Here is a 140,131-nt window from a genome sequence, read left to right as displayed (position 1 = left end):
ATCAGAGCCTGCACCTCCATTGCACTGATGAGGAAAATAAGGCCAGAGAGGAGGAGAGGTTCGCCTGTACATTTCCTCCCTTCCTTCTTTCCTCCTTCGTTCCTTCCTTCCCACCTTCCTTCCCTTCCTCCCTCCCTCCCTCTCTCTCTCTCTCTCTCTCTCTTTCTTTCTTTCTGTTTCTTTTTTTTTCATCGTTTGATCAGGGGCATTAGACTGATGTCCTTGCCACTGACCTGCCCTGGGTCATTGGTCATTGGTATAGGTTAAACTGCATTTACAAATAGCAAAAAAGTGTCCTCAGTAAAAGACCCCTAGGAGTTGAAATCAGTCTCCTTCAGGACACCTCCCACTAAAGTCCCCCAGGTGTCCTTGAGGCTTCCAACCTACCCAGATGGGACTCAGTCCTTAGACTCTTCTCTACGGAGCTCCTACCCCACCTGGGACCACATCCGGGCACTGGCATTAAAGAGCGTCTATCCATCACTGACGATGGATAAAACCATTTACATCCCCTGCCTGGATCTAAATACAGACCGACATCTCCACATGGGTAATAAACGGCACCTGGAACTCCCATGTCCAAGATAGAATTCTTGATGTCCCCTTGCTGAGCTGCATGCACACCTGCTTCTCCTCATCTCCCTCACTCCAGGGGATGGCATATTTGTCCTTGTAGATCCTCAGAGGCCAAAAACCTTGGAGTCCTCTTTCTCACGTTCCCACAACCAATCCTACTGCAAACTCTGTTGGCTCCAAATCAGATCCCACCTCCACACCTCCAAGGTCACCACCCTGTTCCAGGCTATGTCATCCCTCACCTGGATTACTGTGGCAGCCTCTGAATGGCCTCCCTCACTTCTCCCTTTGCCCCCTGAAGTTTAAGCTCTACACAGCCACCAGGAAGACCTTTTGGAAGCGAGCTCAGATGCTATTCCTCCCTCTCTCCAATGGCTCCCATCTCATTCAGAATAGAATCTGAAGCCCTTCCACGGGTGAGATGGATGAATGAGTAAACCATCCTTTTGTGGATTTGCCAACACAAGCCCGGCCAAGCCTCGTGACCCTCTAAGGGACGGACAGAGGCACTGGCATGCGGGGTGGCAGAAAAAGCACAGGTCTGGGAGTCAGCACCCTGGGTCCTGACTCCTGCTCTGCTGCTTTCGGGCTTTCTGGTGAGGGCCAAGTCCATCAGCAAGATGGGGAGGGACAGTAGGAAGAAGAAAGACAGACAGAAGTTATGTCAGGAGTGGAACTGCAGAAGGAGAAAGGAAAGGAGATGTTCGAGGCAAAGGAACTCAGTCTCCTGGGAGGAGAGGAGGACCTCCCTCTTCTGCATGAGCCACCACATACATCCTTTGGCCTGAGGTGGTCACGTGAGTTATGGGGACAGAGGACTCACACCTGGTTCATGTCCTGCTCCGAGGCAGAGGGGGGTTGAGGTCAGCTGACCAGGATGAGCCATAATCAAGCTGACACAAGGCCTCTGTCCATCGTGGGAATGAATATCAGAGCAGGATGGGACCACAGAAACCTTCACGCCCGGCTGTACTCTGTTAGAAGACCAGACACTCCTTAGATAATCCGATGAATGTGGACTCTCCCAGAAATATGCACGCACACACAGCATTTTAAAATTTAGTGTGAAATTTCTCATACATAAGAAAAAGTGTATAAAAATATATGAACAATTTATAGTTTAAGTAGCAGTAATATGAACATACAAGAACCCACCCTCTTGGATTAAGAAATAGACCATCTCCAATACCCTATGAGCCCCTGTGTGCCCCTCCTCTTACTACTCTCCCCCACTCCAAGGTAACCACTTTCCTGTATTTAGCAGCTCATTAATTTCTTTGTTTTTCTTCACAGTATTGTCACCTATGAATCTATTTCTAACAATATATTGTTTAGTTTTGTCCTTCTTTGAACTTTATATAAAAGGAGTCATACTACAGATACTATTCTGTGACTCCTTTGGCTTGAATACAATATTTTTGAGATTCATCTGTGATGATGGAGTTAGCTGTAGTTCACTCATTTTCACTGTTGTATATATTCATTCTATTGTCTGAATTATAACAATTTGTTTATTCATTCAGCTATTGAAGGACATTTGGATTGTTTCTAGTTTTTTAAATATTTTGAACAATGCTGCCTAGAAACTTTTGTACAGACAGCTCCTATGCCCGTGTGCAAGTTTCTCTAGGCTCTATACTTAGTGAAGTGCCGGTGTGCAGAGTATATGTTTGTTCAGCTTTATCAAATAATGTCAAACTATTTTCTAAAGTGGTACCAGCTGAAACTCTAACACTGTTATTTCTTCACTTCCAGTTTCTTTACATCCTCGCCAACCCTTGGCATTATCTGGCTTTTATTTTTTACCAATCTTTAAAATGTGGTTTTGGGAATTCCCTGGTGGACCAGTGGTTGAGACTTGGCACTTTCACTGCAGCGGCCCAGGTTCAATCCCTGGTCAGGGAACGAAGATCCTGAAAGCCGCACGGCGCAGCCAAAAAACAAAAAAAAAGATGTGATTTTAACATGCATTTCTCTGACTCCCAATGACCTGGACCATCTTTTCACATACGTGTGGGTCATTTGTGTTTCTTTTTTTCTGTGACATGATGACATGTTGTCTGTGCAATTTTGTGTTGGCTTGTTTTTTTCTTATTGATTCACAGTAGTTCTTAATATCCTGGGCCTGAACCTTTGTCACTTACGTTGCAAACATCTTGTCTTGGTTGTGTAAGTCTTTTTTCTCTGTATGGTGATTTTGATAGAGGTTATTCATTTTAATGTATTTTAATGCAGCAATGCATTAAAATACATTATGTATTTATTTCAGAAACCCTTCCCTACCTGATATTTTCCTAAACTATAAACTTTGATAGTTTTTCCCTTCATATTTATATCGTTAATCCACATGGAGTTGATTCTGTGTAGGGTGTGAGGTAGGGATGCCACTTCACTATTTTTCATATGAATCACTGATAAACTGTTGTGGCCCATTCATTAAGTACTTCTATCTTTTCTGCTCTGATTGGCAGAGAATGCTCACTCACCAACCAAGTCTTCTTGTACAGTTGCGTTTGTTTCTGGGCTCTTCATTCTGCCCCATTGGTCGGTTTTCTGTGTCCAAGCAATACCACATTGTCTTAATTAACATTGTTTTCCAGGTACAAACTTTCAGTCATAAGGTGACTAAGTTCTAGGGCTCTAAAGTACGGCATGGTGACTATAGCTAACAACACTCTATTATATATTTGAAATTTGCAGAGAGTAGATCTTACATATTTCATCGCACACACACAAAAGGTAACTATGTGAGGTGATGGATGTGTTAACTTAATTATGGTAACCATATCACGATGTATATGTATATCAAATCATCACGTTGTGCACTTTAAATATATACAACTTTTTGTGAATTATACCCCAACAAAGCTGGGAAAACAAACAAACGACTTTGCCATATAATAAGCTTTTCCATCTGATGGGGCAAGACTCTCCAGCTCTTTTTCTTTGGAAGTGTCTTGTCAAACTTTTCTCTGCAAATTTCAGAATCAGCTTGTTGAGTTCCATGAAAAATCCCATTGGAATTTCAACTGTGATTACACTGAATCTATAGATCAATTTGGGGAGAATTGACATTTTTTACAGTATTCGATATTCCTATCCAAGATAAGTATTCCTTATCTCTGTGTATTTGTCATTTTTAATGCACACAGCATTTCAAATAGAGGTTTAGGGGACTTGCAGATTCCTGCATGGACTCCATCTCAGAATCCCTGACATGACTGCCCACTAGTCTCTGTGCTCTGTTTTCTTTTCCATCAGGAAACACTTCCCAGTGGTTTCACTAGTCATACATAATACATACACATACAACTACCTTCCCACCCCCTTCCCACTTGTCTCTCTGGCCCTCTGATATCTATTCCTCGGAAACTTACCAAGTTAACCTTTTTCTGCAGTCTGGAGAGGCAGAATGGGTAAAAGCAGGAACTTAGGAGCCATATTGCATGAATTTTAATCTTGTCTCCACATTTACTATCTGTGAAATCTTGGTCAAGTTCTCCTACTTCTCTGTGTCTCAGTTTCCTCATCTGTAAAATGGATAAGATGGTGATGCCAAATAGGACTTACCTCATAGAACTGTTGAGAGGATTAAATGAATAAATACATGCAAAGCACTTAGAACAGTGCCTGGTATAGCATATGTGTTACTTCTTCTTGCTGTTGTTTCAAAAACTTTAATGTCTCCACATCTCTGGGAGGCGGGGATTGTCTTCAGAATTTTAAGTTAGGTCTATCTGATTTCACGTTCCGAGGCTGGGGGACTTCCCTGGTGGTCCAGTGGTAAAGAATCTGCCTTACAATGCAGGGGATGCGGGTTCCATCCCTGGTCAGGGAACTAAGATCCCACATACTGTGGGGCAACCCGCACACGGCAACTACTGAGCTCACGCGCCTCATCTAGAGCCCGCCATACCACAAACGCTCTGGAACCCGCACGCCACAACTACAGAGCCCACGCTCCTTGGAGCCTCTGCGCCACAACTAGAGAAGAGGAAAAACCCGCACACCACAACTAGAGAGAAGCCTGCACACGACAGGGAAGAACTTGTGCGCTGCAACGAAAGATCCCACGTGCCGCAACTAAGACCCAACACAGCCAAAAAAAAAAAAAAAAAAAATTCCGAGACTGGGATGAAGTAGCAAATAAGGGTTGGTATAACAACTATGAGTGTGGATTTGGAGTTCAAAAAAAAAAAAAGCTGGGTGGGTTCAAAACTTGCTTCACCATTTACCTGCTGAGTGACTTTGGTTTCTGAGCCTCAGGTTTCCCACCTGTAAAATGGGGATAACAGAGCTATTAAATAAAACAATCAATGGGAAAGACTTGGTAACACTACAGGAAGGGACTCATTTATCAACGCTCTGCGACGTCAGTTACAGTCATGTCCTTGAAAGTAATCTGCTTCTTCCTAGAGTTCTGTTGCCTCTTTACCACTTTCCCAGTTCACATTAGTCTAGCAGATTGTTCAAAGTGCAGATTCCTGGGCCTGCCCCAGAAATTTAGATTCAGTGGATCTGCAGTGGGGACCAGGAATCTGCCTGTCTGTGGCATGTTTAATTCCTGTTTAAAAAAAATATAATTCCAGTATTAGTGATATGTTTCATAAGCAGAGTCCCAGTTTTAGAGTAGCTATAGCGATTCACACTGGCTTTGCCCCACCTGAGTGCCGTCTTTCCCGAGCACTGGGGCTTCTTCCATTTGCTCTGGTTACACTTAGCAAAAAACCACTTCCTGGACGAGTTGTCTTCTCCCTGGGAGGGGTGAAAGGGTGCCCTCTAGGGCATGCAAGGAGAAGAGCTGCTTCCTGCTCATTGTCTAAGGGACAGTTGCAGAGGTACCAGGAGCAGCCGTAAAACCCCCAGAGCAGGTGTGTGGGATGGGCAAGGGGATGGAGGTGGGAACTGCACCCTCATCAAGGTGATTGTCAGGAGGCCTCAGCACAATGAAGCCAAGGGCTGTGGGATCCGCCCCCAGCCTGGGCTGGTCCTGCTCCGCCCTCGTGCCCAGGAACCTGAATCTAATAAGCCACTTAGTGACGGCAGCACAAGCAGTAGCCACGCTCTGTGGACCACAGACAGAAAACACCAGCCTGAGGCATGCTCTTACGAAGTCTGTCTCCTCCTCCGCCTGTACCCTTGACCCCCCAAGATGAAAGCTGAGTGGTTTTAGGGCAAGGGCAGGGGAACTAGAGAGCAAGGCTCAGGGTAATGATTTTCTGCCCCTCTTTATGGTAAACACCATCACCCTCCCCTCCTAGTTTCTCGGGATACCCCTGACACACTGGCCTCCTTTATGTGACAAGCAGACAGAGTGGCACTCAACTTTCATACTAACTGCTTGGGGCTTCAAATCCTGGCTCTGTTGCTTCCTAGTTGTGTCAGCCTGGGCTGATGTGTGCCTCAGTGTTCTATACAATGGCGCTCATCATAGTACTTATCTCATAGGGTACTTGTAAGGCTTAAATGCATCATGACTGCTAAATGCTTCGTGTTGGGCACATACTAAATACACAAAAGACATTTGCTATATATTTGGCAATCTTTCCATTCATTGAGCATTTATGGGTTTTAGGTACCATGCTAAGTATTATTTCATATAATACTCACTATTATTATCCCCATTTTACAGATTAAAGAATTAATGGTATTAACCAATAAAGTTTTTAAAAATTTTCCAAAAAAAAAAAATAATGGTGAAAGTGGTTAAATGCCTTGCCCAGGGTCACATGGGTAGGATGGGACAGAGGGTGGGATTTGAACCTAGAGCTAGGCTGGCTCCAGGGCACACGCTCTTAACCATTGTTCTATGCTGGTGGCTCAGGGTCTCCCTCTTTGGTCCCCACCTTCTTCATCCTCCTCACCTTCTCACCTTCCCCCTTCCCCACTCAAGCTCCCCATTCTCAGCAGGGCTCCTCTCGCTTTTTTTCTGGGAACCCGGAGGCGGAGGCTGATGCAGTTCTGAACCCCAGCATTGTCTGTTTGCAGCCACCGTCTTCTCTGGCCCTTTCTCCTCAGAGCTGGAATCCTTCCCTCTCCAAGGCTCACCTCCTCCCCCCTCCAATCCCTTATGTCCCCCCACCCTCCAGCTCTGGGACCTGCCCCAACACCATCCTGCTTCTCTTCTATTTCTCTTCTCTCCTCCCCTTCCCTCTGTCCTACCCAGGTCTTCTCCATCTGACGGCATCCCCCCTCCTTAGTGCTGTATCACGCTCCTTTCCCTTCCTCCCAGGTAACTCGAAGAAGAACCCTCCACTCACAGCTTCCGTGCCTCACCCCCAATTCCCAAGGTCACACAGAACAAGCGCTCAGACCCTGACTCCTGACATGTGGTCCAGGGATCTTCCCACATGCCACATCCTCTCTGTGGAGCATTTATCAGACTAGGTAGTCTGGGCACACCCTGAAGGGATGAAACAAGGGACGGGGAAGCTGAGATGAGGAGGCTGAGGAGACTTTGAGGTCTTGGTGGAGGAGGGTCTGGGCCGGGCAGAATTCTGGGTGACAGAGTCGAAGACAGGTCACCATTAGGTCATCCCTGCTTATTCCAGGGGACACAGAAATGCACACACTAACCCTCCAATGCACTGCTTTCCTTGTGAGGAGACCAGGTAGCCAGTTCATACTGCCCAGGGATAGATGGGGGCTGTTGAGTTGAAGTCAGTCCAGACACTCGGACACCCCCGCAAATATACTGCGTATTTCTGCTTGCATGTGTGCCGGGGAGTATGAGGAGAGGTGGTGGTAAAGGGGCTTGTGGCCTTAGGAGACTGAGGGACAGACCTGTCCTCATGGGGGGACATGCAGTCAGAGAGGGGAGGTGGCAGTTATATTCTCTGTGACCCAAGAGCAGGATCAAAGCCCATAAACACACGCTTCAGGGAGTCAGCCCCCAGCTCCCCGGAGCACAGGAGGGGGCTTAAAGGGCTGTATCGGGGTGGACAAGGCCGCCCTCCCAGGCACGAGGGCCTGGCTCCCAGAGGCGTCCAGGCTGAGCCCCAGCGTGAGAACAAACCACATGGTGGGGATTGTTTGCCTGACAGTTTCCCAGGCAATCATGAGGCCTGGGAAGGGGGTCGCAGGAGGAAGGGGGCTCTTCCTCAAGGCTTTCCCAATTCTGCCAATCATTACTAATCATTTTACTAATAATAATCCCTCCTCTTTTGTCTCCCTGTCTCCCAGCCCACTCCTAACAAGACCTACTCCACTCCCCAAACCACTTAGAAGGCAGGACAGCCAGGGCTTAGAGGGGCCTCGTTACCCTTTCCTGAAGTAGAGCAGCACAATGGGTCGTGAGATGTTGATGATTTAGGCCCATGCAGCCCCTGCTTTAAATGGCTTTGCCTCATATAGGAAGAAAGTCTGACCCCCTTCCCACTGTAATAGAGAAGAACAAATCTGACTCCATATTAGATCTGTTTCTTCTGTTTTAACCTTTGTATTCTATTGCTTTTGCTTCCAATTAAGAATGTTGCCTATAGCCTGAAATATACAGCACAGCCCATTCTCAAGGCCCTGACCTTTAAGGGTATAATACTTTCCCATTCATGTAGAGATAAAAAGTTGCAGAACAGAGAGAATAACATTTGCCTCCTTGAAGGTTTACAGGAACATCCTGACCTGACCTACATGGAAAGCTACAAGAACAAATGCTTCTGACACCAAGAAGTTTGCAAGAACAAGCCACGCCCCTCTCTCACTTTGTCTTTAAAAATGCTTTGCTGAAACCCTTCGAGGAGTTTGGGGTCTTTTCAGGCATGAGCCACCTGTTCTCCTTGCATGGCCCTGCAATAAACCTTTCTCTGCTCCAAACTCCAACATTTCGTTTGGTAACACCATGTCCTTTTAACCCTGACTATTGAAGTAGCACCTCTCTCTCCTTCACTGATCCCCATTTCAACAGAGGGAAGCTGGGCTCAGGATCAGACCCTTCCAGCCCAAACAGTGTCAAAGTACAATTGAATATCAGCGTTTCATCTCATTGCATAACTATTGTTATGCTTACCATCTATTTATAGCATGTGGTAGTGGTTTTCGATTTCTGATACTATACAAAGTTTCTTTCATTATTTATTACTTAATGATTTTAAACTTATGACATATCTCAGACTTACATAAAATTATAGACACTCCTATAACAAACAACTAACTAACTTAAGAAATAAAAACATTAGAAATATGGTCGAAGTTCCTGAGTCTCTTTCCCAATTGTATTCATCTCCCTCCCACCTGCCCTGGCCTGCTGCCATCCTTATATAATATTGATTATTCTCAAGCATGTATCTATGCTTTCACTAGACGGATGATAGATTGATAGGTAGATGGGTGGATGGATGGATAAAGAAGATAGAGATAGATATAGGGATATATAACTAAAATTGTATGTGTATACTCCTAAAATTATCTTACATATACGTGTGTGTGTCTATGAGGCTTAACACACACAGAAAAATACAGAAAAGAGCAATAATCACGAGTACACTTTTTACATAATGAATATACTTTAAAAAAAATGACCAGAACCCCAGAATTCCCCTTTGTACCCCCTCTCCGTCACCATCTCCTCCCTCCTCTCCTCTAATGACATGGACTAGTTTTGTCTGTGTAAACAACAGAAAGTATCGTTTTGCATTTTTTTTTTTTAGTTTCTGCTTTATAGCAAAGTGAATCAGCTATACATATACATATATCCCCATATCTCCTCCCTCTTGCGTCTCCCTCTCACCCTCCCTATCCCACCCCTCTAGGTGGTCACAAAGCACCAAGCTGATCTCCCTGTGCTATGCGGCTGCTTCCCACTAGCTATCTATTTTACATTTGGTAGTATATATATGTCCATACCACTCTCTCACTTCGTCCCAGCTTACTCTTCCCCCTCCCCGTGTCCTCAAGTCCATTCTCTACATCTTCGTCTTTATTCCTGTCCTGCCCTTAGGTTCTTCAGAACCATTGTTTTTGTTTTTTGTTTTTTTTTGATTCCATATGTATGTGTTAGCATACGGTATTTGTTTTTCTCTTTCTGACTTACTTCACTCTGTATGACAGACTCTAGGTCCATCCACCTCACTACAAATAACTTTGTAGCTTTTTATGGCTGAGTAATATTCCATTGTATATATGTGCCACATCTTCTTTATCCATTCATCTGTCGATAGACACTTAGGTTGCTTCCATGTCCTGGCTATTGTAAATAGAGCTGCAGTGAACATTGTGGTACATGACTCTTTTTGAATTATGGTTTTCTCAGGGTATATGCCCAGTAGTGGGATTGCTGGGTCGTATGGTAGTTCTATTTTTAGTTTTTTAAGGAACCTCCATACTGTTCTCCATAGTGGCTGTATCAATTTACATTCCCACCAACAGTGCAAGAGGGTTCCCTTTTCTCCACACCCTCTCCAACATTTATTGTTTGTAGATATTTTGATGATGGCCATTCTGGCTGGTGTGAGGTGATACCTCATTGTAGTTTTGATTTGCATTTATCTAATAATTAGTGATGTTGAGCATCCTTTCATGTGTTTGTTGGCAATTTGTATATCTTCTTTGGAGAAATGTCTATTTAGGTCTTCTGCCCATTTTGGGATTGGGCTGTTTGTTTTTTTGATACTGAGCTGCATGAGCTGCTTGTAAATTTTGGAGATTAATCCTTTGTCAGTTGCTTCATTTGCAAATACTTTCTCCCATTCTGAGGGTTGTCTTTTTGTCTTGTTTATGGTTTCCTTTGCTGTGCAAAAGCGTCTAAGTTTCATTAGGTCCCATTTGTTTATTTTTGTTTTTATTTCCATTTCTCTAGGAGGTGGGTCAAAAAGGATCTTGCTGTGATTTATGTCAAAGAGTGTTCTGCCTATGTTTTCCTCTAAGAGTTTGATAGTGTCTGGCCTTACATTTAGGTCCTTAATCCATTTTGAGTTTATTTTTGTGTATGGTGTTAGGGAGTGTTCTAATTTCATTCTTTTACATGGAGCTGTCCAGTTTTCCCAGCACCACTTATTGAAGAGGCTGTCTTTTCTCCATTGTATATTCTTGCCTCCTTTATCAAAGAAAAGGTGACCATATGTGCGTGGGTTTATCTCTGGACTTTCTATCCTGTTCCATTGATCTATATTTCTGTTTTTGTGCCAGTACCATAGTGTCTTGATTACTGTAGCTTTGTAGTATAGTCTGAAGTCTGGGAGCCTGATTCCTCCAGCTCCGTTTTTCTTTCTCAAGATTGCTTTGGCTATTCAGGGTCTTTTGTGTTTCCATACAAATTGTGAAATTTTTTTGTTCTAGTTCTGTGAAAAATGCCATTGGTAGTTTGATAGGGATTGCATTGAATCTGGAGATTGCTTTGGGTAGCATAGTCATTTTCACAATGTTGATTCTTCCAATCCAAGAACATGGTATATCTCTCCATCTGTTTGTATCTTTAATTTCTTTCATCAGTGTCTTATAGTTTTCTGCATACAGGTCTTTGTCTCCTTAGGTAGGTTTATTCCTAGGTATTTTATTCTTTTTGTTGCAATGGTAAATGGGAGTGTTTCCTTAATTTCTCTTTCAGATTTTTCATCATTAGTGTATAGGAATGCAAGAGATTTCTGTGCATTAATTTTGCATCCTGCTACTTTACCAAATTCATTGATTAGCTCTAGTAGTTTTCTGGTAACATCTTTAGGATTCTCTATGTATAGTATCATGTCATCTGCAAACAGTGACAGCTTTACTTCTTCTTTTCCCATTTGGATTCCTTTTATTTCTTTTTCTTCTCTGATTGCTGTGGCTAAAACTTCCAAAACTATGTTGAATAATAGTGGTGAGAGTGGACAACCTTGTCTTGTTCCTGATCTTAGAGGAAATGGTTTCAGTTTTTCACCATTGAGAACGATGTTGGCTGTGGGTTTGTCATATATGGCCTTTATTATGTTGAGGTAAGTGTCCTCTATGCCTACTTTCTGGAGGGTTTTTACCATAAATGGGTGTTGAATTTTGTCGAAAGCTTTTTCTGCATCTATTGAGATGATCATATGGTTCTTCTCTTTCAATTTATTACTATGGTTTATCACATTGATTGATTTGCGTATATTGAAGAATCCTTGCATTCCTGGGATAAACCTCATTTGATCATGGTGTATGATCCTTTTAATGTGCTGTTGGATTCTGTTTGCTAGTATTTCGTTTTGCATGTTTAAAGTTTATACAAATGGCATCATTCTGCATGAATCTTTCTGCAAATGTTCTTGAGATTTTTTCATATTGATACTTGAGCTTCCTTTTTAAAACAAATGTATTTAATTTAGAAGAGTGAGTTGATTTAAAGGAAAACATCAAGGGCACACAAGGACAAGTTGAACTCGGACTGCCAGAGGAACAATGGCTCTAACTCCACTGCCTTCCCCCTTTACAGATGTGAAAACTGAGGCCCGAGAGAGTAAAAGTCATACCCTCAGGTCACTTTGCAAGTTCAGGACACAACTGCGATGAGGGCCCCAGCTCCAAATGCTAGAGGCCAGAGATCTTTTTTACTGTGTCATGTTGGCAAGAACTGTCTCCCTCACCCCACCCCATGGCAACAGATACCAACACTATTTTCTAGCCAGGGTTAGTTCTTAACCTTGAACCGCAGAAAGTAAACTGTTTTTTGTGAGTTGATTGCTTGAGAATTAAGCCTGGGATTGGGGTGTGTCGTGTGGGGGGAACAAGACAGCTCCCCAGTCTTCAAAGTTATGACAAGCCTTCCACTTGGCAGCCCACCTCGGTGACCTATATTTTAATACGTGCTATTAGATTATTGCTAATGAGACATCTTAGGGATAAAAGAATTATGCTCGCTGCCCGGGCTGTGGTAAAAGTACAATTGAATTAAGTGCTGAAATCGTTTAGGACTCTGCTAGACAACCTGTCCCCCAGGCTGGGCCTGAATGGAGATATTAAGCTTTGGAAATTACACAGGAAAAATAAGTATAATTGATCTAAGGTAACTTCACTCGTCTAAATTAAATAATGTGATTGTCACAGGCAGAAAGGATGCGGATGAGGAGACGGACAGAAAAGGCTCACTATCTGCAAACAAAGTTATAAGTAAAAGCCGTAGGGAATTGACTTTCCCCTGATGAGCAGAGCACCCTCCCGACGGCTCCAAGTGTCCACTTGGGCATCAGCGGGAGATGGATCTAGTCTGGCCATCAGAGAATGATCTGTGGTGTGGCAGGGACTCAGACCACCGTCTTTACCATCTCCTACCTAATACCTGAGCACTTCTTGCTCTCCTCGGCCTCCAGGGTGGGAACCTCCTGCCCCCTCCATCCCCCTAGTCAAGCTGTCCAGTGTCTGCACTCTTGGTTAAAAGAGATTTCTCTGCTGGTGGCCAGCCAGCTGCTTTTGTGTAGCATGTGTCCAGCCACATGAGTCCTGGCCTCTGGAACACCAAAGGTTGGTGCAATGCCACCTCCCTGGAACAAGGTCCCACCCCCTCCTGAGCCACCTTCATCATAGCTCAATTGTGTGTGCAGTGCCCACCTGAGGCCAGGTCTTGAGCGACATACTTCATTTGCATAACTTCAGAAGACCCAGGCCCCATCTCCAAGGACCTCATGGGCTGAAGGAGGGAAATAAATTATATTCCTCGCTCTGACCTAAATATTTGCATTCCACCAACTCTTTCATTGATTCTAGGTTATTTGAGGGCAAGGCTGGTCCTGATGCTGTTTATATAATGGCAGATGCTACCATCACAAGTCTGCCAGGCAGGGCAGATCCTGCCCACCTGTGAGGGCGGAGACTTCTCCCCTCCTCCATCCATTCCATCCAACCGTCGCGCCCCACTGGCAGCTCCCTTTACCTCCCCAGCTCCTGTCTGTCCTCCCCTGGACCACAGAGCTGGCTGCCTGGAAGGTGACACTGAGGGCTCCCCACCCCCAATCTGCCCCCCAATATTGCTGCTTATAATGCATTAAAGCCCATAGTTAATCATTTGTTTTAGCTACTACCCTCTTCAAGCTAGAAACCAACTAGAATATGTAGATATAAGAGGCTTCCTTTATCTTTTCTCTTTTTCTTCTCCCATTCTTCCTCCCTCCCTCTTTCCTTCTTTCCCACAAGTATTTCCTGAGCAACTATTATGCATCAGGAATGGTTCTATGAGCCAGGACTGTAATAATACAGAAAACAACTGACAAAGGATTAATCTCCAAGATTTACAAGCAGCTCATGCAGCTCAATAACAAAAAAACAAACAACCCAATCCAAAAATGGGCAGAAGACCTAAATAGACATTTCTCCAAAGAAGATATACAGATTGCCAACAAACACATGAAAGAATGCTCAACATCACTAATCATTAGAGAAATGCAAATCAAAACTACAATGAGGTATCACCTCACACCGGTCAGAATGGCCATCATCAGAAAATCTGCAAACAATAAATGCTGGAGAGGGTGTGGAGAAAAGGGAACACTCTTGCACTGTTGGTGGGAATGTAAATTGATACAGCCACTATGGAGAACAGTATGGAGGTTCCTTAAAAAACTAAAAATAGAACTACCATACGACCCAGCAATCCCACTACTGGGCATATACCCTGAGAAAACCATAATTCAAAAAGAGTCATGTACCAAAATGTTCATTGCAGCTCTATTTACAATAGCCAGGACATGGAAGCAACCTAAATGTCCATCATCGGATGAATGGATAAAGAAGATGTGGCACATATATACAATGGAATATTACTCAGCCATAAAAAGAAATGAAATTGAGTTATTTGTAGTGAGGTGGATGGACCTAGAGTCTGTCATACAGAGTGAAGTAAGTCAGAAAGAGAAAAACAAATACAGTATGTTAACACATATATATGGAATCTAAGGAAAAAAAAAAAAGGTCATGAAGAACCTAGTGGTAAGACGGGAATAAAGACACAGACCTACTAGAGAATGGACTTGAGGATATGGGGAGGGGGAAGGGTAAGCTGTGACAAAGTGAGAGAGTGGCATGGACATATATACACTACCAAACGTAAAATAGATAGCTAGTGGGAAGCAGCCGCATAGCACAGGGAGATCAGCTCGGTGCTTTGTGACCACCTAGAGGGGTGGGATAGGGAGGGTGGGAGGGAGGGAGATGCAAGAGGGAAGAGATGTGGGAACATATGTATATGTATAACTGATTCACTTTGTTATAAAGCAGAAACTAACACACCATTGTAAAGCAATTATACTCCAATAAAGATGTTAAAAAAAACCCCACCAAAACAAAAACAAAAACAAAAACAGATGAGGTCCCTCTTAAACTCAAGCAGGGGGAAGACTAGAAACAAATAAACAAGCAACTAAATCAGCTATCAATAGATATTGACAAAGCCTTGCAGACAATACCAGAGCGGTGGGTTAACTCAGAAAACCGGGGAAGGGCCCTTTAGTTGGGTGCTCGGAAACGCCTTCTCCAAGGCCTCCCCAATGAGACCAAAAGGTGAGAGGGACCTAGGTCGGCAGGGAGCAGGGAGGGATGACTCAGGTAGAGGAAGCACCGTGTGGGTTGGAGGGAGCGAGCAGCAAGGGGCAGTGCCTCCCAGGGGTGTGGCCAAGGGCAGGGAGAGGAAGTGGAGAGGTGGACGGTGGCCTAATTTTAATCTGCTTCTTGGCCGCCCTGAAGAGGATGGCATTTACTCAATGCAGTGAGAAAGCCACTGAGGCCTTTATACAGTGAGCAGCACAGTCAAAGTTGTATTGAAAGGGTCTGTCCAACACTGTGCAGAGTGGCGGGCAGGGGTGGGGCAGAGGCCTGGTCAGGAGGTCCTGGAGGCACCGGAAGAGAAGAGGGGGCAGTGAGGAAGGGGGGCTGAGGCCTTCCTCACAGGCAGGCGGAGGAGGACAGCAGGAGCAAAGGGTAGTTTTAACGACGGAGTCTAAATCACACCCCAAAAGAACAGTCTGGGGACATTTTCTGATCTTGAAAAAATGTAAAGAAATACTGAAAGAGTAAATGGACCTGCTCTCTCTAGTTCCTTACGCACGTGACTGCCCCGGCTCAGAAAACTGCCTAACCTTCCCAGTCCTGCTGGGAACCCTGCTGGGCCCCTCTGTGTCTTTCAAAGTGGGCCAAACAGGCTCCATGCCCCTGGACCACCCAGGGATGGGCCGGCTGTCTGGATGGGTCTGTGAACAGGGCAGAACACAGAGCCTGGTGGTTCTTAAGAACATCCCCAAACCTCACCCTGTCAACAAAAACGTGACTTTTAGTGTGTGGGACAGGAGAAATCTCTATTCCTCAGAAGCCAGTTATTGAGTTGGAGAGACTCTCATATTAATCTCCAGAGATGATATTTTTTTTTAAATTTTTTTTATTTATTCATTTATTTATTTATTCATTCATTTATGGCTGTGTTGGGTCTCCGTTTCTGTGTGAGGGCTTTCTCTAGTTGCGGCAAGTGGGGGCCACTCTTCATCGCCGTGCGCGTGCCTCTCACTATCGTGGCCTCTCTTGTTGCGGAGCACAGGCTCCAGACGCGCAGGCTCAGCAATTGTGGCTCACGGGCCTAGTCGCTCCGCGGCATGTGGGATCCTCCCAGACCAGGGCTCGAACCCGTGTCCCCTGCATTGGCAGGCAGATTCTCAACCACTGCGCCACCAGGGAAGCCCCAGAGATGATATTTTTGAACGCAGAAGCGTGAGCTCTAACTTTAGCACTGTGAACTTCTTTTCTATTAATTTAGGAGAGAACATGAATCGGCTCTTGCACATCTCAATCTTCCCTGTCGCACTTGGTACAGGGACCATTCTTTGGGCCTCCGCTTTGCCTTCTGTACGACGCGTGCAGTGTTTCCCAACGCCTACCTCTGTTCCGATGTTCTGCGTCCTTACTGAGGGGGAGTGATGAAATGGACTGATCAGCAAGTATAACTGGATGTGAAGGAGATCCCTTGCGCAAATGGTGAGCCCCCGGTCTCACTGGGTCCTGGGGTGGGTGTGAGGGCTGCTGTTGACCGGGAAGGAATCCAGTGATAGGGGAAGGCCGGAGCAGGACTGTCTGGCCGCCGTGAAGCACTCACCTAGCAGGGTGGAATTAACTTGTCTTGACTTCTCCTGTTGTATTGGTCACCAGGGGTCTCTGGAAAGCCTTCATTACTCTCCAAGTGTCTGATTTTCTTTTTTCCATTTCTTATTTTTTCCTGTTACCTTCAGACTTGGAAATTATCTCAGTGACTCAGCCATTTGACTTCTTATTAATTCCAGGATCCCGTGTCCTATCTGCCCATTTTCCTTCCTGTTTCTCAGAAGCCTGGCTTGTACTTTAACTCTTCCCAGCAGCCACAAATTAAGGCACAGTCAGTGACTGCCTGCTACCTTCGCCTCGAAAGTATCGTGGTCCCGGCTCACTTTCCACTCATCATAGTTCCTGTGCTGAGATTTCCGAGTCCCATTTCTAGAGTGGAAAGAGAATTCTGAAGTTTCTGCATATCTTCTAAAACGAAACAAAATCAAACCCCAAACAAACAAAAAACAAGACCCCAAATAAAGCAGGTCAATTGAACTGTGTCTAGTAAGATAACTCACAGGATTTCTAGGATGGATGGCACTCCAGAGCCTGTCCAAAGTGATGCTTCTCTCCACCATATAATCTCCAAACGGTGGGCACTGAACGTGTGCTTGGATGCCTCCCGTGACGGAGTGCTCACTTCTTCCAAAGGCAAGCGACTCCACCTTTAGACCTCTCTGATTGCTAGGGGAGTCATTTCCCTATAACTTCCACCTGCTGACCCTGGGTTTAACCCTTGGATCCTCACAAAAGAAGCTACTTCCCTCCAACTGTAACAACGGGGCAGGTATTTGAGGACAGGGACAACTACTCCCTCTCCCTCCCTTTCACCACGCCCACGCACCTTGGGTTTTCTCTTCTCTGGGCCAGGCATCCAGCCCCAATGCCTTTAAGTGTGTCTTAAGAGACTGATTCCAAATCATAGCTCCTGGAATTGCCTCTGGAATTCAGCAGCTGCTAGGGACATCAACGCTAATTGCTTAAGAGGCCACAGGGACACATTTCTTCCCCTCCCAGCCCTTGACTTTCTCAGGTTTCCTTGATCCAGTTTGTAACGATCGCATCCCAGTGAAATGCAAACATTCACACTGTTTCACTGCCCCAGAGAGACCTGCCCGTTCTCCGCACCAGAGAAGGCCATAACCCTTTGTGATCACTTAGGAAGGTGCCTAAGGGCCACTAAAGCAGCTGTGGCCACGCATAGCCAGATGTCAGGGTGGATGGTGGAAGGAGTTAACCTCTGTTACAGAGCGTCACCAACCAGTGCCTTTATGGGCCCACCTTGAGGTCCCAGTGTTTTACTTGGCCCACCCAGTGCTTCACAGATCAGGAAATTTCACATAAAAATCTAGGTCTCTGCAGAGAAAACAAACTTATTGTTATCAAAGGGGAAGGGATGTGGGGGGAGGGATAAATTGGAAGTATGGGATTGATAAGATGCACACTACCATATATAAAATAGATATACAACAAGGATTTACTGTATAGCACAGGAACTATATTCAGTATCTTGTAATTAACTATAATGGAAAAGAATAGAAAAAAAAATTCGGATAACTGAATCACTTTGCTGTACACCTGAAACGAACACAATATTGTAAATAAACTATACTTCAATTAAGAAAAAAATCTAGGTCTCTGGCTTCCCATAAAGCTTGGGGAGTTATGTCTGGCACCCTGAGTTTTGGAGAGGGCAGGAGCTCTCCAGTTCACTCCAGACCCCTTATTTCTTGACGGCCGTACTCACTTCCCTCTCTGCAGAGCCTCTGTGGTTTTTGAGTTTGCAACCACGGCCCTCAGCCCTTCCACTTCTTTGTCACCAGTGTTGACCCTGCGATGTGGTGCTGCCTGGGAAAGAGTTATCGCTTTGCCTCTACATGGGGCTTTCCATGTGCACTGACCTCCCCAGCCATCGCTGGCCCTCTGTCTGAATTCCTACCTATGTCAGTGTTGCCAGGTGATTCCTGACCAGGTCAGGTGCCTTTGGTCCATCCTCCTGGTCTAGCATTTGAACCTGACCAGATGTTCTGCTGAAATAGGCAGGAGGGATGGGGAAAGAACCATGGGTTACCAGGCTAATCTGAGTGTTAATTAACCAGTTGCCCTGAGAACGTGTGGTCACGTGCTTCTCCGGTGGAGGCCTGGGAATCTGAAGGGCTGATGCTGAATCTTGTTCAGTGCCATCTTTGGAAACAATACATTTACCAGAAAGGACTGTATGGATTTCCTAGGGCTGCTGTAACAAAGTACCACAAACTGGCGGCTTTAAACAACAGTTACTGTCTCACGATTCTGGAGGCTGGAAGTCTCAAATCAAGGTGTCTGCAGCCCTCTGAAGGCTCCAGAAAAGAATCCTTCCTTGCCTCACATCTTCCTGCGTTTGAAGGTAATCCTTGGGGTTCATTGGCTTGGAACTGCATGGCTCCAATGTCTGCCACCACCAAGTGGTTGTCTTCTCCCTGTAGGTGTCTGTGTCCAAGTTTTTCTCTTCTTATAGAGACACAAGTCATAGTGGACTAGGGCCCACCCTAACGAACTCATCTTAAATTAATTACATCTGCAAAGACCCTCTTTCCAAATAGCCGCACATTCTGAGTACTTGGGGTTAGGACTTCAACATATCTTCTTTGGGGGACCCATTCAACCCACAACAAGTACCAAGATCTCTTCCACTTCTAGCCATTGCTGTCTTCAATCCAATGGCTGAAGGATGTCCTCAATGACAAAGGCAATTGAAATGTTGCCATGAATGACCCAAGACTAACAGTGCCCGTCAGCTACTCTGGTCCACCCAGAGGTCCTTTAAGGGGCAGACAGGGATGCCAGCTGCCGTGTTTAATCCCATTTAATCTGTATGATGCTGCTCTGGCCGGGATGTCTGTGCACGCCTGGTGCTAGATAACGCACCAGCCTACCTGGGCAGTACGAGGTTGGGTTCCAAAGCTCAGGACCCTGAGAGTTGCCATGTACTTTTTCTTCCCTAGAGAGGACTAAATATTCTGAGTTGTTCCAGATGGAGGCTGAAAGCTTTCTGGTGGCTTCTCCTGATCGGGCTTAGGTGAAGGACCCTGGACCTCTGGTGGCGTCTGAATTGAAGGTTGGTCTTCTTTCCTTATGTGACACAGCCTCAGACCAAATACATTCAGTTCAGATGATATAATGATATTTGGATTTTTTTCCTAGTACACTAGTTATAAAAAAATGAAAATTTGACTGCTATTGGAATGGCTTTATTAGTGGATATTGGGGACAAGCGGGAAGCCACAGCTTAGCTTTCCTTTATGATTCAAAGGGAAAAAATAACTGGTTTGATTCAAGCTCTAGAATATGAGCTTGATTTTTTTTTCCAGTTTGGAGTTCTGGTTCATGTCACTGAAGTATTCCATTGGGCAAGACTGAAAAGCACGCTTGTTCTGAGGAAAGGAATTTATATTCCTCAGAAGTTGTCAATAGGGTGTTGAGTACCCAGCACATAGTAAGCACTCAACACACCCCCACTTCCCACACCCCCAAACCCCCATCCAAACTGCACCATCCAAACTGCATTAAGAGCTATCATTTGACCACACCTGGGATGAATCAAAGAGTGTCCCTTCTCTACTTCTTCTTGGCTGCCTTTTCGGGGGAGAATGAGCACCCGTCTCTCCTATTCTCCCTGGTCTTACCTCTGCCTCTCCCCATACATCTGCAAAATGGGTGTCCCAGGGCATGAGGACAACTTAGGCAAGTTCTTTGATAAGCTCTGAGATCCTTGGGAGAAAAATACCAGATTATAACCACCTGAGTCTCCAGCTTTCCCAAAGCTCGGACAATAATGTCAAGTTTCAAGGAAATTACTTTATATTTGTATGGGATATTACACTTTGCAAGGTTTTCTCTCCCTCTCAGTCTCTCTCTGTCTTTGTCTTTCTCTCTCTCTCATGCCCACTCACACGCGTGTGGTCTCTGTCACACACACACACACACACACTCACCACACAAGTTTGGCCTGAACTGACTCACAAAATTTCAGTAACATTACGTAAATGAAGTAACATCACCATTTTACAGATAAGAAAACTGAGCCCCAGGGAGGGTAAGGGATGTGACAGTAAGTCAGAGGATGAACACAGGGATCAGAAGCTAAGTGTTCTCACCCGGGCATTCTTCCTCCTGCATTACCGGCCTGCTTAGTGGGCAGTGAGCTGAAGCAAAAATGGAGGGTGGGATGGGGAAGTCTTGAGCTCTAGAAAGGGCCCCTCCTGGATTCTTTCCCATGCTGCCACACTCTGCAGCCTTTTCTGCAGTGTGCAGAAGTTCCCACGTCCCCCATCCTGCTCAAATGTGCATGGAAGACCTGGCCCCAAGCCTGATTAAGCTCTCTGGGAATAAACAAGTCTTTTCCTCCCACCCCCAGATCACTCCATCTCCCCTCTCCAGGATGACCCCACCCTAGAGTCCCAAGCATCATTGCTGTCAATGGACTGGGGCTGGGGGACCTCTGCAAGAACTCATCCATAAACACACAGACCATGGCTGAGGAAGTATGGGCCTCTGGTGTGTGGCTCAAGGGCTGCCATGTGAGGGATCAAAGCAAAGGAGGTCTCCATTCACGGTCACAGTACCACTTCTACCCTTATGTGGACTTCACGAGCATCCTGAGCCCTCTCCCATCTCTTGTCGCATCAGCTTTCTCCAAAGGCACTGTGTGGTCGACAAAGCCATGATGATGATTTCCTTTTAGAGAGGGAGAAATTGAGCTCAGAGAGATGGAAGTGGCTTCTTGCTGGCGTGTGGGAATCAGAGTTGACCTATGAGTTAGAGGACTTGGAACACTAAGCCAGCTTGGTCCCCAGAACTGTGGGAACTCTACCCCCAGAGCTGGATCCAGCAGTGACTTCGCCTCATGGGGTCTCAGCTTCCTCATTTGTAAAGGAGGCCTAATGCTTCTTTTGAGACACTGCTAGTAGGATCCAAATAGGTAGCTTCATTTTGATAGTACCTTGAAAATCATTAAAAAAAAAAAACCAACTTTCTGGACCCATCATTCAAATGATCTACTGATTCAAAGAATGAATGGAGACAAAGTTAAGGTATATGTGTGACTATTATGAGTGAGCTCAAGGCAGAAAACAAAATCATTCTCCAAAAATGTCCTCTGAGGGTCAGGACCCATAATCTGGTTCCTTCACTTCTGAGCCATTTATGGTTTACGTTTGAATGTTCCCACAACTGTTCTGCATTTGCCAACATTTCAAGCAGGCATTGCAGGGTGATGATGGGGAAAGGGGCAGTTCTGGCAGATTTAAAAGCAGCTTACTAGCAGGTTGGGTTTCTGTTTACACAGAATTTAAACAAAGAGCCAAACTGTCACTGGGGAAAGTGACAGTGCTTCTCTCTCAGGATTTCTGTGTTTTGTTTCTTCACCAAGCAACTCTGAGGTTGAGAGTATTCAGTTACTTATTTGTCCAGAAATATCATGGCAGAGTTGAGGAGATAATGCGAGGCCTACAAATGTGGCAGAATTTGGATGAAGAGGAAATGTGCTATGTAAAGACGACACTGATACGGTATGATAGGGTTGGGGGATTATTGAACAAATGATGGATTCTACTGCAGGTTGAATCTATTGCCTGAGAAAACACCTTTGTTCAAATAAATTTCCTGTATCGGAAATCCGTTTTAGTCTCCTAAACTTTTCCCTGTTCATTTTATTTGACAAATCATTTTTTCTCCTCCGCCCTGTGCGTCTGAAAGGAAAGTAACCCTGAATGGAGTGAAAAGTGATTTCAGCAGGCCCCGTCAATGCTTTTCATAAGGCCTGTGTTTACCTTTCAAAGGAACTTGCTTTTCCGTAACAATTGTGCCGAGCACAGAGATTTTGCTTCAATTATCTCAATTTAATTTGGAGCGCCTTCTAGTTTAAAACACTGACAAGCAGGTGATTGAATCTAAGAAACCTGGAAAAATTTGCAAGTTTATATTTTGAATGTTTTTCACTGAAGAAAACTCTGTGTGTGTGTAAAATAAATTTAGGGGAAACTTCAGGCTTTTCTACTATAGAGAAGTGGATTACAATTCAGCAATGCTATTCAAACAACCACTTTGGAAGGGATTCTTTCCTTCCCCCATCTCCCCAAATTATCCGAATAATAATACTCCCCAAATGAGTTCCCCAAATTATCACTCACTTGAACTTTCTCCATCGGGCACATATGCTTCATCTTTCTATATGGCAAAAATGCATCCAACAACTTGTGAAGCTATCTACTGGGAAAATCAGTCTGGGTTAAAACTTACTAATGTTAAGAATAAGAAAGTGTATCATTAAGATTGTACAGACATCAAAAGGATAACACAGGAATATTAAGAACAAATTTACTGTAATAAATTCAACAACTTAAGTGAAATAAATAAATTCCTTGAAAAATGCAACTTATACTGACTCCACCAAATGCTAGTGAGAATGTAGAGCCTTCAGGGTTCTTATCTATTGCTGATGGGAATGCAAATTGGTACAGCTACTTTGGGAAAAACGTTTTATAGTCTTATGCTTTTGGTGTCAAGTCTCAAAACTCTTTGCCTATCCATAGAGCCCAAAGATTTTCTCACACATTTTCCTCTGAAAGTTTTATAGTTTTGCATTTTACATTTAAATCTGTGATCATTTTGAGTTATTCTTTGTATAGGGTGTGAGGTTTAGGTTGAAGTTCATGTGATACTCTGCAAGTAAATTAACTACCTGGCAGAACAAAACTCAAAACTCTGTTAAGGATGATAGCCAAATCTAGACACTCAATACAGTGGCATCTATAATGTACAGGATATAGTACAAAATTACTTTCATAAATAAATTGTACACATTTGTGTACAAAATAATTTGTATAAAGACACGTGAAGAAGGAAAATGTGACCTATTACCAGGAGAAGAATCAGCCAATATAAATAGACCCAGGAATGACAGAGATGATGAAATAGGAAACAAGGACTTTAAAACTACTATTATAAGTATATTCCAGAAGGTTAAGAAATCTATGAACATAATGAGGGAAACAAATAAGGATTTCTCATTAGCCAAATAGAAACTAAGAAAAGAACCAAACGAAAATTCTAGAAGCAAAAGTTGCAGTATCTGAAATGAAACATCTGCTGTGCAGATTAGATGAAGAAGAATCAGTGAACCTGAAATAAGAGCAACAGAAATGACCAAAATTGAAGCACACTGAGAAAGACTGAAAAAATATCCCACCACTTGAGGTCCCACTCAGTGACCTGTGGGATAATCCAAGCAGTCTAACATATGTGTAATTGGAGGAGAGAAAAGAGAAATATGAGGGGCAGAAAAGTTATTTGAAAAATATAATAGCTGAAAAATTTTCCAATATGATGAACTCTAAACCTACAGATCCAAGAAGTTCAATAAACCCCTAGAGGATAGCATAAAGAAAATCACACCAAGGCAAATCACAAAATTTCTCAAAAATTTCTCAACGGTAATAAAGAAAAAATGTTAAAAGTAGCCTGATGGTGAAAATACATTATATACAAGAGAGCTATGAAAAGAAATATTTCTAACTTTCATCAGAGACAATAAAAGGAAGAAGACAATGGGACCTTTAAAGTACTGAAAGGAAAAAAAAAGTTAACCTAGAATTCTGTATCCAGCAAAAATATTCTTCAAAAAGGAAGGCAAAATAAAGACATATTTAGACAAAAGAAAGCTGAGCGAATTTATTGTCAGGAGACTTGCACTACAGGAATTGTTTAAGGACACTCTCCAGGCTTAAGAAAAACGATGGAAAGGTGGAATTACAAAGAGAAATAAAGGGTGCCAGGGACAGTAAATATGTAGATAAATAGATGTTTTTTTCTAAATTTTTAACTTGACTATTCAGAGCAAAAATAATAAAAGTGTCTTGTGGGATTTAAAACACATAGAAGATATATTACAATAGCACAAATGATGGGATGGAGTGAATTGGAAGTATATTTGTAAGGTTCCTATGTTATAAGTGAAAAGTATACTATTATTTGAAAGTAAACTATATTAATTTAAAGATATATATTGTAAGCTCTGGAGCAACCACTAAAAATAAATAAGTACAGCTAAGAAGGCAAAAGAAAATAAGATAATAAATTACCAAAAAATATTGATTAATCCAAAATAAATCAGGAAAGGAGGAAAAAAGATCAAAGAAGATCAAAGAAAGTCAGACAAGATAAAAAAGCAAGACCCAAACAGACCACAAAACACTTATTTAAGAGATGCATATTAAATATAAAGTAAAAAGATAGAAAAAGGTAAACATGCAAACACTAAGAAAGTTGGTGTGGTTGAAGTGGATATGTTAACAGAACAAGTATTACTGGAATTAAAGAGGAATATTCATGATGATAAAAAGGTTATTTTATCAAAACTATGTAACAATTGAAAATGATTATAAACCAATGGCAAACTCCAGACAAACTGACAGTTGCTAAAACCACAATTACAGTTGGAGATTTCAACATCCCTCTTCAATAATTAATAGAACAAGTAGACAAAAAAACAGTAAGAATAAAGAGGACTTATACAACACTATCAAATAACTGGATCTAACTTATGTTTCTAAAACATTACACCCAACAACTGCAGAATACACAATCTTTTCTAGTACACATGGGACATTCACCAAGATATATCATAGGCTGGGCCATAAAATGAGTCTCAAAACATTTAAAAGAATTGAAAGTTTTAAAAAAGTTATCAGAGGAGGATTTTTTCCCCCCAACCTAGAACCCAGGCCACGACAGAAAAATTTCCTCATAGTCTTCCTTTACCAGAAGATGAATTTTCGCAGTTCATTCTTTTACTGAGGGTGTAGCCCTTCAAGTGTCTTTTTTTGTTTTTCCTCCCCTGAGATCTCAGTTCCAAATCCCCACATCATATAAAAACCTTGTAAAAAAAAAAAAAAAAAAAACAACCTTGTCTTTTGCTTCCCATAGCCACAAAATATAACCCTTTTTGTTACTAAGACTGATGAATGTCCCCAGGTCAACTGTAACTTACGCCTTCACACAGTTCTGGGTTCCAGCTCCCTTTTCATTTTTGGCCTTTGAGCATTTCCCTTAGTATTGTGCATACTCAGCTACACATTTCAAATATATTGGTGATATTTTATTCAACATTCTAGGGGTTTTGTGGCCAGAGGGTTCTCAGATTATCTAGTTTCCACGTTTCTGGAACCTGAAGCTTGTCATATAAGTTTTTACTTACTTTATGGGTTCAAGTTACCTTGGCCTAATCAAAAGTCCCTTCACTTAGAGCCAGGCAGCCTTGGGTTTGAATTCCAGCCCTGGTACTCACCAATTATGTAACTCTGAGCAAGTGACAAAACCTCTATGAGCCTTATTTTCTATATTAGTTTTAGGGATCATAATCCCAGGTTTTCAAGTTTGTTGTAAAGATGATCTCTATTCTAAATACAATACAAGGCACAATAAGTGAAAGATAATGTTATCATTATTCATTCTTCAAATACTGAGCATTCACTGTCAGGTACACCCTCTAAGTGCAATGAATAACAGACAATAAATACACGAATAATACATTATATAAACATATTTTAATATATAAATATATATTTGTTATATATATATATATAACAATAACAACAAAAACCCCAGAAGTTTAAGTGCACTACCAAAAAGGATAATGGGATTGAGACTTCCCATAGAGACAGAGTGAGCTTTTTGATTAGGTGATAGGAGATTCCCATTTGATGGTGTGACATTTGATTTAAAATCTGAATGAAGTCAAGAATAAAAAATTTAGATGAGAGGTGATGGTTGCACAACTCTGTGAATAATATGCTAAAAAAGCTGAATTGTATACTTCACACGGGTGAATTGTATGGTGTGTGAATCATATCTTGATGAAGCTGTTTTTCTTTTTTTTTTTTAAGTCTGAAGGAAGAAGAGAAAACAAGGTGAAAATCTTTGGGAAAGAGCACTCCAGCTAGAGGGAACAGCAGTACAGAGACCATGAGGCTGGAAGGGACTTTCATCAGTTGGAGGAAAAGAAAGATGGGGTGGTAGGAGTTTAGTGAGGGAGGAGATTGGAGATGGTGGAGATCTAGACTATGGTAGGGGACAGACCAGGCAGGGCCTTGTAGGTCATGTTGAATACTTGAGATTTTATCCAAAGTGCAATGGGTAGCCCTTGAAAACATTTAACTGGAGAAGTGATATCTGGTTTATGCTTTCAAACAATACTTGTGCTTTCTGTATGGCAAGAGGATATATAGGAGGGCAAAAAATATAAGCAGGGAGACCAGCAAAGGGAATGCTTCGCAACAGTTAGAACGAAGGTCCTAGATATTGGAATTCTGGCTTTGTCCTCGGTCCCTCAGACTCTCCTTTATTGATCATATACTTTATTCTGAGATGGAATTTATGCAGAGGTGTGACGGAAAAGGCCACTGCAGCAGAGGGACCCATGAGAAGTAGAGAATTCATGCTCCACCACTACCCACAAAGGAAAAAGGTTACTGTAGTACCCTGGCATTCACCTCACCTTTGGTTTACAGTAACTTGGACTATTCCTACAGGAAGGCTGCAGGGTTTTCAGCTGACCTATCCTGGGCCACAGTGAAGAGGGTCAGGAGGGTTCCCTTTTCTAGGCTGGGGTTGGCCAATCTTTTTCCCCATCTCAGCCACTGCTTGGAACCATTCTGAACTACCTCTGTCTCTCTTTAAGAACTAAGTCAAGGGCTTCCCTGGTGGCACAGTGGTTAAGAATCCGCCTGCCAATGCAGGGGACACGGGTTCGATCCCCAGTCCAGGAAGATCCCACATGCCGTGGAGCAACCGTGCGCCACAACTACTGAGCCTGTGCTCTAGAGCCTGTGAGCCACAACTACTGAGCCCCCGTGCCACAACTACTGAGACCCGTGTGCCTAGAGCCCGTGCACCTCAACAAGAGAAGCTACCGCAATGAGAAGCCTGCGCATCACAACGAAGAGTAGCCCCCACTCGCCACAACTAGAGAAAGCCTGCGCGCAGCAACGAAGACCCAATGCAGCCAAAAGATAAAAAAAAAAAAAAAAAAAAAAGAACTAAATCAAAATTTCCCACAAGTAGAAAAATACACGGACAGATGCTCAATCTATAAATTTTATAAATCAGGCAGCTTTGCTGCTTTATATAAATGATTAGAAGCATGGCCTTTGGAATCAGACAAAATTAGGTTTAATTGCAAGCTCCGCCACTTAATGAGTAACTTAGGGAGAGTTCTAAATTTTGTTTAGTAAAACTAGGGACAACAATACCTATGCTTCATTGAGTGTTTAAATGTGTTGATATCTGTAAATCACTCAGCACAATGCCTGATACATAGTAAGGATGCCAGATTGGTAGTATTATTATTATTACTTATTGTAATAATTAGTAAGTCTGTTACTTTTACAAAGGGGAAAATACCTTCAAAAAGATGAAGTCTACTTACCTTTAAAAGACATGAACCTGTTAACTACTACATGAGGTTAAAACTATAGAATCAAAAATAATAATTTCAATTTTTTCCTGTAATAAAATTAGTTTAAAATAAAGTTAATAATTATAAAATCTTTAGGCAAAAAATTTTTCATTTTGGAATTCAGTAAGTATAAATAAGCCCCTTAGCAAACTACTCATAATTATAAACTATTATGGAGTATGGAGTTGGTTATTTTTAATAGTCCCAAAATGAAAATCAAACTCACAGTTTCAATATTTGAAGAATGATCACATATATTATGTTATAGCTATCTGAAGGAATATTAGGTATACTTTAAAAAATTTACATTTCCAGGTAATTTTAATGATACTGGAAAATGTTATATGGCAAGTGAAAAAGCAGTATATAAATACCTTCTACATTGTTTATGATATGTATACGTGATATGTATGTTGGATATATGTCAAGAACTTTGTGAGGGCCTTTGCCTCTATCAACTCACAGCATGGCATCGATGGAATACTCTGGTATAACAATTTACCAAAAATGGAAAAGTCCATTCAAGTGAATAGAAAAGAAAAAAAGAATTATAAATATGTATGCTTTCCTAGGGAATGGTTTCTTACTAGTGTCTTTTAATTAATCCTCTTTAGGGATTCCTTTATAAGAATTCCACAAGGACCTTTGTGGTCGAGAGCCCACTTGTTCCAATACAGTCAATGGTGTATCAATTAACTGCCATCAGCTATCCGCCTTGCATCTGTAACAGTCTGAAAGGGAGAGCTCCTGAGTCTGGGAGTCAGATATCTGTACTGCTGTGCCTCATGCAGACAGCAGACCATGTGTCTTCTAAAAGGGGCTCTTTTAAATATCCATTAGAGGTAGCACTACTAGCGATCACACTCAGCCTTCCAACACTCTAAAAGCATTGGCAAAGGAGAATTAAATATGCATAATGCAAGCAACTTGTGCTATAAGCATTCAGTATGTCGTTATCCTTCAATAGAACTGTTCTGATGGAAATTTTTATGGTGTATAGGTCTTAGGATCTAGTATTTCTCATTTCAAAGAGTAACCTCGTTTTTTCAAACTATTATATAAAACCACAGTGCATTTAACTGACTTAGTTAAATTTAATTTCTTACTTTAAATTCTAAGAGGAGAAAAAACTCTTTGAAGGAAATCTTTGTTTAGATAGCATAAAAGTAGAGGTCTAGTTGGTAGTAGTACTGACGGTCATGACTTGTGTTATTACATACACCCTACCAGTCAAAAGTCAACTTCTTTAGGAATAATAACTATTGCTGCTTTGGCTAAAATTTGAGTCTTTCATTAGAGTAAAATTATGTCTGACATTTCATAAGGCTTAAATGCAAACAAAAATGATTAATCACATTCGTAAATATGCAAACTTACGTTCAAACCACGATATTAAAAAGGTATATTACATTTCAGACAAAATGGCAAAACCAGAATTTTTAATTGCCAAGAATTTTATGTAGCAAGTTTGTTCAGTAACATAATAAAATAGGAATATTACATTGGCATAAGTGGAATTAAAGAACATAAAATATTACTTTAAAACAGGAAAACAATGGGATCACTTTCAAGAGCCTCACAGAAAGCTTGTAATTTAAAATGCTACTTTTTCATGATTAATGGGATTAATATGTGGGTTTTCTATGATAAAAATCATGGTACCTGAGTAATACATACATTCAATTGCATATGACAACCAATATTATAAACATGTACTTTCCTAATTACTTAAGAAATTGTTTTCAGCTTATTCAATGCTTTGTCTAAATAGCTTAAGATATGTAAAAAGCAAACAATCATACTGTTTCATCCTTCATACTTAAGGATGAAACTTTTTAGTAAGCATGCGTGACATATGATAAAATGGCACTTGAGGGAAATTATTGCTTAACCTAAAGGAAAAAAATATCACTGTTAAATTCCTGCCTGGGGGTTAAATTGTGGTCTTGCATTAATAAAGTAGGTTTTTGGATTCCTTAGCTTTTGGTGATACTTTGGAACCTTTCGTATTTTCCCTGTAGATATTTCAGGCAAGCTCTAAAATTTGAGAGGACACAATAAAACTCCCACTTAGATGATAAAATATATTAATTCTAATAATATATAAATAAAGTAAATCTGATTCATTTACTGGGCAAGGGCTACATTCTAAACTACCCAACTCAAATTAAACTAAACTCTGTGGCAAACAATTTTTCTCATTAGGCAATTAATGTTACCTTCAATAAGGCAATTCCCACATAGCCTTTGGCCATAGCTGTTGTCTTTAAAACAAAGTTCTAAATCTGTAGATCATGCAAAAGGTTATGATCTCCTTAGCAGGTGGTTAAGGAAATCTACAATAGGGATGCATGGTCAAGAGAATATGAGTTTTTAAGAAGTCTCATCTAATTAGCGGAGCTCTCCCTTCCAATCCCCCCATGTTCAGTGATCCAAGAAACTGAAATGCAAATGGAAAAAATGAATCTGTGAAGTTAAAGGTATAAAATTCTGCAACGTTCCTCAGACTCTTCATTCTTATTTCTAGAATGGGAAGGGATTAAAGCTAACCTTATTTCTTTAGAGGAAAGTGATGAAAAATTATTTATACTTTTAAAACTTTTTGCAGCATTGATTAATGCTCATCAGTAAATAAGGGAGACCATTTCATTCATTTGGATATGCAAATTAACCTGGAAAATCCATAAAAACATCTTTATCGCCAATAAGCCTATCAGTATAGCAAAATATAATGTAAAAGAAAATGAATATTACTTGATAAACACATGTGAATAGAAGCATTTCAGTAAGAAAATCTATCTTTTTTTTATAAAAAAGCTTTCTATTTTAAACATCATTACTCAATCACAAATAAAATACTATCAATAAACGCCTTTGAAATTTCAAGTAAAAGCCACCGCATTTTCCTTATTAGGAATGTTTGCTTTCAGTCGTCCTTTTTGTCTGAGGTACTCTCTTCATGACTTTCAGGGCTGACTTTATTACTTACGACTGAGGGAGTTGCTTGGACTTCTTTTGGTAATGAAAACACATGGCACGTCTGGAGGTCTAAGTAGGTTGTAAATATCTTAGCATATTCTGGATGCTTTAGGGCAAAACTTTTAAATTCCTCTAAAAGAGGAGAAAAAACAAACTGCAATAAATTGAGGTGAATCTTCTTTTGGCATGATGCAGATTAACATATGATCTTAATAATACAATGATTGCAAAAGTCTATTACTCAACCCCTATAAATTATACAACCACTTTGGGAGATAGTTTTTTCCATTATCTAGTCAAGTTGAAGATATGCATACTTTATTCCAGGGTATATAAGCGAGAGAATTTGTGCATATTGTGTTCTGGGAGACATGTATGAGAATGTTCACAGCAACATTATTCATAATAGGTAAAAAATGGAAACAATTCAAATGTTTGTCAACAGTTGGAATGGCTAAGTAAATCATGGCATATTCGTGGAACAAAGTGCTACACAGCAATGAAGATGAATGAATAGTTGTGTTGTAACAATGTGGATGAATCTTAAAACCATAATGTTGAATGAAAAAAGCCAGATGCAAAAGAACACATGTTGTATGAGACCATTATGTAAAGTTCAAAAACTTAGGCAAAACTAAAATATATTTAAAGATGTGTACTTTTGTGGTGAAATGCTAAAACAAAGCAGGCAGAGATTCCTTTTTAAGTCAGGTCAGCAGTTCCCTCCTTTAAGACCGAGGAAGGGGTTCTGTTTGGGAATAGGCACATGGAGGCTTCTAGAGTTATTGAAAAGCTCTATTCCTTGACCTGAGTGGTAGTTACACAAGTGTTCATTTGTAAAACTTTGTTGTGCTCTATGATTATGTTTTATTTGTTTTATGTAATTTTATTATTTTTTTGTAATAAAAAATGTTAACAAAATTTATTACCCAGGACTCTCTATTACTGGCTTTTAAAACTATTTTAAACTTTAACTCTGGTAAAGAAATAAATCATCTTGAAAAGCTGAGCCCTGACTTATGATCAGTAAGGGCGAGTAGAGTGTACAATATTCACTAATCATATCACAAGACCCCTGAGTAGTAGGCCTCCTTTTATCTCAGATGTTTGAGATTTAGGAAGTGAGGTAGAGTATAGCAGGCTTACAAAATTAACCATAAGAATTTGAACCCCAAGCCTCCGGTAACCTGGAGTTTCTGAAATATGATGTTACCCTCAAGTTTGACATTTCTCTCTCCTCTTCTGTTTGGATGGAGAAAACTTTATTGAGCTTATATAGCAAAGCGAGCCTGGTCTTTGAATCAGCTTGCTATTTGACTCTATAATAAAAGGCTTTTAACCCAATATCCTATTTCTATCCATTCACTAAAAAAAAAAAAAAAAAATCCTCCGATAACCAATTGTCTACTTCATGGCACATTAGACTATCTAGCAACTCTATAAGATAAAAACAGGTCTTAGTGATGAGGAAGTCACCAGATAGAGCCCAGATCATTCTTTGCAATTACAACATTATTTTGCATTAACAGAGCACTTTATATTTCCAAATTAGGCAAGCTATTAATTGTTCTTTCTTAACATCCAAAATAAAGATTTATCTGCATGAGTCTATTTCAATGACGGAGACACAGAGGACGTAAGTGACTTCTAAGATACGTGGGCAGGAGTGTTGATCTACTGAAACCACGAGCTTTAATTTTAAGACTTGTGCTCTGGTCAAAAGATCAAGGCTCTCTGTCCTCTTTGGGGATGCTAGTGGCATTAAAGAGTAACTCATTTCTAGAAGTGCTGAGAGCTGGCAATAAGTGGAATTTGGGCATTAATTTGGCTAAAGGAAAACCAAGAATGAAAACAATTTAAACAATAACATTTAAATAATGTAAATGTAAACATTCATGATACATTTCTATACCTATTCTTTCATAAAATCATACTTAAATACCTCAAACATTCCTGCAAAAAAAAGTGGGCTTGCATAATATTGGGGAAAGGGAGATATTCTGTGTATTCTAAAAAGAAAAAGGTTGAACTCCAAAAAACAGAGTAGATTTCCCTAAAAACATATTAAAACTGACAGGTAAAAATATGACTACCTACAAATAATTCTTAGTATTAGCTTCCATTGAAATAGTTATTCCAAATAGTTTTTCAAAATTTGTAGTTTGGAGTAATACAGAGTATTAACTATGCAATGAAAATGGTCAGAGAATTAGTACACATAGGGTTTATGACTCTTAAGTTTTATATCAGTATATACTTCCCATTTTATTCTTTCTTTTTTTTTTAATGAACTTAATAGAGTAAGTGCCCTAGGCACTTAATTACCTAAAATAGAATAAGGACAGCCAAAGTGACAGTAATTAAAAACAGAAGAGTAAGAGAAGTCTGTGAACTAATTCCCCCATCCCATCAAAGTTATCAGGTTGAAACTCTTTGAACACCGGAAGGAAAAAGGCATTCAAGAGGAATCCCCCTCTGGCCCACGAGAGAAGACTGGGGAAGATAAGCCACGCTGACATCTACGATCACATCAAAGCTAAGGCAGGGGCCTCTCCACTGAGGTGTGTTTCCCAAGGACACTGTGAAACTGATGAACCATCCCTTCAGCCCTTAGGGGACTTGTCTTCATGTGTGGACTCGAGCCATCAGGAGAAAGGCTGGTCACCGGTGGACGGACCTGCCATTGGCCACAAGGTCTTCCTCCACGATAGTCCCTACCTCACAGGGGTGCCATCAACATGATGTGAGATAATGAACGTGAAAGCTCATCTAAGCCACTAACAGGAAACATTAATAGATGGTTTAGCTACTGTTATTACTGTGGGTCCCTCAGTCCATATCCCTCTACCGTGGCTACAACTCTGACATTCTCTAGGAGATGATCTTAGGTAAGTCACTTAAATTCTTTGCATCTCAGTAACATAAGAATAATGAAGAGTACTGATCGAATAGGCTTGCTATAAAGAATAAATGAATTAATATATATAAAATGTGTGAAGAGTGCTTAGCATATGGTAAGTCCTCAATAATTAGCTTCTACCATTACACCACTACGACTATTATTAGTATCATCATCATTGTTACTATTAATTCTATTGTTAACATATTAGTGGGGGGAAACAACACTCTTGTATGAGGGTCAGTCATAGTCTGGATGTACGCTGTACACTGTACAGAACACCGAATCAGGAGCCAAACTGCCTACTCACCATACGAAACAGAATCCCCCTGGGCTATTTCCTTGAAGAGACCAGAAACATCAAGGTCAGGCACTCCAAGGGAAGCCTGCAGAATGGTGGCGAACTCTTCCTCTGTTATGAAGCCATCCTCATCAACATCAAAGAGCTGAAGGAAAAAGAAAATAAAGTCTAAGAATGAGCTCCTCCAGAGCAATGGTGGTATGGAATAATCTTAAAAAATAAACTCTTTAGTAATTCAGACATTCATTGTGCCGAGGGCTAGGGATATACGTCCATAAGTATGGTATCTGATGCCTTCACAATACTTATAGTTTAGTGGTAGAAAGAGATAGGATTAAAATAGGGGCTACAGGGGCTTCCCTGGTGGTCCAGTGGTAAAGAATCTGCCTTACAATTCAGGGGTTGCGGGTTTGATCCCTGGTCAGGGAACTGGGATCCCACATGCCGCAGGGCAACTAGGCCCACGCGCCACAACTACTGAGCTCTCGCGCCTCAACTAGAGAGACCCCCATGCCACAAACTACAGAGCCCATGCACCCTGGAGCCTGTGCGCCACAAGTAGAGAGAAGCCCGTGCGCTGCAACAAAAGATCTTGTGTGCCGCAGCCAAAAATAAATAAAATAAATAAATAAAATAATAAATAAATCTTTAAAAAAAATAGGGGCTACAACAATAGTAAGTACAAAAGCACATGGAAAAAATAGGCGCTATAACCATAGTAAGTACAAAAGCACATGGAAAAAATAGGCGCTATAACCATAGTAAGTACAAAAGCACATGGGAGTCCTGTGTAGAACAAGATGAATCCTACCTGGAGAGATCAGGGAAGGCTTTATGACATTTGAGTTGGGTCTTAAAACATGAAGAGATATTCCCAGAACATACAAGGACTGGCAGGCAGTTGCCTGGGGCTCAAGTCAGGAGAGAGAAAGACAAGCAAGGATCAGATCATGATGGACATATAAGGCCTCATCTACCCCTGCAGGATTATGATGGGAAGGGCTGTGGGGTGACTGCCTGTGAACTGAGGGAGCTCTCTGAGGCAAAGTGTGGAGGATGGAGAGAGGGCAGAAAGTTGAAAAGACTAGAGGCAGGAATTAAGAGTCTGGGGTGGAGAAGCAGGAAGGGCAGGAAGAGACAGAATTTATAAGGAAGCAAAGACAGGACTTACATATCAATTAGAGGTCTGTAGTGATGGAAAAGAAGGAGCTAAAGACGGCTGAGGGATTCTATCTTGGGCAAGCGGGTGAAAGTGGGTTATGTTACCAAGAGTGGGAAAACAGGTTCCCAATGAGATCAAGGGTTAGACCTGGAGAGCTTAAATTTGAGTCAGAAGTGCCAGGAGGAAGTAAGATTCAGCACATCAGCTCAGGAGAGTGATAACGCTTGAGATATGAATTCAGGTAAGGATTGAAGTGAGTGTGTTTGAGCTTCTCTGTGGAAAATGCACAAAGTAAGGCAGAGCCCTGGGAACAGCAAGAGTTGAGGTGTGTGCAGGGAAGAGGAACCGGCCAAAAGAACTCAGAAGCACCAGCCAGAGAGATGGAGAAGCAGAAAGAAAGAGCATGCATCTTGGAAGCTAGGGAAGGTTTTCAGGAAAGAGGAAGAAACTCTGACTGTGGTAATGGCCAACAGAGTAAAATGGCATAGGAAGGCCAAGCAAGAAGCAAGAAGGTTTGCTGGATTTGGCAATTAGGAGATCCTGGCGACGGATGGTAACGGGAATCAAGCAATGACTAGAGAGGTGAGGCATGGAGGCAACAGGCATGGTTCTTCTTTTAAGAAATTATGGAATAAAGCACAGGAGATAAATGGGGTAATAGCCACGTACAAAAGGAGGCTGCCTTCAGGAAGGGAGAGACTGAATATGTTTATAGGCAGAGGGAAAAGGGTGGGATAGACTGAAAGTCAAGCAGCAAAGCAGGGGTAACTGATAGATAATTAATATGCCATATTCATAATCCTCTCCAGTGTATTAACATTTTTTCATATCAACACGGACTCTTTGCAGGCACTGAACCAACATGTTCAAATCACTTTACACACTCATTTAACCCTAATAATAGTCTTATGTAAGGGAGGTGTTGTTATTAGCCCTATCTCACAGATGAGAAAGCTGAGGAACAAGGAAGCCAGGTAACTTTCCCAAGGTCACACAGCTTGTAAATGGTCAAGCTGTCGCCCAAATGCAGGCAGAGATCTACAGTTCCTGCTGTTAAGGTATCCACTTCTGATCAAATACACGATCAAAAACAGGCATTGGATAAGGTGTGATAATCATGAAAAGAACAATAAGCAAATACTGAATAGTGTTTTAATTGTCCACTAGGGTGGGAAGAGAAAAATATAATTCGAACTTGTGATTTGCTGCCCCCAGATAAGAAGGCACAGGACTCTTAGTCCATTTTCTACTACTCAGCCCCTAAATGGACGATAAGATAGCTGGAAAGTGCAAAGTGAATTAGCTAGCATTTGTTTTTCACAACAGTAGCCCCGGGGCTCTTTATGGGCCTTGGACTTCAGACATTAACTGCCAGGATTCAGTCACAACCTCCCCCCACCTTCTCACAAACTCTAATTTTTCTGTGAAAGTCTTCCATTCCTAAAGAATTCTCACCAACTTATCCAATCATCTAAATCTGGTGCTTTGATGGCTCTTCCTTCTGTATAAGTTTCCTTCACATGTCCATCCTGGGGACTTTTACTTCCTCTCCATTTGTCCTTTGTCACAACTACCCCACAAAAACCCCTCCATTTCTCTCAATTCCTCATCGCTCCCAATAGCCTCCCTACTACAGAGTTCCCAGATCTAAGGTAAATCTCATGCTCTGGGCTCTGGTAGAAGGTTTAACACCCCACTTTCCTTGGAGAATGGGGGAGCGATATCTCCCCAGTGCACGGAATGCTGTGGCACTCTGCATCAAAACATCCTGTCTTTCCTAGCAAGCACATGGTCCAAGACCATTTGGACTCTGCCTGGAATTTGAATGATGAACGGCGTTGGAGTTTGCTCACTCTAACGGCAGTGCCCAAGGGAGATGTAGAGCAGCTCCCGCAGCTGGGACCTCGGGAGCTGCCTGCTTCGGAGTCTTCCCTGGAGCCTGCTTGCTGTCCTCACAACCGAGTCCTCCGCCAGAGTCTATGCCTACTGCTTACAACTGAAGAATGCTGACTAATACTCTACCTCTAAAGGTCACCGTGATGATGAAATATGATCAAAGATGGGAAGTTAACTGTGAAGTGTTACCCAAATAAAAGGGTGTGAATGCATTCTGTATATACACAAAATGATACTACTAAATGAAAAATAGAAGCATGCCAAAATAATTTTCAAAAACATCATACAGGGACTTCCCTGGTGGCACAGTGGTTAAGAATCTGCCTGCCAATGCAGGGGTCACTGGTTCGATCCCTGGTCCGGGAAGATCCCACATGCCGTGGAGCAACTAAGCCCGTGAGCCACAACTACTGAGCCTGTGCTCTAGAGCCCGTGAGCCACAGCTACTGAGCCTGCGAGCCACAACTACTGAAGCCCACATGCCTAGAGCCCGTGCTGCGCAACAAGAGAAGCCACCGCAGTGAGAAGCCCGTGCACCGTAACGAAGAGTAGCCCCTGCTTGACGCAACTAGAGAAAGCCCGCACACAGCAACGAAGACCCAACACAGCCAAAAAATAAATAAATAAAATAAATAAATAAAATAAAATAGGCAAATAGACACTTAAACAAAACAAAACAAAAAAACCAAAACATCATACACGCCTGAGAAGGTTAAAAAAATAACCAAAGTAAAACATGACACTTGCTTTACTGAAAAAAGAGCTAATTATAGTTTTAGGTCCTTCTTTCCTCTCCCTGTCCCCCCTCAAAACCAAGGTCTAGGCTAGAGAAAAATCTCAGGACTTCTTTAAAGACAATAATTACTATGATTAAGGGCCAAATTTTCTATCAGGTCTTTCATTGGTAAACCCAAAGTGACCACTTGCCCAGCTGACCTTATAATCACACAGACAATCCCAGAACAGAAACAGAAATGTCTGGGTTGGAATAAGTTAGCTATGTGTATAATTTTAGGTTTTATGATGAATAAGTCTGTAAAAGTTTTCAGCTTGGAAAGGGTTCTGGCCCTTGCCTTGAGACCATCTGCTAAGCATCAACCTCTTAGGTTCTTTATAGGCCTAGCAGTTAACTCAGTTGAAACCAATCTGAAATAAAAAGTCAACCTGGGGACTCCTCTGTCAAGGATAGAACACATGGAAATTCGTGAGGCTATCCCAGGTGGCCTCCAAGACATGAGAAAGGACTCTGGGAGGAAGAGAGTCTTTCTAGATGACAGAGGGGAAAACACTTGTTGAGGATACAGTGGGATATTCTTCTCAGAGAAAATCAGGAAGAAATAAGAGTAGGGAAGAGGCATGGGGAAGGTCCTCAGCTGTTATGGTGGATGAAGCAGAGACTCAAAGAGCTGTACGATAAGATTCCACATACACAGCTTGGTAAGTGAGATCAAGTTTTTGTTTTACTTGAGAGCAGATCATGTAAGATTAGAATATGGAAGGGACCATCCCATTCAAATACTAATTAGATAAAGCACCTTTCGTCTCCAAAGAACCAAAACACACTTTGGGAATGTATTCTTCCCTCTCCTTTTTGCATATGTAAGTGATAAAATGGAATCTGAGTTCTCATAATTCAAACCTCCATTAACTTCTGCTAGGGATGGGGGACATGGATTTTATTCATCTGCCCCTCAACCCCCCATACTGCTGTGACAATATATGTGATATACAGGAAAACACAGAGAGTGGAAACTTGAGACATTTATGATGGTATTCACCTGACACCACCACAACAAAATAAACTCCATCGGGAAAAGATCACCTAAAATACCTCTGACATACAGAGTGAGAAAATAAGGATGGATCAGAAAACTTTCTGCCTGGTGAATTGGGATGACTATAGACAGGTGGTGTTTATTTATAAACCTCACTTTGGGGCTCCAAAATGGGGAGGCTGAAAAGAATAAATTTTAAACTAATTTATGAAATCACCTGCTCTTCAATTTTAATGCTGTTAACTAGGCTGCTTCCAAAGACTTTCTTTTTGCTTAAATGGATGCTTGTCTTTTCTTTATTCTCGGTAGCGATTGTCTTAATCACATTGCCCTCGTGTACATGTCACAGCAGATCTATAAACACTCGTAATAGATGCACTGATTTTCAGATAATACACTTAGAGTCAACACTTGTTTACGAGACAGACCAAGATGATTTCAGTGGGGCTGACAGTACCTTAAATGCCACCTGGATGATCTCCTCTGTGTTGGCAGGGTTGCATAGGACAGCCAGGCCAATTACATACTCTCGGAAGTCGATACTGCCATCATGGTTCTGTGAAAGGATGGCAGAAATCAGTTAGCAGGGCCACTGGTTGAATGACTATTAATCACAGCCCACAAGGCAAAATTCAGACATGCCACGCAGCTCAGCCTCATCATGCACTGAGCCGATTTGGAAAAAAGTTCGCACTGAGATAGAACAGCTAGTGAGCGGCCCACCCATTCCCAACTCAGAAGGAAGAAAAATATATTCCTGTTGAGCGATCAATATAAACATTTTATCACTGAGGTTCATTTAGAGTGGCTGTATGGCACTCATTGTGGGTTCCTGAGCTCAGCCTTGATGGGAGCCACTCTGGGAAGCAGGATGGGGGATTTCATCCTAGGTGGGACTGAAGCCTTCATTCCACCATCGATGGTGGGCCTGCCATGATGGCCAACACCAGTGGGTCATCACTAAGAGACTCTCTCCATGTAGGAGATAGAAGGGAAAGGAAAGGGGCAAATTGAGGCAATAATCACAGCTACATTCTTTCTTCTTTCTGTGCTTACTCTGCAGTAAAGCAGGAGAAAGTAAGCAAACCTGAGCAACTTCAAGGGCCCCTTAGTGATAGATATCGGGCCCTGGAAGATCCTGCACTTCTAAGCCTTGGAAACTAAACGTAATTCGTATGATGTTTATATCTATACACTTCAGCAGGTATTTCTTGATGGTATTATAAAAGAAGGGGTTGATAATTCTAATCCATGCTGACCGAACACAGAGTTTTTCCTACACATGAACTACTCACCTAGATGGGAACACTGAGAAGATGAAATGGGGAGAAAGGAGAGAGAGCTTAAGGAAGAGAGGAAGAAAGGGAGAGAGAGGCAAGGCAGAGAAGGAGGGAGGATGGAAGGAAGAGACAGAAGAGAGAGAACAAGAAGGAAAGGGGAGGAGGAGAAAGGAAAAGTGAGATGGAGGGTGGAAGAGAAAGATGGAGGGGAAAGAGAGGAGGAGGAGGGAGAAAGGAAGAGAACAATAAGCACAATGATTATAATCCCAGGTGTGGAATCATTTTGGCAGCAAGATCTTCATGTTGCCAGATAAACTATGAACTAGTAACAACAAAGCTAAGTGTGATACTTGACAGGTTAGCAGACGTTTGGCACTGATAAGAGCATAATCTTTAACTGTGACTAAGTGTCTACATTTCAACCATCAAGAGTTCCTCTAGGGCAGGGATTGCCTTCCTCTGTGCAGTGTATTCCCATTGCCTAGCACACACAGGTAGGTGCTAAAAACGATGCTACCTTTTCCTCACCTACCCTTACCTACTATTGATACTTTGGGTTCACCTTAAGACACTTTGGCAGTGTTTTTCACTGGGGTTTCATAGATGAGCTTGAAAGGGAAGGCTGTGAATCCCCTGAAAGGGTGTGCCTTTTTTTTGTTTTTTTGTTTTTGGCCGAGCCACAGGGCATGCGGGATCTTAGTTCCCTGACCAGGGATCGAACGCGTGCCCTATGCAGTGGAAGCGTGGAGTCTTAACCCCTGGACCGCCAGGGAAGTCCCGGCCCTTTTTATATGTACATTTTTCTAGGGAAAAAAAATCTTGTAGCTTTCCTCAGCTTCTCAAAGCAACCAAGACTCACTGTCACCATACTACTTTATCTTGCTGCAGGGTGGGAACTAAAAAGGAATAATTTACCTTCACTTTCTCATTGGAGAAGGTAGAAACAGAGGATTCAAGATTTCCCTAAAGTAACAGGGTTTCTTCCTGGGATTTAAAACTCAGGTCATCCGACTTCCATTTTTGTCCGATTACCAGCCTCTAAGACAGCTGTTTTCTGCCTTTCCTTTAATCGACTTTATTGAGGTATCAATTACAGTCAATAAAAAGCATCCATTTTAAGTGTACAGTTTGATGTTCTTTGAAAAAATGCAGACACCAGGGTAACCACCATCACAATTGATGGCTACGATATTTTCATCCCCCCAGAAGTTTCAGAGAAGGTAGAGTTTTAAGGGACATAATTTTCCTTGTTGTGCCACTAACGTTTAATTTTCTCCTATACTATGGAGGGATGTTGTTCATTAGGACTTAGAGGCTGAACAGCTTATTGAACCGTGAATATATGCTCAATAAAGGTAAATTTATTCTGCAATTGGTTTTCTCTACTAAGCAACATAGAAGTCTTGAATAGAAGTTCTAAAGTATAATGAACCGGTTTGCAGGGCAGAAATAGAGACACAGATGTAGAGAACAAATGTATGGACACCAAGGAGGGAAAATGGAGGGGAGGTGGGTGGTGGTGGTGGTGTGATGAATTGGGAGATTAGGATTGACATATATACACTAATATGTATAAAATGGATAACTAATAAGAACCTGCTGTATAAAAAATAAAATAAAATTCTAAAATTAAAAAAAAAAGAAGTTCTGAAGTATAGATATAAGAATGACCTATGAATATATTCAATATCCTGTGATAAACCATAATGGAAAAGAATATGAAAATAAGTATATATATGTATAACTGAATCACTTTGCTGTACAGCAGAAATTAACACAACATTGTAAGTCAACTATACTTCAATTACATAAATTAAAAAAAAAAGAGTGATCTATGGACACAGAAGATACGGTCATAGGTAGTATGATTGGAAATAGGCCTTTGATTTATTGTGAGGCATCCAATTTTTATCTGTATTACCGGACCCTATGTATAATACAGGTCAAGCATTATAGCTTATTTTTCAGATGGAGAAAGAGAAATGTAAAAGACCTTTAGTATTACTGCTATTCACGAATAAAGGTAATATTCTGGACCCCTGGTTTTCTTTAACAGTTTTATATGAGTGGCTTTGACCAACAAAAGAATATTAAAGCAGACTCTTGATAATCAATCACATGGGAAACTATATGTAAGTTTTCATCCTAGTAATGTGAAGGAAAAAAGGCAGCATAGAAATTATTCTGAGAGATTTCATTATAGGACTAATAAAATAATACATTTTAAGGTTCCAATTTCAGAATAATAAAATTTAGAACTGGAAGGAATCTTAGAAATCATCCATTCAACTTCTTCATTTTTACTAATGAAAAATTGAGATGTAAGTTTTACTTGAGGTCACAGAACTCACTATTGCCATAATGACAATTAACATTTAGGTAATCTGACTCCCAATCATTCAAATTAAAGCAGGCAAGTTGATAAAATATATTAAAAAACAGATAATAAAAAAGTATACAGCAAAATACACTCCTTTAATTTTTCAAATTAAAATCAGTCCCATGGTAAAAAATTATTCCTCAAAGCTGTGGTTCTTTCCTTTAAAAACCAATGGAACTCCTCAGGAAGAGTATTATTATTCAAATTCAATAAATTCTCAGTTATCCAGGAGAGTTAGGAAAGAGGTATTCTGTTTACCTCAATATTCTTATTAAGAGCATATTTCTACCCACCTGCATAATTGTATTATCAATTTTCTAGGAATTAAATTGTTTTAATCCACTTAGCATTAAAAATAGACATTTAAAAAAAAGTAATTCTGAAAGCACTTCAAGATTAATAGGTACATTAAGTATCAGTGCCCTGCAGGTGCCTCAGCAAATATTTTTTAAGGCCTGACCATGGGTTAGTTGTGCAATATTACTGATGAAATTTCTGATTGAAGTTGATACATAAATCAACTTTTAAATCACATGCACTATTACTCAAAAAATATTTTAAAAGTGACCTTTAAGATGATATACAAATTTTGAATGTTTTTGGACATTTGCTGTTCTTAGGTACAGAACACACAGTTCTTTTTCCTGCTATTATAGGTTATAGAATTCAGTGTATTATATCAAGACTAAGGTGTTTTTCAAAATCATATGGGATATTTTGAAATTTAAAAATGTAGATGTATAATTTCACATTTAAACAAAATCATTATTATTTTCGACTTACTACATTGATTGTATTGCTTTTAGAAATGTGAAAATGAGATGGAGTTATATTAATGAAAGCCCTTCATCTTAGGCTATCAGTAGTCTTCCATGTTGAAAAGGCAACATTTGAAAAAAATTATCAGGTAAATACTCCCTCTTACACTGAAGATGTGCCTTTAAAACACCAACTAAAACAAACAAACAAACAACAAAAAAAAACCCATTGGATGGAAATTAAGAAATTCAATCACTTGTTAGGCTATTGGTTCTACACAATGCCAAAGGTTTGTTTACTTGGAAAAATTCAGACTTTGGACTAAATTTTCTGGGATCCACTCTAGGGCCTGGGGTTATTTGTCAAATTTTACACAAATTCAGAAAAGAACAAAAGAGAAACTTAGGTAACTTCAGGATGTTTTGCCCTGTGCATGCAGGAGGAGAATCATAAAAGTAGGTAATCCCTTAACTAGAAGAGCAAGACAAATACTTAATACCACCCCTAGTGTGAGATAATTGTCTTAACTTTCATAAAACATTTAAAATGAAGTGAGGGGAGAAAAGTGGGGCTACATTTTCTTTTCCCCAACCATCATGTGGAAAGGTTAAATTATAAACTTAATACTCTGAGACCTTAAAAGGCATCTTGGCAGATTTCCCCTTTCCTGGCTATATTATTACAGCCATGCCTAACATACTAGTGGCCATATTCTAAAACAGGGATCCTGATATTAATGTGTGGCTGCTGGCAGCAGCCTCATCCTTATATAACCACACCTGTTTTAAGTAGCTCCCCAGACCAAGTTTAAATTACAAGTCCCTTGAGGAAAGCGGACGTGATCTCTGGGCTTGGCTCAATTCAGAATTACACGCATGTGGTATTTCATAAATATTATATGATGGTGATAATGGTGTCCACAGAGGCTAAATGCCAACCTCTTCTATTTTCACTGGGGATCTCTAACAGGCAGCTGAGGGCTGTTAACAGGCCAGTTACATCATTTCAAGAGTTACAGCTTTCCTCTAAATGAGTCAAAAAGGAAGGATTTATCTTCAAACTCAGGATGATCCTCCAAAGTAGAATGGGAGCGAGGGAATGCATTAAAAACCAGAGAAGCAGGAGGGGTAGAAACCAATTAAATAGGCAGATGAACAGAGCACTTGAAAATGCAGCCTGTCTAGCTGAGTCTACTGGCCGGGAATTCCTGGATTCTGTTTGCCCCGTTATCACCACCTGAATCAAAATGAAAAAGTCAAACCAAGGGCCATTCACAAGAAAGGCACAACTACCCCTGCTTTTTGGGTGGCAGTTTCTCCATACTCCTATCTTCTTTCTTTTGGAAGCTGGCAACACTGACTCCTGTGGGGGGCCTCAGTTTTCAGCTGAGACTAATATGAAAAATACAGTGAGACAGCCTAACCTTAAAGCTGTGGCTGTCAACCTTGGTTGCTCTTCAGAATCACCCGGGGAGCTTTAAAAAATACTCATCTCTGAGCCCCACCTCTAAAGATTTTTATTTAACTCACGTGGAGTGGGACTCAGCTCAAGCGCTCTCCCAGTGATTCTAAATTGCAGTCAGGGCTGAGAACCACTGCAATAAAGACGCAGCAACATTTATATGTATTTATACATCTCTCTATCGCTTTAGATACCAAATAACTGGTTATGATTTGTGTACATTTTCTTTGTTTACTTTTTTTCCTGTCTGCAGTTTTCAAACAAATGAAAGAATATTCTTTGCTCTGAGGCAGGGCAAGACATGACAAGAGCTGGCTAACATCAGCAGGGCATGCCTGATTTTGTGTGAAGTACATGTAAGAGTGATCACTTTGATTCATTAAGGCAACCAGAGACATTTCAACTATAAGTACACTCTTTCATTCCCCAATGCCCTGATCCTCTTTACAATTATATCAAAACAAAACTGTTACATGCTTATTTTGCAAAAGAAACGGGACTAAAGAATTCTAGATTTTAGATAGTTGTTTCACCATTAAAAAAAAATACTACCTTTTATAAAACTGCTTAATTTCACATTTCTGAACCTGTTTCTATACAGTTAAGCAGATTTCCAGGAAAACACTTTTTTTTTTTAATAAATGTAATAGAAAGACCAGATGTGAATTAAGAGAAAAACAGGTTTTGAATTTCCTGCCTCCTCACCTTTTTTAAAGGAAAAAAATATATCTCCTGAGAGCTTTCTTGATTTATTCCAGGATTTTTTTCAAAATTTCATTCTTAACAATAACAACAACAGCTTTCCTGCTCTTTGGAATTCATTCACCAAATAAGAAATGACCTATTAAAATCTACTCCATTAGAGCCTGCCCTGCACTCCCATCACATAAAGTCCATATAAATCCCGTGTCTCAAAAAGCCGACAAACCACTCAGAACATTTTTCATGAAAAATCTGTTTAATTTAGCAGTAAAGGGCAGCACAAGTTCAGAAATAGGTCGGGTTATGAAAGAACTCAGCAGGAAATGACAGCTTTGGATGGGGTAACCGCAACCGTGCAAGAGCATGGCTAAGCTTCCAGCACTCCTGTCCCCGGGGGTAGTCCTGACTTAGTGCCCACTTTAGGAATACATGGTCAGCTGCAGCCATTCTTGGGTAGACACCTGAATCAGGCCATCCGCATCTCTATCCAGGGATTTGAAGGCACGAAACATGGCATCCAGGCGAACCAGGCAACCGATGAAGTTGTTAAAATCCGTACTTCCATCCTCATCGGCATATCGGCGGACAATCATTTGGTAAAGTTGTTCCTTTAGCTGGAAGCCTGCTGCCTGCAGAGCCCCCCGCAGCTGAGAACTTCCCAGAGACCCAGAATGGTCCCTGTCATATTGCTTATAAATACGCTGCCATTTCTTGATGTTGTTCCAGAAATACTTAAATTCTTCGAAGCCCAGCTTTCCAGTTGCGTCATTGTCCATGATGGACACGATGCTCCGGCAGGTGTCAAGACTAAAGCCGTCGGACTTCAGATCCTTGTGCTTAGACAGGACTTTGTTGAGAATATTCATTAGGTCAGTGGCACCTACCTCCATGTCTGGTCCAGCCAGCTGTGCAAATTGTTGCCGAAACCGCCTAACTTCCTCACTTTCGTTGGCCTCCACGTTGGTGAAATGCTGCTCAGTGGGTGGTGGTTCCGGGGTATACTGAGCAGCTGCAGCCTCACTGATAAAATTCACAAGTCCTCCAACTATCCCTCCAATATTTCCTCCTCCTCCTCTTCTCTGACTGCCTCCTCCAAGAAGGTCTCCAAGAGCTTGTCCAAGACCTTGACCTTGATCTGCTCCTTCCAATAGAGCCTTTGCAAGAAACATGCTTTCGGTTTACCAAGCAAGGGTAAAGGCTGCTGAAATCTTGGAGGTGGTGTGAGAGAGATGAAATGGAGTCTAAGTAGTTTACATGTGGAAGAACTGGCTTTTCTGTACTTGCTTGCACTGTACCACACCCTGGGTGCACCTCCTACCCTAGTTGCCTGAATTCCACTGTAGTTGCCTGAATTCCACTAGGTCCTAGCACCTGCCATTTTTCAGAGGGCGTCAATAAAATACTCCTAAGTCACAGTATGTCTGACAAATTAGAAGAAATCATATTTTTAAGTGTAATATATTAAACTATACATTTCCATATGCTGTTAACTATTTTTAGTTCTCTTTCTCAGCACCTGAAAGATGACGTGGAGTTTCCTAACAGGAGAAGGTAAATGACTCAAGAATATCAAGAATTTCTTTTCTAAGGAATGTTTATTGTTAGGGTACAATTGAAGAACTCCAGGGCACTGGAAAAATTTTTACCTAATTCTCTTCCTTTAGCAAAGATTTGCAGCATCCAATGTTCTTAAGAAAAACTTGGAAGGGGGATCTTTAAAATGCAGGGTCCCCAGGTCCCATCCTCAGAGATTCTGATTCTGTATAGTCTGCTGTGGGGCTCATGATTACGTTTTTGGAATCTTTTGGAAGTGTAACATTCACATAGAAAACTGTACAAATCACAAATATATAGCTCAAAGAATTTCACAAAATGTATATACCCATGTCATAACACCCAGATCAAGAAACAGAACATCACCAGGACTCCCGAAGCCTCTTCATGCCTCTTTCCAGTTATTCTCCTCTCCCAAGGGTAACTAACCATTGTCCTGACATCTAACACCACAGATTCATTTTTGTACCTTAAATAAATGGAATCATATAGCATATACTTTTTTGTACCTTGTTTTTAAATTTTTAATTAAAAAATTTTTAAATTGTGGTAAAATATATGTAATGTGCAATTTACCATTTTAACCATCTTTTAAAAAATATTTATTTATTTATTTGGTTGCACTGAGTCTTGGTTGCGGCAGGTGGCGCCCTAGTTGGGCTCCTTAGTTGTGGCACGTGGGCTCTTTAGTTGCAGCTCGTGGGCTCCTTAGTTGTGGCAGGTGAACTCTTAGTTGCGGCACGCATGTGGGATCTAGTTCCCTGACCAGGGATCGAACCCGGGCCCCCTGCACTGGGAGCGCAGAGTCTTAACCACTGCGCCACCAGGGAAGTCCCCCATTTTAACCATTTTTAAGTGTACAGTTCAGTGATATTAAGTACATTCACACTGTTGTGCAACCATCATCACCATCCATCTACAGAAATTTTTTCTTCTTGCAAAACTGAGACTGTCCCCATTAAACATTCCTTCCTCCCCTTAGGCCCTAGCAACCACCATTCTACTTCATGTCTGTATGAATTTAACTGTTTTAGGTATCTCATATAAATGGAATCATACAGTATTTGTCCTTTTGTGACTGGCTAATTTCACTTAGCATAATGTCTTCAAGGTTCATCCATGTTGTAGTATGTGTCAGAATTTATTTCTTTTTTAAAGCTAAGTAATCTTCCATTGTATGTATATAACATTTTTTTTATCCATTCGTCCATTGGTGGATGCTTGGGTTGCTTCCACCTTTTGGCTTTTGTGAATAATGCTGCTATGAACATGGGGGTACAAATATTTCTTCAAGTTCCTACTTTCAAATCTTTTGGTTATATACCCAGAAGCAGAATTGCTGGATCAAATGGTAATTCTGTTTTTAATTTTTTAAAGAACAACCATACTATTTTCCACAGTGGCTATACTATTTTACATTCCCACCAACAGTGTGCAAGGGTTCCAATTTCTCCACAGCCTTGCCAACACTTATTTTCTGGGTGGTATTTTTGTTTGTTTGTTTGTTTTTTGATAATATCCATCCTAATAGGTGTGACAGGATATCTTATAGGGGTTTTAATTTGCATTTCCCTAATGATTAGTGATGTTGAGCATCTTTTCATATACCTGTTGGTCACTTGTATATCAAGAAATGTTTATTCAAGCCCTTTGCCCATTTTTTGATTGGGTTGTTTGTTTTTTTTTGTTGTTATTTTGTAGCTCCTTCTACATTCTGGATATTAACCCCTCATCAGTTATATGATTGGCAAATATTTTCTTCCATTCCATGAGTTGCCTCTCCACTCTGTTGATAGTGTCCTTCAATGCACAAAAGTTTTAAATTTTGATGTAGTCCAATTTATCTAATTTTTCTTTTATTGCTTGTGCTTTTGGTGTCATATCCAAAAAATCAACAAGAAATCCACTGTCACAAAGCTTTTCTCCTATTTTTTTTTTTAAGTATTTATTTATTTATTTATTTATTTTTGGCTGCGTTGAGTCCTAGTTGCGGCACGCGGGCTCCAGAGCGCATGAGCTCTCTAGTTGCAGCACCTGGGCCTAGTTGCCCCGCGGCATGTGGGATCCTAGTTCCCCGACCAGGGACCGAACCCATGTTCCCTGCCCTGGAAGGCGGATTCCCAACCACTGGACCACCAGAGAAGTCCCTCTCCTATGTTTTTGTCTAACACAAAACATAATAGCTTTAGCTTTTATGCTTAGGTCTTTGACCCATTTTGAGTTAATTTTTATATATGGCATAAGGTAAGAGTCCACTTCATTCTTCTGCATGTGGTTATCCAGTTTTCTCAGCACCATTTGTTGAAAAGACTGTTCTTTCCCCATTGAATGGTCTTGACACCCTTATCGAAAATCATTTGTATGCACACACACAGGTTTATTTCTGGGCTCTCTATTCTATTCCATTGGTTCATATGTCTGTCTTTATGCCAGTACCACACTATTTGGATTACTGTAGCTTTGTAGTAAGTTTTGAAATCAGGAAGTGTAAGATTTCCAACTTTGTTCTTTTGCAAGACTATTTTGTCTATTCAGCATCTCTTGAGATTCCATATGAATTTTAGGATGGATTTTCTGACTTCTGTAAAAAAAAAATGTTGTCGGGATTTTGATAGGGATTGCGCGGACTCTGTAGACCACTTTGGGTAATATTGACATCTTAACAATATTAAGAATTCCAATCCATGAACACAGGATGTCTTTCCATTTATTTGCATCTTTTTAAATTTCTTTGAACAACACTTTGTAGTTTCCAGTGTACAAGTCTTCTACCTCCTTGGTTGTTTATTCCTATTTTATTTTTTTTTAATGCTGCTGTAAATAGAGTTGCTTTCTTAATTTCTTTTTCAGATTGTTTACTGTTAGTGGATAGAAACACAACTAAGTTTTTTTTTTAAAATAAATTTATTTATTTTTGGCTGCATTGGGTCTTCGTTGCGGTGCACAGGCTTCTCACTGCAGTGGCTTCTCTTGTTGCGGAGCACGGGCTCTAAGCGCGCGGCCTTTAGTAGTTGTGGCATGCGGGCTCTAGAGTGCAGGGTCAGTAATTGCACTGCATGGGCTTAGTTGCTCCATGGCATGTGGGATCTTCTTGGACCAGGGATCGAACCTGTGTCCCCTGCATTGGTAGGCAGATTCTTTTATTTATTTATTTATTTATGGCTGCGTTGGGTCTTCACTGCTGCCTGTGGGCTTTCTCTAGTTGGGGTGATCAGGGGCTACTCTTTGTTGTGGTGCACAGGTTTCTCATTGTGGTGGCTTCTCTTGTGGAGCACGGGCTCTAGGCTTGCGGGCTTCAGTAGTTGTGGCACGCGGGCTTCAGTAGTTGTGGCTTGCGGACTCTAGAGCGTAGGCTCAGTAGTTGTGGCGCATGGACTTAGTTGCTCTGCGGCATGTGGGATCTTCCCAGACCAGGGATCGAACCCATGTCCCCTGCATTGGCAGGCAGATTCTTAACCACTGCGCCACCAGGGAAGTCCCCACAGCTAAGTTTTGTGTGTGGATTTGTATCCTGCAACTCTGCTGAATTAGTTTATTAGTTCTAACAATTGTGTGTGTGTGTGTTGTCTGCAGGATTTTTTTACATATAAGATCATGTATTCTGGGAGCAGAGATAATTTTTCTTCTTCCTTTCCAGCTCATATTCCTTTCATTTCTTTTCTTGCCTAACTGTTTTGGCTAGGGCTTCCAGTACTATGCTGAAGAGGAGTAGTGAAAGCAGGCATCCTTTTGTGTTCCTAATCTTAGAGGAAAGATTTTCAGGCTCAAACCATTGAGTATGATGTTGGCTGTGGGCTTTTCACATATGGTTTTTATTATGTTGAGGTACTTTTCTTCTATTCCTAGTTTGTTAAGTGTTTTTATCTGAAAGGGTGTTGAATTTTGTCAAATGCTTTTTCTGGATTGATTGAGGTAACTGTGTTTTTTCCCCTTCATTCTGTTAATGTGGTTTATTACATTGATTGATTTTCATATGTTGAACCACCCTTGCGTTCAAGGAATAAATCCCACTTAGTCATGATGTAAAATTCTCTTTATGTGCTGTTGAATTCTGTTTGCTAGTATTTTGTTCAGAATTGTTGCATCAATATTCATATGGGGGACTTCCCTGGTGGTGTAGTAGTTAAGAATCTGCCTTCCAATGCAAGGGAGATGGGTTCGATCCCTGGTCAGGGAACTAGATCCCACATGCATGCCACAACTAAGGAGCCCATGAGCCGCAACTAAGGAGCACACGTGCTGCAATTAAGTAGCACACGTGCTGCAACTAAAGGAGCTGGCGAGCCGCAAGTAAGGAGCCCGCCTGCTGCAACTAAGACCAAAATAAATAAATAAAATAAATAAAAAAAACAATTCATATAGGACATTGGTCCGTAGTTTTCTTTTCATGTACCATTGACGCTTGAACAATACGGGTTTGAACTATGTGCCTCCATTTCTACTAGGATTTTATTCAATAAATACATACTACAGTCCTACACTTGAGCTTGGTTGAATCTGTGGATGCAGAATCATGGATACAAAGGGCCGACTATAAAGTTATACGGAGATTTTCGACTGCACGGGGGTTGGTTCCCCTAACCCCTGTGCTGTTCAAGGGTCAACTGTACTATCCTTTTCTGACCTTGGTATCAGGATAATATTGGCCTCATAGAATGAGTTGGGAAGTATTCCCTCCTCTTCAATTTTTGGGAAGAGTTTGAGAACGATTAGTGTTAACTTTTCTTTAAACATTTGGTAGAATTCACTAGTGAAGCCATCTGGTCCTGGGATTTTCTTTGTTGGGAGGTTTTTAAAAAATTACTCATTCAATCTCCTTACTAGTTAGGTCTGTTCATATTTTCTGTTTCTTCATGATTCAGTCCTGGTAGGTTGTACATTTCTAGGAATTTGTCCATTACATCTAGGTTAACCAATTTGTTGGCATACAGTTGCTCATAGTACTGTTTTATAATACTTTTTATTTTTGTAAACTTGGTAGTACTGTCCTCTCTTTTCTGATTTTGTGTGTCTGGCTTTTCTTTGCTCAAAATTACATTTGTGAGATTTTATATTTTTAATAAGTATCTTCAGAAGTCAGTCTATGACAGATAGTCCCAGATAATACTTTGAGAAACCTCACCCTTGATACTAGGTAGAGTCAGGGTACAAGCCTTTCAGCAGTCTTTGGAAGTTCTATTGTTAAACTCAGGGAAAAGTGGCCAGGACATAACTAAATCCTTATATCACTCAGCATTTTGGACCTTAATTTCAATCTGCAAACTGATGATAATAGTATCTCCCCTGCCTACTTCATAATGATTCAATTTCTTTTATTATGTTTCAGGACTTGGACTCAATGTTTAGGAGAGAAAGATGAAAACATCAGGATTGCTGTCCTCAAGGATCAAAGAGACCCACAGAAAACTAGGTGTTGTAACTATAATCTGAGGTCTATTTTCACATTTCTACTATTAATACTAAACTATTACATTTGTATACAATATTCTTTGGTATGTCGATTTCATAGAATTTCCCTGGAAGACATAAAAGCATTTGAAATAAGGAAAGAAAAACTCAGAGAAGTTAAGCTACTTATAAAAGGTCACACAGCTAATATATTGTACAGGATTATCAAACCAATATGGGTGCCCAAAAGGGGAACAATAAGTTCTGGTGAGGAAAGGAAAGGAGAACATTTACCTACAGAAGAGATAATGTGTAGGCCTGACTATAGGCTAAGTCAGAGTTCTCCAAAAAGATAAGAAAGATATATATATATATAAAGGGGTGGTGTAGTGAAAAGATAGAGGAACTAAAGCATGTGTGGTATTCAAGAGATAATGAGTAGTCCAGTGTGATGAGAGTTTACTGCTGAGAATGATGGGAGAGAAAGGCAACTCAATAGAATAGAATGAAATTGGAAAGGACTCTGAACTGCCATGTGACAGAGTCTATCTCACAGGTTACTCTGGAAACTACTAAGGCTCAGATATGAAGTCAAAAGGAGATTAAATGTAAAATTACTTTATAAACTGTACAATTCTAGAATTAAATAATGATTATTCTAGCTATTATTAGGGAGAGAATAGTAGCTGGGAGACACTGCTCTGTGTAGGACATGAGAGCAATGTCTCCTGCCACACTTAGTGGTTTATAGAAAACTCTCCATCAACTGGTTTTATGGCACAATGACTCCAATAACTGGTCTCATGGGCACCGTGAAATGGTCTCTGTAAACACCAAAGGCCAAATGTCTTCCTTTACCACACTGAAGAAGCACCACAAAAGGACTTTCTTCCCTTTAGGGGATCACAAGGGGCCATCTGGCCTCAGACAGATTTAAATCCATTCATATAAGCTTCTGAGGAAATTACATGGGCTTTGTTTTTATAATATTGCAAATTAACTTGACAGCATCCATTGTCATATAAAATGTGCCTCCTTATGACCATCTGAAGTGTTTTTCGCTGAAGTTTAAATCCAATTCCTCTCATTTATTTTCTGCTAAGATGGAAAGCATTTGGCTAACAGTTTCTCATAAGCCATCATAGAATAAAAGACTGTTATTAGATTAACAAGCCTCTTCTTCTCTGGACTATTTAATCCCCTAAGGCTATTTATTAGAACATTAATAGGAACTTTGGTTGCTGTCTGGGGGAACTCTACTGTGTAGCTCTGGAGAAAAAGGGTAGGGGAAGAGGCCATATTCAATGGAAAATTTAACCTCAATTTGAGGGGGAAGAGTTATTGAACTTAAAAAGTTAACAGTGACACACGAATGCTACTAGCAACACTATTCATAATAGTTCCAAAGTAGAAACAACCTAAATATCCACTAACAGGTGAATGAATAAACAAAATGTGATAAATTCATATAATGGAGTACTATTTGGCAATGGATGGATGGTCCTCAAAAACTATAAGTGATAAAAGCCAGACATGGATGGTCCTCAAAACGACATGGATGGTCCTCAAAAACTATAAGTGATAAAAGCCAGACATGAGACTGTATATCGTAAGATTCCATTATATGAAATGTCCAGAAAAGGCAAATCTATACAAGTCTCTATTCTAGTCTTTATTCTAGACCAGGTCTAGAACAACGCAGGAGGACTTACTATAGTGGTTGCCTAGGGCTGGGGGATAGGTAGGTGACAGGAATTAACAGTTAATGACACAAGGAATCATAATGGGGTGATGGAAAAACTCTAAAACTGATTTATGGTGCTGGTTGCACAACTTGGTAAATTTACTAAAAAAATCATTGAACTGTATGCTTGAAATGGCTGAATGCTCTGATATGTAAAATATGTCTCAAGAAAGTTATTTTTTAAAAGTCCAGAGATGGTTTTTAGTAAAAAGAATACTGAACTAAGAGTTCCCAGTGTTGCAACTAACCAGCTCTGTAGCCTTGAGCATGCAACTTCCTCTTTTGGGCTGGAAGCTTCCTGAGAAATGAGGAAGATGGGCAATTTGACACTAAACATCCTTTCAGTTCTAGAATTCTGCGGGTCTAGATCTTCATGTGCCATGAAGTGGTGACTGCAGCTTCGTTCTTACCTTGCATTCAGTTTCCTTCTCATGCCCAAGTATTTTTATGTTATATATGACTGTAATTTAATCTTTTTCTTGGGTCTGGTTCTCCAACTTTTCAAGACATACTTACATACCCTTATCCTCACTTTGACGTATTGTCTGGTTTTCAAAAGTATTCCGGTAACCTATCAAGTATGTTGCTCCTCCAGACAGAACTCCAAGGTGGGGGGACTGAAGCAGGTCTCGAATAACACAGGACACACAGCTCTCACTTTCAGTGAGGGCTCTCTGTCAAGTGGGGCTTTCACCTAACTGCAACATGATCTGGACCAGACCTTCCTAATTTGTTGATGAGAATGTCACGTTGGATGAAATCAAAAGCCTTTCTCGAGTCCATAGAGATAATATCTATTTCTTCTTCTTTATCATCTTGGACTGTCACTCTGTCATAGGAGGAAATTAAATTGGTCTGACACAATTTGCTCCTTACAAAGCCCTGTTCTTTACCTCTTTATGCTCTTGGAGGAAGCCATTGCTCGCTTGTTCCAATAAAAAATTGAGCTTTAGTCAATGCCCTCTCCTTTCTGTTTCCTCTAAGTGTCTCCTAGGTAGACTTGCATTGAGAAGCCAAAAAGAAAGCATATAATTCTCATGCTTAAAAGGATATTTCTAGTGTAAGAACGCTCAGGGAGGGAAAATATTATGCTGGACTACATGGGGGAGTTAAGTCACCCTGAGAATTGAAGAAAGAAATGGTCAGACATATAGGCCATCAAACTTTCAGGATGACTGGTACAACTGGATAGGAATGTTCATCTAGCCCACTCAGAAAGTTATAGCCTTCTTCTGTTAATTATATCATATGAGCTTTAGAGTTCATGTAACAAATCCTGATTAATTGAGATTGGAATCAAGATGAGTTCTTTTCTCTAGCTTATGAGCGATGAGGAAGAGGAACGTCCCGTGTCATGAGGGGAAATCGAGTGTGAATCGGCAAAATATTCCTGATTTTAGAAACTCGCTTTGAAGCCGCTTGGCGTTACACCACCGTTCGCCTTCTCTTCCCCACATCTCCCACTCCCCCCTCCCGTTTTCATGTCCAATAAATGTAATAGGTCTCTACAAAAAAAAAAAAAAAAAAGATGAGTTCTTTTCACATGAGCTATGAAATACTAAAGTACACATCAAACCTGAACTGGAAATTTAAAGGATATTAGAAAGGGGAAAAGGGGGGTGGAGGAGGGATAAATTAGGAGCTTGGGATTAACAGACACACACTACTAGATATAAAGTAGATAAACAATGAGGTCCTAGTGTGTAGCACAGGGAAAAATATTCAATATCTTGTAATAACCTATAATGGAAAAGAATCTGGAAAAGAATATATAAATATAACTGAATCACTTTTCTGTACACCAGAAACTGACACAACATTGTAAATCAGCTATACTTCAATTTAAAAAAAAAGGATAGAAGACTTCACTGTTGCAACTATTCACCTCTGGCACTGTATTATGAAAGCAGCCATAGACAGTACATAAACAAATGGGCATGGTTGTGTCCCAGTAAAGCTTTATTTACAAAATAGGCGTCAGACTGGATCTGGTCTATCAGCTGTAGTTTGCTGACTGTCACCTGCTGTATTTCCTAAACTGATGAAAATAAAGCATGCTGGTAAAGTTTAAGGACTGATTGAAGGATTGCAGTCAGGGCTTATAGCTACCATCGTTCCACATCTGATTTAAAGGGGGTCACTCTGAATCTTTATTCTCACCAAATCTGTCTACTTCTTATTGACATCCTCTCCATTTCTAACTAGTGGTATATCATTCATCTTCACAGATGACAGAGACTGATTTCTAATAACTCAGCTATAGTCTGGCATGAGCTCACACTCTTTTTACCAAAACAATTATGCACACAACAGACCACAGGCTAAGAAAATTTAGATAGATGGTTACTATTTCCATTCTCTAAAAAATGTGAAAACTGTCCTGATTTTTCCCATTTCAGCCTTCTAACTGGTACTTAGTTCTTCTGGCATTACTATGTCCTTTGTTTAAATATTAGAACAGGAAAGGTGTGTGTATACTTTAGCACTTTGACAATCCAGCATTTTTGGCTCTTCTGGAGATCTTTTATTACTGTTTTGCATTGTGTGGAATGAATGCGTTTCTTTATCCCAAGTTCTTCCTGTCTGCCCTGTTCTTGGCATTAGTTCAAGTGTTAAATCGTGAGCAAATAATGAGCATATAATAACAAGCATCCTTGCTTGCCCTTCCCTGTTAGAGAAGGTAGGGTGCTGTATTATGCAGATTTTCATGCTGAGAGTTAGGACAGGGCACTTATGTGGCTTAAGTGACTGGAAATAAACAGAGAAATCTTTCTGAGTGGGGTGGATTAACTTTTTTTATTCAGTTGTACAAATTATACTGAAAGTTTAGGACCAAATGTCCCACAAAGTCAAAAACATTTACAATCCGGCTCTTTGCTGAAAAAAGTCTGTTGCCACCTGCGAATATACATACCGTTATGGTGATGTGTGCCAGATGGAACATTACCCTGAATGTATCATGAGATGTAGTGTAGACGAGATGACTTGCCACTAGTAAGAGGTAAGAGGCAGATAACATGGTATACTGTCAAACTAGCAACAAAGATGACATGTGTGCTGAAATATCTGAGGACCTTGTCTCATAGGTATGTAAGATACTGCTGGCAGGGCAGCACACGGCTCTGCTCAATAACACAGCATTGAAGAATGAATGAAATAAGGTGATGCTGTGTAGATATTCTTATGACTGCTAAAATGACTGTGTTATAATTATTTCTGACTTAGCCAGTGTTGTTTCTCAGTCCCATTAAGTGTATTTAAATGCCTTCAAGAGTGTTGGCAAAAAAATCTAGTCTTGAAAACTGAATTATGAATATAAAAAATGTTGAGGGCTTCCCTGGTGGCGCAGTGGTTGAGAATCTGCCTGCCAATGCGGGGGACACGGGTTCGAGCCCTGGTCTGGGAGGATCCCACATGCCGCGGAGCAACTGGGCCCGTGAGCCACAATTGCTGAGCCTGCGCGTCTGGAGCCTGTGCTCCGCAACAAGAGAGGCCGCGATGGTGAGAGGCCCGTGCACCGCGATGAAGAGTGGTCCCCACTTGCCGCAACTAGAGAAAGCCCTTGCACAGAAACGAAGACTCAACACAGTCATAAGTAAATAAATAAATAAATTTAAAAAAGACCGTGAATTTCTAAAAAAAAAAAAAAAAAAAAATTGTTGAGAAGCCACTGTTTTAAACTACTGTCTCAGCTCTCAACTCTAACTCATGTGGACTTTTGACTAATCCCGGTCAGCCTCTGATTCAGAGAGTTCAGTGTACATTCGGGAAAATAAAGAAGCTGAATGAAACCTAAAGATGAAAAGTGTCTTCTTTTCCTTCTTTTCAGAGATGAGACCTCTCCACAAAAAACTGTCCTAAACCAATGACCCATGCTATGCTTTGGATCGTGAATGCCACATTTCTGTTGGACCTTGAAATCATCTGCCATCGCATATCTGACAATCTAAAGGAACACATCAGATTGTCAGAAGAAACTGAATAGACAGCACATTTTTTTTTTTTTTTTAGGACAGACTGAGACGAAAACCATTATGAAGTTTTTGCAGACTTGCCAGGAATGTATGTGGGAAGAAGGAGTAAGGGAACATGGAGAGATATACAGATCTCTCCCCTTCGCCAAAATACCAACCACAATTGCACCAGACTTGGGGAGAGATTAAGAGAAGAAAAGAAGGAAGGGGAAAAGGAGAATAAAGTGGGAAAGGCACATGGGAGGAGCCCTCTGCCCTGCAAAAATTTATAGCTACTGAAATGAAAGAGCAAGAGGAACACCCCACCCTCTCTCTTTCCCACCCTTCTTCCTCCCCCACCCCTCATAAGTATTGAGTTTAGCAAGATAAGCTACTCAGAGAGAAATAAACTATGACTGAACTTCTTTTGTCTTTTCCGTGGAACATTTCCCAGCTAAATCCCTCCAAGAGAGCATGGAAGCGGGGATGGGCACAGGGCGTGGCAACGACTGCATAATTCAGTTTCTCAAAACAAAGCAAACCTTCACAGGCACAGACATGCAGGTATGTTAAAAACAAAAAAAGGAAAGCGAGAAAGACAGAGAGACAAAGAGAAGAGAAAAGGAAGAGGTAAAGAAAGGCCAAATGCATTGGTTGTTAATTCTCCAGATTATTTTCTCTACCTTTTAGTATGTTGGAGATCAAATGTGTGTTTTTTTTTGTTTTTTGTTTTTTTTTAATTTTATAGCTACTTTTATTTATTTATTTATTTATTTATTTTTGGCTGTGCTGGGTCTTCGGTTCGTGCGAGGGCTTTCTCTAGTTGCGGCAAGTGGGGACCACTCATCATCGCGGTGCGGGGACCGCTCTTCATCGCGGTGCGCGGGCCTTTCACTATCGCGGCCCCTCCCGTTGCGGGGCACAGGCTCCAGACGCGCAGGCTCAGTAGTTGTGGCTCACGGGCCCAGCTGCTCCGTGGCATGTGGGATCTTCCCAGACCAGGGCTCGAACCCGTGTCCCCTGCATTAGCAGGCAGATTCTCAACCACTGGGCCACCAGGGAAGCCCCCAAATGTGTTTTAAAGACCAACTCATGGTCTATATCTAAAGCTAAGTCTATACACTATACAAAGAAGTGAAGAAAACTTACAGGTATAATTGATACGTGAGCCCACTGAACCAGTCCATGCAGAAGCGTGATTGACCACACTGGCCACAAAGGCTCACCAGTCTCCAAACTGCTTGGAGCTAATTGTATTCTTTCGTTCAGAGTGAGTCAATCTGGCTAACTAGGGCTTATTGTAATCCTTGGTTTACACTCCCTTCCCCACTCCCAAATCTTCCCACATATCCCAGTGCTATAGAAACAATGGGGCCACTGGCAAGTATCATCAGTCATCAAAAGACAGAACTGATGTCAAAGCAATCCTGTTATTGCTGTTATGACAGTTTGACACCTGAAAGACAGGGCAACTTCTATAGAGACTATTTTTAATCTTGATTAAAAATCCTGATGAGCATAAAGTCTATGATGTGCTTTGAACTTCCCTCTTGGTCCGTTTCATGTCACTTCCCATTTACCCATCTCCTGTCCTTATTTGTATGTCCCTGCCATATTCCTTCCTGTCACCAAGTTCATATTTATAGAAACTTTATTTAAAATTGCTTGCATGGTTTCCAGAGCCATACTGAAAAATGCTATACAAACCTCACAGAAATGCTAGTAACAGTACAAGTGAAAAGTGCCTCTATTTTCCCAACTTGCACTGTTACATCCCATAATTTACATCTCCTTTTCCCTAAATCTTCATTACACTTTATAGTAGCACCATTGCAGTGACACATTACCACTTCACGGACAAGGAAAAAATATTTGTATGCTGCAACAAGCACAGAAGAGAGGCTTGTCCACTCCATACGGAAGAAGGTTGCTTACCTGCATCATGTTAAAGAATAGTTCATCTAAGGGACTTCCCTGGTGGTGCAGTGGTTAAGAATCCACCTGCCAATGCAGGGGACACAGGTTCGAGCCCTGGTCCGGGAAGATCCCACATGCCGCGGAGCAACTAAGCCCGCGAGCCACAACTACAGAGCCCGTGTGCCACAACTACTGAAGCCCACGCGCCTAGAGCCCGTGCTCCGCAACAAGGAGAAGCCACCACAATGAGAAGCCCGCGCACCGCAACAAAGAGTAGCCCCTGCTCGTCGCAACTAGAGAAAGCCCGCGCCCAGCAACGAAGACCCAATGCAGCCAAAATTACAATAAATTTAAAAAAAAAGAATAGTTATCTAAGAGAATAAGTCACAGAATAAGTCATTAGGAATGTTAGTGACCTCTGGGTAAGAAGAAAAAGAAAAGCTCTGTCCTGGTTTCTGTCAGCAGGCTATAATTTCTTTGCAAAATATCTTTTCCCAGTGGTTGATAGAGACCTGGGACTTCTGGGGCCAACCAGGATGGAATGAGCCCAGTTTAGCCTATCTCTCCTTCTCAATACAATTAGAAACTCTGATCGAAATACAAAAAGCACTACCTCTGGATAAAATACCATGGCAGGAGGAACTTGAAAAACAACCAGATAGGCCTGAAGGTAGCAGGATGAAATTATTAAATTGTTGAAAGGGAAGAACTCTATACAGAATTCCATATATGTACAACAAAAATATCCCTCAGGAATGAATGTGAAATAAAAAAGATCACAATCCTAAGTATTTACCCAACCCTAAGTATTTACCCAAGTAAAAGGAAAACCTATATTCACTCAAAAACCTATACATGAACGCTTAGAACAGTTATATTCATAATTGTCCCAAGTTGGAAATAAACCAAATGTTCCTCAATTGGGGAATGGATACACCGAATATGGTACATCCACCCAATGGAATACCACTCCGCAATAAAAGGAGACAAATTACAGATACATGCAATAACATGGCTGAATCTCAGATGCGTTATGCTGAGTGAAAGAAGCTGGACTCAAAAGGATATACTAAATGATTCCATTTGTATGGCATCTAGAAAAGGCAAACCTATGGGGATGGAGTGATTGCCAGTGGTTAAAGGTGAGGGAAGGGGTTGACTATAAAAGTCTAGCTACAGGGAATTTTTTTTTTTTTTGCAATTGTATTTCTTGAATGTGGTGGTAGTTACATGTCTCTACGCATTTGTTAGAACTCACAAAACTGTAACCAAAAAAGTAAACTTTACTGTCAACTTTATATATTAAAAAACAAATTAAAAAGAGAGAACTTGAAATCTTGATGCACTTTTCCTAAGGAAACTTTGACATTTCAATGATCTAACTCCATGTACGTACATATTCGTAAGCAGAAAACTGAATCCCCACTATAAGGACAAACAGTCAAGCTTTAATGGAAAACTTTGTTATAAATAAACTAAAATCTATTTGGTCTTCGGATGTTTTTGGGGAAGTCCAGAAACCTTCAGGATAGAATAGTACCACCCGTGTCATCAATGTATGATTTTGACATAAATATTAAAATTCTTGCTAATTATGTAAACCTTTCTAATTCCATACACAAATATGGGTATATGGTCACAATATTTAATTCTGACCTGGTGTTTAAAATAAATAGACACTATCATAACTGTTGCCACACACATACACACAATTATTATTATATTACTATTATTATTACTACTACTACTACTGCTACTACTACTATTAAGCGGAAAAACAAAATCATGCAATTAAACTATGGGCTCAGCCTTGCTTCTTCTAACACTGACCTAGCAAGTTTTTCTAATGCCTGCCATACTGATTTATACCCTGTGGGGACTTGCGAAATAAAAACATTTGCGTGTTAAAGATTAAACTTTAACCTACCCTGTCAAAGAGTGCAAAAAGTTGTCTCAAGACATCTGAAACAGGCAGCTTCAAATACTCCGCAAATTCTTCAATTCCGATTCTTCCTCCTTTAGAGGAACTTGCAATAGCGGCATATTCATCCAAATGCTTACGAATCCCATCCCAATCTAATCTAAACAAAGAGTTACGAAGATGTGTTATTAGCGTTTTACAATTCACATGAACATTTTGTGAGCATTGTTTTATTCATCTGTCTGAGGGAAAAATATATTCAGTGTTACATTTGAAAAGGAGAAGAAAACGAATATTTTAAGGCACATCTTGAACATGGATACAGACTTCTAATTTTTTAAAGGATATTAGCATAACTGTTAATTATCCCAAATATCTGAGGGAAAGAAAAGTAACTGGGAAAAGGAGCAATGTGGTAAGATAATAAATGACTCATGAGAAGAAAAAAAGAACTCACATTTTAATCTAAATATTACTTAGTAAGTCAACAGTACTTACTGAGTTGTTAAAAAAAAAATACAATTCTTGCTTTCAAGCTTTCCGGATGATAATGAACTCACATTTCACAAAATGTTGTGATGGGGGATTCATTAGACTTTGTACACTTCCTCCAATATTAGTTATAAAACACTTTAAAAAACACTGGAAAATATACTGTGGCTTACATCACATCCTGTAGAATTAAACAGGTGACAACACATACTTCTACGTCCAATTTCAGTGACTATCTAATTTTTTCAAATCTATAGGAATACTGTAAAAATATAACATCAAAACATTGCTATCTAGAAGATATAAATAATGTTTACTACATCAGTTATCAAAAAATATTTTTTAATATTGAACTTTAATACAGTAACTGGTTCTGCAGCTCCCTCCTAGGGAGGATGCCAAGGTCTACTGAGTTAATAAATTCTGCAGATCCCTGTCAGGGCTGAAAACAATGAACTGTAATCAGAGAGGGATGTGGGAGTTAACACCTTCATACCAGAAAGTTCAAAGGGAATGTTCTAAATGGTTTAAACCAGATCATAAAAATCACAATTTTTTTTTTTTGCCTTTAAAAAAAAATTATGTCCCCAGAAGGAGAAGGTTGATATAGGGAAGTATTTAAAATTCAATGATGGTCAGAATTGCTGCTCTACAAGTCACTTCCTATTTCACATGAGGAGTTCTGACCACCTCGTGCCAGTACCATATAATTATGCCATCTTTCTTATAAGAAGGTGGCAGGACCAACTACTCAGCTGTTTCTGGGTAGGGAGGCAGATCTGCACTGACCCATGTTTACTGTCTCGTTCTCCTCCCATGACCAACGCACATATTTCTGAGTTAGCTGTTCTTGAAAAAACAAAACTAGATGAACTAAGTGGGAGATAAATTCACATCCCTGGCTTTCTTAATAAACACCACGTAGGTTCTAGAGTTTGAGCATTAATGAAACCAGAGAAAATAAACATACTGGATTTCAGATCTCTTTTGGACACCTTTAGGAAAGTGTGGTAATTTTAAAATATGCTTACTTCAATTTCCGGCTGATTTTGGTAAATTCCACCAACCCAGCTTCCATAGGCAGTGTTAGCTGTCCTGCTGAAATCATCAATCTGCAGTCTTCATAGGTGTGATCTGTTATTGGAATTCTCAGAGCTCTAAAGTATTAAAAAGCAAACAGATTCAACTTTTTCAAAAAGGTGATGGTTTTTCATTAGGCCTGAATTGGTCAACAAACGACAGTAAATGGAAAAGTATTTACTACTTTTTGAACCAGTGGCTTTGGCTTACTACTGCCAAAGAGACATATTTCTCTACTTCACAGACTTATTGTGGCCCGAGTTAATCTCCTTATGTCTGTGTGCTTCTGCCAGCTAGTCATTTTTGTTCTGTGTTTTGACTACAGTGATAATAATAGTTGAGTTCAGTCCATGGAAAGTAATGAGAAGACTTAGGTTCAAGTCCTATGGAGTCTTTTACCAGCTGGCACTTAACCTAAGCCTCACTTTTCTCATCTGCACATAGGAATAATCACTTCCTCCACAGGGTTATTTTAAGGACCAACTAAGAATGCCTGTGGAAGTGCCATTTAAACAGATAAATGGCACCTGTACATATTATAAGTGAACAGTCTATCCATATTGCTAGCCATCTGCGTCTTTCCATCTTTTAAGACTGAAGATCACCTTCTTGCTACATAGCAATCTTCAAAAAATACTAATGAGGACTGATTATAAGATCATATTTCTTCCAAACCTAAACACCCTCCATCCTCAAAGGAGTGCACAGCACTGACTACCTCCCTCCTGCTCAGAGATCTACTAATAGTGAACCAGACCTGGAAAAAATACGTATTAACAAGAACTTGAAAAAACACTTGAGTGACAAGAAGAAAATCTGTGCTGTACATAAAATAATTTCCTGCAGATCCCTCTTGGCTAAATTTTTATTCACACACATTCAGTGACAATCATAAAATTATGTCATCAACTGTTATTTGATTTTGTTGAATCATGGCTAAGAACATTCAATTTTCAATGAATGCAATATGAATAAACATTTTTTTCCTACCTGCCACTAAGCTGTTTTTGATTAATGACTATTTGGGTGTAAGAATATATAAGGAAAATAAAAATTAAAAACACTTCAGGAATTATAAGAGTAAGTAGTAGAACAAAACAGTTAAGAGCTTGGGCTTTGGTAATAGGAAGTGTGGATTTGAATCCCAGCCCAGAGACTCTCACTATCTGCCATGATCTGGAACAAACCACTTAGCCCTCAGAGCCTCCATTTCCTCACTTGCCTCAGAGCTGCTGTGAAGATTATGTTAGGTAACACAAGCAAACGGCCTAGCACAGGATTTGGTAAATATTTATTAGTGGTCGACCACCGCTACTTACCTCGGCTTTGCTCTTTACCATTTTCAAATGCTTTTAACATATACTTTCCTACTTGACTCTCATAATAACCAAAACTATGAGAAAAGCCAGGCAAGGATTAGAATTCCCACTTTACACATGAGGAAAGGAGCCTTGGAGGGGACTTATCCAAGGTTGTACAGCTAACTGAGGTCTTTCTTACTCTTTATCCAAGGCCCTTCTACCTCCACGCCTCCAAATCCAGGAAAAGCCTGCTTAAACAAATCTTTCCTCTGTTTTTAGGCAGGTTTTGGGAAGTCAAAATATCTGATGTAAATTCTCTCAGTTCCTAATACTTATCTTCCTTCCTAAATTTTGGACATAAGCTAGTATGAAAACATAATGGAAGAGGGAAGCAAACAATCTCAAAGCAAATTTTGTAGCTGCTCTAGAAACTAGGTAAATCAAGTACATGTAGGGACACATAGTAACAAAAGCTTTTCAGCCAAACACTTAAACATTTATTCTTTTTTGAAAATAAAGTTAGTCTCCTGTGAAACATTAATATATGTAATATACATATAATATATATAATCTTGCTTATAATGCCAAATTCAGCTATGAAGCTAAATTCAGAGTTCTCATTGCATTTTTACTGAGAATAAATACTGCTGGCTTATTAGCTCCAAACCTACCGTTGGGCATGATTGAGGGAGGTGGTGCTTGGGGAGAGGGTGCACACCTGGAGGGCTCTGAGGCTGCCTGGGTGGTGGGAATAGTATAACACACTCTTTCATTACAGGAGGAGAGGTGATTTATTTAATCAGGATAGTGGCCAGTTAAAACTCCCTTAAGTGCAGGAAAATACTTGCCTCATGTTTTGCAGTTTCTAAATCCTAAATTTATAGCCATCCCCTTAATGAGGGTGACTTTCCCCCTTTTCTATGCATCTATTGCATTCCCTTGCAAACTTTTTCCTCTTTGGTGCTATAATCATTAATGCCTTTGAAACACGTGGCCTTGGCAGCTATATGGAGGCTGAGGGGATAGAAGGCGGGTCACAGCAGGAACCACTCAGACCATCATTAGCTTTGTCTGACAGCGACTGGCCAGCTTGGGAAAATTCACCCTTTGGAGGTCACTGGCTGGTTTCTCCTGGTTCATGTACCCTCCCTGTTCCCCTTCTGGCAAAGCTACATCTCCATTAGTTTGGGGTTACGTCAGGGAAAATACTTATAGATGGTCTTACTGACCGCATTCCTAGGCACATGATTTTTCCTTACCAAAATGAGTTGGGGAATGAGGCCCTCAGAAAAAAACAAAGACTTCAAACAATGTTAAATGCCATTTACCAATAATTTTAAAACTATTTACTGATCATAATCACATATAGATACTTACTCTGCCATTAAATTCCGGACTCTACTGGCAAAAAGGACAGGATCACTTTTTTCTTCATCATTTGGTATTTGAACAGGCATAAACTGAAAAGCAAATATACCTTTCCATTACAATTGTGAGGCCTAAGACTTTAAATGCTAAATTAATTTATAAGCTGTCATTATATGAAATCCCCTTTCTAGCACACGGGTTATAGGATAGAATGTAAAGAGCACTGGGCTTGGACTCAGGAGATCTGAATCCAAGCTCTGGGTCTTTCTGCGTGTTAACTAGTATGACCTTTAACTTTTCTGAACTGTCTCCTCAACTCTGAAAGGAGGGCTATGACCACCCACGTCCCTGGTTGTGGTGAGGATGAAATGAGCCAACGTCTGGAATTCTGGAAGTTGTAAAGCTGAAACTACTCAGATCTTACTCTCAAAGCTGCATTTTCTCCCACCTACCCTCTGTGTGAAAACGTTATTAGTGGTAGTACTTTGTTTCTTGTAGTTTATCTTCTCTATCCATTCCTATATCAGCCATATTTTTATCACTTGATCAAGCTTTATGTTTTATCATTTCTTCTGCTTGTTTTTGAACCCTTATATTGGCTTTCTACCGTGTTTTGCTTTATCATTTTAAATTTTACTTTTTTTTCTCCACCTGATATTCTGTGATACCTCATTTGTACTATTCTTGTTTTTAATTATAGTTTCCTAACATTAACAAGCTTTCAGTGCTATATTTAAGTCATTGTACATTTTTTGAGCACCTACTATATACCAGGCAAGATGAACAGGACCCTAATTCCTGCTCTAAAGAAGATCCATATTTTAACAGGATAGACTGCCACAACACGCACTAACTATCATTACCCCTAATGATAGGGCTTAAAAGCTTAATTAACTTACTTAAAGTTATATGGGCCACATGACTAGGATTCAGTTCAAGGCCTGTCAGACTTTAAAGCCCTTGTTTTCCCCATTAAACCATCCTTCCTGGAGTATGAGCACAAGGGATAGGAAACGATTAATTTGGTCCGGGGCTGGGAAAAGCAACCAAAGAGGTTTTATAGAAGAGCTAATACTTGATCTTGACTTTCTGAGGATAAACATGATCTTGCCAATTCCTACTGTTTATTAACTGAACCAGGCACCATGCTAGGTGTTTTATATGCATTATTTCATTTTATTAATCCTCTCAATTCTAGTAATAAGGAATTGGGGTTCACAAAGATTAAATGACTTGCTCAAGATTTCATGGCTCATTTCCATTCAACAAATACTGCTTAGGCACGCTGTTATATGCCAGGCACCACACTAAGCCTTGAAGACATGACAAGGAAGTTCTGCCCTCAAGGAGTTCTTCATGCAGTGGGGAATAAATGTACGATACAGCGAGCTAAGTCCACCAATAAGGGCTACCATCCTTCAAGAACCTACTGTGTGCTGGGTACTTTATATAAGGGGTTTTACGTGCTGAACTCTTTCAACAATTTCTTGAGGCAAATTCTACCATTTCTCTTTGATAGGTAAAGAATGTGGCTCCAGAGAGGTTAAACAATATAGCTAAGCCACACACAAATGGCAAGGTCACAATTTGAAAGAAAAGTAAATATCTGTATAAATAACACCACTTTCAGACTCACATGGACCTGTTTTCAAGCTTGTTAACCATGTTTAAGAAGCCTACGGGCAATAGTGACTCAGAGATGAAGTTTAAGGAAGGGAGTGAAATGACCCGGTCCAAGTTTTTGAGCAGTAACTTTGGTGGCAGGGAGTGGATAACCAAAGAGGAAGAGGCTCGGAGCAGGGAGAACCCCTGGAGGCAACCACAATCACTCTGTGAGTGATGGTAAGACCATGAATAGAGGGAGGGAGGGAGGGTGTACAGGCCAGCATGGACCCAACTGTCATTTTTAGGATAAAATGGACAGAAATCACAGGATAATGTGCTATTTGTTATTTTACTTTTCACATTTATTTTATTAACATCCTCTCCAAGAGGACAGTGGCATGCTGCGGAGACAGCACTAGGCCTGGATTGATGCCTTGGCTCTGCTGTGAGATCCTGGAAAAGTCATTTAGCCGTTATAGGCCTCAATTCCCTCTCTTGTCAAAGGAAAAAGTTTGAGTAGATGCCGTCTAAGGTCCTTTCCAACTGGACTTCTATCTTTTCGCTTAGTATCCAGTCATTCTTTAAGATGGAAAAATAAACTAAGCCACCAGAGGTCCCCACATCACTTATATATCCAGAGCAATGAAAAATCTTTGCAAATAAATATTTCTAAAAATTCCCTCCATCCTGTTCTAGTAAAATCTCTTATAGTTGCTTAGGATGAAATCCAAGGAAGAAAATTATGTTAAAATCAATGTTCATAAAAACCTAACAAAATAATACAATCAATTAAAGTTTTAAATTGCCATATAATTATTCACTAAAAAAAGCTAAATGCTCATTTATGATACACTTGATTGGTAGGTCATAAAAGTTCATACTGAAAACCCTAAAAAATAAATTGCTGTTACACTGTTAGCCAAACACAATACAATGAACTATGGGTTTGGTTCCTTTTAGTGCAGGGAATATTTTCCATAAAATGATTTTTAATAACGCTCATATTGGCATGGCATTTTATTCTTGAGGAAAAAAATTCCCGAGAGTTCAAAATAGTTAAAAGCCTGGATTTGATACTCACTGGTCTTGAAGGCCCCATGCCTCCTGAGAAGCAATTCAATGGAAATTCTAATAAAAAGTCACCTTTCCTTGGATAAGATCTTGCCCTCTATATCACATTTCCAATTTGTACAAAGTCATTCAAGGGTCGCAGCATGAACATATCTTTTATTTGGGAAGAAAGATCAGCCAGAGAGAGGGGAATATGATTGTCATTGTCTGTTACTGAACGCTAATACACACCTAAATACCCCAGTGACCCCAGGACCACAAGTTATCCTTTCTACCTTTATCTTCTCTCGTTATCCCCAGTATCCACATTGATGGCCCATCTTGATTTCACACCCCTTCATCTGGCCACAGATATTTTTCTCAACTCCACCTTGGCCATGGAAAAAACATGCAATTCTAATTCCTCCTCTGACAAGTTCTTCCATGAGAGTTTCCCCTCATTATCTATTAGTGTTTACTTCACCCCTAACCTGGTCCTGCAGAGACCGCAAGAAACTGACGGTCACCCTCAGGACCTATTCATCCCTCTCTATCCACCCCCTCCTGACAACATCTGTCTCCCTATCTACACTGGACTTTGAGAATCAGATACTTCTCTATGACCTTTCTGTCACCTAGAATCTGTCACTTCTGCCACACGCAGGGCGCTAATCACATACTCGGTCACCTCTCCTGATCCCGCCTCCCTAATCCTGTTAGAGAGTGATGCTGAGAGATGCTAAACAAAGGTACAAAATCTTATTGGCTGAGGCTACTGCAAATTCATGTTCAGTTCCTTGGAGCTGCTTGAAAAATTATGTAATTTCCCAAGGTGACCATGCTGCCTCCAAACATAAAAAAATACTTTTCTGTTTCTGTTGTCGAAGATCTTCTTTTATCTTTCTAATCTGTGCAGGTGGGCCAAAATATGTGCTCTTAACACTGGGTCTGTTTCTTTAATGTGGATGTGATGGGCGAGGATCAAGTTACTTAAACTGAACCTCACTGCTGCTTGGCGGCCCTCTTCTGTCCCTCTTTGACCTGCTGCTATCATATTTTCCTGTTTCAAACATGTTCCTTGCTTCTCAAGTTGCAATTCCACTTTCATCTCAATGATACTTCATTTTCAACTTTAGAAAGAAGACAGTGAAGGAGTTCAGGACCTGCAACTGCAAAATGTGCCACTTGGGTATATCAATTATTTTTGAGCTGTAGGCACTTAAAAACAGCACTGCAGGGAGAGGCTTTCTCTGAACTCCCCTTATCTGCCCATGACAGATCCTCCAAAAAGAACTCAATTGTCCTAAATGTGCTCCTGGGGAGTTTCATCAAACAGGGAAGACTGACTCTCATCAGAGGGGAGGAGACTAGAAGTCAACATCACACCCAGACAAACTTTATCACACACCATCATGTCTCCCATCTGTTCTAAGGGCCCACTGGTCTTTCTTAAAAATCATTTACTCTCCCCTAAGTGGCCTATGCCCTCCCTCCCCTGCTTTTTATTTTTTTAATTTGAAACTTTTATTTCTGCTATAAACTATGTGGAAGCTCTAATTCATCTTTTTTTTAAATTGGAGTAAAATTGCTTCACAATGTTGTGTTAGTTTCTGCTGTACAATGAAGTGAATCAGCTATATGTATACCTATATCCCCTCTCTCTTGGACCTCCCTCCCTCCCCATCCCACCCATCTAGATCGTCACAGAGCACCAAGCTGAGCTCCCTGTGCTATACAGCAGGTTCCCGTGTATTTACGTCAAACCTAATCTCCCAACTCATCCCACCCTCTTCTTCCCCCAGTGTCCACATGTCCGTTCTCTACATCTACGTCTCTATTCCTGCCCTACAAATAGGTTCATATGTACCATTTTTCTAGATTCCACATATATGCATTAATATATGATACTTGTTTTTCTCTTTCTGGCTTACTTCACTCTGTGTGACAGACTCTAGGTCCATTCACATCTCTACAAATGACCCAATTTCGTTCCTTTTTATGGCTGAGTAATATTCCATTGTATATATGTACCACATCTTCTTTATCCATTCATCTATCGTTGGACATTTAGGTTGTTTCCACGTCCTGGCTATTGTAAATAGTGCTGCAATCAACATTGGGGTACATGTGTCCTTTTGAATTATGGTTTTCTCAGGGTATATGCCCAGGAGTGGGATTGCTGGGTCATATGGTAGTTCTATTTCTAGTTTTTTAAGGAACCTCCATACTGTTCTCCATAGCGGCTGTATCCCCTGCTTCTTTTAATATGGTACATAAGCTCTCAAATCTCACTTTTTTGGGTATTCCCTTTTTATTCCCTGTGCTGCCCTTGTGCATACCATATTAAAACTTAATAAATCTGTGTATCTTTTCCGCTGTTAATCTGCCTATTGTCAGTTTATTTCACAGACCCAGGAATCAGACCTGGGTGGTAGAGGGAAGTCTTTCCTTGCTGGCAGCATCCTGTGTAAACTTCGTCAATTCCCTTTCCCGTTGCACCCGAGACGGGCTCCACAGCTCCAGCCCCCTCCTCACTGCAGTATCCCCTCTTCCCTCACCCTGCTTACTCTGTACCGTCCTGATCCAGATGAGAGGAGGAGACTAACTGGCCTGTCTCCCACACCAGCATCTCTAGTTTGCACTTTTGGTCCCAGAGCCTCCTACCTCTTCTTGGGCCTTAGACTGCACACAAGATAAAGCCCAAATTCCCCCGCCTATTGTTTAAGGCTCTCCATTACCCAGAGCCAGTCCTTTACACGAATACTCACTACCAGTGAGACTGGTGTATTCGTTGTTTACTGACCACATCAAGCGCATTCCTTTCTATTAAATAAGTGATGATGAGAGGGAGAAAGATTGACGAGTGATGACGCTACAGTCAACTTTTTCTTCTTCTAAGGAACAGAAAAGGATTTTAACAGGTGAATCTTAAGAAATGTGCAGTTCTGGGAATTCCCTGGCGGTCCAGTGGTTAGGACTTGGTGCTGTCACTGCTGGGCCTGGGGTTCAATCCCTGGTCAGGGAACTAAGATCCCGCAAGCTGCGCAGTTCAGCCAAAAAAAAAGAAAAAGAAGAAGAAGAAAAGTGCAGTTCTAGTTCTGCTCATGATTCTCCTTTTCTCCTTTACAGTCTTCAAAAGGAGAAATGCAAAAGAAGAAAGGTTTTATGAACAATGTTTTATGAACATTAGCTCCTTCCTTCCCAAAAGAACAGGAAAATCTAGTTGATAAGGTGAATAAAAGTTAATGCCTAACTTACCACATACTAGCACACAAGCAACCTGATTAAATCCTCACAACCCTATAAAATTGGTATTATTATCCCCCTTTGACCAGTGAGAACACAGGCTTAGAGAGGTTTAAGTAATTTGCTCAAGCAAATACAGGTAAGTATTAGCAGAACTGGATCAAAAACCCCAGCTAACGCTCTTCTTATAGCACTCCATTTCTCCACTTACAAATTCCACAATTCTACCAAGTTCCAGAAGAAATGACCTCTGTTAGAACAAATACATATGGGGTGTGTTGTGTGTGTGTGTATGTATGTATGTATTTGTGTGATGGTTTTCTGAAAGGCCCGTTTTAGATTAAAAACTACACATCATTTTAGTGCATTCGGATATTTAAATAAACTATACAAATGTATTTGAACCTTCTCTAAGTAATTAGCTTTAAGAGATTTAAAAAGTGATATATTTCTATAGGTGTTGATCGTAACACTCATTATTATAATCCTTTCCTACATCAGAAATTTTTTAATGAAAAAAGAAAGACTCTTTCTATCACAAGGCAATGAATTACCTACCATTAAGTAATGCCAGCAGCCACTAGAAGCTCACTATAAGCTTTGCCAAGGAATTTTCCTAAAGCAAAATATGTATGTCTACAGACAAATCATTTTTATGTATCTCTAATATAATGGATGGCTTTAAAGTCAACATAGTTTGAATGCAAACTAAGATATAGCCCATGAAGAAGGAAACTGATTGTAGAGTCAATGTGAATGTCATGTTTCCATTCAGAAACTAGCTGTTATCCACAGAGTGCTATATAGTCTGACTTTGCTTATATTCTCTCTCATGAGATAAACTAGAAGGCTCTTAATTTATGTCATATTTTGGGATGTTCCCTACTAGCTAGCTTATTCCCTATGCCCCTAAGCCATATGCTTATTAAGGAATACTTGTGGAGTAGTTGGCTGATAAAAGTGATCACTAAAAGATGCTTTAAGTACACCCACTATGCCACATTATGATTCAAAGAATAACTTTCAGTAGAACCATTCTGTAGACACACATGGCATCATTGTTCAAAGATGCCACAAGACCAATTACATAGGGCATGAGGTTTGGCACCTGTATTTTTAAGACCCAAGAGTCAAGAAAATAATAACCTTTTCAAAAATAAGTCTTTGTGTTGGGGAAGCAGAGAAGGAGTGGGTAAGGAAATAGTCCTAAATATTATATTCCCTAGATTTTTAGATATCTGATCATTTTGGTAATTAAAGAGATTGATAATCATCATTAATGAGGGGAGACTTGTGAAACTAAAGGATACAGCCTTCAACATACTGAGAAGTCCTTGAATCACAAGAACAAGTGTGTCTAAATGGACATTTTAGTAACAATCCCCTCATAGCTCATTTTAAAAACCATAAAGTTAAGGCTATATTCTTGAATAATACATCTTGAATTAGGTTTACCTAATTAATATTCAAGAAGGTCTAAAAACATATGTTAAAAATAATACCTAGGATTTCCATCCATTTTAAAGAAAAAGGAAAGCAGAGGAGGTGCTTTTGAACAACCAGGACAACTGAAATTGTAGCAACTAAATGTACTGAGACTTCTGACTAAGCTGCATTGGGGCAGCTCAAGCTGGGCCTCCTTTGATGTGGTGGAAAAGCTGGAGCCTCAGAGCTAGTGCCCAGCTCCTGAGAGTCTTGAGCCAGGGTGTGGGTATACTTAGTGCCTGGCAGGCTGCTGGGATACATTTTCCAGTTACATCCCAACAGTGGGGAATTAAAATATTCAAAAATCATAAAGTAGTTAGGAATCCCCTGGGTGGAAGGTAGACTCATAAATCTCAAATTAAATTACAGTTTAAAATAAGAATACCCAATTTGAAGCCTACAAATTTCCATCTTCTTACCCTGCACCACAATTCTTGTACATCAAATCCCTACTTATTCAGCTTTTTTCAACTGGTTGAAAGCCATTTTGTGTGTGAAGTTATCGAACAAAGGATATATTCTTTTCTTTGCAGAAAATATTATCCAAACAGGTCTGAGAACAGGTTGGAGAATGCAAATATTGTAATTGAAAAGAAAGAAGGACAGCCATGACATGGAAAGGAAATGTGGTAATAGTGGTCAGGGCAAAAGCATGAGGAATTTGCATACCTCTGTTGTAACACAATTTGACCACTGACACGTGTGCTAGACAAAAAAATGTACAGTTCTATGTGCATTTCCACATCTCTTGCTAGATTTCATCTTAGCTAAAGAGGGGTAAATTTAGAGGAAGGAACAGCATATATATATAAATAATCTTCCAAATTTGCAGAGAAGATAGTATGGCTGTTTTAAGTATGGGTTTTCTTATTTATTTATTTTTTTTTTAGAGAAAGAAAACAGGGCTAGCTATCTGAGCAGTTATTCAAGAAGGAAGAGCAGTGCTCTGTCGAAGTACTTAGAAATAATAAGATATTTCTTTCTACCAGGGTTTCCCAAAATGTATTCTATGGAAACTGGCTCTAGGAGGTATCCAGAGAAAAAGGGGTTCAGTGGTCAAACATTTCAAAGGCACTGAGAAGTCTTGAGAAAAGAAATCTGATTCATTTTATTTACCCTGGTACTTCCTAAACTAATTAGGATACAGATTAGTTTTTTTCTCTAGAAACATCTAAGTATATTCCAAGATGTAGTGTTTTCTGGTCACACTGAGAGATACTGAGCTGGTTTTAAAAGTGGGGAGGTGTGGCATATAATTAGTAAACAGGTATTTTCAAGGCAGGCAGACAACCTGCAAGTCTCAAGAAAAATTTCACTGAAGTTAAATTCACTTTGACATAATTTGCCCTCCTACATCATTTGGTATTGCTGACAACATCTAAATGGCTGAACAACCAAGCTATCCAACAAAATAAAATAGGATTCTTGTGACTTCCATTCCACAGTCCTGTCACCTGGAGCACAGGCCCCCGCACAGAACTCTGAATTACATATGCAAACTTAAGGTTTTCATTACAAAAGCCATGGATGCAATTGGAAAATCCAGGCAAGAGTCTGGAGAACCACTATTCTGACCCTCTCTCTTCAGAGGTGACCTGAGGGTATCACTAAAGCCAACGAGATTCTGAATTCAGGGGTCCATTATTCCATGTCATTCCTGGAAACTAAGCATAGTTCTTGGAATCAACCTTCAGAGTCTTAAAAATCTGGTCAGAATTTTCAGAACATTCTAATCACTCCTCCAGTGTTACAGCTGCTACTGTGACTTAAACTGAAAAACTGTCCTGTGAACGATGATATGAGCTGCCTTCACGGCTCATACAACATGATTTCCTCAGGCTTTCCATGTGCAGATTGATTCCAAAAGTGAGGGTCTCTCACTCTAAAGAGTGAGAGACCCTCACTTTTACCTCTCCCACAATCTCTCAGCTTTCACAGAACATACTTCTTCAAGAAGTTGTGGGGTTCTACCAGCTACTGTAGCTCCTTTGGTCAGGATGTGAAGGCATATCATACAACTTGGCAGAGGTCAGAACTAAAAGGATTAAAAGATAGGAACGGGTGATGCAAATCTGGCCAGCCAGGGTGGTGACGTGCTGGAAGTTCCCAGAAGTTAGGAAATTGTGTTTCCTAACACAGTTCTAAGGGCTAGGGTTGACAGACTGGGTTTAGGCACACAATTTGCAAAAGACCAGGGCTTATTTTCAAGGTGGCGGATTTAACTTCCAATCTTTCTACATCTGGTCTCTCTAGACTGAAAATTCACAGTGAAAGGTAAGGCCAAATCTTAGGCTCCAAGGCTACATTTTGAACCACTTACCTCAACTTCCACCTTTGTGAAGGGCTGGCAGCAAGTGAGCACACAAAGTTGAATGCTGAAGAGAAAAAAAGAGAAGGCCATCTTTATGTGGTAATACAAGTACCATCTAATATTACTGAACAATCTTTTCTTTACATACAAGCAACCCCATGTCACTCTTTGTATGTATTCTCCATTTATAAATGCCACACTGTAGCTATAACACTTCTTCGGTTTAGAGAACTATTCTTGATATTCAAAAGTTAAATTGCTGAATGCAATACCAAATATGTATTTGTGGGTCAGAGCCGCAGCTCAGCAGACTAAACCCCAAATTTGAAGTCTTCTTGACAGCTGAGACTCATAGGCCTAGAGAAACTAACCATGGTCACATTTTAAGGTACATTAATGTGTTTATAGAAAAACTGCTGAGTAAAACATTACTAAATTCTTTTCTAATATTAAAAAAAACAAAAAACCAGTGGGCCTTTCCTTAAAAGCAGAAACTTTATCATCACTGTCCCAGTTATTAATAAATGTTTTAGCTATGGGGAAATTTTCTGAAAAGTTTCAGATTTCATTGTGAAGCTAGACAAAGGCTTTCTTTAAAGTGGTTATAATCAACCCTCTCCAAGATAATTTTTGAAATGGTTCCTACTTGCAGCTTTCCAGTGTATATTTAGACTCTCTGGATAAGATTTCCATGGGATTTTTATTTCGTCTCATGTAGACGGATGACCCAGAAGTCAGGCAGGGTAAATTAGACTACATGTTTAAGAAAATAACCAACCAAGCTTTTTTTGCTATTAAGAAATTAAAATATGATTTACCTGTAAAAATTGCTTGAAGGGACTTACTTAAGACAAGGAATTTAGGAATTTAAACAAGGAATTTACTTAAAAGAAGGAATTTAGGAAACAGGTTTATTAATTCCATAATTAATTATAAATTGTTAATGTGTCAGTTCTCCTATCTTCTGTTTGAAATGGAAAGAATCTTTTACTATCAACTCCAAGCCACAAAGCCAATCCATATTATCTATCATTAAGTAAATTGTTCTTTAATGATTTAAATTGAGCTTTGGAATTCAATGACTTGAATACATATTTTGTTCTGAAAATTCTGAATGCTGTTAAAGAAAAAAAAAAAAAAACACAAATGAAACCACACACAAGATCTCTTTAAACTTGACTTGTCCACACTACAGACAAACCAAACAACACTTCTTAGACTAACATAAAACAGCTTTTCCAAGGCTTTCCCTTCTTGATGGTTAGTCCCTGAGTCTCCTCTCCTCTAGGACATCTGCTTTGGTGTAAAATCCCTTCCCTAGATCCTGAGTCAGAGTAGTACTCGGAGCCAGGGCAATTGAGAAAACTGATTTAGAAGTAAGAGACACAGTGCTAAATATAACATGAAGATCAGAAGATAAAGGTGGAAACAAGAGGTTACCACACATAAGTATGATGTGGCACTTGGATAAAACAACGTTGTATCTTCAGAAGATTTTGTGTTTGTTTATAAATCCTAAGAAATCTTTAACTCTGAAAATACTTTTTTTCCTCTCTTTCTTTGCTGAATTCTATTTTTCCCCCTCTGTCACACATTTCTCAGGTTAGAGCCTAGATTAACTCAATCACTCTATTTACCCCTGATCTCCCTTCCAGAAAAGCTTACTATTTGACCTTCACATCCACCAGCCCAGCTGCAAAACCAAAAAAGGTCACAATGAACCCAAAGTCACTATCTCTATGAGGACTTAACTTGTAAAGGCCCCAAGGATGACACACCTCTGGAAATATAAATATGTTATCCCCTCAATTTTCAGGCACTTCTTTTTCTAAAATGCTCTCATACTACTTGTTTCTCCTACTTTTCCCTTGTATAGAAGTTGAAAACCAGGAATTCATAATTAGTAATGACAGGAAATATGTATTCTAGCCAAGGGAATAGACTGATTTCCTGTAGGGTTAAAGATGGCATAATGTCTAGATACCTTTTACAATTTATGTTCCTTATTTTTGGTGTTGTTTACTTAACTTCAACTACCAGGGACTGAAGTATAACAGGAACATAAATGTCTCATGCGTATCAATGTTTATTAACACATGTAATTGGCCCATCTATTCTGATTTAAATGTATCATTTCAAAGCAACTTACAAACACAAAAAAATGGAGAAAATAAGTATGTTGTAGTTAAAAAAAATCTAATTTTCAGAAGTTGTTTGGATTGTCTACAATGTACTTGAAGGCAAATGACGATTTCTTTTAAATATTTCCAAGTGATCGTCACCTATCCATCAATAATTTGAGCTCTGTGTATAACAGTATCAAGAGGCATTACTTCATAAGTCCTGGGAAAGTCCTCAAATCCAAAATATAAACAGGCTGTCTTTTTAAAATCTTTTTAAGTTTGGGGAAGGTTTATTATTTTTTTTTCTCTTCTGCCACCCAAAGCCAGCCAGGTTCCTTGAGGTGAACACAGAGGGATATCGACACTCTCCATGCAGGTAAAGGACCAAAGGAGGCACGTAAACAGGCAGGGGAGCTAAACAAAAGAACTTCCTGAGAGAAAGTTAAGATTCTACATGTTCTGCCCTTTTTAAAAGGTCTATTTCACTTCAGCTAGCTTAACAGTGAAACTGTATGATCCCTAGGCTCTTAAAATCCAAGAGTGGAAGTGAAAGCTTGGTTAGCTATTTCCTCAACTCAAATCAGACACATCACAACTATTTCAGGACATATGACTAAACTGCTCTGGACTGTTTAAACGAATACAGTAAAATAAAGATGGAGACACCAGATAATGCTAAATTTGCAATGGGAATGAAACTACAAAATTTAAGCTAAGTAGGATGCAAATGAGATCACTGGAATGTTTCTTAAGAATTGGTAGATAAACACTTGAGACCCATTAGAACCTGACAAACAACTAGAATTCTGCACATGGCAGACACTGGGGTTTAATGGGCAAGATAGTTATGCTCTCTGCAGAAACTTATCAGTTACAAGACTTGAGGATCTGATTAGAAATCTTTACTTCTACAAAAATAAGGCTTTTTTTTTTTTTTAAAAAAAAAGAACAAATTCTTTTTCTTCGCTCGAATAAAATTTATATAAACTAATAATAATATAAGCGACTTACAATGTATATCCTTGCCATGTCCATGTCACAGTATCCTAGAATAACAATAGTATTTAAACTGTTAGTTCAGAGAAAAAACACCAAATAAAACAAAAATTTTATTTTGATACTGAATATACTTTCTTTCTGAATTAAAAGCAATATGCTGAAAAGTAAGACAAGCATATTATTATTGTTAAACAAGAGTGAACTGATCTATAAATTCTTGGATCACATATCTACATGGCAAAAATCTGCCTTCCATATGTAACCACCTATCTTTTTATGGAATTAAGTTGCTTTGAATCTTTTAAAAAACTTGTGCATGTTTAACTATTTTTCTCCTAATATGAACATATCTGGATAATTAATTGGCTTACAAAAACCAGAATACATCAGTTCTCAAAAAAAAAAGTTTCTTTTGGAGAAAAGACTACAGTAGTGAGGTAGTGCACAGTGAAAGAATTTGCGTAAATGACAAATGCAAACCCACAGGTAGAAGTATGCTGAGTAAAAATTTGATGAATTTTAATTTTTTAACTACAAGTGTCCAAGTTTGAGAAATCAGCTGCTGATAGAAAGTTGCATTGAATAAGAACTCAATCTTAAATGACATAGATCATTAATAATTACATCCTGCCTTTTAATGTAAATTCTCTAGTAAAGAAAGCTCCTCTCCGAAACAGAACATCCCTACCCCTGCCAAGAAACCACTTTCTTTAGGAAAATGGTGACGCAGTCAATACCCAGAAGGTGACAATGCTCCTCGCTGCAGCAGAAGAGTATTTCCTGAGCCCACATGGACTTTCTTTAGGATGTTAGGTTCTTTTCAGATATTTTCTTATTTAAGCTAGTTGCCAAGTGTCACACAGCTACTAAGTACTGAGCCAGTAATTAAAACACCAAGCCTCTTCCAAATTTATCTACTACGTCAATCCTTCTCCACCAGTAATGACCATTGAATCAGGAGAAGTTTCTCCTTCTAGGCTTAATGAAAACTACAAATTTATGAGAGTTTTCTCAAGTCCAGTCTAAGAGACCCTGAATCTGAGACTTAACCATACCACCACAGTGACTACAGGGTAGAAGCTAAGGAAATATCTTTCTATAGCTTAGTAATAGCAAAAGCAATATGTCAAATTGGTATCAAACAATATGTGCCTATCTTGCAAATTTTTAAAAACTAAATTGTGGCAAGGAGAATGGGTCTACCCATCTGCTCCCACCATTTATCTATTCATCTATTTTATTTATTCAAACAAAAGGGGTCCTAGAGAATTTGTGCTGTTTGGAATGTTGAGATTCTTCCCATAGTAAACTACGATGCTTACCAGCTTGTTTGGGTATCTGAGGAGAACGGGCTGCACTGGAACTCCTGGAATGAAGGCCCCTATAACCACATAGTGAAATTTTATAACATGCCCTTTATATGAACACAAGCTTTACAGTGAATTAAAAAATTAATAATAAATGATGTAAATATGTTAAATGTTTTAAGAGTACATGTAAACTATTGGCTAAATGTTAGTAAATCCCTAGTGTTAGCCAAAATGACAGATTTTTGAATTCAGAATTATGTAAGCAAAATATTAAATGTTATGCCTAAGTCATTTAAAATATTACTTATATCTCCATTTGTTTTCATTTGCCAAATACCTATTATTCAACAGGATTAAAAAAAAAAACAGTAATGATGAAACCAAGACAAAGAGAAAATAAAGAGAAGAAAATCTAGTTGAAACCAAATGCTTGAGCCCTAAACTACCACACTTGCTAGAAGTGAGTTCTAACTTTGGCTCTGAGCATTCTAGCAGCCAATACAAAAACATTTTAAAGTATTAATAATTACTATGAAATGACATATGAAATTACAAATTACTATAAAATTCACAACGTCATAATATTTTAAAAAGGAGTGAAACTTAGAAGGAACTGAAGGTATTATAATGATAATTGAAGTAGGTTTTCTAACTTGATGACACAGGACCCCAAGTGTCTGTGAGGGTTATCTTTGGAGGAAAAGAAAAATCTGCTAGTGGTTTCTGCTCCAACACACACACACCCACACGCGCGGGACATTCCAAGGAGGAAGGGGTTATGATACCAAAAGAGAAAGTAAAGGAGTGAGTTCTGTGGATCCACATCACTAAAAACATTTTATCAGAAAATAAGAAATGCTCCAAGCAAACTGACAAGTTAGTTTGTATATTTATTATCAGATCATTGAGAAATCTTCCATACTACTTTGTCACAATACATAATTTAATTGATCTCACCTGGTTTAAAAGTAATCAAACAGGAACGATTAGTACAAGTACCTTCTGGGAAAACTAGTATCTTGGGAGAAAAGGAATAGATTTAATATTTCAGTCTAATGAATAGATTAGCTCTTTACTTGCTTTCTTAAGACTTTGCAAATAGTTGCCAATTTTTATAAAGCAAAAATAAAATAAAAGGCTAACACCTGATTCTAGTGAAAGCTAGAATCTGATTATTCGGTTTTGCTCTAAAAGAAGTGTAGTCTGGCCATTAAGATAACTAGAAAATGAATTAAAGCTTTGAAGAGAGAATACACACAGTAAATGTTTCTTAATGATGATGCTAATGATCTGAATAGGCTTCGAAGAAGATGTAGACCCTGAATCACGTGCATTTGTGTGCATTTTAGGCAATATTAAATGCTTTCTTCTACTGCTGTACATCCTTAACCAAATCATTTCCTACTTCTTTGTTTCAGTTTTCCCATTAAATGATATTCCCTCTTACAACATATAGCTTTGGGACGTACTGAGAAAAAAGGAGGAAATGCCTACAATATGCTTTATGCTTACTTCAATTCATTGACATATGGAATACTATTTAATGTCCTTTTTTGAGGAGGTGTTTTTAGCTTTTAATATACTTCTTTATGTTTTCCACGCAAAAGATATGCAGTACAGTTCCTCATTAACTGAACAGCATGGCAGCTTCATTTTTCTGAAGCTTTTAGAATTTAGCAATGAGTAAATTGCTAGGCACATAAAACAAAAAAGAAAATCCCTGCACTAACAGCAGTTAGTAATGGGTATTTTATAAAAATGAGAGAAGGAAAACATTATTAAGCTAAATTGTCACAATAACAAGTAATTTGTAAAATAAAAATTGTGAATAGGTGCAGTTCCATCCTCCAATTAAAAAAAAAACAGGTTTCCTATCCCAATCGGATACAATATCAAATATGATTCATGGAGTGGATATTCTACATACTATGAACAATAAATTAATATAGAGTAAATCATAAAATCTCAAGAACTGTATGGGGCATTAAAAGTCATATAGCATCTCTAATGCTTGAATTCTTTTTACAATATCCCACCCAAGTGGTTGCTTAGCCAATGCCTGAACATTCCAGAAAGAGATTCCAAATCAGACCATTCTAATTCTGGACAGAAAACCTGAGATGAGCAAAATGAACTGAAATCTACCTACTTGTTAACATTCACCCACAAGTCCTAGATACATTCCTTGGAGCCAAGAGCAAAATCACACCCTTATTCCGAATGTCATTTCTTCCCAGTGACTTTTTAAATCATTCCTTACATGCCTTGGTTTCTAAAACCTCCTGGTTGGTCATATGCCTCTTGGTACTTTTAACAACTACAAATCACCATGAGTGGCCAGATCACCTCAGGACCATGAGTTCTGCTAGAGATCACTTGTTTTCACCTGGGCAAAGATAGAGGGGTACTTATCAGAATCACCCATGAGGTTCCATTTATGCAATAAATGTTGCCCCTTCCACACCTTCAAAAAGCATTCCAGGGGAAGGAGGTGGTGGGATGGTAAAATGTGAAAAAGTTCTGCAGGTGATTCTGAGATGCCCCTGAACTAAAAAGACTATCTAAATATACTTCAGATAAACTTAAGATTTTAATCATTTTCAAAAGAAACCCAACATATTGTTGAGTATAACTGAGCTTCAGTATCTCATCTTTAAAAGGGTAAATAAATTCAGAGGCAGAGAATTACTTTTTATGAGACAAAGTAAAAACCAGTTCAAAGAGTTTGGAGAATAAAAAAGAATGATACATTTAATTCCACAGAGTATCTCATGGGGGAGAGGACTTTTTAATCCTCACTCATTTATTCTGCTTCTAGACGTCTAGCAGAAGGTGTCCCCCAGTATTGGATCTGTGGATCCTAATGAGTATGTATACAAGTGTACAATAAATAAACTTTCAATATATTTAAATAAACATCTACTGTGTTTTACCTGGGGCCATTCCCCTCCTGATGTGGCCCGCCTTATTATTTCATTTATTGTGTTTTTTCGAGAATCCGGATCTACACGGGACACCAACACTGGTTGCAGAGCCCGTAATATTCCTTTAAAACAAATGAAAAGTCACAACTAAGTCATTTTTGGGGCTAAAGCTACTATAGCAATGATACCAGACAATCATAAAACAAATTGTATGGAAAATTAAAATGATAGCAAATCAAAGAGAACAACTTAAAAAAGCCCTCTAATTCAAAGTTTATTAGAACTTAGCTTCCAGTTTCAAAAGGATAGGTGGATATTTAGACCTAAAAATATTTCACTGATTTAACAGAAGTTAGCAGCAGGAATACGAAAAGAAGCAAATGCAGTTTTCTCCCTAAAAGACTTCTTCCTCAATTGACATTAAACATTTGGAATATACTATAAGATTATCTTGTTTTATTTCAGGACTATCCTGCAAACTGATTATGTGAAGTCATAGTATACGTGGGTAGGAGGCAATTATTATTTATCTTACTAAAATTTTCAGCGCAATAGTCTTTTAAGTAGGTAGCTTCCTAGCACATGCAAAATAAACCTCAATTTACCAAAAGACTATTGCTAAACAACTTTTGGGGAAAATGTCATATTACACAAAGCAAGGTGGTTACCTTAAAAAAAAAAAGAGAGAGAGAGAGAGAGAGAGTCTGTCTTTCTTAGATGAATGACAACACTGTAAGAACTACTATTATTTCTCCAGAGTACCAAGGCAACATCAGGCAGTTTTCACACGCACTTTCTCACCACTTGATGCTTGGCAATAACCTTGGGACAACTGGGAGCAGTTACTTGGAGACTAATCCCCTGGGGAGAGAGCAAAGCATCTGGTGGGAAAAACATTTCAATTGCTTCATTATTTTTTATGGCAGGAAGCGTTAATTGTTCCACATCATAATTTTCAAAGAGTTACACATTTGCCTCTCATGGAGATCTGGGCAATAATGAAGAAAACAGAGTTAGGAGAAAAGACTTAGTGCATTTATTTATCAGTCTAATAGCCTGAAGAGAAATTCACTGAAATAGCATGTAACCAGCGCTTTCACAGATTCTTAGATTAAATTCTCTCTCCAAAAAATCTACCATGTTTGGTATTTAAAAACTGTTCTTTTTGGCTATATTTAGGAGCAGAAAGAGGTGATGGTGCAGTGACAGAGTTTAGACTTAAAAAGAATGATAAGGGTACAGATAGGGAAGTCTTTAATCTTTTTTCATAAATTCATTCTTGTGATATAGTACCTCATTAAAAGCAAGGAAATATGTTTTAAGTGTTTTATTATTTTAAAGTTTTTAAAAAGCCTACCAATGAACTATACATGATTTTCTAAATTGAAAGCATGAGCGTGAAAATATTTTATCTCTGTTATCTTATAAAGTACTTACTGCCAATCAGAGGCACCTGCACATTCTCATGTCGAGATACTATAGAAGGTAACCCAGCCACAACACAGGCAATTCCATCAAAGAATGTTGAATGAGGGGCAACAACAAAGATTGGTGCTTCCACAGGACTTGCGATCTTTCCTTTCACGGTAACTATAAATCCCATTGAAAAGAACATGGCACGGCCTAGAAACTTCAAGACTGGCTGATTAATTTTCCTTTGGAAATAAATACAAAAAAGGACATAATTAGCTTTGCCAACTGCAGCTAACAGCAGGGTTTTACTCTAAAGCACAATGCAAAAACCAAGACAAGCTGGAGCACTTCATTTTAAAACGTGAGCTAAGAAGAATAGCTAACACTTCAGTGGAGCTCTTTCTGCCAGGCACTGTTCTAAGTAATTTATGCATATTAATTTCTTTAATCCTTAGCCCAATTTTATGAAATAGATAGCATTTATTATTATCCCCATTTTACAGACATGAAAACTGAGTCCCAGAGAAGTAATTTTACCAAGGCCATGTGGCTAATAAGTGGCTCCTTTATTCTGTGACTATAAAGTAAAAAGAATGAATCTTCAACATGCATCCACCACTGAGAAATCCAAATCAGTACTGTCCTTCAAAGGAGTCACTTTGGAAATCTATATTTGTGTAACAAGGATGCTGCTACTTCCCAAAACACTTTTAGAACCGGCATGCGGAAATTGTCCTCAGAATTATTTTAGGAATAAAATTTTAAAAGTAAGCCTTATTACCTATATCATTATAGCCCTTAGATATCATCAAGAATCTTAAGAAGTAAATTTACCATCTCACTTCTCTGGAACAAAGAAATTTCAATTCCAGAAATTGAATTGTTTACTCTTTAAAAAGAATGTCATTAAAGATTACTTAATTCATCAAATTATGCCAGGAATTGTGTTGGACACACAAGACAAGTAAGATCCAGTCTCTGTCCTTGATAAACTCAGCTGAGTAGAGAAACAAAAAAATAGCCCTAGAAGTGCAAACACATGACAGACATCTCAGTATGTGAATAAGCATTATAGCTTTAGATGAAAAATGTCTCCCATAAGACATTCAGTGGGAGCTTTAAAAAATGGGCTTCCTATAGAATTCTCTCAAAACTCATACAATAATATAGTGAGGCACTATTAAGCAACTATCTCCTGAGGAAGTTTCTCTAACTTTAATTTCACGGTAAGGAGAAGTGAGACACAGAAAACCAAAGAACTTTTCCAGAGGGCACAGGGAAATGACCTATCTCTCCTTGCCCTGTAGTTTAGAGTTGAGATCTCTATTTAAAGATAAAGAGCTCATCCCTTCACAGAATTTCCATACCTCCTATTTTTTAGTTTTAGTGACATAGCCTGTAACAACTATATTCCAAAATATCCTATATTCAGAGTCAGAATTGTTGATCACTGACTAAACTTTGACAAACTCTTCTTTATCTTGATTTTCCTAATATTTAGACATAGTTATTTCTTACCTCTTCCAACCAGTTATTGGGTGGGTCAGCTTTTCAGGACAGCATGCTGTTGAAATTGCAGCAAATGGCCACGCCAGTAATAAAATTAATGCAAGCAACAGGGCACGAATTGGAAGCAGGATAATTCCGAGAAAGAAAATCTGAAATCAAAGTTGATTAAAAAAATAGATGACATTATTTTAATGCTGTAGTTATCAAACAGAAATACATAAGAGGAAAATCTTATGCTATTCATGCATTCACTCAAAGATGAATTGGGCATTACCCTATACCAGACAAGGATCTAAGCACAAAGAAAATAAGACACTGTATCTGACCTCACAAAGCCTACAAAGCAGCAAAAGAAACAGGGAAGAAAACCAAGTACTACCTGATCTGTATATCAATGAATGTGAATAGGGGCTGCTGGGGGAACAAAGAAAAGGTTTGTTGGGCTTAGTAGTCAGGGAAAGCTTCCTGGAGGAGTTGACGCTGAAACGTCTTGCTTTAAGAAGCAAGCAGAAGCTGGGAAGGTAAGAGGGGGAAATAGCTTTTTGAGAGCTATAAGTAGGATGATAAAGGCATAAGAGTGTGAAGAAGTAAATGTATTATTTTATATACCTGCCAGTCCTTTATAACTAACAATAAGGAGATGGGGGCGAAAATACAAAAAATAATAAAAACTAAATAAGAATACGAATAAAAACTAAATAAATAAGAACAGCAAATAATAGTGCTTACTATGTACCAGGCACTCTAAGCACTTGGCATGTAGTAACTTATCTGAGTCTTACAACCTTAAGCTGTTTTACATACAAGAAAGGAGTGGCACAGAGGGAATTAAGTTAAACTGCTTAAGATCACACAGTAAGTGGCAGAAACAGGATTTGAAACCAATGTGGTTATAAAGCTCTTGCTCTTAATCCTATCCCATAATGCCTTTCAAGTGAAATAAACTATCCTTCTTTTTTTATAAATTTATTTATTTATTTATATTTATTTTTGGCTGTGTTGGGTCTTTGTTTCTGTGCAAGGGCTTTCTCTAGTTGCGGCGAGCGGGGGCCACTCTCCATCGCGGTGCGCGGGCCTCTCACTGTCGCGGCCTCTCCTGTTGCAGAGCACAGGCTCCAGATGCGCAGGCTCAGTAGTTGTGGCTCACGGGCCCAGTTGCTCCGTGACATGTGGGATCTTCCCAGACCAGGGCTCGAACCCGTGTCCCCTGCATTGGCAGGCAGATTCTCAACCACTGCGCCACCAGGGAAGCCCTAAGCTATCCTTATATATCACAAATTGTCTTCTTTTTTTTTAGCCAATTACACTACTCAGTGCTGCCTTTCTTGTCTCTATTGGCCCGTAATGTGAATCTGAGCATCATCAAATAATTTACGAGAAATGCCAAAAATATTGTAGTTATCAGATCTCTATCAAATTATTTGTGTACATGTGTATGACTGAATTAAAAATTACATACAAGGAAATATACAGATCTTAAATGTATAATTCAATGAGTTTTGATAAATGTGTACTCTTGTAAGCATCACCTCAATCAAGATACAGAACACATCTGCCACTCAGAAAGTTGCCTCATATCTCTTTCAGTCAATCCTTATCCTCTTAGGCAACCAATGCTGGATGTTTATCATCATATATTATTAGTTTTGCATGTTCTTGAGTGTCATATAAATGGAACCATACATTATGCATTCTTGTGTGTCTCACTTCTTCCACTTAACACAATGTTTTTGAAATTCAACTATGTTGCTTTCGATGTCAGTAAGTCATTCTTTCTGACTGCAGAGTATTATTCCACTATATGACCACGTGACAATCTGTCTATTCTCCTGCTGATGAACATTTGGGCTGTTTCCAGTTGTGGGCTATTATGTACAGCCACTACAAACATTCTTCTACAAGCCTTTTTGGGAATAGTTGTTTTCGTTTCTCTTAGGTAAATACCTAGGAGTGGAATTGCTGGGTCATAGATGTAGTTTAACTTTATAAGAAAATGGCCAAACAATTTTCCAAAGTGGCTGTATCATTTTAAAGTGTCACTGGTAGTGTATGAGAATTTCAGTTACTGTACATCCTTGCTGACATTTGGTGTTTGTAGTCTTTTATAAAAATCAATTTTACTAAGGCATAATTTACATAAAATAAAATGCACCTATTTTAAGTATGAGGTTTTCAAATGCATAACCCTATGCAGACACCACTATAATCAAGATATAGATCATTTCCATCACCCAGAAAAGTTCCCTTGTGCCTCTTTGCAGTCAATATATCCTCAGTGTATAGCAACCACTGACAGTCAGTCTTTCTTTCACTATAATTTTTGCCTGTTCTCTATTTTCATATAAATGAAACCATACAGTATGTACTCTTTTATGTCTGGCTTCTTTCACTTCATATTTTTGAGATTCAACCATGTTGTCATATGTATCAGTAGTATAGTCTTTTTAATTGCAGAGTAATATTCCACTGTATGAACATATCACATTTAATCTATCCATTAATCTGTTCAGGGACATTTAGCCTATTATAAGTTTTTAGCTATTATGAGTAAACATTAATGTTTGAGTCTCTATGTGGCCATACATTTTCATTTCAAGGGGAGTGAAATTGTTGGGCCAGGATATGACAAACTGTTTTCCAAAGTAGTTGTATCATTTTATATCTCCACCAACAAAGTATGAAATTTCCTGTTGCTTCACATCCTCATCAACATTCAGTGTTGTCAGTCTTTGTAGCCATTCTAGTGGGTGTAAAATGATATCTCATTGTGGTTTTAATTCATATTTCCTTGATGAACAATGATGGTGAGCACATTTTTTCATGTGCTTATTGGTCATCCCTTTAACCTAACTGTCTGTTCGAGTCTTTAGCCCATTTTTATTGGGTAGTTAGTCCTTTCCTTATCAATTTGTAGTTCTTTATATGTTCTGTTTACAAGCCCTTTTTCAATACACGTATTGAAAATATTTTCTCCCATTCCATGGCTTGCCTTTTCATTTTCTTTATTTGTTTTTAAATTTAATTTATTTATTTTTGTCTGTGTTAGGTCTTTGTTGCTGTGTGTGGGCTTTCTCTAGTTGCAGTGAGCCGGGGCTACTCTTCATTGTGGTACCCGGGCTTCTCACTGTGGTGGCTTCTCTTTGTTGCGGAGCACGGGCTCTAGGTGTGCGGGCTTCAGTAGTTGTGGCACACTGGCTCAGTAGTTGTGGCTCACGGGCTCTAGAGTGCAGGCTCAGTAGTTGTGGCACACGGGTTTAGTTGCTCCACGGCATGTGGGATCTTCCCGGACCAGGGCTCGAACCCGTGTCTCCTGCACTGGCAGGCAGATTCTTAACCACTGAGCCACCAGGGAAGTCCGCCTTTTCGTTTTCTTAATGGTATCCTTTGATGAGAAGAATTTTAATTCTGATGAAGACTAATTTATCAATTTTTATTTTCTGTTTAGTTCTCTTCTGCATCCTTTCTAAGAAATCTTTATCTATCTCCAGATCATGAAGATATTTTATATTTTCTTCTTCTTCTGGAAGATATATGAGTTTTGCTTTTATGTTCAAGACTATGATCCATCTTAAATTACTTTCTGTGTAGTGTGCAGAAGGGATCAAGTTTCATTTTTATCCATAGATTTATCTAGTTGTTCCAGAACCAGTTCCATCCCCCCTCCTTTTTTTTTTGGCTGCGCTGCAGCTTGCGGGATCTTAGTTCCCCAACCAGGGATTGAACCCTGGCCCCAGCAATGAAAGCGCCGAGTCCTAACCACTGGACCGCCAGGGAATTCCCCAGAACCAATTTTTGAAAAGACTTGACATTCCCTGATAAATTTTCTTGACAACTTTGTCAAAAATCAGTTGAACATACATGTGGGCTCTCTATTCTGTTCAATTGATCTATTCATCTGTCCTTCTGTCGATACTACCTTACTCTCTTAATTGCTGTAGCTTTGTAGTAATTCTTGACATAAGGTAGTGTGTGTCCTCCAACTTTTTCTTTTTCAAGCTTTTTTTGGGCTAATATAGATCCTTTGCACTTCCACATAAATTTCAGAATTAGTCAGTTTCCACACAAACAAAAAGCCTGTTGGGATTTTTGTTGAGATTTCAATGAATCTATAGATCAATTTGGGAGGAATTATCATCTTAATAATGTCGATTCTTCAAACTTATAAACATGGTATATCTCTTCATTTTACGTAAATCTTCATTAATTTCTCACAACGGTGTTTTGTTGTTTTCATTGTAGTGGTCTTGCATGCTTTTGGTTAATATATTCCTTCGTATTTAATGTTATTTTATTGCTATTATGAGATTATTTAATTTCATTTTGCAATTGTTTGCTGCTAGTATATACACAAAGTTGATTTAAAATTTTAATCTTTAAACATTATTAAGATGACAAAATCAATTCTGAGTAACTCTGTTGAATTAAGAGGATTACCCATTATATTGCCATTTGGTAATATGTCATCTCTGTAGGAAGCCCTTCTTTCAACACTCTATTGGGATTATTTTCTTCTCTGGACTTTCTTCATAGCACTTACTAAAACATGGAATTATATATTTCTGTACTTGCTTGTTTAACTTTTTCAGTGAAATACAAGCTTTAAATAGGCAGGGTCCTTATTTCTCTTGTTCATTGCTATGTCTCCAGGGATTAACAGTGTGCCTGGCACATAGTAGGCAACCAACAAATATTTTTGGCATGGTAAATGACTCCACAATTACAACCAAACACTCATTTTAGTTCCATATTCTATTGAGGAAATAGAAGCTAGGCTAATTTTTTATATGCCACTATGTAGCAGACCCTTAAACGGTCAAAAAAGAGAAGGGGAGCAGTAAAGCTAAGCCCTATAATGAGACGCAGAAGTCACACCAGTCCTTAAGCAAGACGTTGATCATCATTTAGGATTAAATTTAGTCTGAGTTAATCATATCGAATCATACTTAAATGCAAGTATATCAACCTTTTAAACTGGATAATACAGACAACATTGTTTTTCAATCATGTCTATTTAAATTTTCCTTTTACCCAGACTGTTCAAGCCATTGAAACTACTTTGGAATCTCTGGTCTACATGCATTTTTAATTTTTAAAAAAATATTGAGACTATATTCATTTCTATCCAATCCGAGTGGTAAATTTTAAGTGCAGTATACAATTGTAGATAACAAATAGCATAACTATCAATATAAAGATCAGCAAACAATACCAGATTCTTTCACACATTATCTCACTTAAATTTTAATCCCTCTTCCATGTATTATTATTCCAATTTAATAGATGAGGAAAGTGAAGTTCAGGGAGGTTAAGTGACTTGGCCAAAGTTACACAACTAATAAATGGCAGGGCCTGAGCAGGTTTTCTGACTAAGACTAGTGATCTTTCCATCATACTACAACTCTTACAGGGTTATTTGAAAGTGTTCTCAAAATGGTTGCAGGCACGCTATTAAAAAAAAAAAAAACCCTCAAAAACTTAATAATTTACTCCAGGTACAATATAAATACTTATAAATACGCCACTTTGAGCCTCTCTCCAAAACATGAAGCCAAATAGACAGACATGACTTTCATTTAAGTATGACCGATTTGACTAAATCAGACCAAAAGGAATCTTGAACGATAGTCAATGTATTTATTAAGTGTTTCAGAAGTTTTAAGATATAAAGGGAATATCTATCCATTTAAAGACATGAAGATCAAATTTTTAAACATTTAGTTTCTTTACAAAGAGGTATTACTACATTCACTATCTTCCTCTCTCACACCTTTCTTCAACCAGACACCCATCTACCATTATTCTAACCACCATCCCATGCTGCTTAGCCCACCACTTAACCTGCTTCCATCGTAGAGAACAACAGTCTCAGGGCACACAAGTACGCCGTGCAAAAATTACACTATTTCAAATCCAAAGTAAATAAATGGGTGAGATGGACAGGAAAATATTAAAACCATTTTTTCCATGCAGAACACAGAGGACAAACGTAGCTTGCATAGTCTATCTTGTTCTCTGATCACTAACTTCACCAAACAGGAAGTCCAAAGAGCGAGTGTAAGTGCTAATGGTAAATGCAGCGTTTTACAAGAAAAAGGAAAGGACAGGAAACTTCCTTTTTGTATATAGCCGTTTTTAACAGTGAAAGAAAGTCTGAGCTGCTTCGCATCCTTGAATGTAGAAGTGTTTGGGTGAAAACTGATTCAGGACCAAAAACTCCTGAATCCCTTCAGCTGCCCCATATTATCCCTTTTCTTAGACTGTGATTGCCCGTCCTGGATGCCACTGCTCAGCCCGATCATCCCAGCCTTTCTTCTTGTTCTCATTCCAGCCCTGGGCTCTCTGCCTTCTCCCTTACTCTTCCCATCCCAAACTGACTCCTCTCCTTCCCTGCGGCAAAGCAAAAACTTCCCCAAACCCACTCTCCTGTGCTACGACGACGTCCCACTAGACTTTCACAGACTCAAGTCGAAGTTCTCCCAGAGTCATTCCCTCTTCTCAGCGTGGAATGTTTCCTCCGCCAATGGCCTGCCTGCTCAGCCTCCTCCTGTTTAGGACCTTCCTCCAAGGCCCACATGTTCTCTGCATCTTCTCTTCTCACACACGCCCCCAGACCATCCTCCAAGGGCCCTCACTTCTCAGTCCCGCAGCTCTGTCCCCTGCAGACTCATGGCCCCTTCAAAAGCCCTCCCCTCTCAGATCTACATCCCTGTCTTCCTCAGAGCCTCGCTTCCCAGACTCACGCCCTCCTCAGCCACTTCCCCTTCACACCCGCACTCCCCTCTGACAACAACCTCCCCTGACAGACCCAAGCCCCCCTCAAACTGCCTCCTCTCTCAGACCCACGTCCCTCCCCTGAATCTGCGTCCCCTGTCAGACGCCCCTCACCTGAATCTGCGTCCCCTGTCAGACCCTCGCCCCGCACCTGAATCTGCGTCCCCTGTCAGACCCTCGCCCCGCACCTGGATGCGCCTCGCCGCGCCCAGCCGTGTCCGCTGCACGAAGGGGTTGCGCACGGGCGGCGGGAAGAAGGACGCCTGGCGGGGCACTATGCGCGGCCGCAGCCCCGCGTTCCCGACGCCCGCGCCGGGCCCGGAGGCCGCCACCGCCGTCGCCTCAGCGCACCGGTTCATGGCCGAGCCCGGCGTCTCACTGGAGCGAAGAGACCAAATCGGTCCGTGCGAGCTACCGCTGCCGCCAAGGCTTGAGGGGGAGCAGTTTAGGAGTCCGGGGTCTCTGCGCAGGCGCCAAAGTTACCTAGCCGCCCTCCGGTCTCGCCCCGCCCCCTCTGGCTCTGAACACGCCCAGGCCCTGGCCCCACCCCCTGAGCACAACCCCCCCCCCCCCCAGCCCTTTAGGTTGTCTGGCTTTTACTCTTGGGATTAATACCTCAGCCTCCTTGGGGGTGAATGTTTTTCCTTCAGAGCAAGGCACCCCCCAGTGAGAGACAGTTTAGGCTGAGTGCTCTGCTTTAGGGTCAGGCGGACCTGGATTTCCTTTTGCTTTTTTTTTTTTTTTTTTTAAGAAATTTATTTATTTTTGGCTGCGTTGAGTCTTCCTTGCTGCCCACGGGCTATCTTTAGTTGCGGAGAGCGGGGGCTGCTCACCGCGGTGGCTTCTCTTGTTGCGGAGCACGAGCTCTAGGCGCGCGGGCTCAGTAGTTGTGGCTCACGGGCTCAGTCAGTAGTTGTGGCTCATGAGCTCTAGAGTGCAGGCTCAGTAGTTGTGGCACACGGGCGTAGTTGCTACGGGGCATGTGGGATCTTCCTAGACCAGGGCTCGAACCCATGCCCCCTGCATTGGCAGGTGGATTCTTGACCACTGCGCCACTAGGGAAGCCCCTCCTTTCGCTTTTACTGGCTCTTTGACTTGGTCAAATCAGTGTCTCCATGAGCCTCCGCTGCCTCCTTCGTAATCAGGGATAAACGGAAGTTAGATAAACAACCTGAATCCAGCAATTCAAGGAGCAACCCCTGGGCTGTTCCATTAAGAGGGTTAATTATCCAGGGTGGGTTTGATTTCTGGTGTATGTTTTGTTTTTGCTTAAACCCGTTTGGGTGGGATATTTATCAGTTACCGCTGAGAGTCCTGACTAATATAGAAATTAGTGCCAGGAGTGGAATCTCTTTCACTCAAAATATGGACTGACAATGGGGAGATAGTTCTCCAAAGGAAAATTGAGCTGCAATTACTAGAAAATGACAAAACCACCACTGCCCTCTGCACTAGATGAGCAACCCGGCCTCAAAAAGGGAAGTGACTTGGGCTGTGGCTCCACTTCACCCTGAGGAAGTTCAAGGGCCTATCTGGACCTTTTGTTGGTGGGGGTTAGGGGGAGGATTTTCCCAGAACCTGAGACCAGTTGGTCAAGCCCTGAGTGGCTGAGAGGCAGATGGAGATGGTGAATGACTTGTCTTTACTGGTCAACTGCTCACAGCAGGCTGGAGGCATGATGAGAATCTGACTCTGGGCCCTGGGACAGCTGCTCCTTCCAAGGTGTCCACTGTAGAATCTCAGAATCTTCCAACCCTACCAGATAGATGCAGCCTTCAGCTACTGACTTAACCTCTCTGAGCTTGCATACTCATCTCAGAATGGGAAGACGAATTCCTACCCCATAGGATTGTATTGGGTTGGCCAAAAAGTTTATTCGGGTTTTTCCACACCGCGCTACAGAAAAGCCCGAACGAACTTTTTGGCCAACCCAGTAGTATCAATTAAGTAAAATAACGCATGTGTAGTGTTCATAGAAAAGCACTCAAGAAATGGCACCTTTTAGGTATTACGCAGTGGAGCAGCTGAATTTTCTCAGTATTTAACAGAGAACCTTAATAACAACATATTACAGCCGTGATATAAAGTGCCCCAGCTTTGGGGTCTTCAAGTAGAGGGTGGCAGACCCTTGTGGCTCTTTAGCACAGAAGGCAGTCTCTCCAGAGCCCTCAAGGACCTGAGCGATTGGGCAGGCCACAGGAGAAAAGAGGACTCCACCAAGGTCACCTCCAGAGAGACCTGTCCACTCCTCATCCCCTTCCCTACCAGCCCCACCATGAGAGGCCTGAAGTAATAGTCTATCAGAGCCAGAAAGGGCCTCTGAAATAACCCCAGGCCTTAAGTTTCTGTTCTGTAGCAGCTCCAGAATTTCTATATAGGAAGGGATTAAAAATGAGCAATCTGCTGGGGAGGAAGGTAAGGAGCTTATCATTAATAGAAGCTGTGTTTAGAAAGCACACACATTTCTCCCTTAGCTGAGTTTACTTAGAGGGTTTTGGGGGAGGTGGAGGTTAATGCTGCTGAGGGAGATACTCAGCTTCCGGCTAAAGCTCCTTCTCTAGGTCATCTTTGGCCTTGACTCAGGATGTTACCCAATATCTATGGTATCCTGGGAAAATCACTTTTCTCCAAGCCTTAGTTTCCTTATCAATAAAAGTTGACTAATATTCTCCCTTCTTTAGGTTGCTATAAAGCTTAAATGAAGTGATGCATGTGAAGTGCCTGGCATATAGTAAGCATTCTATTAATGGAAGGGGTATTACTGTTGTTCACCGTTATTAGTATTAGAATTGGTGTTATTGTCAACGAAGAAACTGAGACTCAGGAAGGGAGGAAACCTTGAACAAGGCCCTGCAATTAAATAACAGAAACGCTGCTGTTCCAGGGCTCTTGCCACAGGACAGAGGGACTCCAGCTCACCCACCCTGAGTCTCTTGCTGTTTATTTGGGCATCTGTGACCTTTCCAGCAGATGTTACCTGTACGCTGCAGGGAGCAGAGATTTAGACTTTCTAAGTTTCCTCTTCTGGCTGGGGCTGGGGCCCCTCTCTAGGCTCTGCTAAAACAGCCGGCCAACACGGCCACTCAATCGGTGTCTTTATTCATACTCGTTGGTTTTTCCCACGGGGAAACTGCTGAAGGGAGAGGAGGGGAGAGCTGGGCGAGGAGCCAGGGTTTGGTTTTCCTCCATCCAGTGGAGTAAGTGACAGAGGAGGGACACACTAAATCGAGTGACCAGGGGGACCATCACTACGTGGGCTGAGATGCATCGTGCAGTGACTTCAGACAACCTGAGTCCTTCTGTCAGGAAATGCAATTTCAAAGTGGAAAAATAAAAAAGATCAGAACAAAAAAAACAAAGTGCATACAAAGCAAACTGCTAATGTAGGGACGGTTCTAAGGCAGCCAGCAGTGAGAAGGCCAGGTGTCTGGGGTGGCCACCGGGCCGTGCCCCTCTCCCACTGCCCCATGCCAGGCCAGGCTGTCGGGCCACCAGTGCCCTCTTCAGACAGTCTCTGTTGGCTCCAAGGGTGCTGTAAAGCCACAGAAGGTTGTGGCAGGAGAAGAGCCTGAAGTGTGGCAGCACCAGGGCAGCCCAAGACAGGGCTGCATTGAGAATATCAAAGCATCTCTTTGGGGGTGGCTCTGGAGGGCTGGTGAGGTGTGGAGGGGGAGGGGCACCTGGGAGGGGTACAATCAGCACCTTTCTTGGAGCACAGGGCAGAGCCACTCTGTGGTTTCTTAAGTTACCAGGTGGGAGTGAGAATGCTGATTAACTACAGAGCTGAGGGCTGCCAGGCCCATCCGGGTCCTTCCCTGGTGCTCAGGGCCCGGTGTGCAGAAAGTGATAGAGAGGCAGGCCCTGGGGGAGGCAGAGCCAGCTCAGCAGCCCAGCCAGTCGGATTTGATGCTTCCGAACTTCACGCTCTTCAGACTTTGGTTCTCCAACTTCAGGTAATACGCGCCCTTGAAGAAGTAGCTGTGACCTGGGATGAGAAAGAGAAGAGGCTGTGACCAACCCATCCTCAGGCATTACGGCACAGGGAAGGTTCCTGAGAGCTTTACAAGTCTGCCTGCCATAGGGAAGAAGCTTTTAAATCACAGGAGACCCCTGTGAGGCTGGAAGAAGGGAAACGGCTGTGGAATTATGCTCTCTGAGTCTGTTTCTTCATCTTTAAGATGTGGATAACGATACCACCTCTTAAGGCTTCTGAGGATTAAATGAGATGATATATGCTATAATTAAGATAAATAACAGAACTCCACTGAGCACAAGCTCCAAACTAGGCACTTTCCTTTTCCAGAGGTGGCAAACCAGCAGGCTGCTAGCCCCATCGGGCCCACAGATTGGTTTTATTTAGTTCACACAAGTTTTTTGTTTTGTTTTGTTTTGAATAACTGGCCAACATGTAAACATCTGGAAATTTCATATGAAAATACAGATTTCTCACTTCCTTTTAAAAGAGTTAGAATAGCTAATAACACTGCTCCCCTTTCCTTGCAGGGCAGAGATCGCCAGAAGCCAAGAAGCAACTGTCCCCTGAAAATGAGCCATGTGCTCTCTGGTGCTCCACAGACCCCACCACTCCCTACTGTCTGCCTTGCCTGCTTCACTTATTCATGCCACCAGCTTGGCCCCTGTGGGCTTTGGAATTTCTTACTTCTGACATATATGATCTCATTTTCTTCCTTTCGAACCCTGGCATATAGTAGGTGCTCAATAGATGTTTATTTCTGAAGATAATCTTTAACCTAGCACCTGATTGTATCCTGCTTTTTCCTGGACATGTAAGACCTTTAGCCCCTGGAGGTCAGGGCCATGTGCTTAGCGTGTGATAGGAACTCAAGAAGCGTCTTTGTGAAATTTAATTGAAATCTCCTCTAAAAAGCCAAACTGGACTCATTTCCAGGGCCCTAGGGACCTCCCAGAAGCCTCCTCAGGAATATGGTTTCCAAACTCCAAACTCTATCCCTCGCTGGTTTGGTATTTCATTCAGCAAGGGACCAGGGACAATTTGAGCCGATGGGATATCTCTGCCACCTCAGCAGCAGGGCCTAACAAAGTTTGTGCTGTCTCAAATGGAGCCATCCTTCTGCTAATGGGAAGCAGTCACAAGGCCTCCTGCAGAACCCAAAAGGGCCTGGATCAAACCCCAGAATGAATCCAGGGCACTGAGCCCAGGTTTCTCGCTCCCAGCAGGCCTCCCGCCCTCCCTGCTCCCTGGCTCCAGGCTCTGCAGCTGTGAGGGGCCTTTCTGGGCCTTATTGCCTGGAGCCAGCTGAGTGAGCAGAGGCCAGGGGTCTGGATGCCTTCCCAGCACTGGGTTGAAGGGGCTGGTTTGTTTTCCCGGGGCGCCGCATGCTTTCCTGCACAATAAGGGAGTGTGTGCTTGCGAGAAGCAGGGTCCTGGCTGGGGGCAGGGAGTCCTAGAAAGTGGACAGAGGCCTGGGCAGCTCACCCCCGCCCTGCAGGTCCACCACGGCATCCAGGTTATCAGGGATGGCGTTCCAGGCATCTGCGATGAGCTTGGGGAAGCCGGGATCCATTTTCTTCTTCACCTCATTGTATCTGCAAGGAAATGGCCATGGTGAACCTGTGGGAATCCCTAAAGGCCAGCCCTTCCCCAACCTGATGGGAGGGTCAGGATGATGGCTCCTGGGTGAGCCTGGGAAGCCAGACCTAGCCCTTCAGGGAGGCCACTGACCAGAGCTGAGGGGCAGGGAGTCAGACCTGGGTGAATCTTAATTCCCCTACTCACTAATTGGGTGACTTTGGATAGTCCCATGAAAACAATCTTGTGATTACTGCTCACATTTAAGCAGCGTGTTACCCACCTTCCATATACTTTCTCAATCCTTTCGACAACCCTACGACATAGTCACTACCATAATACCCATTTTACAGACCAGAGGCTTAAAAAGGGCACCCAGTTTCTAAGTGGGAGTCCAACCCAGGCCTGTCTGGCTCAGAGCAGCAAACTGCTCTCTGAGCCTCAGTTTTACCATCTGTAAAATGGGTTATATTTAATTTAATGTATTTAATTAACATATATGTGAAACAGAGTAAAACATGCAAAGTGCCTATCCCATTATCTGGTACTGGGTAGGTATCTGGGAAATGTTAGTTCCCTTACAAACTCTGATCCCTGCTGCAGTACAAACAGCACTGGCCCAGGAGCCCAGAGACAGGGTCCTGCCCCATCACTGCCCTTCACGGCTCAGCTTGGACAAATACTGCTTCTTCATCTGTCAAGTGGAGTTGACAGTCCACATACTGGGCGATGATCTTGGCTGGGACAGTGACGTTACAGTACAAGGTGGTGTGTGAATCCAAGCCCTGTCAGTCACAGGGTGACTTCCTGCCACCTCAGTCCCAATCGCAGTTCTCAGGGCAAGTCGTTATCTTGGGCTCTGCCTTTAATTTGTGTAAATACCTTGAGTATTAGTTGGCGTATTCTTCTTTCTGGCTAGCGACATCTGTGTCTTTTTAATTTGGCGGGAGAACTTTTTAAACGCTGGGGTTATTTTGATTCCATTGCTTCTCCACTTACACTCAATATATTTATTATTCTGTAAATATTTAATGAGCTCCCACTATGTCGCTGTGGATATTGTAATCAACAAGATAAAGTCTTGCCCTCATGATGCTGATTTTCTAGATGGATCTGTGTTTGAATGCCATCCCAGTGACAGCCAAGCATCAGCCTCATAGCTGACTCTCTTCTTCCCCACGGCCAGCCTGACCACCTCCGCCCCAGATGCCAAAAAACAGCTTCCTCTCTGAGCCCCCTTCTACAGGGGTCTTCCCCCTCTGCCCATCACCCTCAGAACTGCCAGAAAAGCCTTCCTAATCCCAGTTCTGTCATGAGACTTCTTCTTGCCAAACCTAGCATGCTTCCTCACGACCTGGGGTACCAAAACCAAGTTTCCCAGCTCAAAATTCTAGCAGTCCATCCATGTCACCTGCACTGACCTCCCAAACTACATTCTCTAGAGTGATGATGGCTGAGAGCTATGTGTCCTTGAACTTGCCCTCATTTCTTTCTCACTCTATCCACGGAAGGTAGGGACAGCAGGAAGCAACCCCATTTGATGGATGAGGAAACTGAGGCTCGGAGAAGTGAACCAATTTGCTTCCAAGTTCTTTTCCTCCAGGAAGAATACAGCATGGAGCCATCAGAACATGTTGGCTCTGAACAGGACCACGCCTCTTCACATTCCTCTCTGTCCCCAGAGCCTCCTCCTACAGTGTTTCCTGCTCCCTGGTACACTCTTTTGAAAGGCTTCTCTGTGACCCTCTGAACTTCTCCCCTCTGGCTGCAGAACTGCAGTGCAGAGCAGGTGTTAAGGACACAGACATTTGTGTCCGAGCTTTTTCAAAGGTATATCCTTGAGGCACTTCAGCCTCAGTTTCTATACTTAGAAAAGGGAGCTAATGATAGCATCTACCTTAAATGAGAAATACAGGTGAAATGCACAGCCCTGGGATGTGGGTACAGGTCCCGTCACAAGAGCCATCACTATTTTATTTGTATGTGTTTATATCTCTTCCCCTCACGATATTGTAAGTTTCACCAGGCAGAGAGTGACTATTTCTTGACCACTGTCTTCCAGCACCTAGGTAATTGCCTGGCACATAGGAGATATTGAATATATTATTGTGGGTTTAGTGGAAGCTTCTAGAAGCAAGGGCTGAGCACTCCCTGGCATGACCTAGGGTTTGCCCAATCTGGAAGCAGCTGCTCGTCCTCTGTCATTCTGGAGCGCTCTCTCCTTCTCCAGAAAGGAGGCCTGGGCACCGGCAAACTCCACCAGGACCAGTGTCTCAAGCTCATTAACTACCTCTCGTGGGAAAAAGATCTGTCTCCTTTGGAAACCCCGCCCAGATCCTCCAATAGATGTTTCAGTTCTGCTGCTTTTAAGGAAGATTCACAGAACTTCCTCTGTAGAGCAGGCTGTCCATCCCAGATCCAGGCTTTGTGAGGTGGGCTTGCTGTGGAAAAGGACTGGGAAGCAGATAACTCTGCCCAAAACCCAGCAAGGTACCACCACAGCGTGAGCATCAGTGTGTGTGTGTGTGTGTGTGTGTGTGTGTGTGTGTGTGCGCGCGCGCGTGTGCATGCGCACACACACACACACTATACACTCATGATTACGCATGGACACGTCTATTCTCATATGTTTACATTCACAGTATGTGCTGGAGGGTGATTATAAATGTCCTTTCAACACCATGATTCAAAGACAAGGGTTCTATGATTCTGCTCTGTGAGGCTGGGCCTCTTGCTGTGCATGATTCTAAGATCTGGAGATTCGGAGTGCCTACTGTGCCGAGATGCCTTTCCACAGTACGTGCGCGTGCCTGGGAGTGTTCCGGAGCCTGTGGGCAGAGTGCCCGCTCCGTGGTTTCCTGGCTGACTGTTTCCTTTCTTGAGGCTTGAGATATCAATCAGCTTAAGTTGCTAAGTATCTTAGCAATATGTCTGGAATTCCACCCTGCCACGGCAGCCTGGGTCATAAACAGCTCCTGAATGCAGGGCAGCTGGGGGCGGGTGGTGGGGAGGAGACAGGAGGAGAGAGGCCTTGGGAGGGAAGCAGGATTGTTCCAGGGGTGGCAGACAAAGGTCCAGATGCAGCCACGGGAGGAAACATGGGGACGCTAGGAGGGAAGGAGGAAGACCACCCCTCCCCCACCAACCCAATGACCCTGAGGGTACAGTGCAGGGGGCCCAGGGTTAGAAGCCAGAAGAAGCGGTTATAATCCTATAATCTGTGGCCAACACACTTGCCTATAAATAACTTAGACAAGTTGGTTCATTTCTATGGGTCTCAGATTCCTCATCTAGGAAATGTGAAGATTTAAAATCAAACTCCTGAGGTCCAGGCTGCCTCTCACTAACCTTTCCTGGAGATCAGGCTCCCTGACCCTCAGGCCTGACTGTGGCCTCTCAGAATCAGACCCTTCCCTTTGGATGAGCTGGAGCAGAGAGCTACCTGCTTCCACACTGGCCCCCGGCCAGCCTGTGCCCACAGCTACTGAGCCTGTGGCAGATGGGCCAGAGGGTGCCGCTGTTTTCAATGAGGCCGGATTTGGATGCTGGCTCCACTGGACACCCGTCTCAGTTTTCATCCTATGTTTGCCATCTGCCATCCCTGCCTCCACCACCCCCGTCTCTTGGGACCCCACTATCTCAGGTACAGTGTAGAAAAGTGAAGAATGTTCTCTGGGAGCCAGAATTCCAGGGTTTAAATCCCAGCCTGCCACTACTTGGCTGTGTGACTTTAAGCTAGACACTTAACCTCTCTGAACCCCTTTCTTCACCAGTAAAATGGGAGGAATAGTAATAATAATATCCACCTCACAAAGCCTTTGGAATGGTGTCTGGCACATAGCATCAGAGTAGCAGCTATTATCTTTATTTTTATCACTCCCTTCTTCAGTGATTCACTCTAAAATATGGGGCTCCAGACCAGACGGACATGGGCCCAATCCAAAGACTTCTGAGAAGGGAAAGGAGGATCTAACCAGAATTGTACCAGTAATGTGCCCAAGAATAGTTCACCCTTTGGTGACTTTTCAGAGGGCCCATAGCCCTGGCAGATTAGAGAGCAGAGAGGGGACATCCATGGTCCACCAGCCTCCAAACTTAACCCAGGAGGCTCAAAGCCAGTGTCTTCTCTCCGTCCATGCAGCTGGAGGTGCTGCTCTCCTTCGCTCCGCCCTCCCTTACCTCCAGAACTTGTCTCCAGCGAAGATGTACGTCTTCTTGTTCTTGCTCCAGTTAAAGGCAGCATCCACTTTTTGGACATCAGGGGGAAGCCCCAGGCTGGTCAGTGGCTTGGGGTACCCTCGCTCCAGGGTGCTGGCTGAATAGATCCAGTATTCATTCCCTGGGGTGGAAGAAGAGGGTGGGCTGGTGGCAGGTGCTGGAGGCTGCTCCTCCCACCATCCATCTGCCAGGGACCCCACTGTGGCCTTTCTCAGCAGGGACACAAGTTCTGCTCAGTTCCGGATTCAGTGTCCGGAATCAGGGTCCACATATAAGGTTTTACAAGCTGGTTATGGAAGGTCCCTGGCCAAGAAGGTAAGTGGGAGTGAGTTCTAGCCTGGCTCCACTCACCAAGACAGAGACTCTAAGTGCCACACCCGTTGTGAAGAGGCACCTTTTTCAAAGTTGCACAAAGGTCCCCTGTGAGCCAGCAGCTGCCCTGATCACTCTGGGATGGAGGAGCTGGGAAGCCGGCTGGTGGAACATGCACCCGTGGTGCTTCAGCGCCCCCAGGAAGCCACCCCTGGGCCTCCACCGCAGCCCTTCCTGCGCCCCCTCATAACAGCCTGGTTTTCTGTCTCCCCCACTAGTTCATGAGCTTCCTGAGAGCAGGGGCTGCATCTCTGGCACATGATAGGTGCTCGAATAAAGACTAAATGAGCAGGGTTTCCCAAATGTTACCCATATGACCCTACCTCGATGATTTTTACCACTCATAGAGACTCCTTGTATTACTTAACTCTTGAATTAACGTTTTGCTTTGAAGGAATTCATTTTGAAGTCTATAGAAATAAATTTAAACATTAAAAATGAAAACAAATAGGTGTTTAAAAATTTCTAATTAAAATTGTCATCTGCCAAAGGCACTAGCATTAGGAAGGTGTTAAAGACACCAGAACTAAAGTGTCATTTTCCCTCTGGAAAAGGAATCAGAAGGATTGAAAAGGAATTAAAAGGTTATTGAAATGGTCGTTCTGTGGGCCAAGGCTAGTTGACGCTGGGTGTCTGAACCCATCTCCCAGATGATGGTTGAAAGAGTGGATCCGTAAAGGACAGGGAGCAGCCGCCAGTGCACAGGAATCACGGTGCAGTGCCGCCCGGGGCCGAGGGCCGGGCAGCTCCCCTCCCACACACCTGCAAAGAACACAGCCTTCTCCTCCTGTGGGGCCTCGTATACAGCATCGATCTTTTCCGGGAGCTCAGGCCAGAATGTGGCCACCAGCAGGGGCCCCATGGGCTTGTCACGTGGTGTCACTGTTCGCCAAATGAACCTGGGTAGGGGAAGGGGGCACAGGAAACCACACCTTCAGTCACTCTGCAGTTGTAACCGCACATGCCTCTATAAGCCCTCTCAGAAACATCCCTGGATGATTCCCTGGGAGGGGGTGAGGTAAGATCAAAGAAAGGGTGGAGAAGGACTGGAGAATGGGCAGAGCCCCCCTCTGCAAGATGCCAGGGCTGAGAAGCAACCTTTTGCTTGCCCTCCTGCTCCCTCCTCCAGGAAGCCTTCCTTAACTACTTCTGTCCCTTACTGTGTTCTCCCTCCTCTGAGCCTCTCAAAATCATCAACACTGAGTGCCCAGAAGAGTAGTTTGATTGTTTTTTTAAGTGTCTTATCTTTCCTGTCAGATTCAAAGCCAATTCAGGCAGAGGCCGATGGCGCTCAAAAGTATTTCCTGAACTGAAATGATGGATTCAGGCACTTTGGCAGGAGTAGTAAAGAGCCATTGTTTATTGAGGGCCTACTAAGTGCCAAGCACTTTATGTGGCCTGTAAAATGTCAACTTCAATGTCAATATTATAAGATAATATGCACTCTCAGTGGTCTACCCAGCATCTATTATCTTATTTCCCTATCATCCTTCCTCACAAAATTCCCACATTTATGGCCCCTCCTTTCCTATAGGTGGACCCAATCCCCATTCTGATGAGTTTAAGCTACCGGTTCTCAAAGTGTGATCTCCAGACCAACACCTGGAACTCATTAGAAATGCAAATTATTGGGCCCCACTCAGGACCCATGAATCAGACTCTCTGGGCTTGGGGCCCAGTAATCTGTGTCTTAAGAGCCTTCCAGATGATTCTAATGCATGCCAAAGTTTGAGAACCACTGATCTAAGCCTATCGGAGCTAAGCATTCCCTGGCAACTGTTATTGATTCAGCAGTGGCCATATGTCCTATGTTGGCACAATAAGATTGAACACATACACTTATATTTCACATCTGGAGATCTGTCTCTCTCTTTCTTTTCTGCTGGATGTTTGCAAGGAAGTTTATAGCCCCAGTTGCCACTGGCAGCCATTGTGTGACCCTGAGGGACCCAGCCTTAGGATGAAGTCAATGCCAAGGACAGCAGTGGACAAAGACATCATTGAATCAGTGACCCTCTTTCTGCCCCTGGAGGCAGCCCTACCCCTGGACTTCGTACCACGTGGGAGTAATTTCTTTCCATTGTTTAAGCTGGTTTGAGCTGGGATTCTCTGTTACTCTGCAGCCAAAACATCCTGATACAGGAAAGTATCACAATCCTTATTTGGCAAATGACGCTCAGAGAGGTAATGGAATTACCAGGATTCAAATCCACATCTGACTCCAAAGTCTGAGTTTAATTATCCTACAATACTGCCTTTCTTGTCCCCCACAATGCCTAGCACCAATTTCTGCATATGGTCAGCGCTTAAATATTTACTGATTAATTCAAGGAGCCCGTTAAAACACTCATCAACTTCCTTTTGAAAGAAAGTGTGATGTGTCAGGCCAGGGATGGCTCCGACCTGGGCCTAGGCACTGCACCCTTTCCTAACTCTGTACTCAGATCCGCACGTGTGGTCAGGGCTTCTTTAGGGAGAAGTGCTCCAGACCAAGGGTGGTGCTGGGGCATGGGGCCCCTGCGCTCACTTCTTCCCCAGCCCTGTAATGGGGGCTGCAGGACAGCACTGACGTCTGTTGTTACATGTCCTGGTTTGGGCATTCATGGCCTGATGGACCTGACTTCTCATTGCGTTTTGGGTCTCACCTCGCTCTGTATTCTCGCCCTCTCTCTCCCTACTGGCATCTGCCCCCCGGCACCTAGCCCAGTGCCTGGAGCAGAGGAGCCCCTTCACAAGAGTTTTTGGAACATCTTCAGCCTCACCAGGCTCTCCCGGGATAAGCCAGGAACTTTGACATCTCTACAGCTTTGTTCTTGCAGTTCCCTCATCTCAAACACGCTCCCACCCTGCCAGCCCCATCACGTCCATCCGCATCTGCTTCTCCTTCAACGTTTCCGCTTGAGTGCTGCTTCACCTGCAGAGCTTTTCCTTCACTTGGACGTGTCCACAAAGCGTTTTGCTAATGTCTCTTGCAGCCAAAGAATATTCCCTATTCTCTGTTCCCTAGACCAGACTGGGGGTGCTCAAACTTTAATGTGCATCAGAATCACTGGGGAAATTTTCTTTTTTTCTTTTTTGGATGTGCCACATGGCTTGTGAGATCTTAGTTCCCCTACCAGGGATTGAACCCAGGCCCTCGGCAGTGAAAGCTCAGAGTCCTAACCACTGGACCGCCAGGGAATTCCCATGGGGAAATTCTCTTAAATGCAGATGCCTGGGACCCATTCCCAGAGGTTCCAGTCAGAGGGCCTGAGGGTGGGGACAGAAACCCACACGTTTAACCCTCACACTCTAGGTGGTTTCTGTGTGGGAGATCCACTGACCTCTTTTTGAGGACACCGATTCAGGCATTAAGCAGCCCCTCCACCTCTAGAACAACACCTCGCACCCCCAGTTCCCAAAGCCTATCAAAGGATTTGGCACAGTAGATGGCAAGTAATTATTTGTCGATAATAACAGCTAGTATACTTGAATGCACTTAGTCTGTGTCAGGCACTGTTTTAAGCACTAAGCTCACCTAATCCTTACAACAGCCCTGTGAGATAGGTTGGAATATTAGTCCCATTTTAGAGATGAGGAAATTGAGGTTAAAAAGAGATACACAATTAACTTGCCTATAATCATGCAACTGGTTAGTAGCAGGTCCAGCATTCTAACCCAGGCAATCTGGCTCCAGAACTACTCTCTCAGCTATTATGCTCTATGGATGGACAGATTGATGGATGATGAATGGCTTGATGATGGATATGGACGATGGATGATGGATGGACAGATAATGGATGGATGGATGACGGACAGACAGATGAATGGATTGATGGATGATGGATGGACCCTTTAATGTAGTCCTAGATTCTGCCTGCCTTTAGGATAGTTGGGTGAGTCTCAGCCCTGATGGATTGAGTCGGGGCCTTTATTTATAGCACGAAGGACACCACCTCTTTCTACCCTGTGGTTACTTGCTCCCCATACATAGAACATTTTAGGTCAAGGCCATCCCAGGAGAAGGCCTGTGGTAGACTGGATTATTGTTCCTAATTCTTCCCTCCATCCCTAGTTTAGAAGTATACATCCATGTGTGTTGTCACATGACTATGCAGTACCATCCCCTAGAGTAGGTATTGGGCTTGGCCATGTGATTTGCTTGAGCCAGTGGAATATTCTCAAACATGCTGAGACTGAAGGCTTTAAATGTGCTTGTGTGGTTTGATTTGGCCTCTTGTGCTCCTGCCATCTGCCACAAGTAGCCGCTAATCCCAGGAGAATGAGTGACATGCAGAGCAGACCTGAGCCCAAACTGCAGCCCGAAGCCAAGGCACCTAGTAGACCCACAGACTAGGAGAGGGCACAAGAAATGCCTGTTGGGGTAGCCACCAGGATCTATCTGACACGCAGCAAAAAATGGTCTCATACAGGCCATTCTGTGAAGCCCACAGTGGGATCCTTGAGCAAGAGATGGGGGCACGAGAATAACGGAGAAGGGGCAGAGGGCAAGGAGGACAAGAAGTAAGATCCCGCACTTACCGGTCCTTGAAGAAGAAGATCTCCCCACGGATCTGAGAGATGCCATCAAAGACGATGTCCTGTTTGCAGATCTCAGGAGTGATGGGGCCCAGTGTGGGCGTGGGGCCGGTGCCAGTGTCAATGTCAGGGGAGCCCCCTGGGGGAGGACACCTGACCTCAGACTCTCCCCAGCTCCAGGGGTTCTCCTTACCAGGCTGAGCCCCTAGGCTGGCCCACCCAACCTGCGAAGCATCAGAAGAATAGTATTCTGGCCTCGGTGTCAGCCCAGGGAAGACGGGGGACGAGGCCTGGACTTGGAGAGAGGAGACTGAACAGAAACCAGAATCCCGTGGCCCTTCGCCTTTTACAAATGCTCTTCCCTGACATCCTCAGAATCAGTCCTGTCTACATCCCTAAGAGGTAGGCATCATTATTACCCCCATTTTACAGATGAGGAAACTGAGGCCCAGAAAGGTTGTATATGACTTGCCCAAATATTTAAACCCAAAGCTCATGTTAGTAAGCCCACAAGAGAGTCACGGCGGTCAGAGGGGATACTCGTGTGTCTCGCACAGGGGGTGTGGCACTTCCTTCACTCCTTAGGATAACCAGCCACAGTTTAGAGATGAAGAAACTGAGTTGAGAGAGGTAAAGACCGGCTCCATCTCTTGCAGCTGGTGAGTGGCAGAGGCAGCACTCGAACCCACAGCCTCTCACTCTACTGCAGTTCTTCCCCAAGTCCAATGTTCCCCACACTTCATCACTCCAGAGCCAGTTTCATGATTTCAGCTTTATCCAGGTACCACCAGTACTATTATATATTTACTTTTCTTTTTTTAAAATGGAGTTACTTTGTAAACTCTGGCCTCACTGTAAGCATTAATATAAATAAAATCCCTAGTTTCAGGTACTAGTTGTATTGATCCTATTACACGTTAAAATAGAAGAATCATTAGGAAGACTAGAAACTTGCACCCCTGTATCACTAAGGTCATTCCAGGCACTGGGAAACTCTACCCTGTGTTTAGCTAATTCTCCTGGATTCTAAACCTCACTTGGATGCATAAACCTGGTTGATCTTGGGCCAGAGGGTTACCTTTCTCAGACCTCAGTTGACCCGCCTAGAAAATGGAGAGCCCATTTCTGCCCCGCCTGCCTCACAGCGTGGCCCTGGGGAGCCAAGTGGGGCACAGACACTGGTGTTATTTGGAAAGGAAAGGGCTGTCCAAGGGCCCCCTTGGAGAGTTGCTCTGACACCCCCAGACCAGGTTAGCACTCCTGCCCTTGTCTCCTGCAGTCCTAGACAAATGGGACCTGGATGGTTCCACCCCCTGGGCCTCCATCCCCAGTGGCATGACCTCCCCAGACCCCTGCCCCGGGGACCCCAAGCTGAGGCTTACCATAGAGCTCTTGAATGCCCTTGACGTCATCATGTGATAGGCGGAAGTTCTTGGTGTAGGTGTAAATGGGGGCCATTAGGGCTCCGGGATCCTCTGAGTGCTCCAGCCCCATTGCATGGCCAAACTCATGGGCTGCCACCAGGAACAGGCTGTACCCTGAGGGCCGCAGGGAGGGGAGGGGGGACAGAAAGATAGGGAGAGAGATGAGAGAGAAGTCAGGCCTGGCCCTGGCGATGGCGACATTTGAGGTCATCCCCATGGTGGGGCTGAGAGCGTGGAGGTGACATGTACTGATTTTTCCTTCTCCCAAGAACTCTGGGGTTAACAGACCATGCCTATTGCTTTCAAGGAGAGTCAACCAAAGTCCGCTTGTCCCTTTCCAGGTGGGCTGCACGTGTGCTATAAAGGGGAGCACGTAGCATCGGCAAATCCTCTATGTAGAGTCCCATTTGTTAAAAATCCTATTTCCTGGCTCTTTGTTTCTCTATATAAAGACTAAGGACAAAACCTGCTCTGCGGGGTCTCCAAAGAGGTAACCCATGGGACCACCATTTCTGCTCCAGGGGAAGCAGTAAAAAGATTCTCACTTGCAGTGGTTGCCCAGGCTCAAGCCAGACAGTGGGCAAACCCTACTGTCACACCCTGTTGTGTGTTGAATTGCATCCCTCCAAACCCCACGTACCTGTGACTATGACCTTATTCGGTAATAGAGTCTTTGCAGATAAATTAAGATGTAAGTTAAAATGAAGCCATACTGCAGTAGGGTGGACCCTTAATCCAATGTGACCCGTGTCCTTATAAGAAAAGAAGATACTTAGAGATGAACATATATGGCCAAATAACAACAGAGGCAGAGATTGTAGGGATACAGCCTCTAGAGGGAATGTGGCCTTACCCACACCTTGATTTTAGACTTCTAGATGACTCCAGAAGTGCAAGAGAATAAATTTCTGTTGTTTTAAGCCACCTGGTTGGCGGTACTCTGTTATGGCGGCCCTAGGACACTAATACACAGCCCCCCAGGTGCACCACACCTGCTCTGGAGTCTTAAACCACTCCGGCAGGTGGAGAATCCCACCTTTAGGTAGAGACTGCAGCAGGTAAAATCAGGATATGTCTTAGCACGGCACTTGGTGGAGGATGAGAAAAACTCCTTTGGCCAGCCTCTGTCAGCTGGCGTTCTCCAAGTTCCATCTCATTGAGAGTAAAAAAGAAGAAAAGTAACTTAAAGAGAGGCTGACCTAATTCTGGCTGGCCCAGGACCAGCACTCTCACCTGGCCATCTGGGGCCTTGAACCCAATGACACTGGGCCCTGCAGCCTAGAGTGGGCACAGTGCCCCCCAAGGATTCTATTCATTGCAGTGACCACACAGTATGGTCATGACCTGTCTCCTGGTCACTCTCTCGCTCCTGCCTGTGAGTCCTGGAGGGCAGAGAACTGTCCCAGGTAGCTGTGTTTTCAACACCCAGCACTGACGAGGACCCCTCCATTCACAACTTGGCAAAGGATGGTGCCCATGGGGCAGGAGGGCTGCGGACGCTTCCCCGTGCTGCATGGAGGGTGGGGAGAGCAAGGACGAGGCTCCTCCTGTTTTCCTCTCTTCTGCCCACCTGGCTCCCTGAAGGCAGCTCTCTGTTGGAGTGAGAATGCCTCGCAGGAGAATCATCTCTCTGGGGCAGGGTTCCCTGTGCCCAGAATTGAGACATTTTGGGGTTTGACAGCCCCACCTGGAGGGGTACAGATGTGGGAGGGAAAAGCAGCATCTCCTCGGGAAAGCTGGTTCCCACCCAGGAATCGGGTACTGGGATGGACGGGGTCTTATCTCGGAGGCCATGTCGCTGCCCGGAGAAACAAGGTCAAGGCAGGGACCCTGTCTCCACGAGGAACGGACAGCATCTCTGCCAAGTGGGCGGGTCTGTTGTGGGCAGTGTCTCTACCAGGGTAGGTGGGTGTCTGGGGGGCAGTGTCTGTGGCTGAGGTGGGTGGGGACTCTGGAAGATTTCCAGCCCAGTCGCGGGCGGGGCGGGGTGTGCAGTGTCTTTGCCCAATGGCCAGGGCTCCTACCTTGGTCGGGGCAGAAGCCCCACTTGCGGTCATCGTCGTAGTTGGCCGTGGTCGCGCACCACAACTTCCCATCGCTGCGGCCGGCGCTGGTGCAGCTCTCGTGCTTGTTGCCCAGGAAGGTGAAGGGGAAGACACAGGGGGCACCTTCCGAGTTCCCGCCCACAGTGGACATGGCTGTGGGGTCAGGGACATGGGTCAGCGGGCAGCAAGGGGTCTGGGGCCACTGCCAGGGAGCAATGATATGACGCGGACATGAAAAAACCAGGCTTACTAAGAACTCACTCAGTCCGGGGCACGTGGTCAAGTGCTTTACACACGCTCACCCCCTTGGCCCCCTCCAACAACCCTGTGTGGTTGGGACCCTAGGTTACCCCCCATTTCATGGATGGGGTGACTGGAGCTCAGAGAGATTAAGTAACTTGCCTGGCACATGCTGCTAGGAAGTGGCAGGGCTGGGATGCAAACCCAGGCAGCCAGATTCCAGAGCTTTAATTAGCCTCCCATGGATGGGACCACAGTGGCTAGAGGCAAAGGGGGCTGGGCAGAGCTGAGGGTGTCAACACATTTCCCGAGACCGGGAGCTCCATCACACATGGTCTCGCAGGAGACCTACCTGTGTCTCCTGCAGAGAGCAGGGACTCAGCAAATGTCTGCCGAAGGAAACGAGGAAGAAAAGAAGGGAAGGAGGGAGGGAGTCCTTATTGAAAAACAGAGACCAAAGGAGATATAGACTAAGACAAAGAAAGGCAGGCAATAGAGACTTTGAGATCAGAGAGAGGAAGAGACAATTGCCAGGGAGGCTGCGAGAGTGCGAGTCATTCAGAGGGTCCTGGGTGGACCTGACATTAGACGTCACCAACCGATTCAGCTGAACTGGCTGCTGGCGCCCAGCGTCTGTCCTGATTTTGGTGTCCGTGCTGGACCAGCTGCTAAGCACCCTGACCAGCGCCCCGGTCCTGGGGAAAGGAGGTGGGGACAGGGCTCCCGTGGGTTTGCTATCGAGGGACAGGGAGAGGCGTGACACCTACCGGTCTCGGGGCAGAAGCCGTACTTCTTGTCGCGGTCATAGTCTTCGGTGGTGCCACACCAGCGGTAGCCATCGGTACGGCCCTCGGTGGTGCAGCTGTCATAGGATGTACCCTGGAAGCGGAACGGGAACTTGCAGGGCTGTCCGTCGGCGTTGCCACCCATGGTGAACAGGGCTGGGGTGCAGGAGAGAGGGGGAGGGTGCCAATGTGAGGGAGACCGCCCATCTGCCCACGGGAGCATCCGCTGGGCACCTGCATGGGCGCAGAGCTGGCTTGCTGCCCACCTGCCCGCTCATAGCAGGGGAGTTGTAGCGTTGGTAAAACGTTAAAAAAAACATCTATCCTGGCTGGTAAACTGCTGCTCCTCTGAGCTCCCAGGGGGTAATTACCCCTGCCTACCCGGCCAACCCCATCCTTCCCCTGGGACGTTATGGACGGCCCCTCCACACCAGCAATAAAATAGTTAACACCTGGCACACAGTGGGGCCCTCAGATCCCTGCCCCAGCCCCAGGAGCACTGTCCGCTCTGCCTGGTCGTTGCCCACATCCCTGCGGATGGCTAAATATGTCATCCGTGGTGGGCAGGATGGCAAGAGTCTCTCCATTTGATAGATCGGGAAACTGAGGTTTGCAGAAGCTGGTTCCAGAACTGCTCATGGTCATATAAACGGAAAAACTGGATGAGGGTTGTAACTGAAAACTACAAAACACACTTAATCGCAATCTCTCCCTTCCTCACTCTGTCACACACGCTCGTGCACACAGAGAAGGCTTCACCTCCTTTCAACCCCAGGCCCTTTCCAGTCCCTGCAGGAGGGAGGAGGAGAGGAGAAGGAGGGCAGGACAGGGAGGTGGTGTTTTGGGGGACCTTTCAAGACACACCCCAGGCTCCCACTCTGACCTCCCCAAGACATGGGCCATGACTGGAGAGTTCAGGGGAGACAGTGGGATTAAGAGTCTGGGCTTGTCTGTCTTGGGCTCTTCCCCTGCTCCTCCGTACCCTCATCCACCCCAAAGCTACAAAATTGTGTGTCTTTGGATTTGCCAACTAGCAAAACCACAAGTGCATAACAAGGACCATCTGTGCACTACGGCGCCAGAGGTGACCTCACCAGCCCCCGTTAACTCCGCCATGGCCAGAATTGACCCAGTCCGTGGCACCCCCATCGCAGGTCTTGGGGCCCCATTCCCTCACTGCTCCCGTCTCCCCAACCAAGTGACCTTCTCCTGCAACGCCAGGAACAAGGGGACGAATGGAGGAAGAAACACTGAGGCCAGATGCCTTGGTGGCCTCAAAGTGGGAAAGGCAATTGTTAAATATATCATCCATGGTGGGCAGGATGGTGTTAACCTCAATGGAGGCCAGTCTCCACCTCCGGCCTTCCATCAGCTGCATTTCTACCACCCAGGAAGCCCCCATCTCCTCTCAGATCCTGCCCCCAAAGGGATGGAGAGAAGCAGACGCTGACTCAGCAGTCAGGAGGGGCTGAGTAACCAGAACCTCTGCCCCAAGACCCAAACACGTGCATGTCGTGCGTACTTGCATCTGGCTAAAGACCAAATCAATGGCTAATGTTCAGGGCAGGGAAAAACCCTTCCCTAACTTATGAATTCCAGCTGTTTCCACTTCTATTATCAAGACATTCTGTTCTAAACACCGGGGTTGACACATGGGAGAGTTAACGCCATCCAAATCCCTACTGGGAAATGCAAGATACATTAAATATTTTTGGTTTTAAATATTTCTGACTTACTGATGGTCAATGCCTTGAACTCTTACTTAATACAAAGTATTGCGTGCACTTTGGTACCAAAAGCGTAAACAGGAACACAGTTAACTAGGTTTTTGTTTTTTTCCTTCTCTCAACATGGCTGGTGCTTAGGGTTCAGTTGCAATAAAGTCACAGAGATTCACAAACATGTAAAATTACAGCCAAGAAGACAGAGGCATCTATAGATCAAGGAGTCTTTATGGGATAGTGAATACTTTTAAAAAGTATTTTAAAAGGTTTTGGACTTTCTCCCCTTTTCCCCAAACTTTCTCAGCTTTCAATCTCTAGAATCATTAAACACGATGACTTGATAGAGTATGAAGTACGTATGCTGTCCTTTTATGATTTCTGTATGAAGTGTGTCAAGGATAGATAGATGAAAAAGGATTGAGTGTGTATGTCAATACCCTCACCCTTTTTAAAAACTTTTCCCTCTACATTGCTTCAAAATATCTGAAGCTTGTCTCAAGCACTGACAAAAATGCACACAAAAATACGGAGTCAAACCTAATGCCTTTGCCAAGACACAGAGATGCAGCCACAAGCAAAGACAGATGGAGACCAAGAAAGGCAGACGCAACACCTCCCAGACACCCACACACACACCCACACACATACTCAGAGTCCAAATCAGAACCAGAAGTGATGGCTGAAATTCCCCAGGTTGGCATCCCCAAGCCAGGCTGGGTACCAGCCTTGGTGTCTGAGTCTTGCCTCCCAATCCCACTGCTAGGCTTCTCATCTACCCCCAAGCCTCTCCTCATGCCCTTGAACCTCCAATCCTGCTGGAGGGTAGAGAGTGGTTCTCTAGAGATCCGCTGGGCATTTTAATCATTCTAAGTTCCTCTAACGCATGTTAGAAAAAAATAATTAGTGCATCAAACTGGTGAGTTCAAAAATATTATTACTAATGATAAAACTTAAAGAAAAAAAAGGAATTGATTTAATGAAAGTATTAAGTGAATAATGGAACAGACGAGAGGGGCACAGTGATGGCTCAGATCAGGACATGGGGCCTGAAGGAAGTTGAGGGGACACTGGTTGACTGGCAGTGCCAGGCCTGGGGAGTGTGGAGGCCGGGAAGGTGGAGGCCTGGGGCCAGGAGGACACTCACCTTCATGGGGGCAGAAGCCGTACTTGCCGTCCTTGTCGAAGTTGTAGGTGGTGGAACACCAGAGGAAGCCGTCGCTGCGGCCCGTGTCCGTGCAGCTGGTGTACTCCTTGCCGCTGAACAGGAAGGGGAACTTGCAGTACTCCCCGTCGGCGTTCCCATACTTCACGCGGACCACTGAGGGGCCACACAGGGTGGAGGGTGAACCTCTCCGGGCCTTTCTTTACAGACCAGGATTGTGACTCACCGGGGTGTGTGACCTCCCTCCCCCTCCCATCTGAGCAGATGGAGGGGTCCGCGGTTGCCAGGGAAGCCAAAGTCCTTGTTGCTAGGTGACAGGGAGGCATGCAGAGGACCGGCAAGGAGGCTTGGGCATGCGGATGGTCACTTTCTTACCTTGCCCTTCTCCCAGGGTCCACAGCTCATCGTCATCAAAGTGAGAGTCTCCCCCAACGCCAGGGCCTGGGGCGAAGGCGTGAGCCAGAAGCCCGTCTTTGCCGTCAAAAGGGTACCCATCTCCATGCTCTGAAACACACTGGATCTCAGCTTCTAGCTACCCCGCTGGGCACTGAAACCCAAGCACATGCCATCCATGGTTGGGGCCCTTTAGCCCACCTAGCATCTGTCCCCTTCCCTTGTCCTGCTGGGTTATCCAGGACTGGGGACACAGTGAGTCTAGAGTATTGCTGACTTGATTGTCACCATCCTATGGTCTACACTACTCCCTCAAGTCTACACAGCCTTCAGAATCTCTGCCACCAACCTTCACTGTCTACACTACTGCCAATGACACTACAGCTATCCACATACCTACATTGCCATACCAGTCTCCTCACCACCCACCCTCATTGTCCACAGTGTCTATACCATCTACCCTCAAGTCCACACTGCTCTCTCTTAGCCGTATCACCTCCCTTCATGTCACACTATCCCCAATGGCTATAACACTAACCCTCATAACCGCTTTGCCACCCAGGGCCACATGCCTACACTGTCTCCTGTGCCTGTGCCACTTACCCTCATCACATACCACTCACAATGTCTACACTGCCTACCTTCGTGTCTACACTACTGCCAGTGTTCCCACCCCAACACACATGGCGCCCTGGACACTGGGTTCCATCCCACTTACTCTCATGTCTACACTGGTCCATCTGACCCACTCTCATATCTAGAGTTCCTCAGTGTCTCTGAGTGTCATCCAATAGAACTTCCTGCCATGATGGGAATATTCTCTGTCTAACTTAACAGTCTGATGTGGCTACTGAGCACTTGAAATCTGACTAGTGTGACGGAGAAACTGAATTTCAAATTTTATTTAATTTTAACTAATTTAAAAGTAAGTAGCCCTACGGATCCAGGGGCTACCATATTGGACAGGAGATGTGGAGCCATTTGTTTTCAGGTTCACACCGCCTCCAGGGAGTCACGTCACTGCCTTCCCATCAATGCGGCTCTCCAGTGTCTGCATCTTCTGCCCTCCTAGCTAAGCTGGAAAGGAGTCCCCTGTGGCTCTCTAATGTCCGGATCGCCCCCTTGTCTCTGCACTGACCCCCCGCTGGCCCCTCTTCTGCCTACCCCAGCGGCCAAAGTTGATCATGATGTCAGCTTCTCCGTCATGGAGCCGAGAAAACCGCAGTGGAGTCACATCACTCCAGACTCGGAAGGCACGAGCGAAGGCATCGTCCACTGTCTCGGGGTCCAGATCAGGGGTGTAGCCAATAATCCTGGAGGTGGCAGAAGTGCACGTGAGTGTGTACGGGTGTGCAAAGGAACGTGAGTGTACCTATGCATGTGTGTGTGCATGCGTGCAAGGGTTTGTACATGCAATTGTGTGTGAGTGTGCAAGGGTGTGTGTGTATGCAAGTGTGTGCATACATGGGAGGGGTGTGCGAGTCTGTGTGCATGAGCATGTGCATGTGAGTGTGGATGAACAGGCAGACAATGTGTGTACATGTTGAGTAGAGCTCTCTGGGAGAAGAGCCCGCCCAGAGTGCCTTGAGGGCCGGCAGTGCCTCAGGTCAGCCTGTATCTTCAGGCCCTGCCTCAGGCATCTCTTCCCTCCCTCTGGCTGAGGGAGAAGGATGGGGGTGTGAATAGTGCATTACGGGACACAGCACAGAGATCTCATTCTTGGAGTCCAACATGAGCCGTACAGAACAGAGCCCACAGCCTAATTAACAACCAATTATAACAACTCTATAATACAATAAAAAACCCAATTAGCAACCAATCATCAAGTTCCCTTTACCCGCCCCAGTGACCTCATCTGATAATAATAGTGACTAGCATTTATTACACTCTTACTACATGCTGGACACTGAAAGCCCTTTATACATATGATCCAGTTCCCAAGCCGTAAGTAAGGCTTCGTTTTAACCCCATGTGGCAGATTGGAAAGCCAAGGCTCAGAGCGCTGAAAAGGAAGGAGTCCAATGCCGCACAGCCAGTAAACGTGAGATTCAAGTTCTGGTCTGTCTTATTCCAGGTCCTAAGAATTCTGCATGCAAGCTCCTTAAGAGGCCAAGTCCTCCCAAGATAACTCCCGGGTCCCTGGAGCGGGGAGGCAACGCCCAATGAGACGCGGTGTCCCTTGGCCCAGGGCCCTGCCTCCCACAGCCCTGCCCCGGCACCTGTAGGTGATCTGGTTCTTGTCCCACTTGGGCTTGCGGGGGAAGAAGTTGTAGTTGGCCACATCGGGGTTGCCGCAGCGCGGCTTCCGCATGGTCTCGATGGTGCTCTGGTCCAGTTCACCTGTCTGGGGTAGCCCGAAGAACTTCTGCATCTTCTTCAGCGTGTCCTTCAGCACAAACAGGTTACAACTCTCCTTGGGGCAGCCATAGAAGGTGTTCAGGTATTGCTGGAAGAAGTAAGCACCCCGGCACAGGCAGTCACGTCAGGATGGCACAGTACTGATCAAAGGAGTCAGGGACCCAAGGGCACTGGGTGGAGTCCCAGGTTCCCAAACCAGCTCTGTCACCCACTAGCCGAGTGACATAAAAGCTGTAGAGAGCACGGCTTGGGAGCACATGTTGAGTGTTTACTATGTGCCCAGGCACTAATGTCAGCTTGTGTTAACTCACTGAATGCTCACAGCAACTCTATCATGTAGACAGTCCATCATACAGGAGGAAACTAAAGCACAGAGAGGTTAAGAAACTTGCCTAAGATCACACAGCTCACAAATGGCAGAACTGAATTTGGACCCAAGCAAACTGGCTCCAGAGCCCAGGCTTAGAACTGTAACTCTCTACCACCCCTCTTTACCTCCATCATCTCTTTTAATCCACCAAACTGCTGATGACATAGGGATTACTTTCCTCACTTTTCTTTAAAGGGATTCAAGGGTTATGTGCCTGGGTTCCAGCAGCAGTCAGTCCTGGGTTCAAATCCTGAATCTGCCATTTCCCAGAAGAAAACAGTCCTGTCCTTCAGGGCCTGTGCAGCAGACTCTGCCCCAAAAGGGAGGCCAAAACCAGACAGGCCCCTGCAGGGCATCCGGGACCAATCAGCTCATTTATTTGTTGAACAAATACTTTTTGACACGTACCAGGTGCCAAGCCCGGTGCTAGTGCTGGGGGTCAAGTGGTGAGCACGACAGATGTTTCTAGTCTCTAGGGTTCAAATCCCAGTGTGGGGAGGCTGATGGACCACAAATAAGTGAAAAATTAAATATGTGATGGGAATGGTGGGAGGAGCCAGGAGATCTCATTACTGGGGCCCTAACCTTGTTTGAGAGGGTAGTTAGGAAAGAAGAAATAAAGGGTATAATAATAATAATGATAATAACAATATAATGACTAATACTTATTGAGCACTTACCACGTCCCAGGTACCCTTCAAAGTGTCTAAGATTACCTCTCCTCGAACCCCAAGACAGGTACCATTATTGCCCTCAGTTTGCAGAAGCAGCTGAGAGAAGTTAAGTCACTTGCCCAAGATTTACTAGGCCAGTTGGTTAGTGCACCCCCAGATTTGAGGCCAGGCAGACTAAGTTCAAAGCCTGGCTTCTCAAGCCCCCGTCCCCACTGCATTGCCTCTGGGCAACATGGACTTCCATATGCTGTAGAAAGCATGGGGACCCAGGTAGCTTTGTCAGTGCTCCAAAGCTCCACCCTCGCCCTCAGCCATAGCCCCCTCATTATGCAGACCACCTCCAGACCCTTGAGAAAAATAGCCCCCTAAAAATGTAAGGTCTCCCAACCCATTTGTCCAGAGAAGGCAGAGACCTAGATGCTGGAAAAGGGGCAGGGGTGGTGTCACATCCAGAGAAGGGGCCCCCCAGGTAACCAGGAGGCACGAGGATCCTGTCCTGGGCAGTTTGGGGACCACACTGAAGGAGAATAGGGGCTTTCTAAGGTGGCTGAAGCAATAACGTGGCAGATGTCTTGTGTGCTGGAAAGAACATCTTGAGGGGTCCCCAGCCCGAGGCGCTTACAGGGTGAGGGGGAGTGCCCTTCAGCTGCCCCCATCTCTGCTTGTGCAATGTGGTGGCCTGGACGCCCCTCTGGCCAGGCGCGCGCACGCGCTCGCAAAACAACATCTGAGCCGCAGCTCGGAGCCCCGCCAGGAGGGAGGGCTCCCTGGCCGCTCTCCGACCCCAGCCGGCCTCGGTCCGCCCCCGCCCCACGCGCCAGGGCCCTCGTGCCGCCCCTCCCTCCGCCCTGCAGGCCAATTCTCTCCTTCTGTCCTCCGACCCCTCTGGAGAAGTTCGAGGAAACTTTCTGAAGTCCAACCCTTGACCCTCCTTGACCAACTTGCTCATTGAGCCATCGGAAAAAGTGCTGTCCTCTTCCCTCCTGACCCCAATACTTGCCAAAAGGTCCCGGGGAGCGGTTTGTCCAAGGCCCCTCTCCAGATGTGTGCCAAAGGTTCCCAGACGTTTGCCAAAGTTCCGCTTTGCCCAGAGCTCCCACCCTCACGCGTGCAAAAACTTATCCAAATTGTGTGCCAAAGGCCCCTCTTCTCTAAGTCCCACAGGGGTTTAAAGGATCCTCCACCGTTTGCAAAAGAGACCCCTTTAGGATTTTTGCCAAAGGCCTAGCAGGATGCTGGCCAACGGCCTCGTTAGCCAACCCCCCAGATGTGTCCAAGAGATGTATACAAAGCCGCCCCCCTTTGCCAAATCCCGGATACTAGACAATGTCCTTGTTATTTGCAAAGGGGGCCCATTCCAGCGGTTTGCCAAAGCACCCCCCCGCGCCCCCCGCTGTGTCCTGAAAGTTAACAAATTGGGCTTCTCTTCTTACCACAGCTCCCCACCCCCTCCTCCTGCGAACCAGACCACCCCGTGCTGTTTGCTGAAGCCCCTCCCCCACGCTGTGTGCCCTCCGTGGGGATGGGGGGAGGGGTGGCCCTTCCTCCACCTCCGAAGTTTGTCTAAACTCGGTTGGATGAGGCTCGCTTCGGAACTCACCACAGCCAACTCTTTGTCCGTTTTGGGGGCGACATCTCCAGGAAACTTGATGATGGGCGACGGCGCGGCGGTGGCGCGGCCCAACAGGCAGCCCAGGACGCAGAGCGCCCGCAGGGGGCCGGCCAGCGCGCCCCGAGCCACTCGCGCCTCGGTCATTGCGCTCCCGGGCCCCGCGCGTCGCCCGGGGGGTGGCTGGCTCGGTGCGTGTGGCCGCGTCGCCGCCTGGCTGGCGCCTGCTCCCCCGCGCAGCGCTGCGCCCCCAGGGGCTGTTCCACTCGGTCTCCTCGGCTTTGCCCGGCTCAGCGGCGCATGGTCCGGCCCCCAGCCCTCGCCGCCGCCGCCAGCTCTCGCCGGTCCTGGCAAAGCCTTTGTATGTTTAAAGCCCCAGATGCGTAGCTCCAGCCACCGCCGGAGGAAGTCTGGATGCAGCGGAAACAAGGGAGGGCAGCCGCCAGATGTGGCCGGCTGGGCTGGGAGGGCGCTGGCAGTGCGGCGCCGGGTGGAGGGGGAGCGCTCAGGCCCGCCCCTCTCCGCCCCATTCCCCCTCTCGCCCTCCTCCTCTTTTCTCCTTTCTTTTCCTTTCTCCGCCTCTTTTCCCCTCAGCCAGAGCTTTGGGCCTCTGCGAGAACCATCAGTGTGGCGACCTTCCAACCTTTACTCCCCAATCCGGGCGCAAAACCTATGGAACCTCTGTTGGGAAACATCTGGCGCGACCACTCTAGACACTTGACGTCCTGAGGCTGGAGAGCAGCGGTTCTTGGAGGGACACGCGGAGGGGGGCCGGACGGCCTGCACTCCCAGGGGCGTAGGTCAGAGATGGGGAGGAAGGGTCAGGAACAGATGATCAGCTGCACCTATAGATCGTCAGAGAAAGAGATTTTAGATGATTAGAGGTGGAGACAGAGAGATGAGAGAGATTGGCAGAAATGGAAAGAGATACAGAGATGGAAACAAAGTGAAGGCCCCTCCTTCCTCTCCTCCCTCCTTCCTCCCCTCCCTCCTCCCTCCCCCTGCCCTCCCTCCCTCCCTTCCTTCCTTCCTTCCTTCCTTTCTTCCTTCCTTCCTTCCTTCCTTCTCCTTCCCCTCCTTTTCTTCCTTCTATGACTATTTAAGCATTTACTTGGCCTCAGGCATAATGCTAGGTGCTGGATAAACACTTGGAAACCCAGCAATCCTGGTCTCTGTCCCTGAGGAATGTCCCCTTCCTCCCTCAGGAAGGAGAATTCATTAGGTGCTAAGCTGTGATGGGGAACTCCAGCAGGTGTGGGAACACCTGACCTCAGTCCCTAAACTAGTATAGGTGGTCAGGGAAGGCTCCCTGGAAGAAGGGACTTCTGGGCTGACACCTGAAGAGCTACAAGACATGAGAGTATTGGGGTGGGGGGAGGGATGTGGAAGGCACAGTCTAAGGAACAACATTTACAAAGGTCCAGAGATGAAGGACAGCGAGATGCACTGGAGAAGGACGTTCCCTCTATCTGAAAACTGGGGGTGAGGGGGGAGGGTGAGGAGATGGGACTGGGGGTGGGCAGGGACCAATTTGAGGAGCAAAGTCATGGGCTGAAAGGGTCAGCAACAATCTGCCTGTGAGGGCCTTGGAAGTCAGGGTGATGAATCTGGTCTGTATCATAAGAACCAGAAAAGCTTCTGCAGCTTGGGTGTCAGTGGGTTTCAGAGAAGTACAGGCTTGCCTGGCAGGCATGTGCTGCTGGCTGGCCAGAAGTCAACCTGAAAGGCACCCCTTGGGAAGGACTTCGCTCCACAGGAGGAGCCCAGCCCATCATCCTGACCCAGGCAGAAGCCTTGGCTATTTGGGGGAGGGTGAGTCTGAGGTCAGTGCGAGAGGGGGTTGCCTCCTGGCTAGGCCCCATTTGGCTCAGGTCCACGTCCTCTGGATAACCAGAGAGCCAAGTTGGAGAGCAGAGAGCTAGGAGTGAAAATGGAAAAAGTTGTCTCACTGAAGCAGGGCTTACAAACTCGTGGCCTGTGGGCTGAATCCCGCCTGAACAGCACTTTGAAACTTGGGACACTTCATCTAAATATCTGACTTTCTGGTTTTCTTTCAGAAATTCCCACAAATCTGGCAATACTGGGTGCCAATGTCCACATGGCAACAATTAGCTGAGGCTAAACAGCAGCTGCCTCCTTTAGATGAGGCATGTACTTTGGTTTGCCACAGTCCCCACCATTCTCTATTGCCTTGCATGTGACTCAGCTCAGTTTTGCTCATTTACATCACTTGTCCCATTTGAGGTTTAACATTTTCCCGAAAACCTTTGTAAGACATTGGGCACTTCTGGCACAGGGCAGCTTTGACTGTGCCTCTTCACAATCTGTGTAGTTTTGGCATTCCAAAGGCATTGGTGCCCAGTGTAGGTGCTTGGTGCCCATTTAGAGATGGTGACAGCTGCAGAAGCAGGTGTCCATTATACCCAGCAGAGCAGTGGCAGTGCCCAGTAGTGACTAAGGCCCAGGGGACCAGGAGAGCATAGACAGTATCTAGTGGAAATGAACTTGTCGGTGAGTGCATGCGATACACTCCAGGACCCCTGTGTATCCCTTTAGCTCTCTCTGCCTTGGCAACCTGCCATGGTCACCCTGGGAGCCATGGTAACCCCGGGAGCTCCATGGTGATGTGGCAGAACCACAAAATGAAAGCAACCAGTCCCACTGTAGACTTGGTAAGTGGAAAAAAAACTTTGACATAATACTATAAACCACTGAGATCTGGGGATACAGTTGGTATTGCAGCATCTTTCAGCCAATACTAATACAGGTAAAAATTGTGGGCCCCCCCAAAAGGTATGTTCTACTCCTAACTGCCAGTACCTGTAAATGTGCCCTCATTTGGAAATAGAGTCTTCGCAGATATCACCAAGTTAAGATGAGGTCCTACTGGATTAGGGTTGGGCCCTAATCCAATGACTGGTGTCCTTATAAGAGAAGGAATTGGCACACAGAGACACACATGTGACCATGGAGGCAGAGTCTGAAGTGACACAGCTGCAAGACAAGGAATCCCAAGGACTGACAGGAGCCCCAGAAGTTGGGAGAGACGAGGAAGCATTTTTCTCTAGAGCCTTTGGAGAGAGCATGGGTCTGACAACACCTTGATTTTGGACTTCTAGCCTCCAGAATTATGATAGAATAAATTTCTGACGTTTTAAACCACCCAGTTTGTGCTACTTGGTTACAGCAGCCCTAGGAAATTAATACAGGCTTCAATTAAGTGACACCAGGATATGGCATCAGTTTCTGCCATGCATTCATTTATTCATTCATTCAGGAAAACTTTAATGAACACTGTTCCAGGTGCTGGGGTACAGCAACGTCAAGATAAAATTTGTATTGATGAAGAGGGAAAACAAGGATGGGAGATACCAAACATGAGAAGACTGGGCCCTGGGGGAGATAGTGGCCATCCGTTGTTTATTGCTTCCCAAGATCCTATCCTCCTCCTTTAGGTAGCGGCCCCTTAATTTTCCTTTGAGGAAACCTCCTCTAACCAATTCTTGGTCTATGAGGGTCAGTGGATGTGACGTACCTCCTGGATCGTGGGTCCATGTGACCCAGGCCTGGCTAAAAAGCAAATCCAATATCACTGGCTAGATGATGGTCCAGAAGGAGGCTTATGAGTCCATTGGAGCCCGTGGATAGTAATTCTGGGACATTCACTGGAGGTATTTGGGATGTAGCCTACACTTTCAGCTATAAATGGTGTGATGCAATGGTGGAGGAGCCCTTAAGGACAGAGGCTTCCTAAGATTGAAACTACACCAAAGAGAACAGAAATGGTGATGCTGAGCTCCTGCTGGCATCGGCTGAACTCCTGGATCCAGCCCTGCCTGCAGCCAAAGTATCCTGAGCTTTTTAGTTTGTGAGTCAATATAGCCTCTCCTCCTAACTTTGTATGTGGTTTGTTTGTTTTTTGCTTAAGTCTGTTTGAGTTGAGTTTCTGTTGCTTGCAACCTGAGATTCCTGACTGATACAGTGAAAGACTTAGCTGAGAAATCAGCACCAGTCAGACCCTCTGCCTGAGGTCACAGCCCTCCCTCATTTTGTCTCTGTCTCTGGTCCCAGGGACATCTGAGAAGCAGTCCTGGGGGCACAGGAGTGTGCCAACACACTCCATCCTAGAGGAGCATAGCAGGACCTTCTCTGGGGCCAGGGAACCCCAGGTACCTTTCGGTTTCCTGCTGGGACCCCAACCCTAGGCCCAGGCCTATAGATTCCAAGACATGTCCTCTCCGTACAGTCAGGAGCCCAGGAAGGAGCAGATGGCACTCTTGGAGGAGGCTAATTCCAGGAGAGCTTAGTGAGGAAGGGATTAAATACAAAGTGTGTGGGTGGAAGGTAGGGGGGACTAATGGGCCAGAAGCAGAACCGTGATCATCTGGCCCAGAAGGTTGACCGGAGGGCACAGTTATGGGAGAGCAGGTGCCTTTAAAGAAACGACAGCCCGAGAGACCTCCTGCCCCGGGATCCAGGAATAAACACTCTCCTTTGTTCTCTTCCTTCCCTCCCCTCCTTTGTGGGGCTCCCCAGCGCAGGAGGAGCTGGCCCCAGCAGTCCGAGGGGGAGGGAGGTGGAGCGCCACCTGGAGGAGCAAATGGAAATTGACCAGCATGCCCGCCGTCTCCTCCCTCCTGCACTTTTCATCTGCAGCTACACTGGCTTCCTCTCTGTTCCTGAAAGATGGCAACCTTCTATGACAGCCATAGATCTTCTTTCAAGAAAGAACATGCTGTTCAGTGGCAAAGAGTCCAGTGAGCTGACTGCCTACAGTTGTAGGAATCAGCCTGAGCTTTTGAGCCTACACCATGCTCGTTTGGCCAAAGCCCCAGACGATGACTGAGCACATAGGGTACCAGGGCTCCAGAGCTCCCCTCTGGGGCCACTTGATCTTTTTGGAGGAGCTGTCTTGGAGGCTGAGACTCTCTGCCCCATCCTGCTTCCCACTCTTTTTCTTTCTCTGGCCTTATCCTCCAAAACTCCTTGAACTCCTGACCCCATCCCAGAATGTACTTCCTGGAGGACCCAATTGACATGCCTGTCCTCTTGGCCTGCAAATCTTCTCATCTGCTAGGTCTCAGCTCAGATGCTGCCTTCCCAGGGAAGCCTGCCTTGACTGACCATCCACAGAAAGGATCCACCCCCTGTGTTTTTTCCTTCCAAGCAGCTACAACTGTCTTGAAACAATCTTGTTAACTTTAATTTCTTGTTTGATTATTGACTCCTGTACTAGAATGTCAGCTGTGGCCCTAGTACCTGGAACAGGGTTTGCATATAGAAGGTATTGAATGAATACTTGTCAAATAAATGGTTGAATACGTTAATGAATCGCCCCTAGATGTGCGGAGATGGAAGGGCAGGCCCAGTAAGCAGAGGTGGGAATGGTGTGGTGGTCCCCAAGTAGAAAGAAAGGCCAGCGGCTCCTTCTGCAGATGGGCTGCGCCATCCGGTGGCCACTCTTGATGAAGCAGCCTCAGGGCTTGGAGCCCGCTGGGTTAGACCGTTATCTGGGCTTGTGGCTCTATCTAGTGGCATTAATGAGCAATCACACTCTATCAGCTTCAACCTCAGAAATCACCCGAGGAGGTTCGTTGAACATTCCAGGACTCCACTTTAGAACTAATGAGCCAGATTTTGGGGGCGTGATTCTGAACTCAAGGAAAGTTTAACTTTGAGAAGCAGGACTGTAAAGGGACTTCTACCAATGTATTTGTACCTGCTCCCCACCTGTTCGGTAATAAAATCATCAACCCACTTCATATATGAGATTCTCATTTTCACATTTAAAGGGGAGGAAACCGAGGTCCACAAAGCGGCAGTCACTCACCCATGACCACACAGCGAGCCAGCAGACATCTCCCCTCCCAGCTCTAGGGCATGTGGGTGAGCAGGAAGGAAGCATGTCTGCCATCAGGAGCCCTGGCATCTGTTACCTGCTGTTCGCAAATAAATGAAGGGCTCTGCCAAGGTGAGCTGGATCACTGTGGCAGGATCTCCCGGCCTCCGGTCTTATGATGCTGCAGTTTGTTTGTCTGTCTGTTGGATTATTACTATAACTATCTTGCTTGCCTGTTCTTCATCCTGGTTGGCATGAGGGTGGGATGGGGCACTGATCTGTCAGGGATAAGGACACAGAAGGTCTAGAATAGTAACAACTTGCATTATGATAATGTCAGGCTCTGCCCTAAGCACCTTCTATGTATTAGTTCATCTGATCCTACAAACACGCCCCTGAGAATATATTATTATGATTATCCCTTTACACAGAGAGTTATCCCTTTGCACAGAGGAAACTGAGGTACAGTTACTGAGCACTGCCCCAGGCAATCTGCTCTGGGCCCATGCTTTTAACCAGGGGCCATCCTGTGCCCCAGAGCAGGCAAGGTTTGGCTTCTGCATTTCTGAGGACATCAACATCTTCTCTCTGATCATTCTTGGCCAAGCAACCTTCACTGTCTGGGTCTCTTTGTCCTTATTTGTTTGTTTCCCTGGTAGATGTTTATTAAAGCCTTGCACTGGGCACTGGATATACAGCAGTGATTAACTACAGTCATTGTTCTCATGGTGCTTACATTCTGGTGGCGGGAGGGACAGACAATACAAAGCAGACAAATTAATAAACTAATAAACAAGGTAATGTTCGATGGTTGGAAGACCTGTGAAGATGGGATTGTAACAGGGAAGAGCAAAATCTGACTCCATGTTGGCTCTGTTTCTTTTACTTTAACCTTTGCTTTTTGTTGCTTTTGTTATTATAATCACTAAAAGGATGCTGTCTATAGTTGTAAACATACATGATGGCCTGCCACAGGGATCCCTGCCCACCTGTGAATGGCCGCAGAAAAGAAGAAATTAACACATCCCCTCCCTGATGTGGGCCAAGCGAGGAGATATCTTGCAAGATTAATGGCCATTTTACTTTACTTCCTCTCCTCCTCCCCCTCTCTGTTCTATAAGAGAAACTGGCATCCAGACCCCCGATAAGATGGTTTTTGTGGACACTAGGACTCGGTCTGTCAGCTTTCCAAATAAAGTCATTATTCCTTGTCTCAACACCTTGTCTCCTGATTTATTGGCCTGTCGTGTGGTGAGCAGAGCGAGCTTGGACTCCGTAACAGGATCAAGATGATCTGATGGGGAAAACTTGAGAATGGGTGGGCAGGAAGGGCCTTTCAGAGAAGCTGATGTGAGATCTGAGTCCCGAAGGAAGAAAAGGAACCAGACATGTGCAGAACCAGGGGCAGAATGTTCAAGGCAGAGAAGATGACAGGTGCAAAGGCCCTGTGGTGGGAGCAGAGTGAAGGACACACGAGACATTCATGGGTTTGGTCTGCAAACATCTGCCCCCCCCCCTTTTTGGGGATACTTCTCTCCTTCCACTGAGGACAATGTTGCTGGGGAACTTCTCTCTTGCTGGGAAGACAGACTGGGGTACCTGCCTTCCCTCTTCAGAAGTCACATGGGTCCTTGGTGCCTTCTTGGGCCAGGCCCTTCCTCTGGGTACCCTTCCTCTGTTACAAGCAGGGGTGGGCTTGTGATCTGGGCTCAGCCAATGGGACACTCAGGGAATCTTGAATGACATACATATAAACAGAACACTGGGAGCCCAGGCATGCCAACTGTGGGGTCCCACGGACCTGGTGTTCCCATCTTGGTGCCTGCCCTGGTTGTCTAGCTTTTGCCACCACCCCTATTATTATTCCAATAAATGCCCACTTGTTTTAAGTGAGCCAACATTAATTTCTGTTGCTTGCACCCAAATAACCCTAACGAAGCAGTGTAGGAATAAAGGGAGATGAAGTTGGGGACAGATCGTGCTGTTTGGCCAAGCTAAGGAGTTGGATTGTGTTCTAATGACTATGGGGATCCTGTGGATTCTTCTGACACTGCCCTTCTGAGATCTCTTGATTATGTGTAGGTGGCTTCTTACCTTCAGGGATGACCTTTCTTCTAACAGCCCTCATCCAGAATTTCTCCCTTCCCCACCCAAGCCAGTTCCCTACCCCTCTCTATCATTAGCAAGCAGCTGTCCTCAGGCAGAGAGCAGAAAGCCAATGCCTTTGAGCTTGAGATGATTTATCTGTTTCCTGTGCCCCACCCCCTACCGCCAAAGGTCCCTCCATGGCTCAGATAAATGCCTCTAAGACTTTATCCCCTGCCACATTCCAGTGAAAGCAAAGTCAAGTGAGAAGGAAGGAGAAATGGACAATCAGAACATCCTACATATTATAGGATCCAGGGAGGGGGCTCAGGAGGGGGCCAGGGAGCCCGAGGTTGAGCCGAGGCCCCAAAGTGCCTCCTGCCCTTGAATTCCAAAGCAGCAGGAACCAATCACTGTATCAAACAGCCAGCTGGTGACCCCAATCCTTCTGCCCCAGCAGTAAGCTCTGGCTATTGTTTTTCTAAGAATCCAGTCAATCCCCTTTCCTGTAAGTACCACCCCATCCTTCCCCCTTGGGTCAGCGAAACCCTTCAAAGAGGAAAACCCACAGCTCGGCTTTTGTCTGCTGCCCTCCCAGCTGTAGCCCAGAGACCTGAAAACTGCCATCGCAGGCTGGAGTCCCGGCTGTGATGCCCAAGTCAGTCTCCAACTCTGGAACTTTCCCCATGTCCCATCTCCACTCTCATCAAACTCAACTGGTCCTTGGCCACCCACTTCGGTGACCAGCACTGAGGTGTTGACAGGGAGGTCCCTGCCGACTCCTTCACCTGGTGGAGGCTCATTGTCACGGAATCCAGGAGAGACTTAAGGGCGGAATTGCAGGCAGGCGGCTAGGAGGGATTTCAGGAAGGCCTGGAAAACGGCTGGGGGTTTCCAAAGTGCACGTGTGGGCAGTGCCCCAGGCTCCTGAGGGAATATTCATTTTTCAGGCACATCCAGCTGTGCAGAGTAGAGGTGAGGGAGGCCAGCCTCCTTTCTGAGCCTCTAGGTTCCCCTTAATTCTGATTCCCAGAGGACCCCACTCCACACCTCCCTGCCCTTGGAGGAGACTGCGGTCTACTGGGGGTGGCTGCCAGGTGTCGAGAGACCCCCAGGACAAGGCACAAGCTGATGAGGGGGGGACTCCCAGGGAGTCAAGGGGCTTGGTCAGGAGAGGGGGTCAGGGAGGTCTTCCCAGAGGAGGCATTGAAGGCCGAGGAGGAAAAGCATTCATAGCTGGAGACAAGGGTTGGGAAAGCCTGGGCTGGTTCAAGTTCTGATGGATGTCATGTTTCATCTTGAACCAGGGGCCCTGGCTGGGGGTTGAGTGGGGCTCACATCCAGCTAAGACAAGCCCCTGACCTCCTGTGTCTGCCCATGCCTGCTGGAGGAGGCTGTTTCTAATTCCCATGGCAGCAAAGCCAGGGTGGCAGAGCAGGATCCAGCTCGAGAGCCCACCCCAAGCCCTGTGACCACTGTCCCCTGAGCCACAAACGCAGGGCCTGGAGGGAGCAGGCTGTCTGGAGGCTGGGGGACCTGTGCAGCCTGCCTGAGGGCTTGATGTGTCCACAGAATGTGTAAACCATGTTGGAACTAAAATGGGAGTGACTTCAGATTAAAATGCTGGGGGCTTCAAGCTCCTGGGTGTCACAGCCTCAGACATACGGAGCTGGGGGTCTAGGGTGAGGAAGAGATGGCTGGATTAGGGTCTGCTGAGTGCAGTTACTACAGGTGGGGAGCTGGGTGGAGGCTGCGGGAGCTGCTTGAACAGGGAGCAGGAGGGCCTGGTGGTCATGCACTAGTGGGGGATCCTGAGACCACGGTGGACTCCACTGTTGGCACAGCCTCCTGTGGGAAGGACAGAGCAGGTGGCAGTGTGTGAGATGTTCTTAGGTCTTCCCTCCTCTGCCCCATCCAGCAACTTAGAACTGAACACTTTTTGATGCTTGCTGAACAAGAAATGCTGAGTATTGTGTCTCTGATCCTTCCATTTTGGGGGGTGGGGTAGGGGGAGACATCAGCACAGAGTTCTTAAAAATACAAATTAGTTACTGTATCAGTTAGCTATGGCTGCCTAACAAATAGCTCCAAACCTTAGTGGCTTAAAACAACAAACATTGATCATTTTACATTAGTCTACAGGTTGGGGGGTGGTTCTGCTGTTCTGGGCTGGGCTTTCTCTTTTTCCAGAAGAGCTGGTGGCTCACTGGAGCTGGTCTGGTCTAGGTGGGCCAGGATGGGATGACATGGTTCCACTGCACGTGGTCTCCATCCTCCGCAAGCTGGCCCAGGCTAGTCCTCAAGGCCACTTGAGCTCAGACGCAGAACAGACACACGTTCCTTTCTGTCACATTCAATGGGACATAGCAGGTTCAGTGGGTGGGAAATAGGCTCCAACACATGATGGGAGGTGCTGGGGACTCACCCTGTGACGGGCCTGCATAAGGAAAGAGATGGGGCTTGTTTGCAATCAATCTACCGAGTTGCTGCTACTTCTAGCTTCTCTTAAGAACTCGGAGATCTGGTTCTCCCTGTCCACCGTCGACTGGAGCCGAGTAGCGGTCACCCCTTTAGATAGAGTGTGCTTTCTCAGGCTTATACAACCTCTCCAGGCCTGCATCGCTCATATCCATTACCCGCCTGGCCCCTGTAGACAAGTGATTGGTGACCTCTTCCCCCAATACCACCAACTCATGCTTCTTAACCATCTATGTCTCCCCATTGTCTACAGAAGAAAGTCTAAGCTCCTTAGCTGGGCATTAAAAGCTCTTCCCTGTTTCTATTCCAAGCCTACCTCCTGCCTCTAAGCCCTCTCTCCTGTTCTTGTTTATATCCTAAGCCCTCATCATGCAAGCGTTTGCAAACACAAGACACTTTATTTGTACACCTCAGAATCTGTCTCCTCCAGAGGCTGTTCCTTCTGCTGGGAATGCTTTTCCACTGCCTGGAGCAACCTACTTGTCCTCCAGGGCCTGGCTCAATGTCATGGCTACAAAGTGTTGCTTGATCCTTTTGGGCTTCCCCGATGTCCCCTCCCCATCCCCATCTACATGATTAATTCCTCCTTCCCTTTCTGTGTCTTGGGGAGTGCTATAAACGTAGCCCTCCCACCCCGCTTAATGCCACTGGGACATGCACACTGCCCACCACTCTCTCTCCAGTGAGCCTGTGAGTGCCACGTGGGAGAGAAATGGGGGGCCTGGGGTGACAACATAAACATGGGAGCTAGACAGATCTGTGGTCAGGTCCTGGCTCCATCACTCAGGAACTCAGTTACCTGGGCAGGTTGCTTGGTGATCTCTCCAAGCCTCAGTTTCCCCATCTGTAAGACATGTTTACAATTTTGCGACCTCAGGGGGTTGTTCTGAGAGTTTTTATTGAGAAAACACACAGAATGTACTTAGTACGGTGCCTGGAACATAGTAGACGCCCCCCAAAATGTTTGTTGCAGAAACAAATGTAGCCCAGTTCCAGGTTCTTTGAAGCCCCTGCACCTCCCACCCCACCCTCCTTACCAACATCCACGAGACTGTCTCCATTTCTTCCCTGACAACAATATTTCTGTTCTTTGATCCACATCAACTTCTTAATTACTTTGCAAGGATGGGAATGAGGGAAGTAAAACATGCCCGCAAAGTCCTTGAAATTATTGCCATTCAGGGATCAGAAGACGAAGATTAGTTGCCTGTCTCTGTCTCACAAACAAATTAACCAAGTGGCAGCTTTTGGTGCCATATATGATTCTTGTCGAAAGGATTAGACGTAGTAAATCCAGCTACAATATACTGTGGTCGTGTGTGCGCGTGTGGGGTTTTTTTAAAAGCAAATCTGCAATAATCGTACATTTACAACTAATAAATTGGGTCCTTTAATTCCTCTGCAATAAGCCTTTGAAATATAATCTGTCATTTCAGACTTACAGAACACGACTTTTCATAATTATAATTCTCCAGCACACATGACTACTTATAATTAAATTCACTTTAAAGAAATCCAAAGCTTTTTTTGTGTGTGTGGATTATCTGTTTGTCTGATGTCATAATGGTAAAATGAATGTATAATCTGTTGAATAAATTTGGTTAGTTCTTATATAAAAAACACACTCTGCTATCGATCAAAAGCTGGAAAGATAAGGTGGTGAACAAAGTATACACTATTTCTCAGCAACAGGCTCAAACAAAGGCAGAACAAATCCAAGCATGTCTTCTCATCCCTGCCTCCTTTTAGGGCTGCTAACCCCATAAAAGAAGAATGTTTGAAAGAGTTGAGAAAACCCAAATGTTAAATTATGGCCAAATGATCTGCAGGAGACCCATAAATTTTGAAAGGCAGTTGAATAAAAGCCCTAGAAAACAGACCTGAAATGGCCCCAAATCAGCGAATACGTGCCAGAAACATACAGACCCACAAAAGGAAGGATAAGCACACAGGAAAAGATAAGCAGATAAAGGAAATGAGAACCTTGAGCTCAGAGAAGCAGACACAGAGTGAGTATGCATTTGTGATCTAAAGATACCATCTTGAGCTTTTAATAAAGGATAGCCTAGAAGCTATGTTGCAGTTTTGCAACTCTTGACATAAATGACTTAATGTTTCATTCTTCAGCCAAAGGCCAAGTCTGGATGCACTTGTGGAAGTGTGTGTTCCCTCCTCGTGCCTCCAGAGACGTAAACACTGCCTCAGAGATGGGATTTCAAGAATGACAGGACAGTTTTCCCCATCAGTGGAAATGTCCTCCCAGGTTGATACCTCTGCCTGAGGTCCAGGAGATCGCTGCCAAGGTAACAATTTTTCCTGAGAGATGCTACTTGAATGAGAGTCAAATATTTAGCATGAACCTGGGTACCTTTTAAGAGGAAGGGCTCCCTGGGAGAAGAGCCCACCCAGAGTGCCTTGCGGTCCCATGGAGCCTTAGATCAGCCCGTATCTTCAGGCCCTGTCTCAGGCGTCTCTTCCCTCCTTCTGGGGAGGCATTTATGGAGACATTTCTTGTGGCTATGGTCCAGGCGGGGCACAGGGAGGAAGTTGTGGCAGATTCAGGCAGGTGAGCCTATTAAGACCAGCTTAATGGGTGAACCTATTAAGACTGAGGTGACGTCAGCACAAAGGTCAGCACGAAGGTTAGCATTGGCCTTGGGCCTGAAATGAGGTTAAGGACCAGACCAGAAGACTTCCCTGGTGGCGCAGTGGTTAAGAATCTGCCTGCCAGTGCCGGGGACACGGGTTTGAGCCCTGGTTGGGGAGGATCCCACATGCTGCGGAGCAACTAAGCCCGTGCGCCACAACTACTGAGCCTGCGCTCTAGAGCCTGCGAGCCACAACTACTGAAGCCCGCGCACCTAGAGCCTGTGCTCCGCAGCAAGAGAAGCTACAATGAGAAGCCGGCGCACCACAATGAAGAGTAGCCCCTGCTAGCCACAACTAGAGAAAGCCCGCACACAGCAACAAAAGACCCAACGCAACCAAAAAAATAAATAAATAAATAAATAAAATTTATTAAAAAAAGAAAGAAAGAAAGAAACAGACCAGAAATGGTCACAGGTGACAGCTTCAAGTATCAAAGAAGATTCTCCAGCTTGTGCTATGGGAAAGAAGAAGCCTAAAGAAGGGAAGGCATGAGCCCAAGGTCACATGCAGCTTAGGAGCCAGGATAGGCCTCAAGAACTTGACTTTTGGGACTTCCCTTGTGGTCCAGTGGTTAAGATCCCTTGCTTCCAATGCAGGGGGTGTGGGTCCGATCCCTGGTTGGGGAACTAAGATCCCACATGCTAACTTTTGATCCTTGGTCTGTGCTTAAAACACACACACACACACACTATTATTTAAAACCTATATCTGGCTGCCTCCCTCTGTCAAGTCAAGATAAGACCAGAATGGGGCTGGAGATAAGATTGGACTTGGGGGTAGACTTATTTCTGTTTCTATCACATTCCCTTATACCTGGGAGCATTACTGAATATTCACTGGATGGACGGATGGATGCACAGATGGATGGATAGATGAACAGATAAACGAATAAATGGTTGGATGGATAAATGGATGGATGGACAGACGGATGGATAGATGGATGGATATTGAAATTAATGAAGGGACAAAACTGAGACCTAATAGTTGCCTCCTAGGACTGAAGGCCAAAGTTCATCCACACAAATGCTTTATTTTGGTCATAGAGGTGACCCACACAAGGGCTTTAAATATTTAAAAATGTTAAATATTTAAATAATAAGTAGCCAATACAAAACCAGGAGATTTCACATTAAAAAAATACAGACTTCTGGATTTTCTTGAAAAAAAATCAGAAGATGTGGTGACACCCAGCTTGCATCCCACATAGAAACAATCCTGAAGCTGAGTAGCAGCTGCCCCTCTCAAGGGGAGACTGATTTTGAGTTCACCACAATCCCCACCACTCCCTACTACCCTGCATCTTCCCCACATCCTCAGTTATGTCCCTTGTCTAGCCCCATAGGTGTCTGCCTTTTCATCTTCTGAGTTAAAAACATCCCTGTGTCACTCCTGTTTCCCTTGGTTCACCAATGCTGCCCCAGTCACTCTGAGGTTGTGTTTTCTCACTTTCCTCCCCCCTGCTCTTCCACCCTGCCCCTCATTCTGCAGTTCTGGGCTATGTACCCAGGTGATGTTAATCCCTGCCTTCTAACTCGGGCAACTCAAGACACAGGGGAGCCTCAAGCAGGCACCTGTAGCCCACCTCCCTCCAGTCTCCCAAGGGGATGGTAAAGGGTCTGGACAAGGGCTCCCCCATGGCAGAGAAAAAGGGTGGGTCGAGTGTCTGCCCTGAGCGGACAAGCAAGCAGGCTTGAGGGAAGGAACAGCCAACCATCCAAAAGTGAAAAGGGAATGATGCCTGAAAAAGTCCCCAATGCACCTTTGTATTTCATTGACATTTTAATTAAGACTGGAGCACTCTTTGGGGAGCTCTGCTCTGAAGTTGAAATCACTTTAACATGCTGCCCTAGTATAAAGCTGGAGATGAATGGAAGCCTGAGGTTCTCATATGTTTCATGGTATTTAGCAATTCCTTTTCACAATGCATTATGATGTTAAGACGGTATATGAGTTTCTATTGGCTAAGTGCGTCCATATTAAATTATAATTTTGCTCAGTGGATTTTGCTCTAAGAAGATTAAAGGGCACCCAGGCCTTCTCTGGTGGAAAGGAGGTCCTAGGTTCACCTCAAGCTCAAGGCAGGCCCCAGGAATTAAAATTGTTGCTGTAAAGGATGAGGTGGACTCTGGTGTGTGTGTGTGTGTAGGGGGAGGGGGGCAGTGGTGTGATCATGACTGTAGAATCGCAACCTTAACAGCATGTTCCTGAAGCTGCCCTCACATGAGAACCTCCTGAACGCTCATGTTACAAATTTTTGTTTATAAAACTATGCACTTTTATGTCTCATTTTGGTATCCAAGTTTTTTTCTCTTGGTGGCTGAAGCCTGAACACAATCAGAGGTTCATGATAGGAAGTATTCGCACCAGGCATCAGTGTGATGCAGCTCTCTGATGGGTATATGTTTACAGCCCTTGTTCTGTACCAACGTCGTTTTATTTTTGTCACCTAAATTTGGTGCAAATGACCCCCGCAAGCATGGTGAGTGATATTATCGGTCTGAAATAATGATCTAGCCTCCAAACAATAAAATAACTGAAGAAAGCTGAAATAGAAGCTGCTACCAAGGTTTGAGAATTTCAAATAAGTGGGGAAAAGATGGTTTCTTTAATAAGTGTCTTTGGAATAACTGGATCCTCATCTGGAAAAAAATAGAAAGTGGATCCCTACCTCACAACTTACACCAAAATAAAGTTCAGATGAATCAATGTTTTTATGCATTCAATAAAACCTAAAAGAATTGAGAGAAGATAGGGGGAAACTTTAAAATGATCTCAGAATGGGTAGGAGTTTTCAAAATATGACTGAAACACCAGAATCCATAAAAGAAAATATTGATCAATTTGCCTACAAAGAAATATTTTTTAAGGCTGCATGACAACAATGACAGTAGCAACAATAAAAACATGAAAAAGCAATTTAAACATGGGAAACTATTTGTAATTTGTATCATACAAAGTTGGATTTACTGAATATATAGTTTCTATAAATCAATAAAAGTCAAACAAGTGAACAGATAAATGTTCTAAGACTATGAATAGGCAAGAAAAATGAGATACTGTTTTTCATTGATTAGATTGGCAAATATGACAAAGTTTGTTAACATATTGTTTTGGGGGGATTCTGGAGAAATAAGTGGTCTCATTGATATATGCTTTCCTTTCTCTGGATGGACTCATGAGAAACTAAAGTCATTGTCTCTAAGGGGAAAAACTGGGTGGCTGGGTAATGACTGTAAGAGAGACTTTTATTACCTTTAATACCTAATTTTTTTTTTTAGTGTACGCATGTATTACCCACTATTGTAGATCTTAATCTTGATCCAGATCTGCATCTACGTTTACCTCTATATCTACATACTGCTAGCTGATTTTTTTTTTGTTGTTAGTTTCTGCTTTATATCAAAGTGAATCAGCTATACATATACATATATCCCCATATCTCCTCCCTCTTGCATCTCCCTCCCACCCTCCCTATCCCACCCCTCTAGGTGGTCACAAAGCACCGAGCTGATCTCCCTGTGCTATGCGGCTGCTTCCCACTAGCTATCTATTTTACATTTGGTAGTGTATATATGCCCATGCCACTCTCTCACTTCGTCCCAGCTTACCCTTCACATTCCCTGTGTCCTCAGGTCCATTCTCTACGTCTGTGTCTTTATTCCTGTCCTGCCCCTAGGTTCTTCAGAACGTTTTTTTTTTCTGCTAGCTGATTTTCCATGAATCGTTGCTAATATAGGTTCTAGCTCAAGAACAAACATTTTAGAACCAATTATACCTTAACAAGTACTGTTCTCCCTTCTCCTTCCTCCTCTGCCCTTCAAACCCCTCACAACCTCAGGCCTAACAGATAGTAGGAACTCAGTAAATGTAGAATGAATGAATGAACATGACTCCACCTGAAGACGGACCAGGAGGAACACCTTCCTTTCCACTTTTTTCAAGGGTAGGAACTGAACACTCATTCTCCCCAGTTTCAGAAAGAGGAAAAATTGGGTAGAATCAAATGACAGGCCACCTGGGCCAAAGGATGGCAGGAAGAAATGGTCAGGTCTAGCTGTACCACTTTGGACAAGTTACTTAAACTCTTTGAGTCTCTGTTCCCTGGTCAGTTAAATGATTATAATAATAACAACCTCCTAGGAGATCAGTAAATGTGAACTGAATTGAATAGAGTTTTTATTAGCAAAGGGAAGAAAAACTTCTGGTCACAACTGAGACAAATAAGCGTGGGGGACAGCATAAATGGCTGATGTGGTGGCCCTTGGGTGGGAGATGAAAAAAAAGAGAGTAGAAAGATTGGAGGGAGGTAGGGAGGGCAGCTTATTTGATACATGGCTTAAAGATTTGTGGCCCAGGGAGCTTTTGATACTTTTATGTAAAGTTGACTCAAGACAGGGGTCATGTAAGGCCTACGAGGGTTTGTGACTTTGGTGGCTTTTAGATCCATCTGTTTATTTATATCTCTAGATATCTGTATTTCTAACAGTATGAGTACGTGTGGGTGTGCTGCAAGCATATACATGTGTGTTTCGTAGGAAAACTTCTGAACTGGGACTCAAATTCTGTCCCAATTCCACTACTTAGTAGCTGGAAAACCTTACATAAATGTTTCTTTAGGGGGAAGGAGCTGTTTTTTCCATTCATAAACGGACATAATTTTCCCTCCTCGTTTTACTCCTTGAGTTTTTTTTTTTTATTGAAGTATCGTTGATTTACAATATTGTGTTAGTTTCAAGTGTACAGCATATATATATTCTTTTTCAGATTCTTTTCCATTATAGGTTATTATAAGACATTGAATATAGTTCCCTGTGCTATACAGTAAGTCCTTGTTGTTTACGGTTTTTTATTTTTTAAGAATCTAATGAGGTGATGGAGGAGAAAGTGGTCTGCACATTGGAAAGAGTTATGCATATGAGTAATTATTAGGGCTTTCATGCCTTTGGCTGAATTCAGGCTTTAGGTCCCGTTCAAAATGTCAACTCCCTGGTCCTTCTCCTCTGTTGTTCATACTTCCTCTGTGCTTCATCCTTTGTGCCTCAGGGTAAATGAAGAAGTTTGGCCAAGGAGAATGTGGGTAAGAATAAATAATAGTAGGAGAAATAATAATAATAACAGTAACAACAATGATATTATTATTAGTGACATATATTCCTTGCTAACTCTGTGCTGGTCTCAGCAGAGGCCTGTCTTGAGGTGTGAGAGGTACAAGAGAAGAAAAGATAAATTGTGGGTCCTTCAGAACAAACATGCTGATGGAGAGCTCTGACCCCCATTCATGGTGTGTGCATGTGTGTGTGTGTGTGTGTTAGATTGTGGGCTGTCCTCACCTCTTGCCCCTTCAACACAGCCTGAGGGTGAGGAAACCTGGGAAGTGGGGAAAGGGCTTTGGAGCAGGCTCCGTTGAGCAGCCTGGGGTGGTTGGAGCCCTGGGGATTCAGTCCCACCCACCACCTATTCTGGCAGCCTGGTGGTGTCATAAAGGGACCCAGAACTGTGAGACATCTGGGTCAGTGTCTTGGCTTTCCCAGTGCCTGACTGTGCGATCTTGGCCAGATATTGCCTCCTCACTTAGTTTTACCATTCCCTCTGCTGAAATGAGGTGGTTTAGCTAGATCACCATCGTAGCTGACTGAGTCTGTCCTCAGTTCCAGGTGGATATGTAACCTTGACCACTGTGATTGACTCCGGAATGGGCAAGTGACCCCATCAGAGCCATAGAGGTGCTCAATGGCTTTTTTGGTGACTTCTGGGCAAAAGCAAAAGCTGTTTCCCAGGGGTCCCAACCCCAGAAACACATAAGGCTGGAGGTCTGGCAGCCATTTTGCTACCATGAGGGAAGTGTCTGTTTGAGTATGAAACCAACACAATCAAAAGCGAAGCAGAGAGATAGGAGAACCTAAGTCCTAGAGACATAGTCAGAACACCTGGATCCATTTGATCCTGACCAGACACCTCTGTACTTTTATGTTATGTGAGCTAGGAAACTTGATTTTTAGTGCTATTATTTGCTTAAGCCTATTTGACTTGGGTTTTCGTCACTTAGAGCTGAGCGTCTTGACTTACGCAATGATCATTATGGGTCTTTCAGTTCAGGAATCCCAAAGCTTTATGGCTTCTAGGAGCCTTCCTATAATGAGCAGGGCTGGCTGAAGGAAACTGGGTCGCAGGCCTCAGCCATGGCTGTCCCACTTCACCAGAAGACACAATTGGGGGTCATTTGCATTCCTGCCTCTGCCAGCATGGTGGGGACTGCCTGCCCTGGGTGCCCCTTGGGGAGAGGAAGTGGTGAGGCATCCTAGGATGCAGGGATATTCATGAGTTTGACTGTGACATGCTGCCCTAGGCTCCACTTGGGAGGGTCAGGTAGTAAGTGGTAGTAGCACCATGTAATCTTTTTAAATCTGAAAATTTCTGAATACTGAAATATATCTGGCCCCAGCAGTTTCAGATAAGGGTTTGTGGTCTTCTAGTGACCTCTACTCAAAACCAGGAAGTATTTTT

At 43.2% G+C, this 140,131-nt stretch overlaps 3 protein-coding genes across 3 annotated transcripts; all 3 read right to left on the bottom strand.

Annotated features, from left to right (window-relative positions):
* Positions 1–29,499: 29,499 nt before the first annotated feature.
* LPCAT2 (lysophosphatidylcholine acyltransferase 2) lies at positions 29,500–93,635 on the bottom strand. The gene is made up of 14 exons (XM_036834524.1): positions 93,322–93,635; positions 86,372–86,511; positions 84,878–85,095; positions 83,450–83,562; positions 81,474–81,534; positions 80,529–80,587; positions 79,219–79,253; positions 76,094–76,148; positions 66,397–66,479; positions 63,670–63,795; positions 62,153–62,306; positions 39,545–39,643; positions 34,264–34,399; positions 29,500–31,186 (listed from the first exon to the last, which is right to left on the bottom strand). Exons 1-14 carry the CDS (start codon positions 93,490–93,492, stop codon positions 31,002–31,004), a joined length of 1,635 nt encoding a protein of 544 aa, XP_036690419.1. The 5' UTR covers positions 93,493–93,635; the 3' UTR covers positions 29,500–31,001.
* Positions 45,907–46,944, bottom strand: CAPNS2 (calpain small subunit 2). Its single transcript, XM_036834525.1, has one exon. The coding sequence runs from the start codon at positions 46,836–46,838 to the stop codon at positions 46,089–46,091; it is 750 nt and encodes a 249-aa protein (XP_036690420.1). The 5' UTR covers positions 46,839–46,944; the 3' UTR covers positions 45,907–46,088.
* Positions 93,636–96,211: 2,576 nt separating the features above from the next.
* Positions 96,212–121,054, bottom strand: MMP2 (matrix metallopeptidase 2). The gene is made up of 13 exons (XM_036833804.1): positions 120,568–121,054; positions 117,785–118,011; positions 116,730–116,878; positions 115,548–115,676; positions 115,155–115,328; positions 112,269–112,442; positions 111,241–111,414; positions 109,175–109,330; positions 107,796–107,931; positions 104,037–104,173; positions 102,864–103,023; positions 98,592–98,701; positions 96,212–97,118 (listed from the first exon to the last, which is right to left on the bottom strand). Exons 1-13 carry the CDS (start codon positions 120,721–120,723, stop codon positions 97,015–97,017), a joined length of 1,986 nt encoding a protein of 661 aa, XP_036689699.1. The 5' UTR covers positions 120,724–121,054; the 3' UTR covers positions 96,212–97,014.
* Between the last annotated feature and the right edge of the window lie 19,077 nt (positions 121,055–140,131).

Source organism: Balaenoptera musculus, chromosome 19 (assembly GCF_009873245.2).
Source record: "Balaenoptera musculus isolate JJ_BM4_2016_0621 chromosome 19, mBalMus1.pri.v3, whole genome shotgun sequence".
In the NCBI taxonomy this organism is placed as follows: domain Eukaryota; kingdom Metazoa; phylum Chordata; class Mammalia; order Artiodactyla; family Balaenopteridae; genus Balaenoptera; species Balaenoptera musculus.
This window is presented reverse-complemented; position numbering and strand designations above follow the sequence as displayed.

Bases quoted from the DNA above. Each gene is read 5' to 3' on its own strand.
- CAPNS2 (XM_036834525.1), bottom strand. From the start codon at position 46,838: ATGTTTCTTGCAAAGGCTCTATTGGAAGGAGCAGATCAAGGTCAAGGT.
- LPCAT2 (XM_036834524.1), bottom strand. From the start codon at position 93,492: ATGAACCGGTGCGCTGAGGCGACGGCGGTGGCGGCCTCCGGGCCCGGC. The intron at 80,588-81,473 runs GTGAGATCAATT...ATGTGGTTATAG, and splicing joins TTTGATTACTTTTAAACCAG to GGGCCTTCATTCCAGGAGTT. The intron at 39,644-62,152 runs GTAGGTTAAAGT...ATCCTTTCACAG, and splicing joins TTTTTGCACTCTTTGACAGG to AACCATGATGGCAGTATCGA.
- MMP2 (XM_036833804.1), bottom strand. From the start codon at position 120,723: ATGACCGAGGCGCGAGTGGCTCGGGGCGCGCTGGCCGGCCCCCTGCGG. The intron at 116,879-117,784 runs GTGCCGGGGCAG...TGCCACCTCCAG, and splicing joins AAGAACCAGATCACCTACAG to GATTATTGGCTACACCCCTG. The intron at 98,702-102,863 runs GTAAGGGAGGGC...ATTTCCTTGCAG, and splicing joins GCTGGAGACAAGTTCTGGAG to ATACAATGAGGTGAAGAAGA.